Source organism: Crocodylus siamensis, chromosome 8 (assembly GCF_052110815.1).
Source record: "Crocodylus siamensis isolate JL-2025a chromosome 8, ASM5211081v1, whole genome shotgun sequence".
NCBI classification, from domain to species: domain Eukaryota; kingdom Metazoa; phylum Chordata; order Crocodylia; family Crocodylidae; genus Crocodylus; species Crocodylus siamensis.
Window position 1 is genome coordinate 50,186,082 of NC_143402.1, and position 144,179 is coordinate 50,330,260.

The 144,179-nt window shown below is 45.9% G+C and overlaps 1 protein-coding gene, 1 long non-coding RNA gene and 1 pseudogene across 9 annotated transcripts; 1 reads left to right on the top strand and 2 right to left on the bottom strand.

The window, feature by feature from the left end:
• The first annotated feature begins 33,159 nt into the window (after positions 1-33,159).
• Positions 33,160-64,671, top strand: LOC149858440 (myosin-3-like; annotated as a pseudogene).
• Positions 64,672-68,815: 4,144 nt separating this feature from the next.
• LOC149858441 (uncharacterized) lies at positions 68,816-85,470 on the bottom strand. 8 transcript variants are annotated; one of them, XR_016443922.1, is made up of 6 exons: positions 85,265-85,387; positions 85,076-85,158; positions 84,414-84,505; positions 79,544-80,154; positions 76,229-76,309; positions 68,816-73,362 (listed from the first exon to the last, which is right to left on the bottom strand). It is a non-coding gene; the product is annotated as an uncharacterized LOC149858441 (long non-coding RNA). The 8 variants fall into 8 exon arrangements; XR_016443918.1 differs by having other exon boundaries at positions 68,816-73,359; positions 79,378-80,154; XR_016443916.1 differs by having other exon boundaries at positions 79,378-80,154; positions 85,265-85,386.
• Positions 85,471-93,899: 8,429 nt separating this feature from the next.
• LOC149858442 (uncharacterized) lies at positions 93,900-96,681 on the bottom strand. Its single transcript, XM_090061546.1, has 3 exons — positions 96,499-96,681; positions 95,673-95,952; positions 93,900-95,414 (listed from the first exon to the last, which is right to left on the bottom strand). The coding sequence occupies exons 1-3, from the start codon at positions 96,679-96,681 to the stop codon at positions 95,200-95,202; spliced, it is 678 nt and encodes a 225-aa protein (XP_089917672.1). The 3' UTR covers positions 93,900-95,199.
• Between the last annotated feature and the right edge of the window lie 47,498 nt (positions 96,682-144,179).

Consider the following 144,179-nt stretch of genomic DNA (forward strand, 5'->3'; position numbering starts at 1 on the left):
CCTTCCATCCTCATTTACTCCCTTAGGGCTGGCAGGCCACTGGGTGCTAGACACAGGCCACCTGCCTCTCCCTGCCCCATTCCCAGGGTGGGACAGGCCAAGCTACTGGCAGCACCTGCAGCCGTGGCTCCAGAACTTGCTGCCCCACCTCTCTTCCTACAGGTCAACCACTCTGCTCCGCTGCCACCCAGCCCATGGTGCCCAGGCTTAGTGGGGTGCAGGGCTGACAGATGACTGGGACAAGGAGCTACCCATGCCCTTGCTCTCCCCACAGGGCTCTTCTCCATGGAGGGACCCTGGGGCTTTCCCCCCACTGCACCACCGCTGCACCCCAAGCGTGCCCCTGCTGGGCATGACCTGGGCACTGTGCAAGGAGCTGTTTGCGCAGACTGAGGGGTGCCTGACCCATTATACCCTGCTGATGATGATGGCATGGTGCCCCAGGTGAACCTGTGCACCTGGCATGGGACTCTGAGCTACAACATTGTCAGGGGCAAGCCCAGGCTGCCCCGTAACCTCTGCCACCACCTGGAGGGCTACCTGTGGATATGCTACACATCCCTGCCCCCCACTGCTAAGGAGGACATCGCCTCCAGCATCGACGCATTTCTTGGCATGTGATAGGCCTGTGCCCATCTAGCTGCAGAAGCACAGGTTGCTTAATAAAATTTAGCACTTGTCTCCTGCCTTTCTGCATGCTGTGGGGGGGGAACCTGGTACCAGGAGAGTGGGTGGGCTGGGTGGGGAGTGGGGGCAGGGGATGGGGTAGGGAGGGCCCTCCTTGCTGTGCAGGGCTTACCATGCAGCCAGGGATGGTGTGGCTGGCAGCTCCCGTGGTCTCAGCTATCGGTGATGGTGTGCAGCTCTGGAAGGTATCCTTGGGCAGCAGGGTGTAGGGAGTAGGTGCCCGGCCATAAGTTCCCCTTGGAGAGGAGCTTGTGCTGCTGGCAGTCTGTGGTGTCATGGCCAGCCATGCCTCATGGCAGGGTCTGGGGCTGTGGGGCTGGTGCGGCAGGCTCTGGCCTGGGTTCTCTGAGCTGCTGGTGGAGGGTGCGGCCAGGGATGGGCTGCTGTAAGCCTGAGGGTCCTCCCCCAGTGATGTGTCTCTAGGGGTGCCAGGCTGGGTTAGGGGCTTGGGCAGGCTGGCCATGCTGCTGTGACCTGGGTTCTGAGGCATAAGGATCTCCATCAGTTGCCGCGTGAAGGGCATAGATTTATGGGCACTCTCCGACTGACAATTGTGGTCAGTGATGGCAGCCCACTGTGCCTGCAAGGCCTTGCCCTTTATGCTGCACTGCCGCAATGACTAGTTGTGCCTACACTCCCACATCTGGCCTAGCAGCTCTCATAGATGTGGGCATTGGAGTGCCCACCCTGCTCTGATGGTGCACCTCCACCTTACCTCACAGCACCACAAGGTCACCAGTCTTCCCTACTGACCAGTTGGTGGCAAGCATAGGCAAGGACAATGCCATGGGGGGTTCCTGTGCCAGCACTCCAGGTCTACGCATGGCTGTCCTGGCGCTGCCAGACCTAGACAGCTGCCTATAGTGCCCAGTGCAGGGGCTCAGCATGGAACTGGCAGTTGCATAGCTGAGGCAATGCCCCACAGCACCTGCAGGCTCAGGGCCGGCTGCTGAGGGTGGGCTGCAGGCAGTAGGAGCTGGCCCCAGCAGCCAGAAGCTGCTTGCAGCTGGGCCTGGGTGCTGGCAGGCCTGGCTGGAGCCTGCAGCACTCTGCTGGCCTGGATGGCACAGGCTTGGCAGCTGTGTGACACTGCGGTGCCAGGCAGTGGTGCCAGAGTGCTGGCAGGCTAGGGCAGCTAGGCTGTGTCTTGCTCAGGGTGACACGCAGGCCTGGAGTTCCCTTGGGCTACTTGTTGGTGTGCTCCAGGGCTCAAAATGTCTGTAGGCTTTTAAGGGCCTTAGGCAGGGACTGTCATAGAGGCAGCCCAACCCTGGGCCAAGAGAGGCTCCCAGCCCAGAACCCTGGTACTAGCCTCAGAGCAGCCCCCGTAGGCAGAACTGATCTTGAAGCAAATCTGCTCCTGGGTCATGTCTACACGTGCATTACTGTGTACTAATTGCGAGTAAATTTGATACCTGTGCAGTAAAACCCCCCAGTGAGGGGTTTTTACTAGGCTGTAAGTGTGTACACATGTAGACATACATGCTTACTGCACAGTAAACTACACTATTGCACACTGAAGCATCTCGTGTAGATGTGACAACTTGCTCTGAAATTGCCTCAGCCAATTCCTCCAGTACCCTGTAGTGTATCCCATGCGGCCCTGTCAATTTGAAAGCATCTGGCTTTTCTAAGGAATTCCTAACCTGTTCTGCCATTACTTTGAGGTGCTTTTCTCCTTCTATCTTTGCTGACACCTAATCTCATCATCTGGTAGCTGCCCCTGTTTGTGAAGACTGAAGTAAAAAAGGCATTAAATATTTCTGCCTTCTCTGCACCATCTGTAACTAGATTGCCTGCTGCGTTCCCTAAGGGATCTGTGGTTTCTTTGGTCTTCTTCTGGCGTCCTTATAGAATCCCTTTTTATTTTATTTTTATGTCCCTTGCTAGTTGCATCTCAAATTGTGCCTTGGCCTTCCTAATTTTATTTCTGCACACCTATGTAATATTCTTCTTTAGTAATAAAAGCAAGTTTCCACGTTTTGTAGGATTCCTTTTTTTTCAGGTTACTGAAGAGGTTACTGTCTAACCAAGCTGGTCTCCTGTTGCACTTACCATTCTTTGGTCACACTGAGTTAGCTTACTCCTGTGTCCTTAATAAAGCCTCCTTAAAGTACAGCCTGCTCTCTTGAACTCCTTTTTTCCTCAAATTGAATCCCTAGGGATCCTGTCCTCCAGTTCCATGAGTTTAAGTCAGCTTTTTTGAAGTCCAGTGTCTTTATTCTGCTGCTCTCCTTCCTTTCCTCAAGCTTCTGAACTCAATCATTCCAGGTGTGAAGAAATCCCCTCCCCTTCTCTCTGGCCCTCAATTGGGTCAGCCCAGATGACCCTTCTCTCTTGGTTTTCTTCTTGGTGCAGGCTGCTCAATCAGGTGATCTGGCCAGATAAATTCCTAGGGGAGGGAGGGGCACTTGCTTCCTTCTGGCAGGCATTTTGAAACCTTCAAGTAAAAACCCCAGGCTGCTGCCTGGAGATTTTCTGTAAGTAAAAACCTGGAAACTAGCCAGGAGTTAGGAATTATGTGTAGGCCAGTCATGTCTTAAAAGGATCACTGAGTCCAATCTCTGTACAGACTCACATTGCTTATGTTTGCTCAAAGCCTATTCTGACTTCCTGGTTCTACCTTCTCCTCCCCCGATCAATAAAAATGTCAGGTTACAGCTTGCCTTGCTGTGTTACTGTGTGGGGATGGAGGGGAGAGAAGCTTTCCACTCCCAGCTTGGCCAGTGGAGTTTGCCTTTTTATTTTCCTTCAGTTCTACCTGATGCTATCTTGGGATACTTTGGGCTGAAAGAACCACCCAGAAATGTGTTACTGTGGGCAAAGCACCCCCAAGGTTCACAGGGTCTGTGTGCCACATGCTGCACAGAGCCCTACCAGAGACCAGTGCCCAGGTGGTGGCTGTGTTACCCCAGGCTTGCAGGTGGGCTCCAGGAAGCAGGACAGCCTGCTGTAGGCTCCCTGAGGGAGACTCCTGAAATGTGGTTTTGGACCTGGTACAGTGAGGTGGGTGGCTCGGTGTAGTAGCGCCCCCTACTGTGCATGCCACACCATGGTCACAGTCACCCAAGTTATGGCCCAGCTTCACAGTCTCAACCAATTCCTCCTTGTTTGTGAGCTGTAAGCCAGGAAGAGCTTCCTGCCCTCGTTCCTCTCTGCACCACTTTTACCAACAAAATATCTCCAACACACTCCAAGAATTTGCTGGGCTGCTTGTTCATTTCTGTGTTTCCCTCTCAGCAGATGTCCTAGTAATAAAAGTCCCCCATGAGGTCCTGTGATTTGAAAATTTCCATCAGTTGTTTGAAGAAGGCCTTGTCCACCTTTTCCTCCTGGACTGGTGGCCTATAGCATATATGCACTGTGACATTCCACTCTGCTGCTTTCTCCTTTGCTCTTTACCCAGAGTCTTTCAACAGGCCTACCTTCTACTTTGTACTGTGCTTCACACCATGCATATATCTCATTTATATATAGATCAACTCCTTCTCCTCTTTCCTCTGTCTAGCCTTTCTGAAAACATTTTACCCATCTCCAGTCATGAATTATCCCACCATGTCTCTGTAATTCCAATTAAATCATAATTACATGATTGTACTGGGATCTCTAATTCTCTCTGTTTATTCCCTATGCTTCTCACATTAGTATACAGGTTTCTCTCGCTTTATGCTGTGCATGCATTCCTGGAAAAAGGTGCATAACCTGAATTAAACATAAAGGGAACCCATTTTACAATGTGACAAATAGGGATACATTCCAAGACCTTGACTGTACTGACCCCCAGATCCATTTCTACCATTTTTACAAGACAATTTTGGCATTCACCAACAGCAGACAGTTCGCCAGAAGCGCAGGGTGGTGATGCATGTTTTGTTGGTGTGAAGAGAGGGTGGTGAAGGGTCTACAGTGTTAGTGCAGTTGTCTTGTGCTTCATTGATGGACCAGGGAGAGGGGTAGGAGATAAGCTAGCAGGATGCTTAGAAGCCACAATGGGGATAGCAACTACAAAAACATGTCACAGACAATGAGTGAGCAGCACAAATCCCCACAGGAGACTATATTTTGGTGTGCATCATTCTCACAGTGAACCACACAAAGCAACTGACTCTGGGCTTCTATCACACCGATCGCATAAAAGTGAATTTACCTCACATATAATGAATTTTTAGTATAAAAAGGGTGATCACATCAGAGTGAATTTGCATATATAGAACCTGTATAAAATTGAAGGAAACCTGTATAAACATTTTAGTGTGTCTTAACTGATTGTCCTCTTTGAGAATATTGCTAAAGCTTCTGTTATTGCCTCTCCTTACTAAGTTTGTATTAAGGTCCTTTGGCTCTTTACTTACTTCTGGGTTTTTGGCTCCACCCCGTAGTGAACCTAGTTTAAAGCCCTCCTCACTAGGTTAGCAAGCCTATAGACAAAGATACAGGCCATGTCTACATGAGATGCTGCTGTGCAGTGGTTACTGCTAATTTATTTGGTACTTGTAAAAACAAATGCACAGTAACCTGAGTTACTGCACAGTAATGCTGGCAAACACCTTTTTTGTGATGGTACTGCGCAGTAGCCTAATACTACTGTGCAATAGTGTCATATCATGGTTTTTGCCATGCTACACTACTGCGCAGTAGTATCAGGCTACTGCGCAGTTAGCGTCTCATGTAGACTCTTCCCCTTCTTTGTCAGATGGGCTCCCATCTCCCAGTTGTCCTCCTTGGAATACCTCCCCATGGTCAAATAAGCCAAAGCTCTGCTGGTGATACCATCTATACAGCCACATGTTGAGCTCTACAATGCCTTTGCTTCTACCAGAGATTTTTCCTTTACTGGAAAGATTAGTGAGAACACTACCTGTGTCCCCCATCCCTTTCTTCCTTGCACCCAATGCCAACTTTTGTGCTCAGCAGGGGCAACCTTGAGCAGACATAATATGACAGCAGTCTACAAGATGACTGTTGGTGAGGTGTGAAATAATTATAGTTTCACGAGCATCTGAATGATACCACTGTATCATTTGCTGCCAGTGCTGTCTCCTTGCTTTCCTTATGCTTCTCACAAATCATCTGCATCAAGAATGCTGATAGCTTATACTAAAATGCAAACCATTTAACTTTCCAGTCCTGTGACCTAAGCAGCAAATATGTCTGGGTCATTTACTTCTCTAGGATGAAATTCTAGGTTATAAAACTAAGAATTGAAATTGAAATTGAAAAGGTCTATAAGCCTGTCCAAATGGTATAGAAACTAGGGCTGTGTGAAGCTTTGGTAGCTGATTTGATTTGGAGAAGATTCAGCCCAATTTGGCAGCCAAATCTCCAAATTAAATCAAATCAGAAGACCCATTAATCTCTCCAAATCTAATTCGAAGCCTCTGAATCAATTCAGAAAGATTGATTCAGCCATAGACTGTATAGGCAGGCACTAGGCAGTGCTGGCAGGAGCAGCTGGGGAAACAGCTGGCAAGCCCTGGCTTGAGCTGGCAGCCCTGAGAGAAGCTGCAGCTCATCCAGCTGCTCCCTTGGCTGCCTTCCCCCCCTGCCAGCGGGAGGCAGGCAGTGCTGGCAGACCCAGGAGAAGCTCTGGGGTCTGGAGGGAAAGATCAGGAAGCTGGGGGGAATGATTGGGAGCTGGGGGAAATGATTGGTGGCTGGGGGAACAAATAGGGGTCATCCTCCCAGCTCCTGGTTCCATTCCCCAGCTCCCTGATCATTCCCCCAGCCCCTGTGGCTTCTCCCAGGGCTGCCAGCACTGCCTGCCTGTATAGTCTATGCCCGAATAAGATTTGGGACCGAATATCTTTGGATTTGGATTCGGATTCAGCCAAATCGAACCAGAACAGTGATTCAAATCACTGAATCAAATTACTACCCTGCCAAATCTGAATCTGAAATGAATACTTTCTGCTTCACACAGGCCTAATAGAAACCACAATTTAAAGGGCATGAAAAACAAATGGACAGAGCCTTAGGAAGCGGATGATTGAAAAAACTGGCCCCAGAAAGTGGTGGAATGGTCAGATTCCTAATTCAAGGCGAAGGTACTGTGTTAGGCTTAATACACACCACAGGTTTTAATCTTTATTAAATTAAATTAAATAAGCTTATAAAATTTACATTTGTTTGTTTATTTTGGAGTGTTGTATCAGTGTTTGCATGCACACGGTTTTCAAATTAATTAAGCTTTGGAGTGTTGCATTAGTGTTTTCACGCACTTGGTTTTTGAATGAATTAAGCTCTGTCCCCTGCTGGTGCCACAGGAGAGAGGGATGGTCCAGTGCTGTCTGCCCAGCACAAGGCCCCCCCACCCCATGCCCTGCCACGCTGCTGTGGGAGCACAGAGCCAGAAAACAGCACAAGGAAAAAAAACCCAAAAGTGGAAGCAATTGGAAAGGTGAACTGCAGAAAAGTTGCAGTGCCATCTGGTGGTCAAGGAGGCTCACTACATGTCTTTTGAGTGCCTTTGTGTATGCATGCAGTGAATCCATGCAGATGATGCTTTAATTCGTGGCAAGTCAAATTAAATGATGTCCAAGGAGTTTTACTTTAATGCACCAGAAAGATTTTTAAAGCGTCCTGAAAACCCACTCATGCAAACAGTCACACTCTTGCACCATTGCAAAGGCCCAATCACTTTATCTTTCCAAAAATCTACAAAACTGGATAACCACTGAACTTGAAAAGTATATAGACACAACATTACAAAGCAGTGTAAAGTGACAACAATCTGTGTTGATTTCTCCTTACTCTTAAGGCCTTTTCTGTGCCATGAGTTCATGAGACAGTAAAAAGTTTACTTTGGAGTAGGTTTTAAGCCAGGAGCAAGTTATTTGGAATGTCCCTCAGCAGAACTGTCAAGAGGTTATAATCAGTGTAAGAAGTTTTCAGGGAACTAAGATGTTTTTGCTGCATCTGAAATGCCTGTTAGATTAAAGAAGATTTTTTTTCCATTTTAAGTGATCATCAAGAATTTCCCTGAATCAGTTTGCAGCAAGTTTTTGTGTCTTGATAGAATTTAACCTTCATTCTCATCTGTTGAGGCTTATTCCTTGTGGTGATTTCTGTAGATGCTGGCACACTCCTGGAAGAGTGAATTCCACAGGAAATCTCACATTTTAAATCTTATAGCAATCCTAGGATCTATCTGTAGGCACTCAGCTCCAAAATAGTATTGATAATATTGTCTCCATGATGAATGAAGTACTTTATTCTTTGCTGGTCATAACCATTCCATTAAAATGAAGTAGATACCATTTTAAAAGTTGCTGATGCCCATATCATGTGTTCCAAAGTTCTTGGCCACGTGCACTAATATTGCTATCATTCTGACAGAGGTATTCACAAAAATTCCAGCCTTCAGGTCCCGTCATCTTTGCATTCCCTTAGCTATCCTATTCTCTGCTGGTCAGTTTTTAGTCTTCAAGGGACCAGTGATTGTCTTTGTTTTGATATATTATGATGTAGTGGTCAATAAGAAGCCTGTTGGTGCTTTTTAGAAAATGCCTAAAGCAGTGTTTTTTAATTTAGGATACACAGACTTCCAAGGATACATGGCACTTTGGCCAAGATTGCATGCCTAAGTTTAAATAATGACACTGGATCTTCTGATTCGTCAGTGCATGGTGAATAATGATGTTGTTGCACATTGACTTCAGTGTCAACATCCTTTCTATGGGTGGACAGACACATTGGGTGTAGGGTGTATAAGCAGCAATATTTTGCAGGTAATGGTCTATGTGGCCAAAAAGTTTTTAAACTAGTCCTATAAAGTATTATATTCAGAAATTGTTTAATCTCTGCTACACTTGTGTCTGATTGTGGTGGTTTATTTTGTTCTGGATAATTTTTTTTTGTTTGCACTTTTACTGTAGAAATAGTCTAGCTTTATCTTCCTTATATATGGTGGAGGAATGGTAGGTTTGGCTCTTTAACACACACAAAAAGTATCTATTTTAGTTATGTCAGGCATAAATAAGTAGAGGGAGAGAGAACAGTCCTGTTTTGATTGTTCACATAATCTTTAAGGGTTGGCCAGTTTGTGATGAAGTAGTTTGGATTGCCTAGATCCTTGATGAACCTCTTTAGAAACAGCCTGAGTTCAGAGCTCTTGTCCTTTCCTGAAGAAATAGTGTGAACTCCACAACTAGTCTGGAGGAAAAGTAACTGAAATATCCAAACTTTAATCATGCAACTAAAAATTGCCATTTTGGACCTTCTGATGAAGGATGTGGATGCTTACTTGTGCCTTTGCAGCAGACACAAACATTTCTGAGAAGTGAGCTGCTGGTTTGGATACATTTGCTTTTGTAACTCTTAGCCAGTCATGCATTGTTCATAGACACATGCAGGTGAAAGGGACACAGAGTTCCCCTGATTTTCTGTGTTCACATTTGGCTCTTCATGGGTTTTTTTTGTCTTTTCTATATTTCTTGTTGTGAGCAATGTAATCCAGAGGATCTTCTAGAAGGAAGAAAGGCTAATGCAATGGGTTTGACTGATGCAACAAGGAAAATAAAGTTAAAACCTGAGCAGATGTAGCCTGAGGTCCATAAAGTGAAACCTGCATACAGAGAGGACCTGAGCAGGGTGCAGGGCCCGGGGCCTGCGGCAAATCAGCCTGTGTGGGGCCCCACCCCTAGATGCAAGGAAGCTGGCAGCAGATTTGGCCACGGGGGTGGGGATTGGGAGGGACTCCGAACAGCCGGAGGTGAAGCTGGTGGCAGTGTTAGAAATGGAATATTGTTAGAAATGCACAGCTTGCATCTTGCACCTGATAAGAAAGAAATACTGCCAAGGACTTTTTTCTTTCCCAGCCTTGCCACAGCCTTTCTTATGCTAAATTGCAGACTCTCCCCCAGCTTCTCCCTAGCCTTTCTCATACAGATTACAGAACCTGGAATTCAACTGACTGTGTCCTTGAAAGGGGGAGGGATTTGAACTCTTGGCGACCTGCTGTAGTTTCTGAGCATGCTTAATTAGCTGATGCATATTTACCTCTCCGCCCTGCATACTTAAGTAGTTAATTATACTATACATGCGATGTATGTAGTGATGTAACCGCATGTATGCTTGTATGAAACGGAAGTGAGCTGCAAGAGTTCCTGTTTCTGCACACGTGCCCAGGAGGGAGAAGATAAATATTCCCTGCAAAATTCCTTTGTTGGTTCGGAGTAATCTGAGTTCTTGACTCTGCTCTGACCCTATTTGCAAATACACCTTTTGTGCCATCTAATGAGTGTGTGTCTGTGATTTTTGTGGCCTCCAGAGAAAAGAACTGCCTTTGTGCAACAGCAGTGCAGACTTGCCAGCTCTGGGGGGTCCCCCAAAGCGCGGGGCCCAGGGCAGTCACCCCAATTTGTCCCCCCCACAGGGAAGGCCCTTCCTGTATAAACAGATTATTAAAGGGGGATTGATTACTAGTATCAGTTGTTTGGCAGAGGTCATAATCTACAGCAAATAATCAAAATGGTATTCAGCTCTGTACCAGGAAAATGTGCTGAAAATCCAATAAGGCAGGGAGGCAGAAAGGTGACGTGGAAAGAGTTAAAGTTATTTTAAGGTGGCTGCACTGCATACTAGAAATGCTGCTGCCAACCCGTTCCATAATTTTGGAGCAACTTTAAAGACCAGGGCTACATGCAAGATTTTAAGAGAACTGTAAAGATTTCCTTTGGTTGTTTTTTTTAACTGAGCTGATGCCAACCCAAGACAGTAATGAAGCAGCTACTCTGACCAGTACATGATCTCCTTTCTGAAATGATGCGATTAGGTTAAGTTATCATGAAAATAGTAACTGTTTAACAGTGATTATTGTGTCAAAAAGATTTACTATATTATCAGTGTAGCAAAGAACTCTCCTCAGTCTTCTCAAAAGGAACTCCAGTTCTCTTGCATATGCAATAAATCACAGGCTCCCCAGGCACATGATAAACAAGAACTTATCTTGGACTGCAGCAAATTTCAAATTGTAACTGCTAACTACATGGAACAATTTTGTATGTATGTGCCACTTCCCCTAGTGTACAGCTAAGCTGTTGTCATGGGAACCACTGATATTTGTGTGCCTTGTGAACACAAGTATAATAGTTCTGATGGAGATGTGTGTAAGATAATTGGAGCTATATCCTGGCACTACTGTGATAAGCTGGCTATAATCACAGAACAGCAGCTTTATGACTTGAACAGTGAACTGAAAGCCATTGTTGTTATTCCAAGTTTTTGTTTTCTCCTGATTACAAGTGGTTAATGAAACTGCCTGTCTGTCTGTCAATACATTGTGTGTCAGGTTTCCCTGAATCTCCTGTCTACCCTGTGTGCCTTAAAAAAATCTTGTTTCTTACAAAATGAATATTTTAATTTAAAATGTGTTCAGCAGGGTTAAAATGGTGAGAACTGCATGTGAACAAACTGCCAGGCCTGCCACACGTAGTTCTCTTCTGCCTCCCGCTGCTGGAGGTGGATGGATCAGTGAAAGAGTTCTTTAATTGTACTGGCTGTCATTGGTATTGTGAAGAGCGTAATTCTCAACAGGTGCTGGACTTCTTTGCTTGCAGAGGTTTGAAGCTCAGGGTTGCCCTGCCTGCAGCTGCTCCCATGAAGCTCATTGCAGCTGCTTCCCGACACAGGAATAAGGAGTTCTGAATTTTTTACCTCCTACTCCCACACTTTTAGTTTTTCTCTCTCATAATCTTGTCTTAGGAAGTACTGAAAAAGCAAACCATAGAAACAGACTGAATAGGCTATTGGGAGCAAGGCAGAAGCTGCGCCTTGCAGAGCATGGGCATCTTCAAGAATCAGAGACAGGTTCTGATGCATACAAGTTATTTCATACATATTCTTTCTTTCCATTGTGCTTCAGGTCATAACTTGAATTCTGATGGAAGCATTGATGTCTGTCAGCAGTGCTGGAATGGTCTCCAGTTCCAGACAAACTGACCACATTATTTCATATTCAAGACAAGAGTCTCTGGATCGTTTCCAGGAAAATAAGGGGAAAGCATTGACAAGTCTCTAAGGACATTTGTATGGGGCTAAATTTTTCACTGACATAAAAATGTACTTCCTGGGCTGTTTGAGCTTCTATTCTTCCCTAAAGAGCCTTGCCTGGGATTCCCAGAGCCTGCAGGGGTGTGAGGTTGTGTAGTGCCTGAGGATGCAGATTCTCAGGAAAGAAGAGTGGCATAAAGCAACAACAGAGATTACCTGCTTCCCACAGTTTCTGCTCCTTTTCTCAGGACTTGCCCTACTCATCTGTTGTGCACTGTTCTGTCCTGACATTTTTTCTTTTCTGTTGCTAACCCCATCATCTTCCTGTCTCTAGTAGAATACCCTGGGGTACCACTGCTTGGGTTTAAACAATTAGGCTTCAATCCCCCACCTAGTCAAAAGCCCTGGAACTGTTCTTTGGCAAGTGGACCTCCATCAGGGTTGAAGTGCTATTAATTAGGGGGCTGAGGCAAAGGAGAGACTAAGGGCTTGTTTAGTCTGCAGAAGAGAAGACTGAGGAGGGATTTAAAAGCAGCCTTCAACCACATGAAGGCTCGTTCCAAAGAGGATGGAGCTAGACTGCTCTCAGTGGTGGCAGGTGACAGAACAAGGAGAAATGGTCTCAAGTTTCAGCAAATGAAGTTTAGGTTGGATATTAGGAAAAACTCTCCAACTAGGACAGTGGTGAAGCATTTTAACAGGTTACCTAGACAGGTGGTAGAATCTCCATCTTTGGAGGTTTCCAAGGCCTGGCTTGACAAAACCGTGGCTGGAATGATCTAATTGAGGATGGTCCTGTTTTGAGCAGGGGGTTGGACTAGATGACCTCCCAGGTTCCCTTCCAACCCTAATTTTCTATGATTCTATAGTGTCCCTGCTCCGCAGCTGTCCAGAATGAAGGCAGAGTAGGGGGCATTTGCGGTTTGGGAAGCAAGCCATGCAGTGTGCTCAGCACTCCCTTTGCTTATGGTTAATTAGCTCCAGCCTCATTCTCATATCACCAGCATTAGGAAGAGAGCTAGGATAAGTCTGGTAATACAGAAATATAGAGTGACCCATGTGAGTTATTAAGGTGTTCAGATGACTTGGAGCTGAGACCAAAGCTGTAAACTGGGTCATGGACCAGATATAGATTAGGGTCTTAAGGGTCTCATCTACCTTAGGCAGATACTTTCTGAGTTATGGAGATCCCCTCTCTTCGAACATGATGGTGATGATGATGAAGGCTTCCCAAGTCAGCTTTTAACAGGAATCTACTGCTAGACTTGGACAGGACCCATGAGTAGTTGCCAATTTCATTTGTGTTGGGAGTGCTGCTTCACATTAGTTCCCAGTGCCAGGGGGTATATGTTGTCACACCAAGGTTCTCAGATGGAGGTCTGATGTGGAGCTTATCTAGCAGGAATAAGTTAAGCTTACTCCCCCTTTCATTTTTTGTTCTTGGCTTCAGTGATTGATAGAAGCAACTAATGTCAGGAATGTGGGTCACCTCAAGCAAAACAGGCATCCTGTGTGGCCACTGGAAGCTGGAATTAGGCCATCACAAGACGGACATATCCTAAACTTGATATCCTGAGCTTCAGAGGTCAAGCAGGTAAGGTTTTCAGAAGGAGAAATTAGCATTCCTGACTGCCACAGGGGATTTGAATGATTTAACCCAGGTAAGTGGGAGAAACTTGGCCATCCACTGTCTGGGGCAAAGCCGCAAAATGTTTTTGCCTTGTGGATTCATTCTGTTTGTGGTACTCCCAGCACTACCATACTGAAGCCTGAGGAATGTAGGTTGCCCTTGAAACAAACAAAACCAAAAAACAAAGAGAACAAACTTGCTTCCTGGTTTGGGAATCATAGAAAGTCACAGCTAGAAGAGATCTCAGAAGGTAATCTAGTCAGCCCTCCTGTTCAAAGCAGGATCATTCCTGTCTAAACTAGGTGTTTAGAGCTTTGGACAAGCACTTTGGATTGTTTCTGAGGCTCAAACGCCATTGGGAACTTCAGCGGAGTATTGCATCTTTAGCTAGGTACTTAAGAGGAACTGAGGAACAGAAAGTGAATGTTGCCTTTTATTCCTTCAGCCTAGGAGCACTATGAGACAAGTGGCTAGAGTGCATTCTAAAGATACTGCTAAAGCAAAAGTCTGGTTAAAGCACAGGGTATGAGACATGCCTGTGAGAGTGTGTAGGTGAACAGTTATTCAAAGGAGACTTCCTCGTTAGGCTGGGGTACCTGTACTGTATTGCTAATACAATGGCTCTTCCCCTATAGATCCTGGGTTCAAACTCATCTGGCCTGCAGGGCTTTTTGTGAACTGGATTCAGATAGTTCATATGATAGATCTGGTCTGCGGGTCATATGCTGGATTCACCTGCTATAGGACAATGAAATTAAACTCCACTTTTTCACCAAACCAGTCCTTCCCCTTTATATAACAAGCCACGAAGGAATTATTTTAGGCATGCTCTTGCCTGGCCTTTACATGCAAGCCAACTCTGCTCTCCCTTATGAGTGGTTGCCCCGTGTTCACCATGTTGACTTGAGCCTACTGCTCCTCCCACATGTTTGCTATCATCCTTTATTTATCCCTTCTCCTGTTGTCCCAGCTCCACCCTCCTCCCCCATCCCCCTCCCTCTCAATCCACCTGCCTCTTGATAGCTCATCTTTTCTGTAGCTTCCTTTCTGATAAGACCACTACACCACTCCAACCTAGGACATGGAACATCTGGCATGTCCAGTATATCAAGATTATTTAGTATCAAAATTTACACTTAAAAACAGCCTTTGGTGTGGCTAGATTAACCTTCCAAACAAAGTGAGTGTAACTAATGCAAAGATGCCTGCCTGAGTCTGAAGAGAGCTTGAAACAAAGGTTGAGGGATGTAAATTCCCTACACCTGCAGAGAAAGTCACTGATATGCTTACACAAAAGCTTAACACCAATGCTTTAAATGTCAGCATTAACTTTTTAGTTGCTATTTATTTTAACAAATGGGATTGGAAAGGTAGAAGGAATTGAAGCCTGTGAGTTTTTGTAGAAAGTGGGGAAATGGGAATCTATATAGGAAAGAAAATAACTGTGGGAGAAAAGAGATAAGATCATGTGGGGGAAGGACAGAAATCAAGAAAGGAGAATAAGGAGTGGGGGGGACCATTGATCAGAAACCACAGTGGCAAAACAGGGGAACATAGTGGAGCTTTCCCTGAAGATGGTAAGTGATAGAGACAATCATACCACCTTTCACTCAACTTGTAGAACCCCCTTTGCTAGACTCCCTAACAAAGAGCAACACATACAATTCCAAAAAAGGAAGCAAATAGGAACAGAAGCACCATTGTCTCCAATATGGGGAAGATCAGGGATCCATCCTAGCAATCTCTTAGGGAGGAGGCACCAGAAATATTGCTTGTTTGTTGGATCCTTGACCCTCGACCGTTCTGGTCGAGTGCCTGAAAAAAATGCTAGCTAGCAATGATAAGGGACTTAACAAGTAATAAGCAAGGTAGTTGCAAAGATCTATGAGGGGGGACCCACTGCATTGAGGGTGAGGGATTTGACCATCTGAGAAGTGTTACAGGAGCTATGATCAGTGCCTATAGTAGACTTTGATCACCATTCAATCAAGGAAGACTAAGCCTGTGCCAAGGATAAGAGTGCACCAGAGGCAGCAGAGAGCCTGTGCTGGAGGATGGCCCAAGCCTGGAGATGGTGCCACCAGAGCTATCGGTATAGGATAAGGCAGTGGTTCCAAACCTTTTTTTGCTATGAGCCACTGCTGGAAGTAGACTGCAGTGGTGGCCTGGGGGTAGGGGAGCTCCTGGCATGCAGTGTGGCTCATCCTTTGTATGTGGTGCTGCTGACATTGCTCCTGCAGCCCTCATTTGGGTCATGACCCAGGGTTGGGAACCACTGGGATAAAGTGCTAGAGAGGGTTTCAGTATCAGCTATTCTGCAAAGGTGCTAGGTGCAGGCTACCTTTGTGTGACCAACGGAATTGTATGATGCATACAAATGTTGAAGTAATGTCTATTTCTTTGTTCTATCTTTGTTGATGAATGTGATAATATAGGTATTATATTTAGCTGTGATATGTTGAGTTACGTTCCCTAACTGGCTTAGTTGCAGGGTCAAGTTATGCTCCCTGACTGGCTTAGAGGTAGGGTCCTTGTTCTATGTCTTATGTTTTAAGTTGGGAGCTCTGGTACCAGACCACAGTAATATGTCATGTTTGGGTCTTCTCTGACTGTAGGCATGAGGGGTCAGGTCAATGCTCAGGATCTCAATATTGCGCTGTTAGACAGGAGGGCATGGTGTACAATTGCGCACACACACACACACACACACACACACACACACACACACACACACACACACACACACACACACACACACACACACACTACTAGCTCAGGCACATATACATCCAAACCAGCCTAGGCACATGCATATCTATCACCAATTCAAGCACATATACTATACACCCCAGAAGTTAAACACAGATCACTAATTCATATATCATGCACACAATGCCGTATATATATGAGTCTCTCTATATCTATATATATACACACACACTCTCACACTAGCAACTCAGATACACACACGTTCAAAATAACTAGTTTAGGTTCATGCATACCTATCACCAGTTTAAGCCCATACACGCTACACACACCAAATTTAGACAGAATCAGTTAGCAGTTACCAACACCTGCACATCCAATACAAATACGTGGATTACTAATTTATATACCACACGCACATACACAATGATATCTATATATGTATATATATGTGTTTTCACTAATTTACACACATACCTCCCACCTACAGATACACACAAGTGAGTTCCTAAGTTGGGTATTGTGATATGTATGTATGTATGTGCTTGGTGTACTTGGGATACCTGGGGAAAGGTTAAGGTAAGAAAGTAGAAGTGTAGGGAGTGAAAATTGCTGGAAATGAAAGCCACTGGGACTAAAACCGGTAGACTAGAGGGGCCTGGGCTGAAGAACTGAGGCTGGGGGTGTAACTTTAGGTTAATTGATTTTAATTAATTAAAAGACGACGCCCAAAGCCTGCAGAACAGGGAAGCAATGCCGGCACAGAGGCTGGGACTGCAGCCAGAGCTAGGGGGAGCTGAAAAGGTAGGTGGGGAGAGGGAAAGTGGGACTAAGGGAAAGTGTGGATGTTAAAGAGGGGCTCTGGGTGTGAGGAGCCAGAGGATGGCTCCAGGACAGCTAGAGAAGTTGTAGGGAGTGGCAGTAGGTGCTGGGAGCTGGAGAAGGGCTCCATCTGCTGGAGAAAACTGCAGGACAGCCAAGAGGAGCTGGGAAGCTGCAGGGGGGGGGGAAGGATGACTACAGAAGGTGTGGGGGAAGCCTGAAAACAGAGAGATGGACAGCAAAAAATCACAGGAAAAGTGGCAGGAGAGACTGGAAGACAGCAGGGCAGTGGGAAAGCAGAGAAAGGCAGCAGAAAGTCACAGGGAAAAGGCAGTAGATGGCACGGGAAGCTGAAAGGCAGTAGGGACAGCATGAAAGCAAGGAGAGGCTGAAAGGTGGCAGAAAAGGGGAGATGGAATTGGGAGGAGATGGGGAAACTAGCAGAGAGTGGGGACTGGAGTTGAGAGAGAGAGAGAACGAGGCTGGAATTTAAGATAGGGAAGGGACTGGGATTTGGTAAAACATGACCCAACTGGGGTTGCAAATGACAGCTGTTTTATTGAACAGGGGAGATGGTGACACAATGTCTTATTGGTTCCCTTACATGTGCGTGCGTGCACGCATGCACGCACGCACGCACGCGGCAGGGGTTAGAGAGGCTTGGTGCAAGGGCTGAAGTCCACTGAAGTCCATGAGGGGAAAGAGAGAGAGAGTCCAAATTGTAGGAGGAGGTGTGCAGGTAATATCTACCTATCCCAGGCTAGAAAGGGGTCGTTGTCCAGAGGGGGGTTGCCAGCAGGGCCTCTGGGTGGATAGGTGGTGTGGCATGGTGCTGGTCCAGATGGAGAGGGCGTCCCACTGGGTCTGTCTTCACTGCCCCTTTTTATAGGGGCAGACCTTGTGTGACCCTAGTGACAGGAGGCATGCCCAGGCAAGGGTCAGCTCCTGGTGTACTGAGCATGTGTGCTCCATTCAGGGATGTGCAGTTTTGGGTGTGTGTAATGGTGAGAGTTGCTTGGTCTGCAGGGTCTTGTGTCTTTCAAATGCTGGTTTTGTCTCTGTTCCTGGGTGAGATCTGTGGTTCCTGGATGAATCAATGCAAGGTGATGGCCTGGTTGTTACAGGCCATTCAGTAGAGGCCTGCTACCATTGTATTTTAATCATTTCCAATCAGTCTCATTCATCCAGGAACCAATTTACATGGGAGGGGTACATGAATCATACAGTTGCAACACAGGGGATGCCCAGGCAGAGGACACAAGATGGAGACTTGACATACAAAATGGAAACTTGACATGACTTTGGTTCACTTACAAACACAGGCCTAAACCATGCAATATCCATATGAAAAAATAAAAATCAATACAAAAATGATAATAATACAATATACAACAGTAAGAATCAATACAAACCTAATAATAATACAATATAAAACAGTGGATATCCAAAACCAAAAACTTGCTACCAGAATAAAAATGTTTAAAATTTATCCTAAGTCTGAGCTCACTTATACTTATCTATAGGGAATAGTGAGGGAGAGAAAAAGTCAGAAATGGTTGGGGAAGGGGAGGGAATGCATTTTAAAATAAATTTTTAAAAAAAGAAAAAAACTGGTGGTTTTGCTACATGACCTTCCACAAAAATTCTGCATAGTTGGAAAGTCTTTTGGTTCCTGGCTGTTCAGAAAGGCTCCTTAGCTGTTTGTGTCTTGTAAAGGAGAGATCTAATGGCACAGTGGATTTCTTGCTGAATAAGCCATCATTTATAGAGACGTATTCCACTAGAGCCAGATTACTTCCATAACATCTCTGCCTAATATTCCTGTAAATGATACCTGCAGAAGAGCTGAAGTTCTCCAAAATGTATTGTCAACATATTCATTCTCATCCTTCCTCCCTTTCCCTCTTTGGAGTCAAAAATAACAGCACCAGCATCATACTGTGGAGAGAGAACTGAGAACCAGGAAGTTAGCAGATCCTTTTTCCCTTCAGCATAGAGGCATGAGGAAAGATGGGACTGGAGTGTTTTTTACAGAGACTGCTAAAGCAAAATAATATCCAGTCAAAACTGTGGACTGTAAGCGATGTTTACCAGTGAGAATGTGTATGTGGGTAATACATTTTAAAGTCCTTTAGTTAATGATAAGTAACTTCTAATGCAACCCAAACGTTACTGCAGAAGTGACTCCCAGGCCTAATTCACACTCTTAGAAAAGAGAAGTTTCATGTTACAGAGGCTTCGTGTCACCAAGAGACTTGAAGCAGAGAGCCCCTGTTTGTCAGAAGGTAGTTAGTTATGCTAGTCTGAAGTCAGCTAAAAGGCAGGGTAGATTTACACCTTCTAGAATAACCAAAATATGTGTATATATGTATATGCATCACACAAGCTTTCATGTGCTGAAGCTGACTTCATCGGATGCTGTTCTTTCATGAGGATCAGTGTTCTCAGACTCCTGGACCACACTCCTGTCCCAAAGAGCAGGATAGATTACAACCATCCTGGCTCTAACCCAATGGCACTGGCTGCCATGAGTGGTACAGAGTGGAAGGAGGGAGCTAGGATGCAGAACTCCTGGGTTTTGTGGCTGAGAAGAGACCACCATGGGGGTAGAAGCTGTGAGGGCTATGGGGTGCTTTGTGGAGGCATAATCTCCCATGTGTGGCCCCTGTACTCCACTGCCTCCTTGAGGAATGTTGGTAGATGACTGGCACCACAGGTCCTAGAGCAGAAGTGAACTTCAGTCCATGAAGGCTTCTGATATTATATTTATTTTTATATATATACACACACACACACACACACACACACACACACGTGTATACATATATATACATATACACACACACATACACGTGTGTGTGGGGGGGCATGTATATAGGTACCTTTCTGCCAGAAGATAGGTAGGGAACTAATGCACAAGGATGTGAAATGATAGCTTCAGTAAGATAGTACCAGTACTCTCAGATGATGCTACTGCCCTTACCTTGCCAACCTGATATTTGGGGATATGGGGTCCAAAAAAAGATGCTTGGCAAGAAGGAAAAGAGTAGGTGACCCATTCATGACAGTAGCCACTGCTCCAGAAGTGCGCCAGTTCCTGTAGTTCACCAAATCAAAGTAGCAGAGAATCAGGACAAGTGATGAAAGCCTTTTACTGCTGATGTACTGTCAAGCAGCATAAGTGTCCTGCCAATAGCTACCAGAGCAGCAAAAGTTACCACAGCAGCAAAGTCCACTAGAGTTATGCTACTATCAAGCAGCCTACAGGCTTTGGGGGTTTTGTACTGGCATCACCATTGTTTTCCCAAGCACGTGTTCAATGCTTGCTTTAGTTGTCATGAGAAGGATGAACCACCTTGATCCTTTTGAACTGAAGGCATTGAACTCAAAGTTTTGGTGACCCTGGAAGCTTCACTGTCTTTTAAACTGCTGTTGACAGCCAAGTGGAATTTATCTTTCAGTGGTGAAAAAATAGGTTATGGACTATTTAGAAAAGCTGGACATGTACAAGCCTAATGGGGCCAGATACAATGCCCCTGAGGGTGCTGAGGGAGTTGGCAAATGTGCTTGCAGAGCCACTGGCCATAATCTTTGAAAACTTTTGGTAATTGGGGGAGGTCTCAGACAAATGGAAAAGGGCAAATATAGTGCCCATCTTTAAGAAAGGGAAGAAGGAGGATCCAGAGAACTACAGAGCAGTCAACCTCACCCCAGGCCCCAGAAAAATCATGGAGCTGGTCCTCAAAGAATCCATTTCTAAGCAGTTGGAAAAGAAAGTGATCCGGAATGGTCAGCATTGACTCACCATGGGCAAGTCATGCCTGACTGACCTGATTGCCTTCTGTGATGAAATAATTGGTTCTGTGGATGTCGGGAAAGCAGTGGATATAATATACCTTGACTTCAGCAAGGCTTTTAATACTTTCTCCCACAGATCTCTTGCAAGCAAGCTGAGGAAGTATGGGTTGGATGAATAGACTGTAAGGTAGATAGAAAGCTGGCTGGATTGTTGGGTTCAATAGGTAGTAATCAATGTCTTGATGTCTAGTTGGCAGCCAGTTTCAAGTGGAGTGCCCAGGGGTTGGTTCTGGGGCTGGTTTAGTTCAATATCTTCATTTGCAATCTGGAAGATGGGACAGATTGCACCCTAAGCAAGTTCACAGATGACACCAAGCTGGTGGGGTGGGTAGTAGATATGCTGAAGGGTAGGACTAGGATTCAGAAAGACCTAGACAAATTGGTGAACTGGGCCAAAAGAAATCTCATGTGGTTCAACAAGGACAAGTGCAAAGTCCTGCACTTAAGACAGAAGAATCTCACGCACCACTACAGGCATGGGACAAACTGGCTAAGTGGCAGCTCTGTAGAAAAAGGACTGGGGAGGACAAAGGACAATAAGCTGAATATGAGTCAATAGTGTGTCCTTGTTGCCAAGAAAGCTAACAGCATACTGGACTATATTAATAGGAGCGTTGCCAGCAGATTGAAGGAAGTAATTATTCCTCTCTATTCTACACTGACGAAGCCACATCTGGAGTATTGTGCCCAGTTTTGGGGCCCCCACTATAGAAAAGACATGGACAAGTTGGAGAGAGTCCAGCTGAGGGCAATGAAAATGGTACGGGGGCTGGGGCACATGACTTCTGAGGAGAGGCTGAGGGAAGTGGACTTATTTAATCTACAGAAGAAGAGACTGAGGGAGGATCTGATAGCAGCCTTTAACTACCTGAAGGCTGATTCCAAAGAGGATGGAGCTAAATTGTTGTCATTGAGGGCAGATGACAGAACAAGGAGCAACAGTCTCAAGTTGCAGCATGGGAAATTTAGGTTGGATATTAGGATAAACCTTCTTACTAGGAGGTTGGTGAAACAATGGAATGTGTTTTGTAGAGAGGTGAGAGAATCTCCATCCTTGGAGGTTTTTAGGGCCTGGCTCAACAAAGCCCTGGCTGGAATGATTTACTTGGGGATGATCCTGTTTTGAGCAGGGGTGTGACTGGGGGCAAACTGAAGGCCGGATCTCAAGTCGGCCTGCCCACTTGCCTAAGGCAGTCTGCCCTAACTCACCTGCCATGATTTGAATGTTTTAAAATATAATATGCAGGAGGCTGCCCTTACCGTACGCCAATGCCAAGGGGCACTATCCACAGCTCCAAACCTTCCCTACACTGTGGCCCATCCCTCGCAGATGGCATCCAGATTGATATTGCTTCCTGGTCTGAGGCTGGGGCAAACTTAAACCATTGTTAGCCTCTTTCACACACACTCGCATGATGCCCTCCTTTCACAAGGGCCTCTTGCACTCCTCCCCGCTCTCACAGGGGCCTCTAACATACCGCCTGTTACTGGGCCACACTCTACTGCCCTTGCTCCTCCTGAGAGACCTCTCATGGGCCTTCGGGCTTTGCTACTCACTTCCCGGCAGCACAATGCAGAAACTTTGGATCCTGTTAGTTTACCTACTTTATGTGGTGGAATCTTGTGCCAATGCTGGGCTGCTTTTGCTCTGAGACCCTCACCAGGCAACAGCTCTCATGTTCTCACACTTGGGGCTGGCCCAGGTTTTGCCCTTCAAGCCGTCGTAGCAGCCCTACTTGGTACGCCCTGGTGCAGTTCTTCACACTGCCCTCTGCAGTCTTACTCTGTACCCCAACTTGAATGGTCCTTCAGGTACCATGCTTCACCCTACTTTATGTGGGCCCACACAGTCACTATTCACAACAACACTACCCCCCTCCAGGGTCTCTGGGACCCTTTGTCCCTGCTGGGTTCAGGTGCCACTTGCAGGCACGCCTGGCACCACTGCTCCCACAACTTTCACCATTACGCACCAGATGATGGGGTGCATGGTTAAAAAGCCCCTACCCACCTTTCACCAGGAGGGGTAACCTGGTCTGGTATTTCTTGGGGGCTGTTTTAAGTCATGCCCAGGAGCCTCCAACCATCCCCACAGATCCTGCCTTTACCTTCAAGGTGTTCCAGGAGCAGCAGCTCATCCTGATGTTACCTCCTTAGCTGCCAGCAGTAGACTGCTGGCCCAGCCTGTGTATGTGGGCCCTAAATGGCTGCCCTAATCAGGCACCTGGCAGCTGCCTGCTTCCAGCTTTCAAGTGGCAGGCACCTAAAGGTGCACTGCCACAAGGGGGTTGGACTAGATGACTTCCTAAGGTCCCATTCAACCCTAATTTTCTATTATTCTATATTAGCAGCTTTGTTTCTGGCTTTACATTGGAGAAGACTAATAGTGCTTGTGAAGTGAATTGAGACTTACTTGGTGAAGAGGGCTTGGAGAATTCAATCAGAAGTATTTGTACTCACCACAGAGAGGCCAAATGGGTGGTTTAGAAAGTGCACACAAGCCACATCCACACACATCTTGCTCTTCTGCAAAAAACCCTGCAATGTATGGCAGGCCTTGCTTTGAAGGAAGAGGTCTCACATGTCAAGATGCAAACTCTAAGAATATAACAAAATGAGCAGGGGCAGTATTGGAGCTTGCTGGGTAGATGTGAGGTCAGTATTGCAAGTGTCATTTCTGTTGACCTTCAACATGGCTGGGGCTACATACTGCACAAGGTGCACTCCGCAGGGTTTTATTAAGCTACACCTCAAAACTAGCACTTGGAGCTGAGTGAAGCAATACAGAAACTCAACCAAGGACCAGAGGTATTCATAGCACCATGGACCCATATCTCTTCATTTCTTCTCATTCCAGTCTCAGGAATGATTTATTATGAATAGGCTGTCCATGAGGAAATCTCGGACATTCGGGACATTGGGAAATGGCAGGATTTCAGGCACTTTTCTCTTTTCAGAGTTTCCTGTTGACTGGCTTAGGCTTTCTCCTGCATAGTCTGCCAGGTGATAAATACTGTGGAGTATGGGAGTAGAATTCAGAAAGACCTTGATAGCTTGGAGAGCTGGAGCAGAGACAATAGGATGAAGTTCAGTGTAGAATGACAGAGTCATATAATCATAGAAAAATAGGCCACCTCCAGGTTAGGAAACATCCAAGTGAGGGTTTTCATGGAATCACAGTACCGCAGGGATCTCTAGGGTCATCTTGTCCAGCCCATTTCATGAACACGGGGGTTGCATCCACACAAGCATGGACATTTGGTTCCCCAGAGACAACTAGCAGATGGACACCTTGTGCCACATGCCCTCTGGTGCACAGCAGTTTACCCCAGGTTGGGTAGTGGAGGCTGGGGCCAGAACTGGGCTGGCCCTAGCAGCCTTATTTGGAGTCCTAGGGCTGCAGCAGTGGTAATGCTGCCTCTTGGAGCCTGGCTGGCAGCCGGAGTGTGGCTCTGGCTGGCCAGGCTCCAGTTTTGAGCAGTGTGTGCTGCCCCTGTGTGTCACTCTCCTTTTTTTTTAAGTGTTTTTTTTTTTACTCCTGGATATCCAGGGTTCAGCCCCCCCAGGCTGTTCCCTTGGAGTGTGGAGAACAGCTGAATGTGTGGTACGCGCCACATACTGCATGGCTGCACTTGTCTAGATGCAGCCAGGAATGCTATTCCTAAGTCATCCATGTCCAATACTTATCCAGTGTTCTCTTGAAAACATCTAATGAAGGAGATTGCACAACTGCCCTGGGTAGGCTATTCCACTGTCTTACTGTTTTAATGGTGAGGAAGATCTTCCTGATACCTAATCTAAATATATGCTGTTGCAGTTTAAAGTCATTGGTTTGCATCCTGCCCTTTGCACTGAGGAAAAGCTGCTATTCTAGCTCTTCTTTATGGCAGCCTTTCAGATACTTGAAGATCTCCTTCATCATCTTTTCTTCAAGTAGAGCATGCCTAATTCTCTCAACCTTCCCTGGGTGGCTTCCCTTCCAAGCCTTTTATCATTTTTGTTGCCTGCCTTTGACCCTTTCTAAATTCTCCACAGTGTTCTTAAAACTTAGGACTGCACACAGTATTTTAATAAGGTATAAATAGCAAAAAGTAGAGTGGTTCTATCAGCTGCCATGTTTTATACCTCATACTCCCACTGATGTAGCCCAAAATTGCTTTTGCTTTTTTTATGAATAGGGACTTACCTAAATTGTGGTTTGCAGATTTCGCAGAAACCACGAAAAACAACATCTACATTTGCCGCAATAACCAGAAAATCCAGCATTGTCCATGATTTCCTGCAAAATCAACCAAAAAAAAAAAAAAGAGCTACTGATGTAGACTAGATGAAGGCACCCTCTGCCAACCAGTGGCAAGGGGGGTGGCTACCAGGGCTTCTCTGCTAAGCAGCAATGGGGAGTGAGGCTACCGTGAAATGTTTCTGAAATTAGCTCCGTGTGCTGTGAACAGGCAGCAAAAAACCTTTTGTCTCACCATGACTTAAGTAGGTTCCTAGTTATGACTGCTTCACACTGATGACCCAGGTTAAATATGTGATTCACCAAAGGCCCCAGATCCCCCTCAGCAGTGCTACTGCCCAGCCAGTTCTTTCCCATTCTGCATTTTGCTTTGATTCTTCTTCTTTAGGTATAACATGTATTCTATGTTTGTCTTTATAATTCTCCTTCAAATACCTAAAAGATGGTTATAAAGAGGACGGAGATATACTATTTTCTGTGCCTGCAGGGGACGTAACTAGGAGCAATGATCTCAAATGGAGCAAGGGAAATTTAGGTTGGACATTAGGAAAAACTTTCTCATTATTAAAGGTGTTCAAGCATGGGAACAGGCTACCCAGAGAGGTAGTGGAATCTCCTTCATTGGAAATTTTTAAGAGCAGATTAGACATTTGACTGGGATGGTTTAGGTAAAGATGATCCTACCTTGAGCAACAGGTTGGACCAGACTGACCTCCTAAGGTCCCTTTCACGTCTACCATTCTGCCATTACATGATTTTATGCTGAACTTTATCCTCTTGCTCTACTCAGGTCTCCAATCTACCAAAATCTTTCTGAAGTCTATTTCTACACTGAACAGTATTTATTGTGCTTCCCAGTTTCATGTAATCTGTAAACCAGATTAGAAACCTCTCTTTTGGCATTGAAAAAATTAATGAATGTATTACACAGCACTGGATCCAGGACAGACCACTGGAACCCCCACTCCAAATCTTTGCTTGGTTTGTCACTACATTTTGCTTGCAGTTACCTATCATATAATAATTTTATCTAGCACACATTTCTTCAGCTTGTTTATGAGAACATCATGTGGTACTTTATTAAAAGACTTATTGAAGTGTAAGTACATTATGTCCACTTCATTTCCTTCATCCACCCAACTAGATACTACATGAAAGAAGGAGTTCAAATCAGTTTGGCGTGATTTATTCTTAACAAGTCCCTACAGACTGCTAGTGATCAGCCTTTCCAGATGTTTAAAAATTGAATTCTTTATACTTTGCTCCAACAACTTTTCAAATATTGAAGTTGGGTTAACATTCTGTACTTCCTCAAGTCCTCTTTTTTACCTTTTTTAAAGATGGGCGGTATATAGACACTTTTCCATTCATACATTTCCTACAACTTCGTAAATATTTTTGCCAAGGACTCTGAGGTCCCTCTTGCCAATTCCTTCAGCATACTGGGATGAATTTCATCAGAACCTGCTGACTTGTTGACTTAATTCATTCCAGCTGCTCAAAAGCTCTCTGATTGAATGCTCTTTTCAGATAGTATGATGCTCAGCCTTTCCCCTTCTTTGTCTATTTAATTTTTTTCTGACTTGTTGCAAATTTTATTTTATAATTTTTTTTTTTGTGACGACAAAGGCAGGCTTGTTGTTGAGCAGCTCTGCCTTCTTTGCATCCTCTGTTAATAGGTCACCCTGGCTATTTAGCAGTGGAACCACCACAGACTCTTTTGTCATTTTTTCCTGTTCGGTGTATTTATACAACCCTTTCTTGCTGTCTTTAACATCAGAGGTTTGGTTTGGTTCTTTTTTGTTTGGCTGGTTTTTGTTTGTGGATCTAAATTTTGGACTATGTGCCTGAAGCGGCAGTTGGGCAGCCTGAATCCTTTTGTGAATCTTATCCCAGGGCTTCTCATTCACAACTGAGGATTCCACTAGGCATCAGGGATCCAAAGTACTACTATGCTGAGTCCATGCTCCCTTTGTGGGGTAATCAGGGTACAAATTAATAATAGTCTTATCTAAAAATGCCAGACGGAGTAGTATAATACAGATTGCTATTTGGGTTTGTGCAGTTCCCAGCCTAAATCTGTTTTTCTTTTTTAACATCAGTGGTAAATAGAAGTTCTGTAGAGGAGCTGGCACTGTTGATTTACCACATATAGTTGATGCTATCCCAAGCTTTGGTATGATAGCAGAGACTCCTCAGGAATGAGTAACTGCTCCATTTGTCCCCAATTTTTAGCTTCAGTGACAGAGTCAGCACTATAGTCAGGCACTTTCATCTACCTGGAATCAAGAACCCCAAAACTTCTCTTGAGGGTAGCACCTGGAACTTTTCTTTGGGAAACTGAGCAGGGCTCACTTTTACTCCAGCAGCCACTCTTTAAAAGAAGAGATGCTGCTAGCCATCTTTCTATGTGATAGCTCAGTGGTAATACCATTCCCCAGGAAGTGGGAAACCTGGGTTCTAAATGCTCTTCATACATATCTTCCACCTCCCAAGCGGGTGCCCTGGCCACTGGGTAATGCACCGAGTGAGGCTGGTAGCAAGGACAATCTCCCTACCTTCTGTGATAATATTTCACTGTGCAGCCCATAATGCAAGATTCATGAGGTCAAAATCAGAAGTATTTCACTCTGTAGCTTCCTGGTTTGAGTACCCACCTGAGTGAAGGAAACTGAGTTCTGTTCCCTGCTCTCAAGGCTGTTTATGCATTTTCTCCAATGATTGCTGTAAAATTCAGGAACAGTTGTAAAAGCAGAGACCAGAATGCCAGATTCCCTCTTTTAGCTGAGGTATTTAACCAAAGTTAGGTTCCTTCATGCTTGTCATCTGTCTGCCCCCACAAATGCTTAACTTGTTTCTTCACAGTAGCACAACTTCAGCTGGAAGCCCGGACAGGTTTCCTACATAGATAAATTAATAACTGGGTAGTTAAGGTACTCTTCAGGGGAACATCTACTCAAGATACTTACTGCACAGTAAATTAATCTACTGCTCAGTAAAGCATCACCATCTACACATGTAAATTAGTCTACTGCATGGTTGGCTACTACCTATAGATACAGGTAGTAGATTAACTGTGCAGTAGCAACTGAGCAGTAGCACACACATAGACAGCTGAGTGGGAACAAATTGCTCTTGGTCAGCTCAGGAGGCAGGGGTGAGGAAACGGTCCTCTCCCCTGGGCACGTGCCTCCCTGTCCTTTGCCCCTATTGGCAAATCAGGACACAGGGCTCGAAAACCATCCCCTCCCCCAGCAGCTGTGTCCCAGTCCCATGCCCTGATGTGCTGATTTTGCCAAGGGGCTGGGAGGCACCTGCCCTGGAAGGAGGACAGCTCCCCGTGCCCCCTGGGACCCAGGCCTGACCCCGGTGCCTCCTGCTAGCTCAGGATGACACCCAGGGGATCCTGGAGCTTCCCTCAGCTGCTGGAGCAGGGCAGAGCAGGGCAGGGCAGGAGTAGCCCTGCACTGAACTGCTTCCATGGGGAACAAATTTGCTCCCAGTGGGCGCACGTGTAGATGCAGTCCTGGAGAAAGATGTGCAGTAAGTAAACTTATAGAGCATTAATAGCACATGTAGACGTCCCCAGGATGTGGGAAATGTAGGTGTGAGATTTGTTGTAGGTATAGAATTTTTCACAACCTGGCTGTGTGCTCTGACAATTAAGCTTTGATATGAGAGGTTGAGAGCAGCACTACTTTGTCCTGTGGGTGTTTTATAAAGGAAGGGGACAATCTGTATTTTATTAGGGGTCTGATTCTGCTGGCATATGTTAGCATACTCATACAACATCTACTGGATCTTGCCCCTTAGAGGACTTAGGCAGAGTAGTGCCTAATCCCTGGATCCAAGTCAATCTTAGGTAGGTGACAGACATGTAGTGCTCAAACCACGTCTGTTCTGGGCACACACAGGAGCTGATGTTTAGGTACTAAGGAACTTTTAGGTTAAATTGTTAAGCATTTTTGGCAATTAGGTAGGCACTAAAAAGGGTTTCTTAGGTTGCTGTTTTGGATATAGGTACCAAAGTCTTTTTTTGAATCTGGCTCAGTTCTCCATTGATAAAATGGGGATACTAGTCCTGCCTGTGCCTGATCCTACCATGGGAAGTTCTAAGGGTGTGTAAAGTGCTCAGACAGTACAGGAGTGAGAGCTGTAGAGATGGCAGAAAACTCAGTGTAGTTGCTAGCAGTCTTGTTTGTTAAGAACTGTGTTTCTGTCCTTATTTTGACTTTATGCTAATTTAGGAAAATAACCATAACTTTGCTTCCCCTAACTGTAAAATGAGGTTATTAATTCTGACCTGGTTACTGCACTGGTCCTTGGAGGCCATGCTAGCTGCTTTATGTAAAAGGTGCTATGATTTTCAGAAAGCAAATGCAAGGTAATTGCAAAGTACTATTAATATGAATTAAATAATACTCAGAGACTAGAGAGACTGCTGTGTTTGTTGCGCTGTATCACTCACAGCTCTGTTCTTATGTCCTTTTCATCTCTACAATCTAGGAATATCTACATGTCTATTAATGCACAGTGCCTACTGCACATTGAATTTAGTACTTGCATAATCAAGTTCAAAATTAATGCACGGTGGACTGCAGTACTGTGCATTAGTGTGATCACACGCTTTTTGTGTATCATTAAACTAATACTACCGCACATTACCGTATTAGCACAGTTTTTGCCATGTATGCTCATGCACAGTAGAATTAGTCTACTGCACATTAAATGTCTCGTGTAGATGTGCCCTCTGAAATTGAAACTCAAATGGTAGTTAGGTAGTCAAAAAATTGACTGTGCATCTTTATTTTCTTCTGTTCTGATACCTTTGAATTTTCATTTTTATTCCCTACTCATTCTCAGTACAGCAGTCCAATTTTGAGTGCATGGTGTTTGGTGCAGGAAAAAAGGGCATGAAGACACCAATGGTAGAGGCAGGAGTGAGGATGTATTTGCGTGAAGCAATGTCCCCCCTCCCCCCCCACCAGTGCACACTGATAGAACTGAACTGGTGGGGTTGTAAGGAGTCTTCTTAACAGCCTGCCCTACCAATGTCATTGCCAACCCCAACATGGCTGTGTCTCTGTACATGTAAGCAGAATTCACTTCCAAGTACTGGGCTGGATTCAGAGAACACACTATAACAGCATTGTCACTGTCAGAGTGCAGAAGCTTTTCTGACACAGCTTCATCTATTTGCCAAAACCCATATTCTTTTGTCATTACTCAGCTTTTATGATTTAATAACAAGGCTGCTGTGATCAGCTGTTACTGAGAACTCCATCCTTATTTGCACAGTTGCATTCCTGCATACTGCTTCTGTTCTTAAGGAAGGTGGCAAGTTGATAATGAACCTGATAGATAGAAAAATAAGGTGTTAATATTTAAAGTTAGAATTGCAGTTTGCTTTATCATTCAGTACCTAAAATCCATTACTCGCTTTCCTTAGATCTCTTGTTTGGTCTCATTTTTTCAGCAACATGCTTCCCTCTTTTGTTCTTTTGCCAAACTGCACAGAGGTAGGGATTATATGTAACTTCATTGCCCAGAATTGTGAATTGGCTTTTAATTGTCATCTTTACTGTGCCAGAGCCTAATTCTGCAGCCGCTCTTACAGGTGAGCAGCTTTCCATACAGAAGCATGCTCACTGATTGCCAAGGGAATACTTATGGATGTACATGCTGACAGGTGGGTCCCACCGCAGTAGTTCTTGTCAGTGCAGCTATTTGTCAATAATGTAACCAACAGCAAGCCCTTGTATAGTGCATGGAGAGATGTTCACAATTACTTCAAGCTTTGATTCACATGAGGATGCTGGCATTAAATGGCAATGGCATGTTCTCAAGATCAAGGACCTATGGACACATTACAGTTTGTTCCCATGGCAAGTTACTAAAGTTGGAAAAATAGTTACAGAACCTGTTCATTTCTATATATACATTTTATGACAAAAAAGTGAGCATGGAATTGTTGAGCAAGCTTAAGTGTCTACCCTTGCCTTCCAAACATAGAGAAAGGGCTGAGTGAACGGAAGCATCTCAAGTTATAAAAGCTAGCAAGGAAGAAAATTTTGTTGGTGTCTAGTTCTAGTTTGAGGTAGGTTGGCTCATCCATCTCTCTTTCCACACCTGCACCATCCCCCTCTTCTGTGACTTACTGACAAACTAACTTAGGTGTGTAAAGCTTGCTGCTGTGTGCACTGCAATGCAGCTTCTGCTTTTAGCAGGTTGTGAAGTATTTGTCATGGTCACAGAGCTTGGAGATAGAATCACTATTAATTCCCAGTTAATCAGTACTCTGAGGTAGGGGGATTTGTCATCATAGTGCATTTTGCAGGGAATGCAGCTGAGATTTCCATAAGTATCTGGCTTTTGGAGAGCCTGTGGCTGCCCTGGCCCTTAACCTTTCATGCTTTCTCTTTGCAGGTTAGAGAATTCATCCAGAGTTCCTTCCTTCCTTTCTGTCAGGCACTGGTTAACAAGTCGATGCCCACACGGTCAAATGGGTCGCCAACTGGTTGGAGGGCCGCACCCAGAGGGTGGTAGTGGATGGGTTCTTCTCGACCTGGAAGGATGTGGGCAGTGGGGTTCCGCAGGGCTCGGTCCTCGGGCCCGCACTGTTCAACATCTTCATCAGTGACTTGGATGAGGGGGTAGAAAGCACCCTGTTCAAGTTTGCTGATGACACTAAGATGTGGGGGGATGTGGGTGCACTAGAAGGGTGCAATAGGCTACAAGCTGACCTTGACAGGTTGCAACGGTGGGCGGATGAGAATAGGATGGGGTTTAACACTGATAAGTGCAAGGTGTTGCACATGGGGAGGAAGAACCGGCACCACACTTACAGGTTGGGGAACTCCCCTCTTGCCAGCACGGAGACGGAAAAGGATCTTGGAGTCGTCATTGACTCCACGATGAACATGGGCCGGCAGTGTGGGGAGGCAGTCAAGAAGGCCAACCGTACCCTGTCATGCATCCACAGATGCATCTCGAGCAGGTCCAGGGAGGTGATCCTCCCCCTCTATGCGGCACTGGTCAGGCCGCAGCTGGAGTACTGCGTCCAGTTCTGGGCGCCACACTTCAAGAGGGACGCGGACAATATGGAAAGAGTTCAGAGGAGGGCCACTCGTATGATCAGGGGTCAGCAGGGCAGGCCTTATGAGGAGAGGCTACGGGACCTGAACCTGTTTAGCCTCCACAAGAGAAGGTTAAGGGGGGACCTTGTGGCCTGCTACAAACTGGTCAGGGGGGATCAGCAGGTATTGGGGGAGTCCCTGTTCCCCCGTGCGCTGCCAGGAGAGACCAGGAATAACGGTCACAAACTGGCGGAGGGTAAGTTTAGATTAGATATTAGGAGGCGCTACTTCACAGTCAGGGCGGCTAGGGCCTGGAACCAGCTTCCAGAGGAAGTGGTGCAGGCTCCTAGCCTGGGGATTTTTAAAAGGAAGTTAGATGAGCACCTTGCCGGGGTCATCTGACCCCGGTGCTCTTTCCTGCTAAGGCAGGGGGTCGGACTAGATGATCTACCTAGGTCCCTTCCGACTCTAGCTACTATGAAACTATGAAACTATAAGGCAAGAATTTAAAGAATGAAAATCAATCTCGTGTCCAGAGCCCCCAGTCAAACCCAGCTGTCTTTGCTTTCTTTGTTTTGCACACGTCTGGTAGTCCCATCTTTTATGCTCTTCTTCTGCACTACTCTGCAGGTCACAGTACTTACCTCTGCTGTACTCATCTGCTGTGCTCTGCTTACCTCTGCTGTGCTTCCTTGCTTTCACTCTCCCAGTCACCCTCCAGACTCCTTGGCTTTATAATAGAAATAAATGAACAAACATGAATGAATGCATAGAATAAAAAGAGAAACAGGTACAATGGCAGCAACTTCCTGCCATAATGAGATCTTCACCCTAGTCCCCTCTTTAATATATTTCACCTTTCCAAGGAATACTTCCATTCCCTATTGATCACAGGATTAGAGAGCCATAGCTTCTATGTATTGTTTATGTCAGCCCCAGAAAATAGATGCAAGTATTCGCAACTGAATCTTTTCAACAGATGGTCATTTTGTGTAAATAAGTGATCTAGCAGCATTTCTGGAATGAGGGGGGTGGGGGAGGGGCTCTGCCCGGCATTCAGCTTTGTTCTCACTGACTCAAAGGACCTAGCTAGTATATCTCCCATAGAAAAGAATTGCTCTGAGTTCAAGATCTGTTTTTCAGCTGCCATCATGGCCAGCAGGGATGCTGATATGGAGGTTTTTGGGGAAGCAGCTCCATTCCTGTGCAAGTCTAAGAAGGAGAAAATAGAAGCTCAGAACCAGCCATTTGATGCCAAGACATACTGCTATGTGGTTGATCCCAAGGAGGAATATACAAAAGGGAAGATTAAGAGTAGCCAAGAAGGAAAGGTAACAGTGGAGACAGAGGACAGCAGGGTAAGTGAATAACTCTTGGGCCACCTCCCTGTTCTGTTGCTTTTCATCTGGTTTCTTCTAGGGATGCAGGACTGTAAGGACAGCTAGGCTGGCTCAGCCCAGGGGTCTGCTTAGCCCATCATCCTGCCTCTGATAGGAACCAGAGAAAAGTGAGGGAAACACTGCCATATGCACCTTTGAGGTAGCCCATAGACTGCCCCTTCAAGAGAATTCCCTTGTGAGCCTGTCAAAGGTCAGTTTATTAGGCCTGTGCAAAGCGGCTAGTATTTGCTTCAGATTTGGATTTGGCCGATTTGGGGGACAGTGATTCGATTCACTGTCCCGAATCAATTCAGCTGAATCTGATTCAGATATTGGCCTGCTGCCAAATTTCTGAATCTCTGAATCACACAGGCCTATCCCCTGCCTGATCTCAGAGCCCTGGCAATGGCTGCCCTGCCTGTCCCAGCTCCCAGCACTTTGGGAAAAAAGAAGCCCTAAGTCACCGGCTGCTGCGGGGGGGGGAGGAGGGGAGAGGTGATCCCCACTGCCTCCCACTGCCCCACACCATGTGGGGGACTCTTTCACGAACCCCTGGCCCCCCTGCCACTGTCCCAGCCCCCCCATGGCTGCCCCACCTGCCCAAGCTTTGGCCCTTTAAGAACTCCCCCCGCAAAAGCCCATACTCACCGATTCCTACCCTGCTGCCCCCCACTTCTCCATGCTGCATGGGGGACTCTTCCACAAGGCCCCCAAAGCCCTGAGCCCACTGCAGGAGCTGGTGAGTCCAGGGATTTTTTTGTGTTTTTTTTTTTCCATAAAGGGATGGAGCTGGGGTGAGCGGGGCAGTCGTGGCGGGGCTGGGGGAGCAGGGGGCTCATGACAGCATGGGGCAGCAGGGATCGCCCCCACCAGGCAGCACCCAGTGAGACCGGGCTGTTTTTTAAAGCACCAGGAGCTGTGGCCAGGTGGAGCAGCCATGGTGGGGGCTGGGGGAGCGGGTGAGGGTCGGGCGGCGCTGGGGAAGGCTGGGGGAGCAGGCAGGGGATGGAGCCTGACAGGGGTCCCCCCCATGGTCCGCTTCCCTCTCCTCCAGCCCCCTCCCCCACCCCCTACTTACCAGCTCAGAGTCTGGGTCCAGCTCCCTGCTGCAGCGGGTGGGGACTGCATGAATCACCGAAGCTCTCCAAATCTTTTTCAGATCAATATGGAGAGTTTTGAATTGACTTGAACCTTTTAATTGGCCCCCTGATTCAATTTGGATTTGGAGATTCGGCCAATGAATTAGGCCAAATCTCCTCCAAATCGAATCAGCATCCAAAGTTTCTCACAGCCCTACAGTTTGTGCTCTGAGGCAGGTGTAGTCTAGTTCAGGAATTGCCACCATTTTTGGGCAGAGTATTAAAAACACCTTCAAACTCGACTTTTAAGAGGTTGGCATGCCAAGGGTGGATGGCAGGGGAGTCAGAGAGGACCTGATCCTTGTTGTGGCAGCACAGCCCCAGCCCCCTCTACACCATCTGCCCTGAGGCGTGTGTGCCAAGCACAATGCCGTCTTATGCCATGCTCTGGCACGCATGCTGGAAATTTCCTACCCCATGTCTAGTCCCTGCCAACCTTTGTTTTTTTTTTCTCTGTTGCTGTTTTTTAACCTTCCCTATTGCAAGTCATACTTCATATCCATCCAATCATGCTGTGAATCCTGATACCTTGGTTTGGTTTTGTGGCAAAGAGTTCTCTCTCAGGTGCTTGATTTATTTAGTTGGTCTAATAAAAGATATCACATCTACCCAAAGAACTTTGTCTGCCTGATTTCCTCTGTAATCTAGTCAGGAAAGGTCGTGCTATGGTGGCCTTCTCAAGCTTTTCCCGCTGGAGTTCAAAAAATACCCTCTTAGCCACCAAGGAAGAACAGTTTGAATGACTGGAAAAGTGCACCTGCAAATGTCTTACCTGGAAAAGCAGAAGAAGCATGCATGGTATATTAATGATGTACATGGGAGGCATGTAGAAGTCATTCTTTCTTGGCTTGTTGTTTCTGCTTTATACTTAGCCAGTCAGATGGCAACACTGTTACAGGAGGCCACATGGTGTTTGATCCTTTATCCGGCGCTGAGAGTTCTGCACTGAGGTCTCAAAACTGAGAATTCCACTGCAGGTTTAGGACAGAAATCACTGATCTGTGGTGGCTTTAAATTGCTGTTTTGTCCCACATGCATCTAAAATAATAATGCAATAGTGAAAATTGTTCTCCTAAAACCCTTGGCTGGGCCAAATGCTAATTGGGAATAGGAACTCAGCCATGTAACAGAGCTATCCAGGACCAGGCTGCTTTTGGTCAGAGCTTAAATGCTTGGAGCTCATGGAATTTCTCCCAAGGTATAATAAGGTGAAATAATAAAAAGCAGGGTTTGGATAGGCTGGGACTATATTAAGTTGTGCTGGTCAGATCAGTACAGAATTCATTTGGCACAAGAACTGCTGTAGTCATTTAAACCTCAAAGAGGAAAAAAAAAAGCCTCTCCAATCAAAGGCTATGGTTTTCTCCCAGCTTGTGATTTTTTTCCCCCTTAAAAATGCTTGTCAAAATGCCATGATGAAAAGCAGAAGGGTGAGGCAATCAGTACCAGGTATTCAATGCTCTAGAGCAGGGGACAGTAAACTGTGGCCTCCAACTCCTTGCCAAGGTCACATAGATATATGCAGTGATCATACATTTAAAAGCCTGCCTCTATTGCCAGTTACAAACACAGTCTCAGTGGATAGAGAAGAGTGGTCCTTAACTGTTTTCTGTCCTATGGCTTGATCTTTTGCTCAGTAGTGAATAACTACAAATTACTAATATGTTTCAACCAAGAATTTGATGTGGATATAATGCAATATGAATTGGAGACACTTATGTGCCATGGGCAATCAACAGCCACATTTCTTGGTGTCTTGTTGCTGAATGTGCATTAAACAGTGACTTTTGCTGGCATGTATGTAAAAGTTAAGATAAGAGGTAGATAAACAATGGATAGCCAGCTTTAAGGGTGAAACTCACAACAAAAATTGCACTGGACCTATTGGGCACCTATACACATGCAGCGAGGCTCCTCTGATGCACTGTAAAAACAGTGTGCTGGAACAAAGTCTGCTGGAGTGTGGTAATTACCATGCTGTAGCAGACTCCAGTGTCACATGTATCCCCACCCACGGTGAAATATGGCAATGAGGGCACTTTAACTAAAGCTCATTCAACTCCCCCCGCCCCCTTCCCCATTCCCGGAGGATATATATAAATGCCCATTGATACTATTTGTTGTATGTACCTGGTAGAACCTACAGGCTTCAGCTCAGTGTTAATCCTTTACCCATTGTACTTCAGACAGTAACTGTCAAAATTGATAATGTGTATGCCATGAACCCACCAAAGTTTGATAGAATTGAAGACTTGGCCATGCTGACCTACCTTCATGAACCTGCTGTTCTGTATAATCTCAAGGACTGCTACAGCTCTTGGATGATCTATGTAAGTGCCATCTCAGTGAAAGGGAAAACTCCTATTACACTAGGAAGAGGCACTTTAATGGCATTTCTATTCTTGTTTTATACAGCAGCTAATGTGCACTGTGCCTACTCAGGTCTCTTCTGTGTCACTGTCAATCCCTACAAGTGGCTCCCAGTGTACAACTCAGAGGTGGTCTTGGGTTACAGAGGCAAAAAGCGTCAAGAAGCCCCTCCCCACATCTTTTCCATCTCTGACAATGGCTCTCAATTCATGTTAACTGGTGAGTATTTAACATTAAAGGGATGTTACACTTAAGGAAAACCATGCCAGAAATGCTGTCACTACCAAACGCCGCACTTCTGTCACCATTCCATTGCACATTAGCTGCTCAGGCTCCTAACTCTGTAGCCTAATTACTACATAAACTGGGCTGGAATTCTAGAGACTCATTTTTCTTAGTAGCAGGAAAAAACACACTCACCCACATATATTCATAAAACTTCCAAACTGATTTTCCTGAAAAAATTCAAAACTTCATAAACCTGAATGCTCTAGGATGCCTAGGTTTAGGATGCCTGCTTTTCGTCAGCTAAAACACAAAGTTTTTTTTGTTTGTTTTATGTTTACTTTTCCAGTGGAGAATCTGGTGCAGTAAAGACTGTGAATACGAAGCGTGTCATCCAGTTCTTTGCAACAGTTGCAACTAGTGGAGAAATTACCCAAAAAAGGGAAAAAGATGAAGGTAAGGGAAGTGGCACTTAGCAGGTGAAAGGGCCACTTTACAAGTGTGTAAACTTGTGACCACAAACTCTGCAACTAATATTCATAGTTTCATAGTTAGTAGGGTTGGAAGGGACCTGAGCAGATCATCAAGTCCAACCCCCTGCCATGGGCAGGAAAGAATGCTGGGATCCAACTACCCCGGTTAGGTGATTATCTAGCCTCCTTTTCAGGACTCCCAGGGTAGGAGCCAGCACCACTTCCCTTGGAAGTTGGTTCCAGATCCTAGCCACCCTGACTGTGAAGTAGCGCCTCCTGATATGTAGCCTGAATCTACTCTCAGTCAACTTATGGCCATTATTCCTTGTTACTCCCGGTAGTGCTTGGGGGAACAGGGAGTCTCCCATTGTCTGCTGGTCCCCCTTGGCCAGTTTATGGATGGCCACCAGATTCCCTCTCAGCCTTCTCTTGTGGAGGCTGAACAGGTTCAGGTCCAGTAGCCTCCGTTCATAAGGCCTGGCTTGCTGCCCCCTGATCATGTGAGTGGCCCTCCTCTGGACCCTCTCGATGCTGTCCACATCCTTTTGAAGTGCGGTGCCCAGAACTGGATGCAGTACACAACTGTGGTCTGACCAATATCACATAGAGGAGGAGGATCACCTCCTTGGACCTGCTCATGATGTATCTGTGGATGCATGACAAGGTGCGGTTAGCCTTCCCGACTGCGTTCCCACATTGGTGGCCCATGGTCATTTTGGAATCAATAATGACTCCAAGATCCTTTTCTGCCTTTGCACTGATGAGAAGGGAGCTCCCCAGCCTGTAGGTATGCTGCTGGTTCTTCCTCCCCAGGTGCATCACCTTGCACTTGTCAGTGTTGAATCCCATCCTGTTCTCATCTGCCCACCCTTGTAACCTGTCCAGATCTAGTTTCAGCATGCCCACTTCTCCCCACATTTTAGTGTCATCCATGAATTTGAACAAGGTGCTTTTTACCCTCTCGTCCAAGTCGCTGATGAAGATGTTGAACAGTGCGGGCCCGAGGACTGAGCCCTGGGGGACCCCGCTGCCCACATCCCTCCAGGTCGAAAATGACCTGTCCACCACAACTCTCTGGGTGTGGCCCTCCAGCCAATTTGCAACCTATCTGACCGTGTAGGCATTGACTCTACAGTTGCCTAAATTTTTAATGAGAATGGGGTGAGAGACTGTGTCAAAGGCCTTCCTAAAGTCCAGAAAGACTACGTCCACCACGACACCTGCATCCAAGGATTTTGTGACCTGGTTGTAGAAGGCCACAAGTTTGGTCTGACAGGACCTGCCTCTATTGAACCTGTGTTGGTTGCCCCTAAGCATAATCTCCCCTGCTGGTCCCTCGCAGGTGTGCTCCTGGATAATTTTCCCCAGGACCGAGGTATGAGTAACGGGCCTGTAGTCAGAAACCAGAAGTGGTGAGACCATTATGTAGTTAATTTTAATCCCTCTCAGAAAACAAAAGTCTATCCAGACTGAAACTTATATCCATAGTATCTAAGTCAGGCTACAATTTGCAATCGGTACATATCTTCCTATGTGCATATTATGTGATTTTCCATATTTCTTCAATTATCTGACCTCATTATGAAGGATTTCAGGGTTCTGGGGTACAAGCTTAAGGAGATGTGGGGACAGGTGGTATTCTCCTCTCTTCTTCTGGTGAGTAGGCGGGGACGGTAACACAGGGCCTGCATTGGCGAGGTCAACCAGTGCTTATGCAGTTGGTACTGCCAGGCAGGCCTTGGGTTCCTAGATAATGACCTATGCTTTTGGGCGGGGGACTTGCTGAGGTGGGATGGGCTTCACCTCTCTCCTAAAGGCAAGCATGTCTTCTCTTCCAGGTTGGCTGATCTTGTACGGGGAGCTTTAAACTAGCCTCGCAAAGGGAGGGGGCCGCAAGAAGACGAGGAGACAGGTGACAAATGCAAGGAGTGCCCAGGTAAGAAACAGGGGTACAGACAGTATCCCAAACTGGGGGGTTGCACATGCAGCTAGGCAAGGCCTTAAATGCCTATATACCAATGCTTATAATATGGGGAATAAACAGGAGGAACTTGCCCTCAAAATAGCCAGTTCAGACCCAGACATAATAGGGCTTACAGAAACGTGGTGGGATTCATCCCATGACTGGGCAGTTAGCATTAGGGGCTACAGGCTTTACAGGCAGGATAGAGAAGGAAGGAAAGGTGTGGGTGTGGCGCTCTATATCAAGGAGCAATATACATCCTCTGCCAGCAGAATGGGGACAGAGGAGGGGCAAGGTGAAGTGCTCTGGGTCAAGATACAAGGTGGCTGTGGGGAGAGGGATCTAATGGTGGTGGTGTGTGGGAGCCGGCGGGCCAAGGAGCTGTGAAGTTGGCTGAGCGGCTCCCTTTCCGAGAACTCCCCTGGTGCAGAGCTGAAAGGGGAAGCAACCACTTACTGCTCACAGGTGCACGGCGGCCGCGCCTGGCTCAAAAGCCACACTGGAGCCAGAAGCAGGGGCGGAAGTGCCGCGGCAGGCAGCGGAGGCTGGTGAGGACACGGAGGGGTGGATGCGCACCGCCTGAAGCAGGACGCGCACATTCTGGGGGCAGCGTCAGGGAACCGCCGAGGGTCCCGCGGCAGAGGCAGTGACCCAGAGAGGAGGCAGAGCGACTGCGGCGCGCGGGAGTGATGGGCTCCACGAAAAGTGCAGAAAGGCAAGCCCGGGCGGGTCACAAGGGGTGGCTGGGTGGCCAGTGAAGTCCCTGGTGCCGGGGCCACAGGGCACGCTCAGCAGGACTTTCTGAAGATGTCCACAGAACAAGGCTCCTGAGAAAAGGAACAGGGCCCTGTTCGAGGAGGGGCAGGACTCAAACACGACCGCTTAAGGTGGCAGCATTTTTGTTGGTTCCCCTCCGTTAAGCCTCGTGAGGTTCTTGTGGACTCACGCGAGAGGAGTGGGGCAGGGAAGGAACCCCTGCCGTGGAGGCTCGGGTGAGGGTGTAGGGGTGGAGGAGCCCTCACTAGCTCACCGACAGATGCGAAGTCTCACTTCCGGACATGCACGCGCCAGACAGTCCATCTGAACCAGAGAAATATCATCAAAGTCGTGGCAGGTGAGCTCGGGGTGTGCAACACGGAAGGTGGGAATCGGGCATCCCAGCGGAGACCTGGCAAGCAAGCAGGGACACGTTAGCTAAAGCAGAGGGACATCTTTGCTACAGGGGGTCTACTACAGAACCCCCAACCAAGGGGAGGAGCTGGACCAGGAATTTTCGGGCCAACTCGCAGAGGCACTTAAGGCAAGGGATGTAGTTGTCATGGGTGATTTAAATTACCCAGACATCTGCTGGGAGGAACAGTCAGCCAGGTTGGACCATTCCAGGAGGTTCCTGGCCAACATACAGGACCTCCACTTAATTCAGGAGGTGCACAGTCCCACCAGAGGAGATGCCCTGTTGGACCCGGTCCTGGCCACAGGCGACGACCTGGTAAGGGGCCTCCAGGTCCTTGACCACCTCGGCGATAGCGATCATCGCTTGCTGGAATTCACCATCCAGTGCAGGGTGTCAAAGGCTTGCAGCAAGGCGGCAGCCCTAGACTTCAAGAGGGCCAACTTCAACCAGTTGAGATTAATGGGAGAGGCACTGGGGTTCTCAAGAGCAGGGGAGCTCAGTATCCAAGATAAGTGGTCGTTCCTTAAGGAGATGATACTCAGGGCCCAAGGGGTAGCCATCCCAACAAAAAGCAAGGGGGGCAGGAGTGCCCAAAAGCCCTCCTGGCTCACCAAGGTTGTCCGGGAATGCCTGATTGCCAAAAAAGGCGACATACAACCGATGGAAGGGGGTGCTATCCCCAAAGAGGAGTATACCTCCTCTGCTTGGGCCTGTAGAGGGCTGTCAGGAAAGCTAAGGTGGATATAGAGCTAGGACTGGCATCCAAGATCAAAGATAATAAAAAGTCCTTTTTCAAATATATAGGAAGGATGAAGAAAGCACTGGGAAATGTGGGGTCCCTGCAGGATTCTCTGGGCAATTTGGTGGTTGCGCCAGAGGAGAAAGCAGACCTCTTTAACCAATTCTTCACCTCTGTTTTCTTGGGCAGGAACTGGGATTTCCCCACCGTGATGCAAGATGGACTCGAGGGGAACGCCTCCAAACCTCAGGTTGGGGAGGACCGGGTTAGAGAGCTTCTGGAGGGGCTGGACGTGTTCAAAGTAGCGGGTCCAGATGCTCTCCACCCCAGGGTGTTGAGGGAGCTAGCAGGGGTTATTGCAGGGCCTTGGGCATGGCTTTACGAGTGCTCGTGGTGCTCGGGCCACATGCCAGGTGATTGGAAGATAACCAACGTGGTCCCCATCTTTAAAAAAGTGAGGAGAGAGGACCTGGGCAACTATAGGCCTGTCAGTCTTACCTCAGTCATAGGGAAACTCTTTGAGAAGATCATCAAGGAGCACATCTGCGATGGGCTGGCTTCAGGGATGATGCTCAAGGGCAACCAGCACAGTTTCATTAGGGGCAGGTCATGTCAGACCAACCTGATTGCCTTTTATGATCAGGTCACAAAAGCATTGGATGCAGGTGTCACTGTAGATGTAGTCTTTCTGGACTTCAGCAAGGCCTTTGACACCATCTCCCACCCCATCCTCATTAAAAAACTAGGTGACTGTGGCATTGATGCCTACACAGTCAAATGGATTGCAGATTGGCTGAAGGGACATACTTAGAGGGTGGTCATGGACGGGTCATATTTGACCTGGGGGGAAGTGGGCAGCGGAGTCCCCCAGGGCTCGGTCCTTGGGCCTGTGCTGTTCAATTTCTTTATCAGTGACAACAGGGTGAAAAGCAACCTGTTTAAATTTGCTGATGATGCTAAAATTTGGGGTGAAGTAAGAGTATGCTAGTAGGGGGGGAAAGACTGCAGCAAGACCTGGATAGGTTGCAGGGGTGGGCTAACAAAAACAGGATGCACTTCAACACTGACAAGCGCAGGGTGCTACACTTGGGCAGTAATAACAAGCAGCACACTTATAAGATGGGAAACTCCCTTCTTGAGAACATGGAGACAGAAAGGGAACTCGGAGTCATTATTGACTCCAAGATGAACATGGGCCAACAATGTGAGGTCACTGTTGGCAGGGCTAACCAGACTTTGTCATGCACCCGCAGGTGCATCTCAAGTAGTGCCAAGGAGGTGATCCTCCCCCTCTATGTGACACTGGTCAGGCCACAGCTGGAGTACTGCGGCCAGTTCTGTGCGCCCCACTTCAGGAGGGATGTGGACAACATTGAGAGGGTCCAGAGCAGGGCCACCCACATGATCCGGGGATAACAGGGCAGACCCTACAATGAGAGACTGCGGGACCTGAACCTGTTCAGCCTTCACAAGCGAAGGCTGAGGGGGGACCTGGTGACTGTCTAGAAACTCACTGTGGGGGGACCAGAAGGGTTTGGGAGAGACCTTGTTTGCCGTAGCGCTTCCTGGCATAGCAAGGAATAATGGCCACAAGTTGTTGGAGAGTAGGTTTCGATTAGACATCCATAAGAACTACTTCACAGTCAGGGCGGCTAGGAGCTGGAACCAACTTCCAAGGCAAGTGGTGCTGGCTCCTACCCAGGGGGTCTAAATCAGATATAAAGTCTCTGTAGGGACTTGAAATAAATTTGTTATGCTGTATTGACCATTAATTGTTTTTCTATTTGTCAGGGTAAATTCATCTGAATTCATTTTGGTACCACTGGAGAGTTGGCCTCTGCTGATATTGAGACCTGTGAGTAAATGAGTGGGGTTAAGATTTGGGGTTTCTCCCCACAGTGTAGAGCAGCAAGAAAAAAATGGATGTGCATTTATATTGCAGATTTGCTGGAAAAGTCAAGAGTTACTTTCTAGCTGAAGGCTAAAAGGAGTTATCACATCTTCTATCAGATTCTCTCCAATAAGAAGCCTGAACTGATAGGTAGGAACAATACTCAATTCTGGCAGTGTTATTGTTGGACCAGTGCCGAAAAGTTTATCGTTGAACTCTTTTAGCTCTCTGATAGATGTTCAATGGAATTTAAAGGTGGTCAGAAATGTAGCTGACAGTCAGGATCATATTCAGAAGTGATACAAGGACTTGTATATAAATTTGCTTTAACTATGCAAATAATATTATTGTGAGCACCCTGAGGCAAGTACTATATCTTTTTATTCCATGTCTGCACAGCACCCAGTGCAATGGGTTCAGTAGTGGTGGTAGTAGAGGGTCCTAGGTTTTATGGTGATAGCAATAATAATATAGTTAAAGCAGTTAGCAATAATAAACTGGAGATGCTTCATATTCACAGTCTTTCCTGCACCAGATTCTCCACTGGAAAAGCAATAAGCAGTAATAATATAGTTAATGCAGTATGAAACCCTTAGTATGAGCACAGCCATTTTTGGATATAAGTACTTCATTCTGATTTATTACTTTTAGTACATGAAAGGGAATAAACTGTGCCGATATACAGCACTGTGATCATGGTCAATATAATTAAACCTGGCAAAAACTCCCCACAGTCTACACAGATTCACTGATACAGTTGCTGCATGCCTTATTGAGTCAGTGAAGTTAACAGATACTATCTTACACATCACCCCTCTATTTGGCCCTGAAATTCTGTCTAATTCATATGGGCCAACTCCAAGATCCTGAATAAAAAAATTGTGTGTTTTATAGATTCTTTCTGTGGAGTATGAGAGCAGTAGGTTTTAAGCAGTGTCAAGAGCACTTTATTATTGGTGTTCTGGATGTGGCTCTTTGTTGCCCATTTGAGGTCAGTAAACCCAGGCCCAAATCCAACATGCTCTTTAGGGACATTATCTGTATTTACATACATGGATGGCATTTAGTGCCACTTACATGTTTTTTAGATCCACCTGCCCCTGTAAAACTTGAACTGGCCTTCTGAGAACGCTCAGGGAGAATTTGCTGTAGCACTTACACTCTATTGTGTTCTTATTCTGCTTAGGAAGGCATATAACTCTGGGTAAGTCCATAAAAAGTTAGTCAGAAAAGAACTGTTACTAGTGACTGTTAGGAGGAAGAGGGTTCTTCTGCCTTAAAGTCCAATGGCTTAATACTTAAAGTACTTTCCCAGGGAGGGGAAAACAAGGTTCAAGGCCCCCTCATCCAAGCAGTGTTTGAACCCACATTTCCTACTTTTTAGCAGAGATCTCTAGCTACAGGCCCAGGACACCCTCCATCCACTTGTTGAAACTGATGTTTTGGGCAACCAAGTGAGAAATATTCATAGAGTGAACAAGAGGGAGACTCAGTCTATGGCAAAGTGAAATGGGCACTGCCTTCTGCTCCCAGTAGTGGTTCTACATTTTACATTAAATAGTCATTGGTAAAAGGGACAAACAGTTACAGTGGTCCATTCAGCAGATACAGACCAAAGCACCTGGAGTAACTACTGCTCAGGATATTCCCAGACAGTGGATTTAAATCTAGATCTCAGTCACATGGTTACATACTTTCTTGTTTATACGAAAGAGCCATGCCAACACAATTCTGGTAGATGTCAGGACCCCTGAGAAGCTATGGGTTATCACAGAAAATGTGTTGTGCTTTTCCAACACACTTTGGGTAGAATTCTGCTCTCTCTACTAGGAATTTTTATTACTTATGTGCCCAGAGGAATTCTATTCATGGACACATAGCCCTGTTGCACATAGATGAATATGCCTGTCTAGTCACATAGACTGAGCACATGCAGTAGCACCCATACCATGTATGCACACACTTTGTGCACATGTAATGTTGTTAGATGCCTGAAAATGGAGTTGACTGAAACCAATGACTACTGAATTTAGGAACAGATTAAAGTTGGATCAGTTATGGTTCTTCTCTTCCCCCCATAATTCAGTGGTCAAGGTGCTAGGAAGCTAGAAATCCTAGGTTCTAGGCCCTCCTCACCCAGAGGGGCTTAAACCTGGGTTCTTACAACTTTCTAGCATAGCACCCTAACCACCATACCATCTCCACTTGTTTTGGAGCTGATTCACTCATACAGCCATTGGATAATATGGAGGAACTACAGTACAAGGGGAAGTTTCTATCCCATTAGGAAGAAGGCCTAAGCTAGAACCAGGTGCCTTCTCCTTTTATAGGATGGTAGCCCCTTCACTGGCCACATCTACACGTGCATTAAGGCACTTCTCCTAATGCACATTAAATTTAATATCTCTGGGCACTTTTAGACCTGCTCCAGAGGTGGGGGAGGGGTGGTACTTTAATTAGAGCTGCTCCAAGAGCTGCTTTAATTAAAGCGCCTCCGTGTCTCATATATCAGCATCCCGGTACTTAAAATGTTGGTGGAGGTACTTGAATTAAAGCTCATTTGACAAGTTTTAGTTCAAGGGACCCCACCACCTGTTTTAGGCATGGGAACACTGATACACAAGACACAGGAGACTGCTAGAGTGGTAATTGCCACGCTCCAGCAGACTTGATCAATTGAGTCTGCATGGACATGCTGGAATTCCAGTGTGTCAGAGCAGCCTTTGTACTCTGTGCTCATGTACCTCCAGTGTGAGGTACTAAACAAAAGTGCATTAGGCTTCCTTAATACTCAGTAATGAATGTGCACAGTTTTTAAGTGATGCTTAATGTGCAGTAGCTTATTTTACTGTTCATTAGTGTAATAGCAAAATTTTTTACATGATGCTTTAAGGTGCAGTAAAATAGGCTATTGCACGTTAAAGCATATGGGTAGACACACCCACTGAGCCACACCCCTTCCAGCTTGTTTTTCTTTTCACCACGGCATACATCTCCTACAGACCTCCTTCTCATAGCTTCCCAGGGGATCAGCTTCAAAAGACAGGCCTGTAGAAAGGCCTGGGTAACAGCTGACTTGGGGCATGGTGGTTAGAGCACTGTGCTAGGAAATCAGGATAGGCCATTATTAAAACATCATCTAGGTAAGGGAAATCTAAAACCCTGAATTTTCAGCTTCCAAGGTGAGTGCCCTCAGCCAGAGCTGACCCGAGCAGGGTGCAGGGCCTGGGCCAAATCAGCTCATGCAGGGCCCTGCCCCCGCTCCAATCCAAGCCCTGGACCTGAAGAAGCTGTTGCCACCACCACCATCGGCAGGGGGTTTTGGGGGGATAGTGACCGGTTTGGATGCAGAGCCATCACTCTGCTCGGATCTGCGCCGCTGCTGCTCTGCCCCACTCCGTGGGGCCCCTCAAAGGGCAGTACCCGGGGTGGTTGCCCCAATTTGCCCCCCCCCAGCGACAGCCCTGCCCTCAGCTGAGGAGTGGGGGGAAGGAAATGGAAGCTCTCTCCCATTTGCTTTGCTGCGAGTCTGCACATCTACATCATTATCCCACTGCACATGACTACATGTCCAGGAACATAATTTCTCTGGCCATAAAAGTGCTCAAAAATACCCTGCAGATGACCAAAATATAGCACTTACATGACAGGTAAAGAATAGAAATTCGCTATATAAACACGTGCAGATTCGAGCTAAGACTGTAACCTAAAAGACATTTCTTTGAAGAGGGCTTGCTCTCTGTCCACCCACAATGAAATGCAGCCCTTAGTTCATACCAAGCTAGATGAATATATCAACTTTCAGCGCTATCCTGAATTCTTCAGCTCTCTTAATGAAAGACAGAGCATGAGAAGTTTCTTTTTGACTTGATGTTCTTGTAACAAGCAACTAATTTTTAGAGCTCAAAACAAGAAAAAAAATTATGTGAAACAAAACAAGAAAAAAAATTATGTGAAAGCTTTTGCTGAGCATTTTTTCCAGTTTCTGTTGGTAATACCTGAAATTGTCCTGTCAGCTCTGTTAACCCTTTGCTTTGGATCTTAGAGATGCTTCTCATCACAACCAACCCATATAACTACCCATTTATCAGCCAGGGTGAGATCACAATGCCAAGCACTGACAACACAGAGGGGCTTATAGGAACAGATGTGAGTAAAGCTAATGATGAAACATTGCTAAAAGCTAATGTCACTATTATGCGCACAAGTGACATTTACAAAGCTGTGTGGGGGCAATTTTTGACATGGTGGAATAGGATCACCAAGGTCAATGCATACCTGTCAGAAGTTAAAATAGAGGAGGAGAGTGACAGTACTCCCAACTTTTAACCCAGTAGCCATATGGCGATAGTACTCAGCCAGGGAGAGGGATACTCAGACTCTAGCCTGGGGGCAGAAAATTATTTTGGCTGGAGGGCCACTTACCGAGTTTTGGCAAGCTGTCAAAGGCTGTGTGGCCCTCAACAGGTGCCTTGCCCCCTGGTTGTCATCTTGTGACCAGAAGTCCTGCCCCCTATACCCTGACCTTTGCCGCCAGAAATCCCTCTCCTTGCCCTTGGAAGTAGTCCTTTCAGCCAGGGGTTTTGCTATCTGGAAACTAGAAAAATACCAAATTATATTCTAAAAATTAAACATCTACAACATTAATTCGATTAAAAATATATATTTTTGTCCTGATTTACATGTGTTTTGTGTCACTGATATAAACATTTTCCTTACTGTATCATGAAATGAATTTGCCATTCAAACGAGATTTAGCCCAAAAGTGGTATTCGGAAAAAAGCAAAATGATAACGTGTTTCAGTTTAGCAAAGGTAAAGGTTTTGTGGTAGGCCAGCACTCAAGATTTGGGTGATAAACATTTTTGTGAATCATTTTATCTACAAGTTAATCAGATTAGCCTTTCTCATTTAATATCTGTACTTTTTACTCCATTTTAGACCAGGAAGTTCAGAGTTCCATGAGTTTTTTACAAAAACTTCATCAGAATTTTAAACTCAATGAAGCTCCTGTATGGATTCAGGCTGAGCTCTTGGTAGCAGTCTGAAGTGCCTTTTGTTTATGGCTGCTTACAGACATGAGAGAAAATGCCTTACTTTAAGCTCAGCGTACCCTTGTGCCGAGTGCAGTGCATGCCCAGAAGAGGTATTGCATTACTTTGACCTTTGCCTCCCAATGCCTGTATAGATTGGACACTTCAGTGGGGCTTTTTGGGGTTTTAACTAATAAGTGATTGAATCAGCTATTAGATAAAAGTACCGCAAAGCCCCTCTGAAGTGCCCAATCTATACAGATGCTATGGACTAGCTCTGTCCACTCCCGTTAAAATCTAGGCTGTTTATTTTCCTGATTTATTTCCAGGTGTTTTACAAATGTGTCCTTTCCATAGTTTTGTAGAGGCTGACAAAGCAGCTTATCTAATGGGCCTGAACTCAGCAGACTTGGTGATAGCCCTGTTCTTTCCCAGGGTGAAAGTGGGAAATGAATATGTTACAAAGAGTCAAACTGTGGATCAGGTAAGTGCCTTCGTGCACATGGTGAGGAGTTTTATTTCAGCTAGGCAGAACCTAACAGCATTTTCACACTTAATTGTCTTGCCTGTCTCTGCAGGTGCACCATGCAGTAAATGCTGTTTCCAAATCAGTGTATGAAAAGCTGTTCTTCTGGATGGTAGCCCACATCAACCAACATCTAGATACTAAGTTGTCAAGACAGCACTTCATTGGTGTCTTAGACATTGCTGGTTTTGAGATTTTGGAGGTTTGTAAGTGCACTATGTTCTTAGAACTTTGACTTTTTTTAAAGGCTACTCTATACCAGCTGACCTCCATGCCCTACCTCAGTAACTTGGCTAACTGCTGAATAGCTTTGAGACAAATGGGTTACAGCTACATGAGATGCTGACTGTGAAGAAGTTACTGCACAGCCATTTAGTACTTGTATAGCGATGTACTAAATGACTGCACAGTAACCAAAACTTTTTCATGATGCTGACTGTACAGTAGCCCAAGACTACTGCGCAATAGTATCATGTCACACTTTCTGCCATGTGATGCTACTACATAGTAGTCATGGGCTACTGTGGAGTCAGCACTTCATGTAGATGTGGCTATGGAGCAGGAATTCTGCCACTAGTGAGCCAACCCACTCTACAGCTGCTTTGGTAGCCTGTGGGCTGGAAAAAAGACCATCAGGCAGGGGAATGAATTAAAGGAAGGATAGGAGACCATCTAGCTACTTCTGCCTCCTGCTTCCAAAGATACAAAGATCCTTCAAAGAGCATCCTTGCCCTGGTCTATTTAAATCATCTTGTGGGCAGCATTAAGAAACTAGCTCTGATCTCAGTCCAAAGCGGGCTGTATTTGATTCGGATTCAGACTTGGCCCGATTTGGGGGACAGTGATTTGATTAGTTGATTCAGATCACTGTCCCAATTCAGTTCAGCTGAATCCAGATCTGAACATTCAATGGTAATTCAGAGAATCAGTGATTTGGCCATTGACATGGCTTCAAATGTTTTTTTTTACATACCTCAAGGTACCAGGAGCGGCTTGTGAAAGCTGAGATGATGGGGTGGATAGAACATCCCAAAGGAGCATGGGGGGTGGCCCTGTGTGCTCAGCAGCAGACCCCCTCCAGCCCCCCCAGCTTGGCGTTCAGCCACAGGTGGATTCCAGGTGCTTCCCCAGACCCAGGAGGCACCAGTCGCTGAGCTTCAGGGCACGGGGAGGGTCCCCTTCATGCTCTGCAGCAGAACTAGAAGTGGACTGGAAGTGCTTCTGGTCCACTTCTGAGTCCTCTACCGAGCGCACTGGAGACCCCCCTGTGCTCCCATGAGACGCTTCATCCACCTCATAAGCACGCTTCATTGCAGTGTTCATGAGCCACCTGGTACCTTGAAGTATGTAGAAAAAACATTTAAAGCTGTGTCTATGTCCGAATCATCAAATCTCTCCGAATCTCTTCAAAATGATTCGGAGCATTCTGATTTGATTTGAAGAGATTAAAGGGTCTCCTGAATCAATTCGGTTTCAGAGATTCAGCTGCTGAATCAGGCTGAATCTCCACTGAATTGAATCAGCGACCGAAGCTTTGCACAGCCCTACTCTGCACTCATGGAGTAGGGTGGGGAGGTTTTAGAAAAAATAGAAGAGAGCGATTATGAAACCTAAGAAATGTAGAACTGGAAGGGATTCAAATTTGCAGTGAGACAGGATCAAGAAGAAAACATTCCTAGTCCGTCCCTAGCAGAGAGGTTTGTCTAACTGCTCCTTAAAAACTTTCAATAATTTTAAGAGATCCCTCGCCTTAGTGTTTTTGTGAACTAAATAGACTGGAACTCATTCTGGTAGTATTAATTTGTTAATTTTATTGTTAGTTCAACAGCTTCGAGCAGCTGTGTATCAACTTTGCCAATGAGAAACTGCAACCGTTTTTCAACTATTACATGTTCGTGCTGGAGCAGGAGGAGTACAAGAAGGAAGGAATTGAATGGACATTCATTGATTTTGGGATGGACCGGGCTGCCTGTGTTGAGCTCATTGAGAAGGTACATTTTTCCCACAGCTCATTACAGACATCTGTTCCTTTACTCAGCAGAAAAGCTTGATTTCGTCATATCTAGAGCTTAGCTAGATCTATCTTTTTTCTGTTCAGCCCATGGGCATTTTCTCCATCCTGGAAAAGGAGTGCGTATTTCCCAAGGCAACTGACACTTCCTTCAGGAACAAGCTGTATGACCAACATCTTGGCAAATCTAGCAGCTTCCAGAAACCTAAGCCTGCCGAAGGAAAGGCTGAGGCCCACTTCTCCCTGGTGCACTATGCAGGCATGGTAGACTACAACATCACTGGCTGGCTTGATAAGAACAAGGACCTGCTGAATGAAACTGTTGTAGGGCTGTACCAGAAAGCATCAATGAAGCTTTTGTGTGCTCTTTTTGCTACCTTTGCTTCTACAGAAGATGGTAAGATAAAGAAACTGCTTTTTCTCTCCTATTTGCTTATGACAAATCCTTGGCATAAAACTGTGCTCATGGCCATATGGTTGTATTATATATATTATACATACGGGCTGCATCTACATAGGATGCTTACTGGGCAGTAGCTCGTTACTACTGCACAGTAGCATCGTGAGGCACAAACCATGATGCAATGCTGCTGTATAGTAGAAATGAGCTACTGTGCAGTCAGCATCACCAGGAAGCGATGCACAGTCATTTAGTAATGACTGCACAGTAACAACTGCACAGTAACAACTGTGCAGTCAGCATCTCATGTAGATGTGGCCACAGTGGTAAGTGTTGGTGACAGTGCTACACCAACACTACAAATTGCATTTTCATCTCCTTTTCCAGCTGAAGGTGGTGGTAAGAAGAAAGCAGCTAAGAAGAAGGGCTCTTCCTTCGAAACTGTGTCTGCACTTTTCTGGGTAGGTAGTGTCTCTAGCAAAGAATTACACATCTAGGTGCAGGAACGATATAAAGAAAGGACATGCTGCAAGGCTTTTCTGTAGTAGCTTATAGTTCTTATTTGGTCTGTCAAGTTGTTTGTAGCAGCTTCCAAGAAACTTCAGAAAAACACATATTTCTATGGGAGGAGCACATCTGAGTCTCTGTATCGGTTAATTAAGATTTTGTCCTGCTTTCAGTGAGCTCTGCCATTTATACACCTTCAAGTTTAGATCAATGGAGGCAAAATGAATTAATCTGGTTTGCCCAAGGTTACATACTCTCAAGCTTAGTCTCGAGGTTCTCTGGCTGTGGTCACTAAGGCAGTGGCCACTGGTTACGGTCGTTTTTAAAAACAATGTGTTGAAGAGAAGTGATAATCTAAAATATTCAGCTTTTTGAAATTCTTTCAGAGGAGTTGAACTTCACAATTAGAAACAGGTTGGCTCCTTCTTATCAAACTTGTAGTTTTAGTCTAATAAAAAACTCCAGCTATATTAAGCCAATTCTATGGGCATTGGTGAGATGAACTGCCACCAGGGACTGTCACACAGAGTAGATAACTAGATAGCTAGATAGATAGTAGGGCTGTGTGAAATTTCACCTGGTGTTTCATTTGAAAGCTGTTTCACTGTGTTTCAACCTTGAAACTGTGAAATCAAAATGAAACAAAAGCCTTCAAAACAGCATCAAAATGAAACAAGGGCACTCAAAACATTTTGAAAGTTTCAAAATGTTTCACTTTTCAAAGCCAGGCTTACTTGGATTCAGCGCGGGCAGCACTGGTCTTCCCAGCGCCGGCTGTGGAATAGCTTATGGGTGAAACATCAAAACAATATCGAAACAGCGAAACAGTTTTGACTAAATGAAATGGAGCAGTGCTTACAAAACAACCCTAATAGATAGATATGTGTGTGCATGCATATATATATGCACACATGTACATGCACATACCATATTTTCTTACATATAGCAAATCCTCAAATATAATAAACACCTTGTGTTTTTGAAAGGCAGAATGAAGAAAACAGATTTTTTCCAGAGTTAGTGCTGTACAGAGCAGGGACAGAGGTTAATTTTCAAGCAATTCACCTTCCCTTTCTTACATGACTAAAGTTGAATCCCTAGTTGCTAGTGAAGACTGGTCTCCATGGGTGGATATGTGATTTTAAAAATTGCTAAGAAGTTTGGCTAAACAGCAAAGGAGTCTGAGCTAAAGAGCTAGCTATAAAACAGAGACCCTAGAGCAGCTATCAGACAGCAAAATTCCCCTAAAACAGGTTAGCTTGATTAATGGAATATCAAGACCACTTTCAAGGAGAGACAATTGTTAACAACTGTAGAGGGAAGAACAATGAACCTTTTAGTCAGTTGACTTCCTCAGCTGCTTGATCATTAATACCACAACTGCTGCAGGTAGAGCTGTAATCAAACCAGGGTACTTCCAACTCCAGGCAGAAAATTAGCTCCCCCACTTAATACATGCACCCCCAATTTTGGGGGGGCTCATTTTGGGGGAAAAAAGGCATATGTGTGTGAGAAAATATGGTAAATCTAGGATATACCACAAATAGAACAGTTCCAGCTGATTTTGTGCCATAGGACTTTTCTGTTAAAGCCCAACACTAGGTATCTGGTGTGGCTATAGTTTGAGATAAGTTCACCTTAATGCATTAAAAATGTCTTCCATTAAATTTCTTCATTAAATCATCCATTTAATTAGCAAAATTCTATTTATAATTAGCTATCTCACCCCCTATTCATGCTTATTATCTTTCAATTTGCCAGACCTTAAATTAATTTTGTATCACTTTTCTAGTTATCAAGATCGTCTTCCTTTCTCACTAGGCCTGATGTCTAGGAGGTGAATAGCTTCTAGTGTTTGTCCCTGGAATACTCTGCATTCATAAAATCATACAATCATATAGAATTATGGTTGGAAAGGTCATCTAATCCAACCCCTTGCTCAAAGCAGGACCACCCCCAACTATATAATCCTAGCCAAGGCTTTGTCTACCCAGGTCTTAACCTGATGCAGGTACAAAATCATAAAATAACATATAATCACTGAAATAAAACTGACAATACATAATAAAAAGATATATTGTGAGGATATTTCATATTACAGATAGACATTATAATGCAATGAAAGATAGGAAAATATCTTGTTAGACGTTTATGAAACAATGATTTCATTTTATATGTGTTTTATAGGCAAACCTGAATAAGTTGATGTCCAACTAACAGACAACTCACCCACACTTTGTGCGGTGCATCATTCCCAATGAAACAAAGATACCAGGTGTGGTAAGATACCAACTATATTTTATGGATTACCAGTAAGATTTTAACACCACATTAGAAAGACCAATGTGACAATCTGTTGTTCTAGCACAGGTCTGATGGATCACAAGCTTGTTCGGCAGTAACTGAGGTGTAATGGAGTACTTGAAGGCATTCGAATCTGTAGGAAAGGATTTCCAAACAGGATCTTATATATTTTAAACAGGGGATTTTAAACAGAGGTAGGTAATAAATATTCTTGGGTTTGTATCAAGCACTATTGATTTCACTATTTCACTATTGATTTCATTTTTTGATTTAGCAACTATGGAAAGTGTGGGGATATATTCAACAGAGATGCCTACCTGTGTTCCTCTTCAGTAGCCATAAACAAGGCACTCAGTCCTCCTGTAAATACCTGCCTCAAAACCATTGGACAGTACCTATTTTTGTGAATATTCTGATTCTTTGCATGAATTCTTATAATTGACCAAAGTCCATATTTTATCATTCCACTGAATAACAGCTGTTTTTGCAACCAAATGATTATTTTTTTTGCCAAGGAAAATTGTCTTTTTAGTTTTCAGAAGTCCTTATAATGTATGTGGTGGGCCATGCCACATCAGCTGCATCCGGACATGCAGGGGCATGCTCTTGCAGCAGCACAAATTGCTGCAGAAGAGAAGACTGAGGGGGCATTTGACAGCACCCTTTAACTACCTGAAGGGTGGTTCCAAAGAGGATAGAGCTAAACTGTTGTTAGTGGTGACAGATGACGGAACAAGGAGCAATGGTCTCAAGTTGTAGCAAGGGAGATTTAGGTTGGATATTAGGAAAAACCTTCTTACTAGGAGGTTATCTAGAGAGGTGGTGGAATCTCCATCTTGGAGGTTTTTAAGTCCTGGCTCAACAAAGCCTTGGCTGGAATGATCTGGTTGGGGATGGTCCCGCTTTGAGCAGGGGTTTGAACTAGATGACCTCCTGAGGTCCCTTCCAACCCTAATTTTCTATAATTTTAGGATTCTATATTTTCAAAAAGAGGTTGGATAAGCACTGATCACATATGATTTAGAACAGGGATTTAGGGCAGGGATGTCTAACTGGTAGCTCCACATGTGGGACCAGCATGTGACTAAAAGGCTGGCTGTGGCCTGCAAGTAATTTATATGCAGGCCTAGGTAGCTGCCTCTCTCATTGCCAGGCAGCAGGGAAAGAACTGGGGTCTGGTCATTGCCAGCACTGCCTGCACAGTAGAAGGTGGTAGATTGCTGTCTGTATGCTGCTGGCAGGCTGCAGGGGGTCTGTGTGACACCAGTGCAGCCTGTGAGGCTGGGAGGATTGTGTGCCACCAGTGCAGTCTACATGGTTGGGGGAAACCTGTGAGGGAGGGGGTTGCCCTGCAGAGTGCTGCCTTCTCAGTATGTCCCCCAGAGGTTGAATGCCAGCACCACGTAAGACTTTACACCATACCAAAGTTGGGCAGGCCTGGTTTAGGAGTAGTCTGGAGTGGTTTGTGAAAATCAACAGTTGAGAGTCCAGGAGATCCCTGCTCCCCGCCATACACTGGAAATTAGAAGGACCAGGCTCAGCAACAGATAGATAAAAGTGAGCTCAAAAAGTGGCTTGTTTGTGAAACAGGATTAAAGAGCTGGGACAAGTTCATGAAAGAGATGAGATGGCAAAAAGGAGAGTTGTGACCTTTCAGTTAGGGTGTGTGATATGTGGGGTTGTTACTGCAGACCCAAGATTACAGTGCAGAATGGAGCTTGTCTGCTTTTCCCATGCTTCTGGGCTTTGCAGGTTGTCACATGGGGGTAGGAAGGAATTTTTCTCCTACTATTGTTACAATTGACAGGTTTAATTTGTTCCCCTTCCTCAGAAGCACTGGGTGTTGGCTTCAGCCAAAGCTAAAGATTTTGACTGGGGTTTGCCATGCTTCTACTGGGACTGAAACCTGAAGTTGCTTGCTTAGATGTGTCACATCTCCTTTCAGAGTCAGACTGATCACCACATTTGGGGTCATAAAGGAATTTTATCCTGTGGTTAGATTGGCATGTACTCTGGGTTTTTTTTGCCTTCCTCTGCAGTGGATGCTGTTGTCTTCTTGCTGGGATCTCTTGAGTGTACGTTAACAATTACAGGTTCCATCCCCAGTTGTACTAGATGATTTCTTGAGGTCCCTTCCAGCCTCACTTAGCTATGATAATCAGCAAAGGTAGATCATTGACAGTGCCCTCATACCCCTGCTTTAAGTGTGGCAAGTTAGGGTGTTCTTGAAGTTTTTGGCACTGTGTTCCCCAAATGTATCTGTAGCTAGGAAGACTATATGACCAGGGGAACAGAAGGAGAGAGGTGGCATTGCCATCATATACTGATTTAAAGAGATCATTGCTGGACTGTGTCTGGTTTTTATGTCAAGACTACAAAAAGGATATTGAAAAACTTTAAAGTGCTCAGAAAAATGATACAAAATTAATTTAAGGTCTGGCAAACCTTCTTTGTAACTAGAGACACTTAAGAAGCCAATCTATTTTGTTTATACAAGAAGAGGTTATACATTTTGATCATAGGTTCATGAGCATCTACCTGGGGTAGGGATTACTGACTGTTAGAGGGGTTTTTAATTTAGCAGAGAGCCAGTAGATAGTGGCTGCATTTACATGAGTGGTAGACTGAATAGTTGTTACTATGCAGTCACTGAGTACTTGCATAAGCGTTACTGCACAGTACCATTGCCACACAGTTTTTCTGACACTACTGCGCAGTAGCAACAAACTGCTGTGCAGTCGCTCATTACTACTGTGCAGTAGCGCCATGTCATGGTTAGTGCTTGGCAACACTACTGCGTGGTAGCAATGAGCTACAGAGCAGTAGCTCATTGCTATTGTGCCGTAGCATCTCACGTTGATGTACCCTGTGGGCATGTCTACATGTGCATTTATGCCAATTTAAATTTACTGTGCAGTAAGTTACTGCTCAGTAAGCACTAATAGGTCAGCATCTATATGTGCAGGTGTTAAAACACATTAACACTATGCGTGGACTGTTAGTCCCAAGTCCACACACACAGTATTACTGCACAGTAAGGCATCTACACGTGCATTACTGTGTAGTAACTAATCGGGCATAAATTTGATACCTGTATGATGCAGATATCAAATTTATGATCAAATCAGCATAAGTCACCATATTTACTGCGCAGTATGCGGGTGCATGTGTAGATGCATGCCCTTACTGTGCAGTAATTTTAGAAATGAGGTACAATACTTTAACAGTGAGAGTAATTAACCATTTGAACAACTTTCTAAAGAGTATGGTGGATTCTCCATCACATAAAATTGTTAAATCAAGTTTGGATTTGTCTTTCCAAACAATATGCTCTTGTTTAGTCACAGAATATTCTTTGAACGCATAAGCCATAAGTGTGTGGTTCTGTAACCTATGCTGTGCAGAAGGGCAGAGTAAATAGTGGCCCCTTCTAGTCTTAAAATCTTACTTGTATAAAAAAAAGTATTTAAAAATGGACGGTCCTTTTATCTTAAAATCTGCGAACCTCTGAATCTACATTGGCACCTCTTAATTGCCTGGATGTCTTAGATCAAAAGAGTGTGAGCCAGGATAGCATAACATTTCAAGACTGAAGAAGTCAGACTATGCATCCCATCAGTTACAGAATGGGATGTCACTGTCTGCTATACTCTATGGCTGTCAAACATAGCAGTGTCTCCTTAGTCTTCCATCAGATGCAGTCAATTGTGAGAGGGTGTGCAAGCAGGAAGCATCCTTCTTTCTTCTCTTCAAGCCGACAGTGATTCTCGTGGTACTCTTTGTGCCAAGGAAGGATGAATTTGTTTTCTTTCTTCAAACTGACAGGTATCGGATTCTGAATGCTAGTGCCATCCCAGAGGGACAGTTTATCGATAGTAGGAAAGCCTGTGAAAAGTTGCTGGCATCCATTGAGACTGACCATACTCAGTACAAATCTGGACATACTAAAGTAAAGGGTTTTTTTGTATAGCAAGAATTAATTAGTTACATTACAAATTAGAAACCCTGGACATTGTTGGCCTCTTCTATCATTTAATTTCAGGTGTTCTTCAAAGCTGGTTTGCTGGGCCTCTTGGAAGAGATGTGAGAGGATCGCTTGGCGCACCTTATTACTCACACTCAGGCTGTGTGCAGAGGTTTTCTCATGAGAGCTGAATTCCAAAAAATATTGGAGAGAAGGTGGAAGTGTTTGCCTCTTCTGGCAAATATATCCCTTCAGCGATGTATTTTTTTTCTGGCAATAATTGGTTTATTTCAGGGAATCCATTTTCTGCATCCAATACAACATTTGGGCATTCATGAATGTCAAGCACTGGCCCTGGATAAAGTTGTACTTTAAGATCAGGCCTTTGCTGAGAAGTGCAGAGACAGAAAAAGAAATGGCCACCATGAAGGAAGAATTTGAGAGAACAAAAGAAGAGCTTGCTAAATCAGAAGCAAAAAAGAAGGAATTGGAAGAAAAAATGGTGGTCCTGATGCAAGAAAACAATGATCTGTAGCTCCAAGTGCAAGCTGTACGTGATTCACAACAACCTTCTGTTTTTTCAGTTACCATCAGTTATTTCTGATGCCTGGGAAGATGGCTAATTAAAAAATGAGTTAAAGTGCTAACTTGTATGTTAAGTGAGTGATTCGTGAAAACAAAAATTATTATGAAAAATGTATATTTTCTTTGTTTAATGAGTAATGATCAAACTTCAAACTGTTTTCTCTAAAAAGGAAACTGAAAATCTGGCTAATGCTGAAGAAAGATGCTATCAGTTGATCAAAATGAAATTCCAGTTTGAGGCTAAAATTAAGGAGTTCAGTGAAAGATTAGAGGTTGAAGAAGAGATGAATGCTGAGCTGACAGCCAAAAAGAGGAAACTAGAGGATGAATGTTTAGAGTTGAAGAAAGATATTGATGATATTGAGTTAACCTTAGACAAGGTAGAAAAGGAAAAACAAGCCACAGATAACAAGGTATTCTCCTTACATGCTTCGTTTTTCTATTTTTTATAACAACTGTCGTGTATAATAAGATGCAAATAGCAATAAAAACAACCGAAGCAGAAAATACAATGAAATTGAGGGCTTAAGTTTTAAACAGCCAGCTCCCATTGTGCATGTAATCCAGCGCTCAAACACAGAGAACTGGCTAATAATGGGAATTGTCTTATGTTTTATCTATGAAATTACTTCTGTGGTTTAGAGAAAGGGAACATGCAGACCAGAATATGTAGCTTGATCATGTAACAGGATTTATTTAATTATTTTAATGGCCAGTAATGTGTTTATTGTCTTTCAGAGTCACCAATCTGCCTTTTGTAGGTTCCGTTTATTCTGCCTTTTTGTAGGTTAAAAATTTAACTGAAGAAATGGCAGTTTTGGATGAAACAACTGTGAAGTTAACCAAGGAAAAGAAAGCCCTCCAAGAGGCCCACCAGCAGGTACTGGATGATATGCAAATTGAAGAGGACAAAGTCAGCACACTCACAAAAGCCAAGACAAAACTGGAACAGCAAGTTGATGATGTGAGCATACTCTACCCAAGGGATATGTATATCTTTCCTTGACAAAGTCTCTCAAACTGATCCCAAATGGTTTGTGTTATAGCTGGAAGGATTCCTAGACCAGAAAAGAAAAGTGTGCATGGATCTGGAAAGATCAAAGAGAAAGCTTGAAGCAGACTTGAAGCTTACATAGGAAACCATAATGGATCTAGAGAATGATAAGCAACAGTTGGATGAAAAACTAAAAAAGTATGAGATACAAAATTAACTGACTCATTTACTTACATATTTTAAAATATATTTGTCTTTTTATTACACTACCTTGTTCCTTTACAGAAAAGACTTTGAGCTTATCCAGATACAAAGAAAAATTGAGGATGAACAGAATTTAAGTATTCAGTTGCAGAAGAAGATAAAAGAACTGCAGGCAAGAAACACAAAGTTGATATTATTTCTTCATAATTTAATTCCACTTAGTTTGTCTTTACCTTGCAAAAATTGGACAACAGTTAGTGGCATCAAGTTAATGTTTAAATTTATAGATGATTTACCATAATTGCTCAGTAATATTTAGTAACAACAGAAGTTGTTAGCCAAGTTGGATCTCAAATTAATGTGATTTCATCTATATACTTTCTCTAACCATGTAGATTTTGATGTCAAAAGCAAAATGCTAAGGTTTAGAGAGATTTTATTTTCCTTACATTTGGAACAGAAGGCCCTGTCATTCTATTAGAAAAATCATTTGCTTTCACAGAAGCATGTTTTAAATGTTGCCATAATTAATAACCACTACAATATCATTCTCTATTGTATAGGCCCACATTGAACAACTAGAAGAGGAGATTGAGTCTGAGAGGGCAACTCGGGCCAAAGCAGAGAAGTAGTGTGCTGATTTGCTTCATGATCTTGAGGAGATCAGTGAGTGTTTGGAAGAAGCTGGAGGGGTCACAGCCCAAATTGAACTCAATAAAAAATGAGAGGCAGAATTCCAAAAACTGCGCCATGACCTAGAGAAGTCTGCCTTGCAGCATGAAGCCACTGTAGCTGCTCTCAGGAAGAAGCATGCTGACAGTACTGCAGAACTTGTGGAACAAATTGATAACCTGCAACGAGTCAAGCAGAAGCTGGAGAAGGAGAAGAGCGAAATGAAGATGGAAATTGATGACCTGGCTAGTAACCTGGAGACTGTTATTAAAGCTAAGGTACTTTTAAATGAAATGCAGGAACATTTTAACCACATACATACCCATATGCACAAACATATATGTATATTCATGTGAAGTGACTTTTCATTTTTCTATTCTTCTTTTAGGCTACTCTAGAAAAAATGTGACGTACCTTGGAGGATCAGTTGAGTGAAATGAAGGCCAAGTTTGACAAAAATCAGAGGCGTGTGAATGACCTGATGATGCAAAGAGCTCACCTACAGGCTGATTCTGGTAAGGACAACCATGAACACTTAAGAATGGAGAACTTGGAGAACTCAAGAAAGACATGGCTTAGTCGCATCTTTTTATGAGCATGCATCTTCATCTGCAAGACACTTTGTCTGGGACCAAAGAACAGAAGAATAACAATAATGGAGCCAAACTCTCTTATCATTATTGGAAGACTTGAAATATCTAAGGTCCTTCCAAAAGCCTTAGCTCCTAGAGTAAGGAGAATCTGAGGAAACCTTGGTTTCATTAAAAAAATAGCACATTTCTGTCCTTATCATTGCAGAGAGAAGCCTTAACATGTAACTGAGGTAAAACCTAATGATTAAAAAGCCATAAGGCAAAAAACCAGACCTCCAAATGTATTTCTATCTTATCTTAATGGGGGTGGGATAGATTTACTCAAGATTTTTTAAACTTTGACTTGCTGTAACTGTAAAAGCATAATTCAGAACATGGGTTGGAAAAATTAGTTAAAAATTACCATGGGAAAAAAATGAATTGTCATAATAACCAAGGAGCAAGCAGCATAGCATCATGTAATGGCAGATGAAGAGAATACAGAATAAAAGGAGTACTAGAAAAAAAAACTTGGTATAAAGAATCTGGGGCAGATTCTACTCCCATTTACACCCACGCAAACTTGCAATAATCACGAGACAGTTCCTGGAGATAGTTTCATTTTGCACGAGTATCCTTGCAGATGACCTGACACTCTACATTATAAGAAAAAGAGAATGGAGGTTGTCTTGATCTTATTTTAAAAGAGGGACCTTTGATAAAACATAGCAGAGTTAATTGAAATTACAAAAAAACCCAAAAAAGATTCATAAAGTTGACTAAGAAACATTGCTTACACATTTATGCAGGTCAGAGGCTTAAACCCTGCCCCCTCATCATCACCACCAAAAAACCCACCCCAGCCTCAAAATTCCAATATACATCCTGTAAACGGGGAAATAGGCAGGATGATTCTATTCAGTGGGAACCAACGGGTGTCATACACATGCAGCGAGGCTGCTCCGATGCATTCTAATCACAGTGTGGCGGAGCAGACTCAATTAATCAAGTCTGCTGGAGTGCTCCAACAGACTCCTGTGTCCCATGTATTAGTGTCCCTGCACTGCAAAATGGCACTGGGGGCACTTCATGAGCTTTAGTTAAATGCCCCACCACCATTTTTCAGTGTGGGGATGCTGATACATAAGACGCCCTGGGCACTTTAATTAAAGTGGCTCTCAGAGCCACTCTAATGAAAATGCACCTCCTCCCCCACCACTGCTGGGGCACATGTATAAACACCCAAAATGTAGAGTTATGTTACTTAGGAAGATAACTGAAGGAAGTTGTATGAGTTAAGGCATTTGGGGTGGGGATGGTAGGGAAATGTATGGAAAAGGAGCGGACAAGAGGGCCCTGAGGGTGGAATAACGAGTATTAAAATTCAGTTCTACTCTAAATAATAATTCTGGAGTACTGCCATTGTAAGGTTTTGTATTTATTTATTTTTGTTGCTAACTAAATAAAATTGACTCTGTTTTATAACTAAAAAGTGGTTCTTCTCTTTAAGGCATGCTTGCACGGGAATGACTTTTACTCTATGGCTGACAAATGCTTTTGTTTTTATTAAAAACAAGAGTAGTGCATCGGTGATTTTTTTCATAGCTTAGTAAACTTGTCAAAATTACTAAAGTTGGTTTTATTTTATATCCAGTAAAGTTATATACAAGTTCTGTACCAGCCTCTGGGGAGGACAGATTCGTGAGGGCTCTCAGGCTGGGAGTGGGACAGGTTTGAAGGCACTTTGACCATGGGCAAAAAAGGCCCCTCAGAATGCTGATGCTGTGTGTGGGATGGGTGTTTTATTAATGGCTCTCCATGCCTGGTTGAGAGAGGAAGTTAGCCATGTTAGTCCAAAGTCAGCTGGAAGGCAGAGTACATACGTATCTTTGTAGACTAATTAAATTAAATATACAGAGAGAGCATCAGCTTTCACAAATCCAAGCTCATTTCATTGGATGTTGCATCTGATGAAGTAAGCCTGGGTTCACAAACACTTAGGCTCTGTATGTGTATCTTATTTAGTTAGTGTATAAAGGTGCATATCTACCCCTACCATGCTGGCTGCTCACAGTCATCTAGAATATTAAAAAACACACATGAAAGCAAAATGTTCACAAGTGACATTGAAAGAGTTCAGGACTAACTCCAAAAAAATATTTTCCTCTTGCTTGAAGGTATTTCCTAGAATGACACAAAATGTGACATGTCCTATTTCATCTGTGTCTCTGCAGAAGTCAGGGATTTGGGAGTATCCCAGTAGCACTATCAGACATTAGCAGGTTTTGTCTTTAACTTGGACCTGGAGCAGGGATAAAACAGCTGCTCTACTACTGATCTTTATTTCTGATATGATAGTTTTGATGTGTCATGACATAGACAATGACAGGTATTTATCTTCCCTGGCTATAGGTCAATTGAGTTGTCAGCTTGAAGAAAAGGAATCTATAATGTCCCAGTTCTCTGGATGTAAGCAAGCATTTACCCAGCGAATAGAAGGACTTAAAAGGCAACTAGAGGAAGAGGTCAAGGTAATAATAATGCTGAGCAGATGCTAAGCTCTCAGAAAATGTTGAGCCTAATTTCATTAAGCTTTCCCTGCTATTAGTTTTTTGCTTTAGTGAGGCCAGCAGCCACGATTGGAGTCCAGAGTGATCTCCCTGTCAAGGCAGCAGCTCTGTTACTCAGTAACACTCCTTCCAACTCATTTGCCTTCTCCTGGCTGCCTATATTTTACATTCGTGTTTGCTCAGTAGGTCACCCACCAGATGATGGCTAGAGAGTGCTTTTGGGCATGGCATCTGTTCTCTGGAGGCTGGAATATTTTGCTGTGAAGTAGGATGGGAAAGTTCAAATATCTGGAGTATCCTAAATCTGGATATCTTGCTTTTTGGGTATATGCTATAATCACTTGACTATCAGACTATGGTCAGACAGCCTTCCTTCTCAACTTTACTTCAGGCAGTTATGTATGTTCCTGGGTCATCCTGTATCAACACAGGTGGAAAAAGAATTGAAAAGTTGTGCAAGTGCCAAACTTTGCTCTTGGTTGGTCATGTATGGTAAAATAGGATTTGGCCTTAAGTGGACATTAGCTTCTGTTTCCTGCTGGTGTTAGGAACATTTAAAAATTTGACATTAGTCTTTCTATTAAGTAGAAGAGGATCACTATCAATAGGAGAGATCTGGGGTTCATTCCCCAGTGATGACCTAATTGGGAACAGTTATGGTATTTGTTTTAATTCTAGGCTAAAAATGCTCTTGCCCATGGCTTGCAATCTGCTCGCCATGATTGTAACTTGTTATGGGAGCAACATGAGGAGGAGCAAGAAATTAAGAGTGAGCTTCAGCGTGCCCTGTCAAAGGCCAACAGTGAAGTTGCCCAATGGAGAACCAAATATGAGACAGATGCTATTCAGTCCACAGAGGAGCTGGAAGAGGCCAAGTATGTGTACTTGAAATATTATGTAGTATCTATTGTACTGAATATAGAACTGCTTATTGTAAGGCACTACAACATTTTATTTAACATTACGTGAAACTTACATTTAAAAATATTAAAAAAAGAAATCATCAGAGTTGGTGTATGTGACATGCACTGCACAATACACTAGATGTCACAGTCATTTAGTCCTTTAGTCCCAATTTCCAGTATTTTTTCATTTTCACAATGACTGCTGCAAAAACAATGAGACTAGATTAGCCTTGATATTTCCCTTCTTCTACAAGATAGTTGAGCAATTATGTAGTAAATTTAGAAAATAAATGACACTCATAGATATATAAAACTAGAAAGTACATTTGCTAGGATCAAAACATATAAGGGCTGTTAATCTAAATCTGTTCAACAGACCTGTTCAGGATGAATGTTGTACTTTTGTTGGACAAATGGGTTCATGATGGCAATTTTATATCTGTCTCTAAAATGTCTCATCTTGGTCACTAGATATCAGGATATCAGATATGGATATCAGATATGTTCTTGGTCCTATTTGATTCTTCAGTTTCTTATAAAGAAAAATGTCTGCTATAGAAGAGCAATACAGGGTGAAGTGCATGTTCTTAAGACACCTTGCTGGGATCATTTAATCTCAGCAGTATTTCTGCCCAAGGCAGGGGTGGTGGACTCGATCTTTCAAGGTCCCTTCCAGCCCTTTATTTCTATAATTCTGTGATCCAAATTCTTTGGTAGTTTAACAACATGGAACTCACTGTCTCAGCTGCTGCTTAAACTTGGAGACGTACAAACTTCATAGGCACCTCATTGTTTCACATTAAAGTTCCTCAGGAATTTAGAATTGCACCTCTGGGCTGCCTAGATCTACTCTTACCTGCCCAGGTTAGTGCCTAACTCATTCTTAATCCTGTTTGGGATCCAGGGACTATGTGTTCCTCTGCCTAGCTCTCCTCAGGGGCCGACTCTAGTAAGCATTCTCAGAGCACTCTCAACATAATCAGGACCCTCTTAAAATGAAGTAGTGGTCACTTCCTTTTACAAACAGCTGCCAGAGGAGATAGTACCCATGTTATATATATTACCTTAGTACAGGAGTTTTGCCAGAGTGCCACACTTTGTTACTCAACTCTGCTGTGGACTGCAAGTCTCTGCTCATGGAGCAGCTAGATGCCTGCACCTATCTACACTACTGTTCCATATCTCCTCTGCAACAAGGGGAAGTGCAGACTCAGGTGTTACAGGTTCTGCAGCAAGAGGGAGCACTACAGAAGGGATAGGCAGCATGGCACAGCTCTGTGCCACCAGTCCCCCATGAGATTGGGTTTGTGTAGACCAGATTGGGCCTCCTTGCTGGCTGGATCTGGCCTGTAGGCTATAGGTTGCCAATCCATGCCTTAGCAATCAGAGAACTCATCCAGAAAGTAGGCAACCTCAGCTTGAAGTAGTTCAACTTTTCATCTCTCACATGCCAGGTAAGTGTCGTAGCCACCCAGCTATGGGCTACTCCAGGTTGGTGAGTGGGCACATTCTCCATTTTTCGTGTTGAAGCTGTGCTATTATGCAGCAAAGAAATCACAAGTCATTGGACCACAGAAAGAGAGTGAGTGGGCAAGTAAAAGTGCATTGCAGTAGCTTCATTGTCAGTGAACTCATCCAGGGGTTGGAATCTCTGTTTTAGTCCTTGCTTTTAGGGCTCTTCCTGTATTTTAAACAAAAACTGTTTCATATAAAATGCACAAGATTCACCTGTGTGGAGGGATCAGAACCCTTCTAACCTTACAGGTGGGAAATGGGATGCTCAGATACTACAGCAATAAGCAGAGATCTGGGTTTTGTCCTCATCTCATGGAAGAAAAAAGTGGTAAAACCCAGATTTTCTTATTTTAAGGAGAAAAACCTGAATTTTCTCCTTTAAAAGAGAAAAGCACAGGAAATGGCAGGTTACCTTTTGCAGGCTGGCAGAGTTCTAGCCTGCAAGGGGCTGGCGGGGGAGCAGGAAGAGGGTAGTCAGGCAGGGGCGCCATGTGCATGTGTGCACGTATACCTGCACATGGCTGCAGGCAGCCTGGAGAGCAACTCCCCACAGGTAAGTCTGGAATGGAGGGATGGGGGCAGGGATTGAGCCCCTCCACCCCCATAGTGAGTGAGTGAGGGAGGGAGGGAGGGAGGGAGGAAGTTGAGCAGGGCTGGGGCTGCTGCCCAGCCAGGTTGGTGTGGGGGGCTTGGGGCCTGGGGCCAGAATGTGCAACCGCAGGGCCTGGGCAGGGACTGGTTGCATGCTGCTTGTCTGGGCGTGTGTGGGGCTGGCTCCCTGCCACTGTACACACTCCTGGGAATAGCATGTGGGGCATGTTCCCCCCAGATTTGCACACAGGATGGGGGCAGGGACAGGTTGTCCACTGTGGGGTCGGGCTCCCTGCCCTGCTGCCCACCTCTGTAGCTCAGTGGGTGAGACCTGATGCAGCAGGGCAGAGCAGGGTGGAGTGAGGAGGCTTGTGCTGCCACTGGGAGCCCCCCCCGCCTCCCTGGCAGCAGCATTGAGGGGTACAACTCCATGCTGCCACCCCTGCTGTTGCAACATAGCAGCATGGGGCTCCCAGTGGTGTAATGAGCTTCCCCACCCGGTCCCGGTTTGTCCTGGCATGCCAGGTCTTGCCTGCTGGGCCACAGAAGCAGGGTGGGAGAGCAGCAGGGCAGGGAGCCCCAAGCCCACAGTGGACAGCTCACCCCCAACCCCACTGTGGGGTCTGCTCTGTCCATGGTAGTTGTGGGGGAGGGGAAGCCTGGCTCTGCGCTCCACCCTGCCACAGCAGCCGCTGCCTCCCATGGGTGGCAGCTGGGGCTCAGGTGCTGCTGCAGGGGGCAGGAGCTATGGACCTGAGTCCCTGGCCCTACAGCCCTTGCAGTTGGGGACCCCATCCGGCAGGGCTGGGGGCAGGGAATGAGGGGCACCAGCAGGGCCCAGGAGGCTGTGGGTTGGAAGTGAGAGGCACGAGCAGGGCCAAGGGGGTGTAGCTTGGGAGTAAGGGGCAATGGCATGGGCAGGACACAGGCATAGGCATATTGGGGCTGTTCAGTGCCACAAAGCAGTGGAGGTGGGGATGGAAACACAGCCATAATTTGATCTGTATCCTGGTGACTGAAGGCAGCAGAGAGAGCTCTGATTTTCCATGATAAAAAACCCAAAATCAAACACCAAATATTGTAGATATTTATAATTTATTTTATTATAGTGATTGAGGCTCTGGTAGGCTTCCAAATTGTTTAAAAATGGTAAATATATAAATAAAGCATTGTATTCAACTGATACCTATATATATCATGGCATTTCATTTTAATAATGGAAAAACATGGATTTGGGGGGGTTTAATTAGAGAATTTGTGATTATTAAACAGAAATCCAGGACTCCTGGTGACAAATAGTACTCAAAAAGGCCCAATAAATGCATTTCTTCATTTCATTCCCTCATTTCTAGGGCATCACACTTAAACATCTGTCCTATTCCTTGCTGTTTCATCCTGCAGACACTTGTAGACTGTTGTCCCATTTCTTCCTGTACTTTTATAACTGGATATACCAATAGAAGGTACAGGGTTAGGGAATGAGTGTGATTAGCTGAAAATCTGCTCTTAATAGCTAAAGTTTTGTTTTTTCCAGGTGGTAATGGAAAGTGCAGAATGAGCTTCTACCAGGAAAGCAGGAAATATGCATAATATGTATTTCTGCGGTTACTGAGAGATTGTAGATGTAGATACTATGTTTCTTCCCTCATTTATTCCTGTAGGAAATGAACTTCCCTTTGCTTACAGACATGTGCAGTCTCTTCTACCTCTGCTGTTATACGAGTGCCAATAAAACAGTTGTTTATTGTTTGAAGTGCTGCAAACATTGACCTTCACAAGAGCGTGTACATTTTTGCACTCAAGTGTTCATCTTTAGTTGTGTCATGGTAGTATCCCATCACCAGAGCAGCATTGGTACACTGTCTTGCTGGCTAGATCCTGGCTTTGGCTTAGAAAGGGACGCTGTCATTGGCTAGAAAGTTCTATGATGCTGCTCCACAGTTGTGTATCAAAGAGAAGTCAGTGGAAACCTTACCTGACTCCATTGTGCAAAGTCACCTACACAGCAGCACTTGTGACCAATTCTGAATTACTCAGCTGTCACCAGAAGAGACATGACAGCATGAATCTCTACTGTTCTTTCACTGCTGTCTGAAAGAAAAGTAGAGAGATGGTTCTTCTTGAGGAGTTCTGCAGTGATCAAAAGTTAAGAGCATAGCAAACCAGTTTGTAAATGGTTGAGATCTCAAGCTATACATCCCTTCTCATTGCCAAGGATCTGGATTTTCCATTTTCCATGGAAAAACAGTAAATTGTGGATTTTCCTTTTACTGGATGCAAACACGTAGTTCTCATTTTACCGGAGAAGCCTGTGGAGTTTGCAGTTTTGCCATGAGCTCACTGCAGGGTGGCAGAGTTCCAGCCTGCAGGGAGTTGTGGGGAGCAGGAGGAGGGCAGTCAGGCAACATGGCTCCGGGAAGCCTAGAAAGCAGCTCCTGCAGGTAAGTGGGGGGAGGGGGGATGGTAGAATTGAGCCCCCATAGAGAGGGAGGGAGTTGGGCAGGGCTGGAGCTGGGACTGGGGCTTCTGCCCACCTGGGTGGTGCATACGGCATTGGGCCTGGGGTCACAATACATGGCTGTAGGGCCCCAGCGGGGAGCAGGATGTGGCAATGGGCGGCTTGCCCTGAGGGCAGGGGGCAGGGGCAGCTCCCTGCCACTACACACTCCTGGATGGCAGGGGGGTCCCATGACCCCCAGATCTGTACGCAGGGTGGGGGTGGGGGCAGGCTTGGGCTCCCACCCTGTTGCCCTCCCCCAGGCCCTCTGCAGCCCAGAGGGTGTGATCCAGCACAGCAGGGAACATTGGAGCCATGGGGAGAAGCTGCTTGTTGCTGCGAACCCTGTACTGCCCGAGTGATACATTCCCTGTGTGCCCTTAGCCCTGACAGCTGGGGGCCCCCCTGGGAACAGAGGGATGTGGGTGGGGGGTGAGGGGCACCAGCAGGGCCAGGGAGATGTTTTAATAATGGATTTTGGTTTTTTTATCAGAGAATGTGTGATTTTTTTTTTTTATAGGAAAATCAGGATCCCTGCTCAGTACATCCTAAAGTAAATTACCCCTGGTCAGTAACAAACCCCAAAGCACACACATCCCTGCACCCATGTTTCATAGTAGCGTGTGAGAATAGGCTCATTGTCACTGACAATCACTACAGTAATGTCTCACCAATCCTTTAATGATCCTGTTGGATTTCTGTAATCTGCACTAGTTGGAACTACACCAGCAAACCACTCTTTGGGTGCTTCAGCAAGTACAGGGTAATACTGGATTCCTAGTTATTTCGATCATTGTGATTTTGTCCTGTCAATCTCTAAACAGCATAAATCCTGGTATCTAATAGACATGTGCGGGTCATCCCTAAGGTTCAACTTCGAGGAGCTTGGAGCAGAATATTCTTAGGAGAGTGTCCTCTGCTCTGGTGGCAAACGTTTTCCATAATATCTTTATTGGACAAACTATATAGCTGTGGTCTGTATATATATTGCCCAGCACAAGCAGAAAACTGAACCAAATACGAGAAAGTGGTAACTATATAATAAGGCATTTAAGCCTGTACGTACATTTAGGCTGTTTTGCAAGATGAAGTAGAATGCTTAAAGTTTTGTCATAATTGAAATTTAGAAATAATCGGACTATTACCCATTCTCTCAGGAACTGCAATATGTTGTATAACATAATATGGTAATGCTGTCAAGTCTGACCTCTGCTGCCCAAAGACAGGAATCACTTAGTGGCTGTTTTTGGTATAGAAAGTTACCAGAAATTAGGGCTGCATGAAGCTTCGAGTGGTGATTTGAATCAGAGGAGATTTGGCCCGATTTGGTGGTCAAATCTCCAAAACTGAATCGAATTGGGGCCAATTTAAAGGTCCAAATCATTCAAAGCTCTCTGAATCTTCAGGAAAGATGCAGAGAGTTTTGATGAGTCAGGCAGTCCCTGGTAGCTGCAGTAGGGAGCTGCAGCCGACTCCGAGCTGGTAAGTACTAGGGGCGGGGGAGGGGACCACGGGGGAATCCCTGTCAGCTCCTCCAACCTCCCTGCTTCCCCAGCCCCCCCCGACTCTTCCGTGCTCCCCGAGTCCCCCCACGAGTGCCCCGCCTGGGCCAGCTCCAGCCTTTTCAGAAAAAAACCCCAAGAAAAGCCCTGGGACATGCCACTTCTGGTGCAGCCTCAGGGGTTCAGGGACTTGTGGGAGAGCCCCCCATGGGGCATGGGGCAATGGGGGGCAGCAGGGGTTGCCCCCCACCAGCAGGAGCGGTGAGTCTGCGGGGGTTGGGGTTTTTTTTTCCTTAATGGGTCGGAGCTGGTCCAGGCGGGGCACTTGTGGGGGGCCTTGGGGCAGAGCCCCCCATGCAGTGTGGGGCAGTGGGGGGCAGCGGGGATTTCTCCCCGCCTGGCAGCACCTGCTGAGTTGGGGCTTTTTTTTTAAACACGTGCCAGGAGCTGGGGTGGGATCCATTGCCGGCTGGGAGAGGGGTGGGGGATGGGCCTGGCCTACTTGTTTCAGAGATTTGGCTGAATTGAATTGGGACAGTAATTCAAATCACTGAATCGAATCACTGTCCCCCAAATTGGCCGACTCCAAAGTGAATACTAGTCACTTCACGCAGGCCTACCAGAAATGTTCCTTTGGCTACCACTGGCCAGTATCTAAAGACAAAGAAAAAAACATGAAAAAAATGTGGTGCCACGGTGAGAAAAATCCACAGTCTTAGGTAAGCCTCAGAAATCTTGGCCTTCATTTGCTACATATATGTATATCCCAGTTTGTTAAACATGCCTCCATCATATAGCCTGTGGGATGTCAAAAATGCAATTACTCACAAATAAGAACTGCTGGTAGACATTCTTGGGAACAGCCAAGTTACATGAAGACTTCAGCAGTTGTCAGGGCTGATTCAGAAAGGGAAAAAGAAGCTGAACAGTGGCTGAACAGCTAAACAGTGGTAAAGAAAGATCCAGAATGGAGCAAAGGACAGGAATAGTTAAGGAATATCCCCATTAGCTAGCCTTGCATATTATCTATATGGCAAAGGGTTTATTGTAATTAGGGATGCACCATCATACTGATCCAACATGGAACTGGTAGTTCAGACAGGATGAGAGAAGAAGAGAGAGGAGATGGCCCTCATGGCCCTAGGCTTGTTGCAGTTTTCATCTGTGACATGGCTATAGTGTAATCTTTTAAAGATCTGTTGGGAACTATAACAGAGACAAAAGATGTATAATTGGTAAGAAGTTTGCTACTGTGACACACCAGGTTCTTTTGCCTTTCTTTTTTCCACGATGACTTAGTTCCAGAATGTGACCTACATTAATGTGCCTCTAGAAAGCACATATCCTATCCTAACTTCCATATCTTATCCTACACTGGTACATTGGACCACAGTTACAATGGGTCTGAATAGCATGAAAGGAGCTGGAGACTATTCCTGAGTGGGAGACTTATCTACAATATGCACACACAGAATAATGTTCTGGAAGCCTTGACACTCATGCCTATTCACAGACCCATGTGCCATCCTATAACTCCTGTGACTGATCTCTCTTAAGACATTCCAGTCACAGTCCTGAAAAAGAGGACAAGAGGACCTGATAAACTCCTTTTGAATGGTTGGGATACTGGGGTTGCTTGGGATTTCACAAGTTTTAAAATGAACTTGTCACCACTGATACTTATACAAGAATGTAAGCAGGGTAGAGAAATACTTAGGAAGAGCCACTTTTCATGAAGACTTCAGGATTTGTCAGGCCAGCTGCAAAAAGGGAAAAGGAGGTTGAACAGTAGCTGAGTATCTGAAAAGTGGTAAGTGGAGGTTGCCCAGCTCAAAAAAAGCTTAGAAACTTCCCTGCTCAAATTACTTGCCTGTCTTCATATTCTCTGCAAAGAGCCAGTTGGAAAACTAAAAATAAATGCCCCTTACAAAACTCCTGAGCTAGATCATGTCTGCATATGTCGCTGATACTGTTCCCCTAATAAATACCAAAGACATTCCTCAGGGGCTAGAGTTCTTCTTATATCACACTGGAATGTATGGTGATGTCAAGATACTGGCAACTGTATCATTCCCTAACATGGCAGATACTATTTTTAGATCTCAGGAAGATGTTCATGTCAATGGTCCTTTCTTATCTGTAATAATATAAATTAGCATCAGGCCTGATTGTTCTCTCACATTAAACAGTTCCAGAAGGGAGTCAGCCCTCTGAAGCCACTGGAAAGATCCTGGTAGAAACCCCCTGTTATAGCAATCAGGTTAAGACACTATCCTTTCTCTCCACTAAGTACCAAGCTGGGAATGATACAGCCCCTTCAAAAAGAGAAGAGTCATCATGATATTCATGATAGCTGATCACAAAAAAACCTAGAATCATTTGTCTTGGCCCAAGTAGCAAATTAAAATGAAACCCTGAAATTTCAGAGCATGATTTATTCTAAACAATTATTCTCTTTCCATGAGGCCACCCCCACCTGGCCACCGATCTTCAAACATGGGATGTAGACCAAGGCAGAACTCTAGAATTCTCAAAGCGGCTCCCTGCCCTGGATTGTCAGAAGGGGCAGTCCATGGCTCCAGGGATGCCATGTCACTGTGTTCAGCTAGTGGCCATCACACCAGTAACTGATGAAGCTAATGAGGATCTGCTGCAAAAAACAACAGATAACAAATAAACAACCTCTTTCTGAAAGGACCTTTTTAGAATCCCCCTATAATCCCAACTAAGCAATGTGGACTAAAGCCTACGGCACCTCTGCAGCATTCCTACTCGCATGGGAAGCTCTGTCAACACTACTGCTCATGATAAGGTGCTGCCACACAGTTATAGTGACATAATGGGTGCAGACAGAAGTGACACTTTTTGCCTGATCTGGCCACAGAAAGCAGTTTATAGCCATGTGCAAACATAAGTGCATGGCTGCAGACAGCTTAAAAAATGGCCCATCAGGTGGAAGTCTGACCCCTCATTGCATGAGGAATCAGATAAAGACATTTCAAAATGTAGCCACTTTTGTAACTTGTGTCTGGGAAGCTCCCAGCCTGTTTCTGTTTTCAGAATGGGAGGGGGGAAAGGGAGCAGAGGGTATTCAAGTAGAAGGTGGGGCAGATGTATTGGAGTCCCCCTGAGGTGGGTGGGTAATTAGCAGCTTAGCTTGTTGATTACAAATGAGACCAAACCCTTAACTGATGTTTGCAGAAAGCACCTCTATCTGGATGACTGGTGTCTCTCTATGGAAAACTGTTTAGCTAAGGGACTTGAAAAGAAGGTTTTCCTGTCCAGTGCCAGCCATAATAAATACCTCTTAACCATGGTAGGTGTGTGTCCATGCTCTAAGGAAGCTCTGTGAAATGTGTTATTCTCCTTCCACATGAAGATTTTTTACCTTTTTCCAATTCACCCACCCTGCCCTTCAGCACCAGCTGGGGAGCCCCAAGAATCAGCTCCCTCCCCTGCCTTTCCTCCCTCTCATTCTGAAAACAGGAGCACTGGCACAGAGCCCTGGCTGTTGCTATGGGAACCTGGCTGCGGCTCCCAGCCCCAGTTAGATCCACCCCCCCCCCCCCGGACCAACAGTGAACTTCTGTTTGGTCTAGGGTAACTAACTCAGAACAGCTGAGTGAACTTGCATTTTGCTAGCCATTTGCAAAGTCACTTAAGGTGGAGTTCAGTGATTTGGATTCAATGGTTCTAATGTCAGAACCTTCCAGTGTCAATGGCTCAGGAGTGAAAGTGATTTGGGCCTATAGAGGTGAGATCCCAAACTGTCCCTTGTGGTAGAGAAGTTGCAGGAATCATGTATAATTAAGACATAAGTCAATTATGAAAATTGAGTCAATTCTTTGTGGGGCATCCTGGATGTAGATAGGCCCTGTATTTTTTTCTGCTATCCAGCCCCAAGTTAACTAGGCACCCGCGCAGCTACTGTTGCTAATGGCCTGACATTGACTATGCAGCTCTGGAAAGGCATGCTGAGTAACTGCAAAGCTCACTGGAACCTCCCATCTCTTGGTGAATCAGACTCCTCTGCAGTATTCAGTGGGCATGTCTACACAAGACTGCACATTAGCTTAATACTGTGCAGTAGTGTGGCGGATAAAACCCGTGCTAATAGTCTATGCACAGTGTTACTAGGCTAATACACAATACGTGTCACAAAATAACTGTGTACTGGTGCTACTGCACAGCAACTAGTGCATTTGGTTAGTGCTTCATTAAGTAATGAACGTATAGACGTGCCCAGTGATGACCAAAGGAAACTTTGCTAGTAGTCAGAGTCACGGTAAGCTTTCATTTTTTTCCCGTTTCCTTCCATCCTCTTTCAGAGTGGTCATGGACCCCCAAACTTATGATGTACATTAAGCAATGTGGGGTAGAACATGAGCTCTCTGCAGCATTCCAATTTACACTGATAGCTCTATCAGTTATCATTTATCACTCCTATCAGTGTTACTGCCCACCATCAGGGTGAACTGCACAGCTACAGTGACAGAGAGATTGTGCCCATATGCTTTGAACCTATGGGCAGAAACACATTTACCATTGTATTCATCGAAGACATCAGTCACTTTTGGGAGATCAGAACATACCACAAGCTTGATTTAATAATACAGTCATTCATGCTCGTTGTTCTGTTAGGGCTTTTATTTCATACTTACCAAGGTGGTCTCATGAATATCCAACTTCATCTCTTTTTCATACCAAACATAAGCAGCAGTATTTCCCAGTTCACTAGGCACTTGGAGACATCAGCACTGGGTGCCAAGAGTGGAGATTTGGCCTCTTTGACAGTAGGAATTCTGCTCTGCAATCCCTTTCCAAACTATACTAATATGAACATGAATCTCACATTCCTCAAACTGAAATGTAAGACCCATCCCTACTCATTAGCCCTCCTGCAGGATAACTGATAACTGTGCAATTTAATGAGCCATCTCATGCACCCGGGGCAGACACTCTTCAAAGGAAAAATTTACATTATTCACTTGAGAGCCATGTTGCAGATTATGCTTAGCAAGGGTTAAATGCCCTTAAAATACAAGCATCTGCATGTTCAAGCAGTAAAATGAGCCAAGTGTGCTTGTATTATAGCAAAGTTACAACTGTTCACATGAGGAGTATCTTCAGATTGTATTAAGTAAAAAGTGTTCAGTTACCACTGGACTGCTTCACAGAGTGACATGAGTCAGGGACTCTTCTGCTGTACCAAACCTCCAGGTGGGACAAGGAAAGCCATTAATTGCAGGAGAAAGGAACCTGGATCTTTAACTTGTCAGATTCCTCCATGATCAAGTTGAGAACTGGGTGTATGCAGCCCTAAAGGGTCCTGGGGCTGGGGCCAACAATCAGGTGATTGTCAGTCCTAGCCCTGGTACCTTTCAGGAGGCAGTTCAAGAGTCCTGTGTGGTGCAGTGGCTGGAGCCAACTATCAGCAAGCTATGCATGTTAGAGAAGATAGTAAACATTGCCATGCAATTGCTCAAAACAGGTACTAATTTGAATACTGCACAGACCTAATGTCTAAGTGCAACAGGGTCCTAAGCCACAGATTGTGTGGTTGCTGCTCGTTTTATGTTACTGTCCAAAGAGAAAGCCTGTGATAAGATGAAACAAACATCAGTTATTCACGTATCTTATACATCTACTGTGTTTCTATAGAGCTACAATCCAGGAATGCACTTAAGCACATGCTTAATTTTCCACATATGTGCAGTTCAATAACAGGTAAAATCCAAGGTGCATAGTCAGCAGTATATTTATCTAAAGATATATGTTACAGAAATAATCCAAATGAATATGAAGTTATAATAAAAGGGCTCATTGACACCCTCCAGTCCATTACTGCCTTTTGTGTTTAACAAGAGGTGCTTAAAGACCCCCAGGGTAGGAGCCAGCACCACTTCGCTTGGAAGTTGGTTCCAGATCCTAGCCGCTCTGACAGTGAAGTAGCGCCTCCTGATGTCTAACCTGAATCTACCCTCTGCCAGCTTGTGACCGTTATTTCTAGTCACTCCTGGCAGTGCTCGGGGGAACAGGGACTCCCCCAGTGCCTGCTGGTCCCCTCTCACTAGTTTGTAACAGGCCACTAGATCCCCCCGCAGCCTTCTCTTTTGGAGGCTGAACAGGTTCAGGTCCCGTAGCCTGTCCTCGTACGGCCTGCCCTGCTGCCCCCTGATCATGCGAGTGGCCCTCCTCTGGACCCTCTCCATGCTGTCAACATCCCTCTTGAATTGCGGCGCCCAGAACTGGATGCAGTACTCTAGCTGCGGCCTGACCAGTGCCGCATAGAGGGGGAGGATCACCTCTCTGGACCTGCTTCAGATGCATCTGTGGGTGCACGACAAGGTGTGGTTGGCCTTCCTGACTACATCCCCACACTGCCGGCCCATGTTCATCTTGGCATCAATGATGACGCCAAGATCCTTTTATGCCTCTGTACTGACAAGAATGGAGTTCCCCAACCTGTAGGTATGGTGCTGGTTGTTCCTCCCCAGATGCATCACCTTGCACTTGTCAGTGTTGAATCCCATCCTATTCTCATCTGCCCACCCTTGTAACCTGTCTAGGTCTGATTGTAGCCTGTTGCTTCCTTCTAGTGTGCCCGCATCCCCCCACATCTTAGTGTCATCAGCAAATTTGAACAGGGTGTTTTTTACCCCCTCGTCCAAATCACTGATGAAGATGTTGAACAGTGCGGGCCTGAAGGACCAACCCCTGCAGAACCCCACTGCCCATATCCCTCCAGGTCGAAAATGACCCATCCACCACCATTCTCTGGGTGCATCCCTCCAGCCAGTTGGTGACCCATTTGGCTGTGTAGGTGTCAACACCACAGTCCCCCAGTTTCTTAATGGGAACGGGGTGAGAGACAGTGTCGAAGGCATTCCTAAAGTCCAGGAAGACTGTGTCCACTGCTACCCCTGCATCTAAGGATTTGGTGACCTGGTCATAGAAGGCCACCAGGTTGGTCTGACAGGACCTGCCTCTAATGAACCCGTGTTGGTTGCCCCTAAGCACAATCCCTCTGTTGGCCCCTTGTGGACGTGTGCCAGAATACTTCTCTCAAAAAGCTTACCCAGGATTGAGGTAAGACTAACTGGCCTATATTTTCCCGGGTCCTCCTTCCTCCCCTTTTTGAAGATGGGAAACACATTGGCCCTCTTCTAGGCCTCTGGCACCATGCCAGAGCACCATAAGTGTCTGTAAAGCCATGCCAGGGGTCCTGCAATGGCCTCAGCCAATTCCCTCAGTACTCTAGGGTGGAGATCGTCCGGACCAGCTGACTTGAATACGTCCAGTCCCTCCAGAAGTTCCCTAAATAGTTCCTCACTAACCCTTGCCCTCAGTGCACCTCCCCTGGGGTCTAAGGGTGGCCCAGTGGGGGGGGTGACTGTTCTGGTCCCTGCTCAGGAAAATGGAAGCAAAGAAGTCGTTAAATAGGTTAGCTTTGTCATCTGGTGTGATGACCAAATTACCTAGTGTGTCCTGCAGGGGCTCCACGTTACCCAGAACTTTCTTTTTGCCCCCTCTATATTTAAAAAAGGACTTCTTGTTGTCCTTGATCCAGAAAACTAGTCCCAGTTCCATCTCTGCCTTGGCCTTCCTGACTGCCCACCTGCATCCCCAAGCAACCGCAGTATAGTCCTCCCTGGTGATGGCCCCTCCCTACCATTGGGTGTGCACCTCCCGTTTAGCCAGGAGACCTTCTCGGATCCTTTTGGTGAGCCATGGGGGCTTTTGCATCCTCCTGCCCACTTTGATCTGTGTTGGGATTACTTCCCTTTGGGCTTGGAGGATCATTTCCTTAAGGAGCGACCACTCTTCTTGACACCTGCCTCCCCTCCCCTCCAGGATCTCAGTGCTTCCCCGACTATTCTCCTTAGCTCATTGAAGTCCACCGTCCTGAAATCTAGGGCTGCTGCCCTGCTGTAGGCCTTTGCCACCTTGCGCTGGAGGGTGAATTCCAGCAGGCAATGATTGCTGTTGCCCAGGTGGTTGAGCACCCACAGCCCCTTCACCAGGTCATCACCCATGGCTAGCACCAGGTCCAACAAGGCGTCTCCCCTGGTGGAGCTGTGCACCTCCTGGGTTAGATGGAGGTCCTGCATTCTGGCTAGGAATCCTACGTGAGCGGTCAGACCTGGCTGACTGCTTCCCAGCAGATGTCTGGAAAGTTCAGGTCACCCATGATGACCACGTCCTTTGACCTAACTACCTCCGTGAGCTGACTTAAGAATTCCTGGTCTAGCTTTTGCCCTTGGTTCGGTGGTCTGTTGTAGACCCCCACCATCAAATCTCTTTCCCCTCAACTGCCTTGTATTCTAACCCAGAGCATTTCAGTGTGCCCCTCCTCTGACTCTTTGCTAATTGATGAGGATGTGTATTCCTTCTTAATGTAGAGCACCATGCCCCCTCCTTTCCTCCCTGTCCTAGACCTTCTGTACAGCCTATAGCCCTTGATATTCACTGCCCAGTCATGCATTGGGTCCCACCACATTTCAGTGATCCCCACTATGTCTGGGTTGGTGTCAGCTAGCAGGAGGGTAAGTTCCTCTTGCTTGTTTCCCATACTACGAGCATTTGTGTAGAGGCATTTGAGGCCTCCTGAGGATGTGTGCACTGGCCCCCTAATCTCAGCATTGTCTTGGCCCCTGTTGCTTACCTGTGTATATGTTCTGCTCGTCAGTCTAGGCTGGGCTGTACTCATGGGTGTTGCTTGGTTTGGCAGTCCAAGGCTTCCTCTGCCCTTGTCTTCCCCTTCCCCCAACGAGCCTAGTTTAAAGCCTGCTGGAGGAGATCTGCCAACCTAGAAGAGAACACACGCTTACCTTTAGGGGAAAGGTGGAGCCCATTCCATCCCAGCATGTCTGTCGTCGTGATGTGTGGGTCGTTGTCGAGGAAGCCAAAGCCTGCCTTGAGACACCATTCCCATAGCCACCAGTTGGTCTCTGCGATGCACGTCTCATGCCTTCTTCCATGTCCTCCTACTGGTAGGACTGAAGAGGAAACCACCTGTGCATGTACCTCCTTCAGCATGCCCCTCAGAGCGTAGTAGTCCACCATCAGGTGACCAGGGCTTCTCCTGGCCGCTTCATTAGTACCCACATGGATTAGGACCATGGGTAGTAATCAGTGGGCTGGATCATGGCCTGGATCATCCCCGTCACGTCCTGAATTTTTGCTCCAGGGAGGTAGTAGACTTCACGTGTCAAGGGGTCCTGGCGACAGATGGGGCCCTCTGTACCTCTCAGGATGGAGTCACCTATGACGATTACTTAAAAAGTCTATATCAGAACCAGTTAGCTTCTTGCATTTCTCCAGAGATGGAGATTGTTTTCAGAGGGGAATATTGATCTCTTTGCATGGCGAGGAGCTCCTCATCATGAGAATGGGGTTTTTGGCAGCAAGGATCTCCAAATTGTGAGATCACCTGTCAGCACTAAGATAAGGATGGAGGGAGGGAAGTGCCTAGATTTTATTTTAAGGAAAACATTTTTTAAACATTGTTAAAATAATTTTTTAATTATTAAAAGTTTTTCAGAGCTGGGAAAAGTCCTTTTACCAAAATTAAATGAATGAATAAAAATAGTAGCAAGGTTTTCAGAAATCCGCCCATGAATTTCAATGTCAATACCACCAGGGGGCTGCAGAGTGTAAACAAAAAGAGGAGTGGAGCTAACTTCAAAGAATACTTGTGACTACTGGCCTTGAACTTGCTTTTTAAGCACAGAAGATGCATGTTTTTATATAAGCTCCAAACTCACACTCTGGAACTCATTTATAATAGAATTTTTTTCATGGACTATAATGCTTCTTGGACTATAATAAGCTTATATATGGCGGCATGGCTCGTGGGGTGCAGCTCCCACAGCTGCCTGCACCCTGGGAGGGCAGGGTTATGCCCCCGGATCTGCGCAGTGCGGGGCTAGAGCATGGACATTTATTGGTCAAATTATTGGCCCCATAGAGCTGATTTCTGATATAGACAATTTTCTTCATATCGAACCAATGTATCAGCGCACCGCTAAATACTTATTTCACAGAATGCTCGTTTACTTAGCTGAACAGTTAATGGTAGTGATTACTTTCCGGGGAATATATATGAATCCATTAAAATACTGTTGACTTTGAATAGCTGTCACCTGGAAAAGATTATCTGACTTTATGTATAATTTGACTTTATTTTAAAATTGTCTTTTTTTTAAACTGTAGGTTCTTTTATTTATTAGAATGTGACCATTTTTGATTAATTTCTTTCTAACTTCTGAACTCATAAAATTCAGTATTTCAGTTTCTTTATGTCTAAAGTTCTCCATCAAAGCATTTTACTCCAAACCGCAATTTTAGTAAATTCACATGAATTCTACACACTATGTTGTGCTGATTGAGTTGTTGAATGGAAGAACCCATAAAGAACCATAGATTATTTGGATCAAAGTGGAACATCACTGAGAGGAGAATGGAAAATTAATTTATCCTCACTTTGTAATTTGCTGCCGTACAAGGAGTACAAGAGTTACTTTGCGTTAACACTCTATTTCTGGAGTCAAGCTGTCTGTCAGCTAATAAGTGCTGATGCGAAGGTAACTGATCTTGAGAAAAACGTCAGTCCATAATGGCCATAACTAAGAGGAAGTTTGAAATAGATGCAGCTAGCATACTCTACCAAGAGCTGCTGCACTGCATGGGCTTCTAAATGTATAATGACATGCAAGACTGTACTGAGCAATACACATCCTCTGCAAGCAGCACTGGGTCTGAGGTAGGGAAGATGGAGGTGCTCTGGGTCAGAATACAAGGGGGTTGGGGGGAAAGGGACCTAGCGGTGGGGGTCTACTACAGGCCACCTAACCAGGGAGAAGAGCTGGATTGGGAATTCTCAGGTCAGCTTGCAGAGGCAGTAAAGTCAAGGGATGTGGTCATCATGGGTGACCTAAACTACCCAGACATCTGCTGGGAAGAGCAGTCAGCCAGGTCTGACTGCTCGCGTAGGTTCCTAGCTGAGTTACAGGACCTCCATCTAACCCAGGAGGTGCACAGTCCCATCAGGGGAAATGCCTTGTTGGAGCTGGTCCTGGCCACAGGTGATGACCTGGTGAGGGGACTGCAGGTGCTTGACCACCTGGGTGATAGTGACCATCACCTACTGGAATTCACCATCCAGCACAGGGTGTCAAAGGCCTGCAGCAAGGCAGCGGCCCTGGCGTTCAGGAGGGTGGATTTTAATGAGGTAAGGAGACTAGCCAGGGAGGCACTGAGGTCCCAGAGAGGAGGGGAGTTGGGAATCCAAGAAGAGTGGTCATTCCTTAAGGAGACGATCCTCCAAGCCCAAAGCGTGACAATTCCCACATGGATCAAAGGGGGCAAGAGTGCTCAAAAGCCCCCATGGCTCACCAAAAGCATCCAGGAATGTCTCAAAGCCAGAAAGGAGGTGTACACCCAATGGAAGGGAGGGGCCATCACCAAAGAGGATTATACCTCCTTGGCTCGAGATTGTAGGGGGGCTGTTAGAAAGGCTAAGGAAGAGATGGAACTGGGACTAGCGACCTGGATCAAAGACAACAAGAAGTCCTTTTTTAAATACATAGGAGGTAAAAAGAAGGTGCCAAATAATGTGGGGCCTCTGCAGGACATGCTTGGTAATCTGGTGGTAGCACCAGATGACAAAGCTACTCTCTTTAACAGATTCTTTGCTTCCATTTTTCTGAGCAGGGACTAGGGCATCCCCCCCACTGGGATTCCAGATGGACCCAGGGGAGGTGCAGCCAGGCCCAGGGTCAGTAAGGACCTAGTCAGGGAACTTCTGGAGCGACTAGATGTGTTCAAGTCAGCAGGTCTTAATGATCTCCACCCTAGAGAGCTTAGGGAACTGGCAGAGGTCATTGCAGGACCCCTGGCACAGCTCGTGGTACTCTGGTGAGGTGCCTGATGACTGGAAAAGGGCCAATGTGGTCCCCTTTTTCAAAAAAGGGAGGAAAGAGGACCCAGAAAACTATAGGTCCATTAATATTACGTTGGTCCTGGGGAAGCTCTTTGAGCACATCTGCGAGGGACCAGCAGGGGAGATTACGCTTAGAGGCAACCAACATGGGTTCAATAGAGGCAGGTCCTGTCAGACCAACCTGGTAGTCTTCTACAACCAGGTCACAAAATCCTTGGATGCAGGTATCGCAGTGGATGTAGTCTTTCTGGACTTTAGGAAGGCCTTCGACAAGGTGTCTCACCCCATTCTCATTAGAAAATTAGGCAACTGTAAAGTAAATGCCTACATGGTTAGATGGGCCACAAATTGGCTGGAGGGCCACACCCAGGGAGTGGTGATGGATGTGTCATTTTTGACCTGGAGGGATGTGGGCAGTGGGGTTCCCCAGGGCTCAGTCCTCAGGCCCGCGCTGTTTAACTTCTTCATCAGCGACTTGGAAGAGGGGGTGAAAAGCACCTTGTTCAAATTCACAGCGACACTAAGATGTGGGGGGAAGTGGAGGAGAGGGACAGGCTGCAGCTAGATCTGGACAGGTTGCAGGGGCGGGCGGATGAGAACTGGCTGGGATTCAACACTGACAAGTGCAAGGTGATGCACCTGGGGAGGAAGAACCAGCAGCATACCTACAGGCTGGGAACTCCCTTCTCATTAGTGCAGAGGCAGAAAAGGATCTTGGAGTCGTCACTGATGCCAAGATGAACATGGGCCAGCAGTGTGGGGATGTAGTCAGGAAGGCCCAACTGTACCTTGTCATGCATCCATAGATGCATCACAAGCAGGTCCAAGGAGGTGATCCTTCCCCTCTATGTGACACTGGTCAGGCCGCAGCTGGAGTACTACGTCCAGTTCTGGGCACTGCACTTCAAGAGGGATGTGGACAACATGGAGAGGGTCCAGAGGCGGGCCATTCGCATGATCAGAGGGCAGCGGGGCAGGCCCTACGAGGGCAGGCTATGGGACCTGAACCTGTTCAGCCTCCACAAAAGAAGGCTGAGAAGGGATCTGGTAGCCACCTGTAAACTTACCAAGGTGGACCAGCAGGCAGTGGGAGTGTCCCTGTTCCCTTGAACACTAACAAGGAACAACAGCCATAAGTTGACTGAGAGTAGATTCAGGCTAGATATCAGGAGGCACTACTTCACAGTCAGGGCAGCTAAGAGCTGGAACCAACTTCCAAGGGAAGTGGTGCTCGCTTTTACCCTGGGGGTGTTCAGAAGGAGGCCAGACAGCCACCTAGCTGGGGTCATTTGACCTCAGCATCCTTTCCTGCCCATAGCAGGGGGTTGGACTAAATGATCTGCTTAGGTCCCTTCTGACCCTACCAATTATGAAACTATGAGACTAAGTGAGGTAGACGTTACAGCTAGGGCTGGGCAGGAAATGGTTTGCCTGTTCTGCAAAACATTTTAAGACTTAAAAAATGTCCAAAGCTAGGATGAAGTTTATGGCAACCAAAGAGTTACATGAAAGCTAAATTAATCTGCCTTCACTGGAAGATCTCTTTCCTTTTCTACAGATGGGGTGTCAGGGAAGGAACATGTCATCTAAGCTGTTCTTTAAAGCCAGTTGTCTGCTGTTGCTAATATTACATTACCACCCTACTTTTTCCTTCTCTGTATGCGTCTCTACTTTCTGTCCCTTTCTTACTGCCACCTGCTCTCTTTTTGCATATTCCCTGCTATCCACAGGCTTCTTAGCCTGTTCATCTTACTCACCTGTTGTGTAACTGGAGCCCTTCAGCTGCTTTGGGTATTCTGAATCTTGTCCTCCTCTGCTGGGGCTTGTTGCCAGATATCTTTCTCTGAGACTTATTGCAGAGATAGGAGAAGTTTGATTAGCCTTGAAACTCTGAGGCACATTCAAGAAATGCCTGCCCTAAAATTCCTGTTAGCTGGTTTACCTGCATCTCTATTGTTCATTTAGTTTTGCCGAGCCTTTCCAGAAATCTCAATCATTTTTTTGCTGTGGGAAACCACTAAGATGTCATAACTGTAAAAAGAAGGCTTGGCCTGTTTCAAAACCTGTTGTAGGGCAGGTACACAGCATTTACCTCCCCTTCCCTTGGCATATGAGCAGCAGGCCAGCCACTGACGACATTAGATCCTGACTGGAGGGGCAGAATCAGAAGGCAGGAAGGCCATGATTAGCTTCTGTGACATAAGTAATATTTTGAAAGCTACAACTCCATGGGCTTGCACTTGGCCTCAGAAATTTGAGTTTTCTCTCACCATAAGCCAGAGCAATGATTGGTCCAAACTGTCTTCAACGAGGAAGATTAGTTTAAATCTCTCAGTAGTATGAACATCAATTTATTTTCCTTTGAAATCAGTTAATGTTTCCAGCTGTTTTCCCATCCCACCAAAAAAGGGCTGATTACCTGTAATACTAGATTAGACTCCTTGAGGGCATCTCATAGCTTGACAATACAGCAAGCTGACCTGGCATAGGCATAGGCAAGTTCTGCATGGGATACAAAAATCAGTCCCTTTATCTGGCTCAATCTGACCCATATACATCAATAACAGCAGAATAAGTAGACCTTTTAATACAGAAAATATATTCTTACCATTTCCTAGGTCCAGTGCCCAGCAACCTCTAAGGAGAAGTGTAGGGATAAGAAGTTTTTGCTAGGAAGCATTACAGTTCCAGTATTTCTACTTGTCTTGTGCCAAGATTCCTAGGAGCTCTCATTTTACACGGAGAATAGCAGAAAAGCTGCTGCAATATGAGAAAGTTCAGTCCTCTTCACACTGCCAGAAGGATCCATGGGGCACAGTGATCTTTCCACACTTGCCCTTCAATGCTGAGGGCATGGCAGACAGCAGCATTTGCAATCTGCAAATCTCACAGGGAATGTTTTTTAAACTAAATAATGCACCAGCTAATCCAGGGAAGGTCCAGCTTGCTGTACTGGGAGTATGGGTTGAAAGCCAATACTGAATGACCCAAGAGGGAATAGCAAGAAAAGCATACTAGGTGGCACCCCCACTGCACCTCAAATAAGTGCAAGTAGCCATTGGATACTGCCCAGTGAAACTCTGCACAGAGACATGGGTGTAGGAGAACACGAAAACAACCCCAGAATTGCCCACGTTTCCCTTGGCTAGAGCTCCCTTTTTGGTCTAATAGTCTGTGAGTTTGCAGGAGCAGGTTGACAAGGAGGTCCCAGGAGTGTATACAAGAAAAAATGTTAGGAAAAGTGCAGCCTCAGGAGGAGCTTCCTGAGGAGGCAATGAAGGGGCTGCAGCCTTGTCCATTCAAGGCAAGTGTGCACTAGAATCTCCCTCTGTTGACAGAATGGACAGGTTTAGGAGTGTCTGGGAAGTGCACCAGATACAGGAGCTGGAGCCACCAGCTTAGGTCTCCAGTGGCTCATGGGGTTAGGGTGGAATACAGGCTGGTCCACTGGGGACCTTTGGCCTCCCTGAGTGTGACATAACTAACCAAGATTTTCAGTAAAATTGCTCATAGACTGGTCAGATTCTCCATATCATCTATGAATTTATCAAGTCCCTTTTTTGAACTTGGCTATACTATTCACCTCTACAGCCTCCTGTGGCAATGAGTTCCACAAGTTGACTACATGCTGGATAAAAATAGTACTTGATGAACTTGAACAGATGAACCAGTGCTATCCCAATAACAGTAGTCATGCTGACACAATTTTGGTATCTGGACCCCTCTTACTATTGTGTTTGTGGACTTTATTTTCAGTAGTTTTAAGTAAAACGGTGGTAACAGAGGTTCTCCCCCCCAAAAAAAATTGTCCTCAGAAAGGTTCCCTTTAGCTTTAATGGCAGTAAGAGAGTCTGGTTTTTAAGTTTCCCAGTGCAGACATGGCCTTAGATGGCTTTTTCTCCTCTGCCCTAAATGGGACAGACATCACATTTAATAAGCAGAAGCTGCTGCAATAAACATCAAATCAAAAATTGGTTTTTGTTCAGAGGTAAACAAGATTCTAATACCATTACTCATGCTGATAGCATCTCACTTTCGAAGAGCCTTGATGACTTCAGGGGACTATTCAAGGAATGAGATGGTGTTAACCTGATAGAAATATTTGGCCAAAGTATTCCTTGTGCCTATTTGATCATATTGTAGCCCTGTGGGGTCAGATCAACTCTCAGGATCTCAATATCGCACCATTATACGGGAGGGTGTGACACAATTGCACATATACAAACACACAAATCAATTAGGTGCATACACACACACTACCAGCTCAGGCATATACACATCCAAACCAGCCTAGGCACATGCATACCTATCACCAATTCAAGCACATACACTATACACCCCAAAAGTTAGACACAGATCACTAATTTGTATATCATTCACACAATGCCATATATAGATATACACACACACTCACCAGTTCACACACATGCAACCCACCTACACATACACACAGGTAAGTTCCTAATTTGGATGGTACAGTGTGTATGTGTGTGTTTGGAGCACCTGGGATACTTGTGAGAAGGTTCAGGTGAGAGTTAAAGTGTAGGGAGTGAAAGTTGCCAGAACCAGGATTAGAACCAGTGGACTATAGAGAAGCTGGCTGAGGACCTGAGGCTTGGGTTTACTTAAGGTAGATTGGGGCTGAAAACTGAGGCAAACAGCTGAGATATTGCGGGGGTGGGGGAAAGGACAGATAAGTGGTGGCAAGGAGGAGAGAGCCAGGAAAGAAACTGAGGCAGAGACCTGGTTGCTCAGGGGAAAAGGAAAAGGCAGTGGGGATAAGACAGTGGCAAAGAAACAGGGGGGTTGGAGGCAGAAAGGAGCTCAGGACAGGTGTTGGAGGTAGCAGTGAGCCAGAAGCAGGAGAGGGAGAAATGAGACAGAAGTTAGAAGAGCAGAGATTGGAGCAGGGCCAAACCATAGTAAAGCCAAGCCCAACTTAGGGGTCCAAATAACAGTTTTATTATGCAGACAACACCCTACACAGCCCCATGAAGTTATTGGTTCACACACACACACACAAGCACTCACAATGGCAGCAGGAGAAAGAGACTCAGTGGAAGGGCTGGAGTCCAGGTAGGGAAGAGAAGCAGAGTCCAAGTCCTTAGTTGAAGAGGGAGTTGGGGGAGATAGCTACCTATCCAGGAAAGGGGTCCTTGTCTAGTAGGCGTTGTCCAGAGGGAGGTTGCTGGCAGGGCCTCTGGGTGGATAGGTGGTGTGGCATGGTGCTGGTCCAGATGGAGAGGGCGTCCCACTGGGTCTGTCTTCACTGCCCCTTTTTATAGGGGCAGACCTTGTGTGACTGCAGTGACAGGAGGCATGCCCAGGCAAGGGTCAGCCCTGGCGTACTGAGCATGTGCGGTCCATGAAGAGATGTGCAGTTTTGGGTGTCTGTAATGGTGGGGTATAATGGTAGAGTTGCTGGTTCTGAGGGGTCTTTTGTCTTTCAAATGTTCTTGTCTCTGTTCCTGGGTGAGGTCCGTGGTTCCTGGATGAATCAATGCGAAGTGATGGCCTGGTCATTACAGGCCATTCAGTAGAGGCCTGCTACCATCATATTTCAATCACTCCCAATCACTCTCATTCATCCGGGAACCAATTTACATGGGAGAGGTACATGACTCATACAGTTGCAACACAGGGGATGCCCAGGCAGAGGACGCATGATGGAGACTTGACATACAAAATGGAAACTTGACATGACTTTGGTTCACTTACAAACACAGGCCTAAACCATACAATATCTATATGATATAAAACAGTAAAAATCAATACGAAAATTATAATAATACAATAGACAACAGTAAGAATCAATACAAACCTAATAATAATACAATATAAAACAGTGGATATCCAAAATCAAAAACTTGCTACCAAAAGAAAAATGTTAAAGCTTATCCTTGCTTATGCTTGTCTATAAGGAATAGAGAGGGAGAGAAAGAAAAGCCAGAAATAATTGGGGAAGGGAAGGGAATGCATATCTATATTAAAAAAGAAAAACTGGGGGGTTTTGCTACAACATGAGGGAGATTACCTTTTTCCCCAAGACACACTGAGATGAAATGTCATTTGCAGGCATCTGGGGAATAAATACCACTAGAAATTCACTGGCCTGACTAAAGGAAATGTAGTAGGGAATTCCTACATTGCTGATGCTATAGAAATACTGCAGCAGCTATTAGGATGTCCCATACAAAATCTGCTTATATTCATAGAACCATAGGGAAGTATGACTGGAAGGGACTTCAGGAGGGCGTCTAGTCCAGCCCCCTGCTTAAGGTATATTCTCTGTTATCAAAGCCATCCTAGACAGGTGTTTCTCAATTTATTCTTAACATTAAGTAACAACACACAGCTACCAGGCACAATGCCTGAAACATCAAAATACACTCTTAACTTTTCCACTGGTAAAGCAGGGGGACAAGGGCACTGTCAATAGCCTGCCACTCCAAGGACAGGAGATAATACAGATCTGACCAGGGGATAAAATTTATACCCAAATGTGGTGATCAGTCTGACCCTGAGTAGAGGAGAAAAACTCTCTTGTCCCAAGCAGCAGCAGACCCCTAGGCTTGGCTTTGCTCAACATTCAATATTTCTGGGGAAGCAGTTGGGTGAGGAGGAGTGGGGGGGGAGGGGGTGGGGAAAGGAGGGAACCCCTGGCACCCATATTACCAGAAGCATAAAACATTTTTTCTGGCCTCATAGGGTCAACACCCAGAAATATAGAATGATAAGACACCCTCCAACCTGTGCTGCAACTTAGGAACTGAAAACATGATTACATTCTATCCCCTCCATAAACTTATTCCAGCTCTTTAATTCTGTTTCATAGCTAAGCAAGTAATGTAGCTCTGTTTCATTCTCCTACTGCTGAGCAAGGCCCTCTCTTTTTCATGGCACCCTGTTCAGATATCAAAGTCTATTATTGTGTTGTCACCTTTGTTGCTTTTTCTGCAAGCTAAATATGTATTTCAACCTCCTTTATGGATTGGCTTGAAAACCCTTTATCATTTTTATTGCACATCTTTGGAACTTCTCTAATTGGTCCGCATCCTTTTTATAAAATGCAGAGCCCAGAACTTCACATACTACTTTAGATGAGGTGTAACCAGTGATAAGTAGACTGGCATTATCAGCTCTCATATTTTATACCTAATTCCTGTGATTCTTTGTTTATTACTCAACATACAAAATATAGAATAACCCATCGAAGACCTAAGTGGCTTTGTCCTCACTTGAAATCACAATACTTAACTGAGTTCCATTTAAAAATTAAAGTAGCAATATTTTGTCTTGCTAATTCTCAATTAGCAATCAACAATTAGTATTTCACCTCAGAGTAATACTTTCATCCTATACCCTTTCATCAGACAGGTACTCTGAGCTGAGATCTGGGCAAAGGTTGGATTTGTTAAATATTAGAGCATTTCACTATTATTTAGTACTAAAGGTGAGATTACAGATTACAATTAGATCATGGTAAGAGCACTTAAAACTTGAATGATCACACATTAAGACTCATTAGAAGTGTTAAGTGTCCTTCAGGTATTTTAAAGTTATGCCACTTCAGGTGAGACTTATCTTTGAGCTATACTACCGAGCTGAGTTTAGTTAAATTCTGGGGTCATGTCCAGATCAGTGGGAATGTGCCCTTTGCAGCCTTAAAGTCTTTTGAGGTGCTGCAAATATACACGGTGCTTATCAACAGGTTCTCTGTGCTGCATGTTTGCAATGTGGAGCCAAAATTAGATGCTGGGAATTCCTGGTATCTAAAAAAATGCACCAAAAAACAGGGCAGTTGTCACCAGTGTACTAGGATTTGGCTACACCATGTGCCTTCCAAAACTGGAGCCTGGCCAGCCACACTCTGGTTGCACTGCCGGCCAGGCTCTGCGTGCCTGGATCATTGCTGCTGAAGCCCTGGGAGGCCCTCAGGACCCCAGGTAAGGCTGCCAGCCCCTATCCATGTCCCTACTTGTCAGCACCCTAGTGGTAGGTCTGAGAAGCATACATTAGAAAGGGTATTAACACAGATGTGTGACTGATCACTAGCTCTAATAACACTTAAGAGACTATGACATCTGTTTATCAGCGAGTGGTGGTGGATATTGTGGCTATTCTACTGACTGGTGGTGCATTTACTCTTGTGGCTATAAAGACTGATGTTAGATTTGCAGGTCCAGCTACAGTGGCCACAGGTGTACATGGCATACGGGGCTACTGTACCGACAAGCTGACCATCAGCATCCTTTGGTCAGGGCAAACATCCACCAGCATCCTTTGTTCATTTTTCTGTTGTAATTTGAGTGACCATTTCTCAAAATGATGATGTGCTCTATGATATTGAAGGGGCACCACTTTATCCTGTCTCCTGCTAAGGGCTCCCAAATGTTTGGGTCAGTTCCAAAAGCCTTCCTATCCTGCTTGAAGACTTCTTTGAAGTACAATTTAGGGCACCCTACTCTTTTCTTCCTACCTGAAGTTCATCCATACAGGATGTCCTCCAGGATGTGCTCATCTTCCATCCTGTGAAGATGGCCAAGCCAGTGTAGAGCTGCTGTTTGAGTAGTGTAGTGATGGTTGGTAGGTTGGCTTTGGTGATGACCTCTGTGTTGGTAATTCTGTCTTGCCACTTGATGTTAAGGATGCACTGTAAACAGTGTAGGTAGAAGCTGTTCAGCTTCTTTTCTTGATATGCATATGTTGACCATGTCTCACTGCTATACATAAGAACAGTGAGGATGCAGGCTTTCCACACAAGCAGCTTAGTTTCGATTGTGAGTTCTGTATTGTTCCAGACTCATTTGGAGATCTTACTGAAAGTGGTAGCTGCTTTTCCAATGTGCATTTAGCTCTTCATCCAGTGATATTTTGTCACTCACTGTGGATCCAATGTAGCAGAACTTGTTCACTGCCTCAAGAGGTATGTTGTTAAGGCTGATAGATGGTGACTGGTGAACAGCCTGTCCTACCACCACAGTCTTCTTGATGCAGATGGTCAGGGTAAACATCCTGCAAGCAGGGGAGAGGCAGTGCATGAGTATTTGTAGTTGGCCTTCTTCATGGGCAGTGAGTGCAGCATTGTGAGCAGAAAGGAGCTCTCTAGTAAGTATGTGCTTTAATTTTGTCTTGGCCTTTAGCCATGATAGATTGTAGAGTTTGCCATCTGATCTTGTGTGAAGGTATATGTCTTCCTCAAAGCCATTAAAAGCATAGTGCAGCAGCATAGAAAAGGAGATCTCAAAGAGTATGTGCACCAGAACACAAGTCTGCTTCCCTCCACTCATCTCAAACCTGTCAGAAGTTGATTTATCAAATTGAACTATGGCCTGCATGGATTCATGGAAGAAACATATAATGCTGAGTAATGTTGGGAGGCATCCAATTTTTACCAGGACCTTGAACAAACCTGCTCTGCTAGCAGTGTCAAAGACTTTTGTTGGATCAACAAATGCTATGTATGGTGGCTTATTTTGTTCTCTGAATTTTTCTTGCAGTTGGCGTAAGCAGAATATCTTATAGTTTCATAGTTTCATAGTAGCTAGAGTCGGAAGGGACCTAGGTAGATCATCTAGTCCGACCCCCTGCCTTAGCAGGAAAGAGCACCGGGGTCAGATGACCCCGGCAAGGTGCTCATCTAACTTCCTTTTAAAAATCCCCAGGCTAGGAGCCTGCACCACTTCCCCTGGAAGCTGGTTCCAGGCCCTAGCCACCCTGACTGTGAAGTAGCGCCTCCTAATATCTATTCTAAACTTACCCTCCACCAGTTTGTGACCGTTATTCCTGGTCACTCCTGGCAGCGCACGGGGGAACAGGGACTCCCCCAATACCTGCTGATCCCCCCTGACCAGTTTGTAGCAGGCCACAAGGTCCCCCCTTAGCCTTCTCTTGTGGAGGCTAAACAGGTTCAGGTCCCGTAGCCTCTCCTCATAAGGCCTGCCCTGCTGACCCCTGATCATACGAGTGGCCCTCCTCTGAACTCTTTCCATATTGTCCACGTCCCTCTTGAAGTGTGGCGCCCAGAACTGGACGCAGTACTCCAGCTGCGGCCTGACCAGTGCCGCATAGAGGGGGAGGATCACCTCCCTGGACCTGCTCGAGATGCATCTGTGGATGCATGACAGGGTACGATTGGCCTTCTTGACTGCCTCCCCACACTGCCGGCCCATGTTCATCGTGGAGTCAATGACGACTCCAAGATCCTTTTCCGTCTCCGTGCTGGCAAGAGGAGAGTTCCCCAACCTGTAAGTGTGGTGCCGGTTCTTCCTCCCCATGTGCAACACCTTGCACTTATCAGTGTTAAACCCCATCTTATTCTCATCCGCCCACCGTTGCAACCTGTCAAGGTCAGCTTGTAGCCTATTGCACCCTTCTAGTGCACCCACATCCCCCCACATCTTAGTGTCATCAGCAAACTTGAACAGGGTGCTTTCTACCCCCTCATCCAAGTCACTGATGAAGATGTTGAACAGTGCAGGCCCGAGGACCGAGCCCTGCGGAACCCCACTGCCCACATCCTTCCAGGTCGAGAAGAACCCATCCACTACCACCCTCTGGGTGCGGCCCTCCAACCAGTTGGCGACCCATTTGACCGTGTGGGCATCGACACCACAGTCTCCCAGCTTTTTGATGAGGACAGGGTGAGAGACAGTGTCGAAAGCCTTCCGGAAGTCCAAAAAGACTACATCCACAGCAACCCCTGCATCTAATGATTTGGTGACCTGATCGTAAAAGGCCACCAGGTTGGTCTGACAAGACCTGCCACTGATAAACCCATGTTGGTTGCCCCTGAGCATGCATTCCCCCGCAAGGCCCTCCTGGATGTGTGCCAGGATAATTTTTTCAAAGAGCTTACCCGGGATTGAGGTCAGACTAACTGGCCTGTAATTTCCCGGGTCCTCTTTTTTTCCCTTTTTGAAGATAGGGACCACATTGGCCCTCTTCCAGTCCTCCGGCACCTCGCCAGAGCACCACGAGTGCTCATAGAGCCGTGCCAGGGGTCCTGCAATGACCTCAGCCAGTTCCTGTAGAACCCTAGGGTGAAGATCGTCCGGACCAGCGGACTTGAACACGTCCAGCTTCTCCAGAAGTACCCTAACTCCTCGCTAACCCTTGGCCCAGGCGTGTCTCTCCCGGGGCCCGAGGGGGGCCCAGCAGGGAGGTGGCTGAACTGGTCCCTACTTAGGAAGACAGAGGCAAAGAAATCGTTAAATATGTTAGCTTTGTCATCTGGCGTGATGACTAAGTTGCCCATCGTGTCCTGCAGGGGCCCCACATTACCCGGGACCCTCTTTTTACCCCCTATGTATTTGAAGAAGGACTTCTTATTGTCCTTAATCCGGGAAGCTAGTCCTATCTCCAACTCTGCCTTGGCCCTCCTGACTGCCCCCCTACATCCTCGGGCGACTATAACATAGTCCTTCTTGGCGATGACCCCATCTCTCCATTGGGTATATGCCTCCCTTTTAGCAAGGAGACATTCCCGGATGCTCTTAGTGAGCCATGGGGGTTTATGTGCCCTCCTGCTCCCTTTGACCCTTGTTGGGATTACCTCCCTTTGGGCATGGAGGATCGTCTCCTTAAGGAGCAACCACTCACCTTCGACATCTGATTCCCTTCCCCTCTGGGTCCTCAGCGCTTCCCCAACTACCCTCCTTAGCTTGTTGAAGTCAGCCCTCCTAAAGTCTAGGGCTGTTGCCTTGCTGCAGCCCTTTGCCACCTTACGCTGGATGGTGAATTCCAGCAAGCGATGATCACTGTCTCCCAGGTGGCCCATCACCCGCAGCCCCCTCACCAGGTCATCACCCGTGGCCAGCACTAGGTCCAACAAGGCGTCTCCCCTGGTGGGACTGTGCACCTCCTGGGTTAGATGGAGGTCCTGTAGTCTGGCTAAGAACCGACGTGAGCGATCAGACTTGGCTGACTGCTCCTCCCAGCAGATGTCTGGGAAGTTCAGGTCCCCCATGATGACCACATCCTTAGCCCTCACTGCCTCTGTAAGCTGACCTAAGAATTCCAGGTCGAGCTCTTCTCCCTGGTTGGGAGGTCTATAGTAGACTCCCACCGTTAAGTCTCTCTCCCCTGGACTGCCTTTTACTCTAACCCAGAGCACCTCAGAGTGCCCCCCCTCTACCCCCATGCTAATTAACGAGGAAGTATATTCCTCCTTGATGTAGAGTGCTACTCCTCCACCTTTCCTTCCTATCCTGTCCTTCCTGTATAGCCTATAGCCCTTGACACTCACCGCCCAGTCATGCGATGAGTCCCACCACGTTTCTGTGATCCCTACTATGTCAGGGCTGGTGACAGCTAGGAGGAGGGCGAGTTCCTCCTGCTTCTTCCCCATACTTCGAGCATTCGTGTAGAGGCATTTGAGGCCTTCAGCGGTTGTGCCCACTGACCCCCTAGTCTCAGCAATGCCCCGTCCCCCAACGCTTACCTGTTTCTCCGTTTTGACCATTGGTCTGGGCTCGCTGGCTGTTGCTGGGCCTGGTATCTCATCGTCTCCTCCGCCCTCATCTTCCCCCTCCCCCGACGAGCCTAGTTTAAAGCCCGCCGAAGGAGGTTCACCAACCTGGAAGAGAACACACGCTTACCTTTAGGGGAAAGGTGGAGCCCATCCCATCCCAGCATGTCTCTCATCACGATGTGCCGGTCATGGCTGAGGAAGCCAAAGCCCGCCTCGAAGCACCATTCCTGTAGCCTCCAGTTGGTCTCCGCAATGCACATCTCGTGACGTCTGCCGCGTCGGCTCACTGGCAGGATGGAAGAGAAGACCGCCTGTGCGCCCATCTCCCTCAGCACGCCTCCCAGAGCATGGTAGTCCTCCATCAGGCGATCAGGGGCTCTCCTGGCCGCATCGTTAGTACCCACATGGACAAGGACCATGGGGTAATAATCGGAGGGCTGGATGATGGACTGGAGCATCCCCTTCACATCCTGAATCTTCGCTCCGGGCAGGCAGTATACCTCACGTGCTGAGGGATCCTGGCGACAGATGGGGCCCTCCGTACCTCTCAGGATGGAGTCACCAATCACGATGACACGACGCTTCCTCCTCTTAGGCCTCTTGACTCCCGCCGCCCGCACAGGACATTGTGTGCACAAAGTCTCCTCCCTGGAATCTTCCACTGCTCCCTCCTCCTCCAGGGCTGCCAGGACCTCATATCTGTTCTCCAGATGGACAGGAGGAACTGGTGCCGCAACATGGTTAATAGCTCTGGCGCGGGAGACTGTCTGCCACTCAGCGGTGGAGGGCTCATCCTGGTCTGCCCTCTCCTCTGTTGTATCACCCTGCAGAGAAAGAAAATACCTATCAATTTCCTCCTCTGCCTCACGGATTCCCCTCAGCCTGCTAACCTCCTCCAGGAGCTCCTGCACCCGCTCCTCCAGGGTCCTAAGGCGGATACCTACAGGACAGGTGCAGGAGTCCCCAGTCCCTGCCCCCCCAGACCTTGCCAGGCAGTTCCCGCAGGCCAGGGGGTTGGAGGACGGCAGCCCCCCCGAGGGCTCTGTCTGGGTGGAGGCCTCGGACAAGCCCCGGGAAGGCCGCGCCCCCCGGGCAGGGGCCCTGGCAGAACTCCGTGTCGACACCATCGCAGGAGTTGCTGCCCTTACTAGCAGAGCAGGGGTCAGCCTCTGGGCCCCGCCTGCTCGCCCGCCGGCGTGAACGCCGCCGCAAACGCCGGCGCGCTCTTACAGACCGCGCCTGTTTGCGCGCTCTGTTCGCGCGGCTCGGGAGCGCGGCTCCCTACCGGCTCAGCTAAGAGGGACCCGGGGGGCTTCCCCTCCGGATCCGGCTCAGCTGCGCCGGCCCCTCAGTCCCTCAGCCCCACTTACCTTAGGGGGATCAGCTGCTGCTGGCCCCTCAGCTGCTCCGCTCGCCGCCGCCGCTTCTACTGCTGCACTCTCCTCCGCTCCGGGTCCAGAAAGGAGGCACACGTGTGGGAAGGACACACGTGCGCCTGAGTCCCTCTTCTCCCCGCTGCTCCTGACCTCCAAGATCATTCCATTCTTGTCCATTGTTGATCTCCCTGCTCAGAATCCACACTGTGATTCTAGGTAGATGTGGTTAGCAAGTTGTTGCAAGCATTTCCAGATGACTCTGGCAAAAGCCCTGCCTGTGATGCTGAGGAGAGAGATGCCCCTGTAGTTGTTGCAGTCATCCTTGTCTCCCTTGCTTTTGTAAACAGCAATGATGTTAGCATCACACATGTCCTGGGGTACTTGACCTTCCTTCCAGAAGCACACTATGAGTTGAAGAAAATGTGATAGCTTGCTAGTCTTCCCATATTTGAGAACCTCAGCTGGGATGCCATCCTTCCCTGGTGCTTTTCTGCTGGCTACAAAGTGTATGGCTTTGCTAAGTTCTTCATCTGTAGGTTTTTTGTCTAGCTGTACCAGTACACTTAGAGTTGGAAATTGATCCAGTGCCTCTTCTGAGTTGTCTGTTTCATGGGAGTAAAGTTCTAAGTAATGTTTGACCCAGTGTGACATCTGTTTGTTCTTGTCAGTGATTTTTGGCCACCTCAAGACTCAAGGGGGGTAACTTTAGTGATAGTTGGGCCAAGAGTTTTTTTCAGGCCATCATACATAACTTGCAGGTTTCCTGTGTCTGAAGCAAACTGTATCTCTTGACAGGTCAGTCGAGTATTGGTTTGTTAAGAATCTGCCTGTTTTCTGTACCATTGCCTTGGCATGTTTCAGTCTAGCTTTGGAACTTTCTGTTGGATTCTGGTTGTGTTTCAGGGTAGGCTATGTTCTTGGCTTCAACAAGTGGTAGCATCTTTACCAAGTGTGCCTCAAACCAGTCTTTATTTGACAATTTATTTTTCCCAAATACTTCTGTGGCTGTATCCAGGTCATGGGTATCTCCATGATACTTTTTGAATCTCTTTGCTTGCAAAGTAGGTGTTAGTGATAAACAGGTGGTTTAAGGTGCAGAGTTCGAGAAGACATTGGCCATTTTCATATATTTTTCTGATGCCTTGATATCCCAGGCAGGTTGGCCAAAAGTTGAGTATTGAAGTCCCCTAGGAGAGATTCTTGTTTGATGGTAAGTGCTCAATAACATGGTGCAGCATCACAGAAGTTATCTTTATCATCTGAACTTGTCTGTAAAGTTGGTGCATAGACACTAATGATGTTAACAAAACCATCAGTTGACTGTAGTCAAAGTAAGATGATGCAACCTGATGCTCCAGTGGGGAACTTGATGGTTTTGACCAACCTTTTGCAAACTGCAAATGTAGGCAAGTATCTTCTGCACTCTTGCCTTCCCAGAAAAAGGTGTAATTGGACTCACAGAAGGAGCCTGAGTTAACCAATCTTGTCTCCTGCAAGGCTGCAATGTCAATGCTAAGTTTTTGCAGCTTGCAATCAATTGATGTGGTTTTCTGCACGTTGTCCCTCATCTATAAATTGCCATTCATTTCAGGACACATGGTCCTGACATTCCATCTTCCCAGCCAAAAGGTTTTAAGGTTTCTTTTCTTATTTCCTAGTACTTGATCTGCCATTTGTTTTTTTCCTTTTGGTCTAACCCCATGCACAAAATGAGGCGTGTAGACCATGGCAAGTCAGCACCTTACTGGCTGGGGGATGACCAGCTTAAGGCAGGTGGTAGCTGAGCAGTGGAACACAATTGGTTCCTCCCACTGGCAAAGATGACCTGTGACACTGTACCCCATGAGTTAAGCTTATAACCTGTGACTGCCCCCTTTCATGTTATGCCCATGCAAGTAGCAAAGATGGAGTGTCCTCTTCATTTAGTTTTGATTGCAATGGCTTGGCAGTTGATATGGAAATGCTTGAGTTGCCCATATATCACTGTTCCCTTCTCAGCCTAAGTGGCTGATCCCAAAGGAAAGGCAGAAATCAGTACATTTGGAGCTTGGCTGCAGGAGCTCCTGGTAAGAAGATTTTCAGTTCCTCTGCCTTTTGGGGCTTCACTCCTAGACTGGTGCCCGCCAAGGCTGGAGAGCCTAGTCCACCCTACCATGGCATCCACCTTTTGGTAGCATTTCCTCCACCAGGGGTAAGGACTAGTACCACCCTCCCCCCCCCAGGTTGCTCCTCTGTCTGACCACTGGCACCATAGAGGTTGTTAGGCTGTATTTCACCACCCAGTTCTTGGTGTTGACAGCTGAAGGTAGTACTGTCTACTGTCATAATGGTAGCAGACCTGGCCAGATCTGACCTGATACGTAGCTGACAAACATTCCTTAGAACTAACACTTGCTAATTTTAACATGTAATCTTACCCTAAAACTAACTTTATTTCTGTAGTGAAAGGTGATAAAACTACCTGCAATTTATATCACAAGCAAAGGGGAAAGCTAGCAGGGAGGATTTGAGATCTAACTGGATGTATAAAAGCCTTAAAAAGAATATTAACTATAGTGACAAAGTCTATGAGGAATAAAAGAAAGGGGCAGATCTGAAAAGCAAGCTGTCTTAGAGGTTATTGAGAATCCCCCCAAGTCAAGCTGTTTTAGACTTTGCAAAGGAAATTAACACAAATGGCAAAAGGTTCTTCAGTCATAGATAAGGAGGAAAAAAAAAAGAACCAGGAAAGAAGTGAGAATGCTGAGATAAGATTGGCATTCAGGTTAAAGGCAACAGAGGTATGCCCAAGCTACTTTCCCTCAGTTTTCAATAAGGTTAATAATGTTGAACATGGGTGTAAAGGTAGGACAGCTAATATGAACGAACATATGAAAGTGCAAATGACTACAACCAAGGTAGAAGCAAAAATCAAAGGCCCATATTTCTGTGACTAGCACAAAATTATGAATCACATCTCATAATGTAATTAGCATTTCAATCCAGAAATGTAGTCTAAACCCACCAAAGGCTATACTTAGCTCTGTTTTCTCACTGAGCATCCTGATGCACCCCCAGACATCTATTCTGATCTACTTGCAGAGATTCCTAACTCTCCTGTTCTAACCATGTGGAGCCTTCTAATGCATCCAGGAAAGTAAAACGTTTTCCCTTATTCTGTCAGTGAGGACACTTACATAGATATGTCATATAGGGGGTCATCTCACACTGAGGGAGTTGTCTAAAGATGAACTACCTTTTGGTCCAATAGTTTTCCTGTCCAGGAAGTGGAAGACCCTGATTGTAGGTCTTCTTTAGCCAAGGAGTTCAAACCATCTGGCCATGCATAAGCAGAATAAAATGCATAAAGAGAACTGTGAGCATGAGCCAGACTTCTGTGGGTCGTAGAAGGTGAATTCTATTGCACTTAGTAGCAAAAGGGAGGATGCCAACAAATATGATCTAGATGGCCAAAGAGTAAGACCCATTCTATTTTCTCTTGTAGGCATGTGAATGCCTTCATTTTAAGTATAGGAGTATGGGTACATGTACACAGGGGGGAAATCTTAGATGTCTACTCTCCTACAACAGAAGGGCAGACCTCTCCCCCAACAGCCCTCTCTTAATCCATCAGCCTGCACCTCCTCTCAGAAGCTGCCAAGAGGACCATTCTTAAGAAAGAGATGCTCCTTCGTACTCCCTGCTCTGCATTATGCACTGCTTTCTCCAATCAGTGCACTCATGCTCATCTCAATTTGCCAGAAAATACACCTAGGAACTGTTAATACCAGCACCCATGCATGGCATGTACTGCAAGAGCAATTTGGCACTTTTCTGCCCCAGTCAGGGTAACCCTGATATTTGCACCAAAGTAGTGGAAGACATTCCTGGAGCTCCCAGCAAAGGCACAGGTTACTGCTGCAGTACTGCTTAGATCAGGGGTGGGCAAAATACATCCCACGGACCGCATCCAGTCCACCAAAGGATTTTATCTGGCCCACAGTAGGTCCCTTGGCCTTGCCCAACCCAGGTGCAGGGGGTAACCCGCACCATGGTCAGCACCCCCGGATGCGTGGTTGGGCAGGGATGGCATGATGGCAGGACTCTACCTGACTGCTACTGCCAATCTGCTTCACACCCACTGCTAGGGGTACTGGACAGAGCAGTTGGGTGGGTGTGATTTCCAGGGAGACTGGCCCAGGACACCAGTGGCAGGACATGGTTGGCTGGGCAGATGGGATGAGGCTGTGGGTGGGCAGGTGGGGAGCAGCACCCAGAACGAGGACAGGTGGGTTGGGGCTGGAGTTAGGGCCACAGCTGGGATTGTGGGGCAGTGACAGCACAGGGCTGGAGCCTGGGGCAGAGCTGTGATCAGCTGCCCACATGTCCCTGAAATGGGTGCTGTTTTTGCAGGTAGGGGTGTGAGGGGACTGTTCCCCAGGCCACAGCCCTGCACTGTCACTGCCCTGTTATCCTGGCCCCAGCCCCAGCCCCAGCCCCACCAGCCTGTTCTGCTCCCAGATGCTGCTTCCTACCCATCTGCAGCCCCATCCCATCTGCCTGGCTGAGGTCCTAGGCTGGTCTCCATGGACACCCCGCTGGCCTGCCTGTCCGCTCCATCTAGCACACCAGTTCATAGATTCATAGATTCATAGATGCTAGGGTCGGAAGGGACCTCAATAGATCATCGAGTCCGACCCCCTGCATAAGCAGGAAAGAGTGCTGGGCCTACAGCCCAGCACTGCACCCAGTTATGGGTGCAGGGTAGACAGCCCAGGGCCAGGTAGGACCAAATTCCCACCACCCATGTCATATTGGGTCATCACTGCTCCCCTCCCCAGCCCAGCCAACAACAGCTCACCAAAACGTCTTAAATGGCCCTCCAGCCCAAATTGTTGCCCACCCCTGGCTTAGATGGTAAATAAAACTGCCCACTACAGATGCCAGATGACACATATGCTTTAATGTACAACCACTGACAGGGTCAGGGGGGCTGCACAGGCACTCTGGAAGTGGGGGTGGCTCCCTATGCAAACCATTACAGCTCCTCTCTCCTCTTTAAGAGTCTGACCTGGCACTCTTTTTGCCAGCCTGGCATCTTCAACCCCTGGGGTACCCTTGAGATCCCTCTGCCCCTAGGGGAGCCTTTCCTGGGAGCCCTATCAAAAATGTTCTGGAGGGTCACACAGCCCAGGGGAAGAAGCACAACAGAGTTGAAGTAGCAACTGTTCTCTCAGTGCTGACTGCAAGCAGAAAGCCACAGCCCAGGCATTGCACAGGTGGGTCCTGAGGTGGGGGGAGCAGAAAGGGGGCCCAGAAGGTGAAGGGGAGAGCATACTGACATGGACATGCCTCTCCATTCAGAATGTTTTAATGGCACAAACCTGCATAGACTGCCAACACACAGGATCAGTTTCCAGAAAATGTTCCTAAGGACCAAACAGATCTCAGGAGCCCATCAGATGCATACATAGCGCCAACCATTAGGGGTGTGTGAAGTGGTCCCTATTCGATTTGAATTCAGCCTGAATCAGGTACAGTGATTTAATTTGTTGATTTGGATCACTGTCCCTGATTTGATTCGGCCAGATCTGAACCTGAAGATTTGATGCTGATTCAGAGAATCAGTGATTTGGACGTAGACACAGCTTTAAATGTTTTTTCTACATACCTCGAGGTACCAGTGCGGCTTGTGAACGCTGTGATGCTGGGGTGGATGGAGCGTCTCACAGGAGTGTGGGGGAGCACCCTGCATGCTTGGCGGTGAACCTGGAAGTGGACTGGAAGTGCATAGGGAGCTGTCCCTACACCCCCCACCCCCGGCTTGGTGATTTTCCACAGGGGGACACCAGGTGCTCCCTTAGACCCACTAGTCGCTGAGCCAGGGGGCATGAGGAAGCCCCCCAACATGCTCCCTGGTGGACCCAGATGTGGACCAGAAGTACTTCCAGTCCACGTCTGGGTCTGCTGGGAAGTGCATGGAGAGCCTTGCCATGCCACCCCAGCTTGGCAATAGGTTGCAGGCAGACCCCACATGTGCCCCCTCCCCAACCCAGGAAGCACCAGTCACTGAGCCAGGAGGGAGCACAGGGGGCCCCCCAGCATTGTCTCTAGCAGACCCAGAAGTGGACTGGAAGTGCTTCTGGTCCACTTCCGGGTCTGCTGCCAAGTGCACTGGGAAGTCTCCCATGCTCCTGTGGGACACTCTATGTGCTCCAGCACCGCAGCATTCACAAGCCGCCTGCTACCTTGAGATATGTAGAAAAAACATTTAAAGCTGTGTCTATGTCTGAAATCCAAATGTTTCTGAATCTCTCCAAATCTATTTGGAGGGTTCTGGTTTGATTCCGAGAGATTCAAGTGTCTTCTGATTTGATTTGGATTTGCAGAGTCAGCCACCAAATTGGGCTGAATCTCAATGAAATCAAATCAGGGACTGAAGCTTTGCACTGCCCTACCACTTATATAGAGGTAGCAATTCTGTTTCCCCTTCCCTACTCTACTACCCTCCAACCATTTTATTTCATGATTATTAAATGCCAGGAAGAGTGGTAAGCCTCAGCAAGAGCAACAGAGTGTGTTCTGGATAATGCCTAACCTGTGGGTGATGATTAGAGCACTGTGCTGGGAAATCAGTGATGCAGGCAGAGACATAACTAGACACTTGAGTGCCCTGGGTGGTAGCACTGGCTACACTGCTAGTAGCTGGGTCAGCAGTGAAAATGCTGCACTCCTCGAGTCAGCATCCACAGCAGATGCCCTGTTGACTTTCCCTTTATTAAGCTACTGGATGCAGGACCCAAGCTTTACTGTGTGTGGTGGGGAGGGGGAGGAGATGGAGGGGGGGTGGTGCAACTAAAACCTAGGTCTCCACCTTTCTAGGCAAATGACACCACTCCGATGCTGGGGGTTACAGCATGAGGGGACTCTTACCACAATCCATTTTTTCTGGGCCATGTAGCTGTCCACATATGTGGTCAGTGTTTACACATGCAGGCCTATTCCACCAAAGCATGAAACAGAAGCCAAAGTGGTTAGGAAAACAGCCAGAAAAGTGCCACTTAGATGCACATGAATCTCCTCATCAGTCATTTCCACCTGATCTTATGTAAACCCCCATCAGAAATTCTAGTTATTTGTCTCTATGGGGCAGTCTGGCCTGAGCCTGAAAACTGAACTTGGGGCATGAGGTCAGTCCTGATGCTGTTCATGTCTTAACCTGCCCCATTCCACAGCATGTTTGGAATCTATGGAGGTGTGCAGGCCCTGAGCACATGGGGGCTCTTCCAGAAGGAAAGACAAAGGTCCAGATCCTACTTCACCTATTAGGTACCTAGGTAGGCTTAGGTACCTATATGTTATTTCATTTCACCCAACTCAAGCCCCTGAAAAGCAGTTAATGCAGAAGCTAGATGGGTTTTCCCATAGATGCTGACTTTTATTTTTTTAGCTAAGATGATGAACATGTGAAAAGTTTTAGGCATTTCAGGTCACAGTCCTCTTCCTGAGGGAAGCCAGGGCTCTTGCGCCCCATGTACTTGACATTTCTGGGTTCCCCCCTACTAGCTGTTTTTTGTGATTTAGTCTAAAGGCTGAGGTGATTATGTTTTACAAAAGTAGGCATGTTTATATTTTTTTCAGGAATCTGAATAAGGTAGAGTAGGATCACACTAAGCTGCCTAAATCTACTTAGGTGTCTAATAGGTAGAATAGGATCTAGCCCACATAGACTGGAAACAGATTCCTAGAAGTTCATATACCCATTGGCATAGCACTTGAGAAATAAAAAGCACATGTCAATGGCTTTGGCACAGGCTGCAAGGTATAGCATTGAAAAGGAAAGGAAGATCACATTATTCAGGCTATCTGGGGGAACCTCAGGGTCAATCCTAAATATCAGTGTAGACATACTCTGTATGGCATGGTTGAATATGATGACTCAGTGACATATGTGATCCTTTCTAGTTCTATGTTCCGATAGTCTTGTATTTCTAGGAACAATAGCTTTATTTAATAATAAATCCATTATGGCCATCTGGCCCATTTGTACTGGCAGGGGTGCTGTAACCTGTTGTTCAACATGATTTGGCAGTATCTTAAATAACAAGTGAATGCTGGATATGTTTTAAAAGCCTGTCTATTTAACCAAGCTTGTAAAGCATAAACCAAATTATTTCCTGGGCAAATCATCCACTGTAGTTGTCCAGTTAGTGATGACACATAGGATCCTAGTAATAAAATATTTAATCTTAAATGAATGAGAAAGAAGCTCATCAACATGGATTTGTTTCAGGGACTTAAACTATCTTGCCTAAGATCTCTTGGGGGTGGTGCAAGTAGTTGTCTTGCAATCAATGGTTAAACAGACCTTTTCACTTGAAATGCTCCAGTTGGAAAAGGCACATTCCTTAATGGCTGAGAAAAACTCAAGTTCTGCTCTGTTTGTTTTGAATCTCTAGACCAAATTTAGCCATGTTTGCATGAAAACAAGAGAGGCATGGATGGGAATAGTAGAATGGGTATGAGGGGCTATTCAGCCCATGCCAGCACAGGGCACACATTTTTTTTTTAATTCAATTTGGTTATGGCAGAAACAATTCAAGCAAAAGATTTTTTTGAAGTTTCAGCCGTTTCTCCCCTGCATGTCAGGAACAAATCCAATTCTTCACTGAAAGCCTAAATTAGTAGTTAGGGTTGGAAAGCTGCTCTGTCTGTATTTGCGTGGCAAATACATGCCCCAGCAGCCTCCTGTGTCTCACATATCAGTGTTTCTGCAATTCAAAATGGCAGCAGAAGCGCTTTATCTAAAGCTCATTTGAGCATAGTGGATCATAGGCTGGCCATGCCATGCTCTTATTGTGTCCCCTTTGTTGGCCTATAACAGAAACAGCTTGAATGCATTTCATAATTTTCAAGCCCAACACTCAAGTGCTAAACTTCCTTGTTACACATATACTCTACTCACCAACTGATGCTATGGCATTACAAATATTTTCAAACAATCCAAGTAGCATTTCTGTGTGTGGAGTGTTTCTTATCCATCCTTTCCAGTAGAATCCTTTCCAACAAGAATGCCTTTGGCTGAATTACAACACAAACATCTCAACTCAAGAACATGAAAAACTGCCAGATTATAATGGTTTAAAGTTCCAGCTCTTTTTAGAATGAACAGCTGTAGTAGATACATGTGCAATAACTATATTTTAATGATATGCAATAATCAGTCCGGATTGTAGGCTAGGTTGTCTGCAATCTCTGCAATAGAGGGCAAAGTGTCAATAATACAGCACACTTTTCTGGAACAGTTTGGTAACACCAAATATTAATTATCTTCCATCTGATGATAGTCTGAAATAAGTGCTAGTGAATTCATAGTGAAAGGAAAGAATAAGGAGCTTGTCTTCAAAATGCACGAGTTTAACTCTACAATATTTTGTGTATCAAACTCACAGGACAAAGCAAACCTTAGAGGGCCAGTATTATAGTTTCAAATCACAGAATCATAGACAATTAGGGTTGGAAGGGACCTCAGGAGGTCATCTAGTACAGGGTTTCTCAATTGGTAGGATGCATCCCACTGATGGGAAGTAAAGGTCCTTTGGTGGAACTTGGGTTGCAGTGGTGAAACTGGAAGTGCCACGGCGAGACTTCCAGTTTTGCTTTTCTGTGCTTCAATCAGCCACTGAGGGACCCCTGCCCCCTCCCCTCTGCTCTTTGACTGGCCTCTGGGGGGTGCCCCCCTCACTCATCGACTGGCAGGACCAGGATTTTTTTACCTGATGTAGGTGGAATGTAAGGTGCAAAAGGTTGAGAACCAACCCCCTGCTCAAAGCAGGACCATGTCCAGCTAGATCATCTAGCCAAGGCTTTGTCTAGACAGATCTTAAAAGCTTCCAAGGACTGAGCTTCCACAGCCTTTCTGGGTAGTCTGTTCCAGTGTTTTACTACCTTCCTTTGGCAAAGTCTTTTGGAAACAGAGAACTAAGAACAAATGGTCAACTTCAAATGAATTCAAATCACTCCTCAAGAGTGGTTTAGGCAGCCTGTTGAGGCGGTGTGTTAACTCATGGTACCTCAAGCCCCATCTCCAGCTGTGGCAAAGCTGAACTAGCATCTGTATTCTGCCCTTGTCAAAAGGTTTGGGCACAGGGTGGGGGAAGGGAGCCAGGTATTCTGGCTGGGGTATGGGGGAAGCAAGCTGGGCCCATAAGGTGGGGGCTCTGTTTCTGCAAAACCCCACCCAAGACTCTGTACAGAGGCAGCATGCAGCTGCCAGCTTGGTTTTACTGTGGCTGGAGCTGCAGCAGGGGTGTGTGGAGGAGCGGGGAATGGAGCCCCCTCACTTCATAGGCCTGAGCCTGCTCCCCCCAAGATCCCAGCGGGGGTATCTTTTCCCATCCCTATCCCTTCTCCCCATGAACGACGCGTGCCCCCAGTGGCTGGGGGGGCACAGCAGTGTTGGCGGTGGTGGGAACATGGTGGTGGGATCATGGTGGTAGTAAGCGGGGAGCTCCCACAGATGTTGCTGGCGGTGTTGGCAGAGAGGGTGAGCGGGTGGTGAGTGGCAACTGCTTGCAGGCATCACCAACAGTATCAGTAGTGCCTTTTTGTAGGGGATGCACTGCCACGCTTGGGGTACACATGCACCTGCATGCACCCCCTACGCATTGCCAGTGCCTCTCCCTCTGCCCTCCCCTTCCCCATTGCACAGGGAAGAGACTCAGTATCAGCACCAGCCCATCCCTGCAGAGTCACATGGGATGCATGCAGAATCACAGGGAACTTGAAGAGAAGTTCCCTAAGGTGCTCTGCTTTAGAGTACCTTCAGCTAATTTGATGAGGGTTAATTTTTCATGTGACTGAACATTTTAAAAGTGCTCTGCAACTATGAATGTGTACTATTTCATGGCTATAGATTACTGTAGCAGAGCACTAGGGTGCTTGCTACTTGTAATAGTAATAAGGGCAGCTGCCAATCTCCAGGGCAGCCCAGGTGTGGGTTGCCGAGGCAACCAGTCTGGTCAGATGACCAGAAGGGGGCAGGGCCTGGCCTTTATAAGCAGCCAGGCTGAGGCCAGAAGGTGGTTCTTGTCTGGCAGCTTGAGTAGTGGGAGCTCTGTTGCAGGGCAGCCTGACTGCTTGAGTGTCTGTGTGATGGTATAGGGTGGGGAGCACCCTGACAGGGAGGTATGAAAGGAAGCCAGGGTGGCGCAGAATTCATGTTATAGCCATGAGGCTTAGTTTGTGTTACAGCCGGTTGGCTCATGGCTTTGTATTTTCTGTTTGGTTGTTTGTGTAACACTGGAGGACCAGGTGAGGCTATAAGGGGTTGGAGGAGGCCTCATAGGAGCTCCCCAGTAGCGTGGGGGGTTCCTGGTGCCCTGGGAGGGCACAGCAATCTGGTGCCAGAGAAGGCACAGCAGTTGGAGTGCTGGAGAGTGGCTCTGTGTTTTGGGGGTGTCCTGACCCCAGCCCTGTGTGGGTGACATCAGGAGGAGTCCAGGGGCTATAGGACCCGGAAGGTGGTCTGGGGGCTGGGTGAGGGCCAAGGCCGCCTGAGCCCCGATTGTGTGAGTGAGACAGACCCGTGTGGGCGAGAATGCGAGTAGAGCCCTAGGGAGGGGTGTACAAGCGAGTAGTCCTGTGAGGGTACAACTTTCAGGGGGCACTGACCCCAGTACCATGAAACGGGTCTTGAGGGCCAGGTAAGGCTGAGACTGCCTGAGCCCAATTGTGAGGAGCCCGAGTCGGGCGTAAGACCCAGAAGGAGGGTCAGGGGGCCAGGCATGGCTACGGCCACCTGAGCCCCGACTGCGGGAAGCGTGGGAGACGAAGCCCCAGTGCGGGCAACGTGAGCACAGGGAGCGTGAGACAGGCCCGTGTGGGGGGGGGGAACGTGTGGGGAGCACAAGATGGCCCTGATGGGGGCGAGTGCTCTGAGGTGAGCATATTAAGATGCCCGGTGAGGGCAAGTACAAGATTAGAGAGCCTGGTGAGGGCGAACATATGACTAGACACCCGGTGAAGGCAAGTACGGGAATAAGGAGCCCGGTGAAGGTGAGCATACAGTCAGAGGCCTCGGAGAGGGCCACTAAGGAAAGAGCAGAGACGAGATAATGTCTGGGACAACTGAGCGGCTTGGGGCGTGATACTAGGGGCGGTAGGAGCCACACAGCGCCCATAGGGTTGAGGCACCAGAATCTATTTTGTATAGAGCAGGGACCGGAAGGGTAAGAGCACTAGGTCCAAGGGGTCAAGTAAAGGCAGCCTCCCATTAATATTATAGAACCGTCAAAGTCGTAGCGGGCGAGAACGAGGGTGCTAAATGGACAACTTAGCACGGTAGGGGCACCAGGAGAGATCACGGCCGCTCCTGGGTCCCTGCCCTGTGACAAGCACTTTCAGGGCCCTGATTGCATGAAAAATGTAACTTGTGTGAGCACCCCAAATCTACCAGCCATATATAGTAACAGTGCATTGACTTCCCAGCCAACTAGCCAAAGTGATGGGAGAGAAGTAGGAAGTGTAAGCTAAAGTTTTATTTGCCACATTAATATTTGCATTAATAAGAAGACACGGACTGTAATTAACAGTCCTGTAAAGAAACTGGCTGTGCAAAGCCCAAGGAAAATGGATGGGCACAGAAGTCAAAAATTGCTTTTAGAATATATCTTAAATCCCTAGGCCCAACCCACAGATACACAATGAAGCTGGGCACCCACTAGATTCATATCTTTAACTCTTTATCATTTATGTGTACAGTTTGGGTAGCAACACATGATTGCATATTTACGTCAACAGCTTCTACTAAAAACAGGTTTTTATAAGGGGTGTGCAAAACGGGCTGTATTCAATTCAGATTTGGATTCGGCCCGAATCGGGGGCAGTGATTTAATTTGGATTAATGTCCTGATGTGATTTAGCTGAATCCGAATCTGAAGATTCAACACTGATTTGGAGAATCAGTGATTTGGCCATAGACACAGTTTTAAATGTTTTTTTCTACATACCTCAAGGTACCAGGTGTGGCTCATGAACACTGTGATGGTGGGGCAGATGGAGCATCCCACAGGAGCGTGGGGGGCTCCCCTGAGTGCTCAGCAGTGAACCTGAAAGTGGACTGGAGTACTACTGGTCCACTTCCGAGGCCACTGGGGTGTGAGCAGGGGGCCCCCCCACACCTCTCTGGCTTGGTGATCAGCCACAGGGGGACCCCAGGTGCCCCCCCAGACCAGGAGCCACCAGTTGCCAAGCTGGTGGGGCATGAGGGGGGCCCCCCAGTGCTCTCCATGGTGGACCCGGAAGTGGACTGGAAGTGCTTCTGGTTCACTTCTTGGTCTGCTGCTGAGTGCACTGGGAACCCTCCTACACTCCTGTGGGATGCTCCATCCGCCCCACCATCTCAGCAGTCACGTGGTGCCTGGTACCTTGAGGTATGTAGAAAAAACATTTAAGGATGTGTCTATGTCCTAACCATTGAATCTTTCTGAATCTCTTTGAATCAATTCAGAGGGCTCTGATTTGATTTGGAGAGATTAAAGGGTCTCCTGATTTCAATTTGGATTCAGCGATTTGGCCACCAAATCGGGTTGAATCTCTGCCAAACCGAATCAGTGACCAAAGCTTTGCATAACCCTAGTTTTTATGATGGTGGTAAAGATGAGAATAGGACTAAGTGGCCAGATCCATATTAAATAACTAGGTACTTAAACAGGGCTTAGGCTGAATTTAGACACCTAAGAAGCAAAACACCATCTAGAATAGTCCTGCTTCTGTAATCATGAGCCACTTAAGACATCTCAGTGCAGCACCTGGTACTTCAGGGATTCCTAGGCTTAGGCTTTTGTGGAAGCCACTGAATGGCCAGGTACCCAGCTTCCAGCTATACCCTATTGTGACCCAGAGTGAAGGTGCAGCATTTTTGTTTACTTTCTCACAAAAACATGTGCAGTACTACAACCCTCCTTTCACATAATACTCTACTGGATACAATGTTCAAATGGAAATATGAGACCAGGTTTATTGTATCTTCTCACCTTTAGGAAATTTAAATTTTCAGGAGAGAATCCTAACCACAAAGCTATATCTGGGTAGGGCACATGCATGTTGCAGCTAGGCCATTGTACAGCAAGACATGCAAGAGACATGAGGCCAGAGAGGGATCAAACACTGCAGCCCATATAGCCCCTTCTGCAAGGAGAAAACGTAGGGTGTGGTTCATGCCCCCATCCCCACTAGCTTATATCCTGATGGTTAGTAGGAAGTGGGAGGCTGGGGTGGCCTAGAACGTAGGTCCCCAACTCCCTAGACAAGTGCCCCTTTCACTAAGCTATTAAGCAGAAGGTGGGTGGGCTTTTCTCTTGTTGTGTGAAGTCAACACTCCTCTTAGACATGCTGACTCAGACAGATAGCTGAGCAAGCTGGAGGGTTTAAGTAGATATCTTGCCTCTGAATAAGCTGGATTCCAATAGGACAGAAAGTTCAAAAAAACATTTCCCTTCTGTGGGATCATCTATATGAGATGTTTACTGCCCAGTTGACTTTAATTAATTGCATGGTAAACCTCTTGGCATCTACTATTAGGGTACACAAAACTAATACACTCTGTTGCAGAGTTTTTTGCTCCTGGGCATACATTCAAACAGTGCACCCAGGAAGAAAAAACTCCAAAGCAATAAGCTCTGGACTTTATCCGTGTGCATTAATCACATGTGTAGATGTACCCTGTGTTAGCTGGACCTGAACTTAATGGAGGCACGCAGGTTTCCCACTGAGAGAATAAGAGTACTGAAGGATAAGATTACATTCCAGAAGCAAGACACACATTTTGGGGGCAAATGGCTGATAAATCTTAGTAGTGTTGGAGAGATGCTGTAGGCATGATGGTCCAGACAGTATCTTAATTGTGAGTGATATCTTTTATATCTAATATGTGGAATAGAATATGGGTCCAGTTATCATAACCCTTGAAGACATTCAGATATTTTCAAAAAGTCCTATCTTTCAGATTCTGAAGAAGCTTTGTCCCTTCTTTACTCCTGAAGGCATATGAACCCTACCTGATGGAGGCTGAACTCAATTATTGTTCCCTAAAAATAACAACATTGTAACAGAATGCAGGCTGGATACAGTGTATAAAATACATATAAAGAAAGGTGTCCATGAGAAGAAATGAACTGAGGATGTAAATCATTGGGAAAGCTGCCCATTGATTACAGTACAGACAGTCCTTGGATTTATGACACAGTTGGTTTCTGAAAACTATGTCTTAAGTCAAAATGTTGCAACTTGGAACCAATTTTCTCATAAGAAACAATGTTGTAAGAGGGGGATTCATTCCTGAATGAAGGCCTGATACCCTATTTTCACCAAAAATACCCCAGTATTTTGTACTCAATCAATTATAGATGAGTAATATAGCTACATTAATGTATTTATATTGTAAATAGCAGTCATATTGACTTGGAAGGACTTCTTTGAGGTGACTTTGCTGGACTTTTTGAAAGGCTCTTGGTTAGACTTTTTGAAGTGGTCTTGGCTGGAGTCTTCTCAGGAGTCTTGGCTGCAAGTTTTTCTGGAGTCTTATCTGCTTTTTAAAAGAAAGTGTCCAAGGAAGTTTGGACAGATGTTCTCCAGAGAGATGAGTGACACAGGAAACTTGTTCGCTGGCGTGGCATGGCATCATATTGGATCAAGCGTTGTAAAGTTGAAACTGATGTCAGAAAGTTGAAACAGGGTGTCAAGTTAGAAAGTTGTAAGTGCGAAACATAACTCGAAATGTTGTCAGTTGAGGACTGCTTGTACACACTGCTGTAGCATTATTGGTAGCTAAGTAAAACTCTTTTCGTCTCATGGCCTGAAACTATTTAAGTTTATTTATTTAGCATATGATGATACAGTGATCACAAAGCAAGGACAAATAGTCACAATGTTATGTCCCAATTTTGCAGCCAGCCAATTGCCTCAGGTGTAGTATTGTGCAGATACAAGAGAGTTCCATTAAATGCATGAAAAGGGCATTCAGACATGATGCAATTCAAAGTTTGAAAAGGGGCATCACAATCACAGTTCAGTGAGCTAGTCCACACCCTCCAATGTAACAGAAATCCACATCTGCTGTGTCCTGTCCTGATTCAATTTAGAGAAGAGCAAAGGGGCATTTGTACATGTGCTCCTGGTACGGTGCTGGGCATTCTAATTAGCAAGACTCGCTAATTAAAAGTGCCCATGTATCATGTGTATCAGTGTCGCCATGTGTCCCTGTGCTGAAAAAATGGTGGAAGGGCACTTTGAACTAAAGCTCATTGGAAATGTTTAATTTCAAAGTGCCCTGCTGCCATTTTGTCAGCACAGAGATGCACGGTGATGCTGATGCATGTGATGTGCGAGGCTACCAAAGTGCACCAATTTCTGTGATACAGCAGATATTAAATGAGTGTGCTCTGATGCGCTGGACTTCCAGCATGTCAGAGCAGGCTCCCCGCATGTGTGTAGGAGCCCAAAATGTTTAGGGAGATCAAAGCCAGCTGGTCTAATGCTGGGATTTGTAATAATAATTTCTGTATTAAGGAGTGAACTGAGCCACTCTTGCATCCAGGAATCTTAGATGTTAAATGAGTCTTGCTCCAATTGAATTGCTGTTCTCCAAGCAGGATTTCTAGGTTTTAATCTCAGATGTGGTGGGTTTAAAAGATCTTTGTGTATAGGCAGCTGTGGGTTATTTTTTTATTTTAGTTTGTAATTTAGTTAAGGCATTTTCTCTTCTTAATGGGGGAGGATGTATGTTACTAAGAATAGGGAGCCATCAAAGAGGGGTGGATTGGATTGTTCCTGCCATGATATATGCATTGCTTGGTTGAGTTGTACGTCATCATTGTCAGCGAAAGCACTGTTTAACCAGATTGGAGCGCAGTATTCTACAGTATTCACTGTTTAAGTGATATCCAGGGATCCTGGTTTTCTCTGTTTAAAAAATTGCAAATTCTCTGGTTAGAAAACCCCAAATCCACGATTAAAATGAAACACCTCTGTATAAATAGGTATCAAATGAACACAATGTTTTATTGATAGATCAACAATTTTAAAGCAATTTGGAAGCCCGCCAGTGCCTCAATCACTTTGGTAAAATAAATTCTAAGTACCTATAAATGTCGATATTTGTTTTTGGGTCTTTTATCGTGGAAAATCAGAGCTCCCCCCTGCCCCTTTAGCTCACCAGGATGCAGGTCCAGGTCCCTCACTCCCAAGCCACAGCCCCCCTGCCTTGCTGGTACCCCTCACTGTGCTGTTAGATAGGTCACACCCAGTCCTTCTGCAATCCAACCATTAACCCTTTCCCCATCAGAACAAAACCCATCTAACAGCAACAACAGCCCCCTGAGAATTACCCAATGATTATACCACTTTTTCCATACACTATCCCTCCATACTTTTTAATGTAGTATCTTTTGGCCTTAACTGGATATCAGTTTCAAATGGGCAGAGATTCATATGCTACTCCTTGACTTGTAAACATATATAAAAATTAGATCCATATTCTCTTTCTCCACTAAGACATTCTTAATTTACTTTTTGCTTGTTCTTTGTTCAACTAAGCACTCTGAGGAGAGCACTCTGAGTTCCTCCCTAAGAGATGCTGAAACTAAATTTTTTATGAATGGATTACAGTAGAGATGGCAGATTAGGGGAACAATGGAGACTGGCATCTGTGCCAGGACAAGATGAAGGTCCTGAAACTTGGTAAAAGAGGGCCCAGAATGCCAACTGTGTTTTGACTGCCTGGTGGACAATGCAATCTTACTATAAGGAACTACCCAAAATCCTCATTGGGGATGACTCTATAGCACCCCATTTTGCTGATGACTCTGGGGTGGACTTGGAGATAATCAATGACACTAATGACATGGGCCATAGAGACCATGACCAGGCTCTGGCCCAACCCCTGGACAAAACCCAGCATCGAAAGAACCAAGAGGGTCCTGGGGAGTCCCTCCTCCTACTTGGAATCACTAAGCAGGTGGTATACCAGTCAAGAGGATAAGACAACTCAGATGAAACTGGCACTAGGGAGGACCAGCGCCTTTGGCCCAGCTGCCTGGACTGATGCTGAACCTGAAGGTGGGAGCAAGCCCTCACACTCTGGCAGCATCAAGAATTCCCCTCCCTCCCTCCCTTCAGCTAGCCTGCTAACATGACCATGCTATGCTTCACACCTAGGACATAGTAGGCGTTGGCAGATCCATTGTTTCAGAGTAGACAGAGAAAAATGGAGAGCCCAAACCTTTGAAGGGAGTTTAGAGATTCAGGGCCCTGAAGAGGCAGCTTTCATAGTTTTGTTGTTTGGAGCTTTGAATGCTACTTGTGGTTGCAGACCAGGGGAAAAGTGTTAGATTGCACCTCTCCCACTTGGATTGTTCATTACCAAGAGAGACTCTGGGAACTCCTTTGGGGCCATATGGCATGTGATGTGAGTACAGAGCCCAGTGTAGGCTCTTATTTTGTGTGGCTTAGTTGACAGTTTCAGTCACAGGCCTAGAGAGTGCAGAGTATGGTTTGCAGCTTTCACATTCATCCTATTTAAACCCTGGGGTGGGCATAATTGTGTCCATTTTGGGGAGGAGATAGTTGAGACCACTCTAGAAGCTTCTCTTGGACTGTTTGCATTTTGTTCTAAGGGAGTTAGTGGTATTTAACAAGTCATTTATGGTATTACTCAATAGTGTTGCTCCATCAAGGGGTTAAACATGGCCTGATCCCCTCCCCTTTCCTAGGTGGTGAGCCAGAGGTGGCTCAGAACTTCCTGCCCTTAACCAGCCCACATTTGGCAGCCATCCCTACATGGACTGAAGAGGTATCAAAACCATCTGTAAGTGCTCACATTCCTTTTCCCACCCATTACTCTGTCCCAGGCGTTACTTTGCTGGGAAGAGTCACAGTTGCCTGTGAGAATGGTACTGCTTCCCTAACCCAGCCACCCCCCACTATTGGGTACTGTCCTTGCAGGAAAGATTTACAGATGTTTATGAGAATCATACTGTTCCTGTACCACACTTGAATCATTCAGCAGCATGGCTCCCTTCATATATTCCTCTTCCAGCAAAGGGTCCCTTTGTAATTTTCCCAGGGGCTACTGCTTTAACTCAAACTCCAGGAAGGTATAAGAAAAAAACTAAAACAGAAAGCTACAAACATATCTTTGTATTTGTGAACGTCAAAAAATTCCAATAGGGCAGAAGGATTGTAATCAGGGAAAACATTTGGAAACCTTCCTTCTTACAGTCAGAAGCAGTCCATCCCTCTTACTTTCAGTCATGGAGTTTCATGGAAAAAGGCCTGAGTCTTTTCTGAAATGCAAACCATATCAGAAATCTTAAAACATCATGAGCACAGAACACCTCTTGTACCAGCACATGAACTGTATCACACCCATGTGCCTTAAATGCCAGTGGCTCACTTAACCAATCCAAGTGCTGGGAAGTTTGCCATTCTAAGAGTAAATCAGTTAACAGATAGTGTTGTCATCCAGCCATTCCATATGTTGCAGCTAGACTTATAAATATGTCAGGGACAGTAGTAGGTTGGGGCTTAAATATGGCAGCATCCAGGCAGGCAGAAAGGAGAGAACTCTTGGAAATCATCAGACAGTTGCATGGAGAAGTTTGCCCCATATTCAGCAAGGAAACAATGAGCACAGACAGGGTTGCAAACAACAAGATGGTTCTAGGAAAAAGTCTATCAATCAGATCACCAGGTACTACCATTTCGTCAAGCAGTAGGACAGCATAGGCTGAATGGTTTTCTCTATCAAAGAGCTCTCATGGCTTAAACGTTGCCATGCATAGAGAGTCACATATATGAGAAAGTTGGAAGCTGCAAAATTTTGGAGCTTGTTGGGAGAATTGGGATTTAGGGGCCAATTATGACTACTGTTTATTCCTCCTCCTTCCAAAAAATATGCAGTGCCATGTTGGGTTTTGCCAGCTCAGGTTCTGAGGTGCTCAAGAACCTGGAGAAGCTTGTCTATCTAGGTGAACGCTCTTTCCTGCAAGGTAAGGGGAAGAGCCAGTTCCTCACAACACTGCTTAGTCAAAGTCTGTAGGGTAAAGAGATACAAGTCATCCATTCATTACTCCCCCTGGGAATGTTATGGGTGTGTAAGCAACTGGCCCTCCTGGTGGTCTGGTGATTTCAGGAAGTGCGGACCAGAAGCCAGGGTGTTCAATGTGTATAAAGGCCTTCATTTTCCAGTTGTTCCTGTAGGTATGGAATGGTCCAAAAGCATCACTTTTGGAAAAATTGAGATGGCTTAGGTGGGGGCAAACCAGAGGTGCCAACTTTGGTTTTTGCCGGTGGGTGCTTGCAGAGATTTAACGCCCCCCTCCCAAAATGGCACTACCAGATTTGAATCAACTTTAGTTAAAAGCACCCAGAAGCTCCACTGAAGCTCCCAAACTTTACAGATGCTGCAGAGCCGGGTTGAAGTAATACGCTGCTTCTTTCAGTACAGCCTTTTTTTTTTTTTAAATGTCTACAAGGAGCTGGCCATGCCTTGTGGGTGATGAGCACCCACTATTTTTTTCAGTGCGTGCTTGAGCCCTGAAGCACCCACAGAGGTAGGCACCTATGGGAAGGGCAGTATATATGTATTTATACATTGGAGACAATACATTAAAAGTACTTCAAATAAAGGCAGAATTTGAAGTGCTTTAAATGTACTTCTGTCCATAGCATAAATTTGTGTAGCTTGAACTTCTAGTAATGTAAATTTATTATACTTCAGCTGCTAGATTGAAGGCCTCTATATCAGTGACATTCAACCTATGGCTGGCAGACTGGATCCAGCCCCCAGAGTGACTGGATTGAGTCTGAGACACAGGATTATCATCAAGCAGCTCAGCCCAGAGCATCCACTTCCCTGGCCTGCACTGCCCCACTGATTCCCTACACAACCCTCCCTACTCTCTCTCTAGCTACCTCTCTCCCTCCCTTCCCTCTGACATTGGCAGCCATGTCTCTCCCCCTCTCCCCAACTGGAAGAGAGTGGTGGCCCACATGGGGTTGGGTCACAAACACCTATTCCCTGGTTCTAAAAGACTGAGCTTCATTGTGCCGCTTCATCAGATTTGTGCCCTTTATCTTGGGGATTAACATGTCATGGATTTAGCATCATGATATGTACACAATACCTTTTCCCTAAAAGGTAAAAAGGGGACTAACATGGGGTTAGTTTCTGCCCTTAGGCAGAGCTCTGCAGTAGGAGTCTTTTGTAAGATGCAGCACCTTGCAATAGCTCTTGAAAACAATGCAACTCAGAGACCCTGCTGTGATGCAATTTCTTCTTTGCTTCTGTCTTGCTGCAGAGTAGGAGAAAATTTGTTGCTGACTTATTACAGTAGTCAGTTATGACACCCCTGCACTAACTGAGCAGTGCTGGTCTATGTGCTGGGTTGAGAGAAATGGAGCAAAGTCATTCCCTGCTTTGCTTTTCTACTCCTTACTCACCTGTGCTGGGCTTGAATAAGTAGAAAGTAGTTGACCCAAACCCTGGATAAGTTGAAACATGAGTGTGAGGGGCCACTCTTTTTTCCCCTTAGTCTCCTAACCACCTCCTTCCCACATCTCTCTCTCCTATTTAAAGATATGTACTCCAAGACCATCCTGACGCTAGTCTCTTCTTTCCAAATGATATAAATGATATCACCCTGCTGGAGAGAAGGCAGGACATGTATGCCTTGATACAGATAGTTAACTGAAACCTATAATTTTAAATTTAATCAAACTTTCCATAAACATTTTTTGCTTCATGAATGTCTGTTAGATTAAAAATAAGCCTAAAAATAATTAAGATCAGAATGCCAAATTAGCCACTGCAGCTATTTATCTCTGGCACCAACATTATATTTAATTTATGATTAATTTATATTCCTAAATAAGACTTTGACAACATATTGTACCTCATGGAAAATTTGTATGTGTGGCATTTTCTATCCTTCTCAAACCTTTTCACCAAATAAATAAATTAATCTCCCATTGAATTGTAAAGGAGTTAGAAATGTCTCCTAGGAAGAGAACTGAGACTTTTCTATGGTAGGTGACAGTTCTGGACATTTCACTTGCGATGTTTTATTATGAGTGAGAAGTAGAAAGGTAAATCGAGAAATAAAGACTGCTTATCAGTGTCATTGGCTTGGAGTGAGAAATATTGTTATTCTTTTGGAAGAAACCACTCTGCATGTAATGTTTATTAAGAGACTTCCTCCCTAAGAAGGCTTCATATTCTACACAGCAACATCAAGGCCTATTCAAAGTGGAAATGTGGGCGCACCATAAATGGTAAGTGTATGTGTGAAGAAAGAGTCATTATTTAAAATTAACTTGTAATGTATAAAGCAAAAGTATAAATCCCTAAGTTCTTATATTTAGATGGATCATATTTCCTTGACAGTTGGCAAAGCCATATGCTGCACTCACTCACTCCTCCGAGAGCCCCAAACTCTCCCTTAGGTATTAAGATGTCAGCAAAAAAGCAGTTTCTTTCAACTGAAACCTAACCCCAGGGAGCAATGATACTGACACTCATAAAAATAGCTTGTCTGGGCTCCTGGTTCCTTAGAGATGTGTTCGCAAAGAAACTGCTGAACCCAAGATAGAACAGAGACTTTGACACAAAATCAACCCCCTGTTGGGTTCTTTTAATCCAGAATGCTCCCTTTTGAAGAGATCTTTTGACATTTCAGACACTAGAGGCATTTGGGCATTTTTGTTTACATCTCCGCCTGAACCCTAGTCCAAATGACTGTGGTTATCATGCTCTCGGGATACATAGCCCTCACAACTAAGGGATATGCAATGAAATTATTTAGATGGAATACAAACAAAAATATCTTCTTTAAATGGTCTGACCCAGTATAAAGCTTATTCTAATATAATACAGGGCGTAGTCTGTCTGTCCGTAACACTCTCGGAGCACTCTGATTGGTTACTGAAACAACCAATCAGAATGCTTCAAGAGTGTTACAGACAGGAGGTGGTGGCATGGCAGAGCACAGCCTCCAGGGAACAGGGCTGGGGAGTGAGGGGCAGAGCACCGCCATGACAATGGGGATGGAGGGCATGGAGTGGGGGGGGCAAGGCCAGCAGCCTCTTACTTATACCTTACTTATGGTTCTGTACCCAGGCAACTCCCCCCACACCCCAGCCTGCCCCTTGGAGGCAGCAGCAGCATGGAATCTGCTGGTGGAGGAGGATGGAGGGGACATCACGGCAAGCTTCCCCTCCACCCCTGCTTCAGGGGGAGGGGGAGTTAGAGTTAGGGTTAGCAAGCACACTTAGTAAGCTGGATGTCCTGGGTTCAAAGTCCCCACCCTCAAGATGATCTAGATCCAGGCCTATTTCATTTCCCAGTCTAGCACTCTAAGTACCACATCACAGGTCAGGCATTATCCAGCCTTGCCTCGAGTGCACCTTTTGAAGCTTAGCCCTTGACTTGGTCATTGGGAAAAAAGCGTTGAGGGCAGCACAGCAGGAATCTTTATAATCCACCAGGAAAAAGAACGCAGCTAGAACCCATATCACTCTCCCAGGCAGGTCTGCAGCTGCTTCACTGAGCCACTCACCCTATGACTTGGGCTTATCCTCTTTGGCCCAGATTTCTCTTGCAAGCCTCCCTTCTCATGGCTGACAAAAGGGATGGTTTAAAAAGCAAGCCAGAGAGGGAGTTGGGTAGGAACTGACCTGCACTGTGGTGGTTGAAGTGCTGTACTGGCAGGTCAGAAAGAACTTGGTTCAAAGCCCTTCTGAGTGAGAGGGGCATAAAATCCAAGGCCTCTGGCTTCCCATATCCATACCCTATCCACTCAGTTATTTGGGGGAAGTTACTCAGACTCATTTTGCTGCTGCTACTCTGAGGATGCATCTACATGACACATTTACTGTACAGTAAGACTAACTGCACAGTAAACGTCTCAGCATCTACATGTGCACCCATATAAGGGTGCATGAAGCTAATAAACTCCACAGCAGGGACATGAGCTATTCTGCTACAGAGTTCTTCACTGATGGATCAAGGTCCTCCTTCATACAGATCTCACCAAAGAGTTGGCAAATGAGCAGATGCTCCATAGTCTGCACTTCACCCCACTCATACATATTCATGTTATTAGAGTAGCCCCATTTGTTCATGTTTGTTTTTTGATCTTCCAATTTGTGTGTGCAGGTGATTCAGGCCATGTTGGCCAGTTTAGATCAGTCCCTCTAGGAAGTTCTTCCTGGGGTTCTAGATGCATTTCAGAGCACCTAATTGCACCTACTACCATAACCTCATAGAAATTCCTGAATCCGCTGTAAGGAAACTACTTCAGGAGTCAGCAACCATCTACCCATAGCATCATGAAGCTCCATGACTGTTTATTTGCTATGCCAAGAAGCAAGCTAAATTAGTGCATCAAATCATAAGAAGATAGGGCTGGAAGGGATCTCATGAGATCATCTAGTTCAGCTCACTCATCAAATCAAGGTCATCCCTAACTACATCATCCTAGTCAAGTGTCTGGCCAACCTGCCCTGTAAAATTGCTAGTGATAGACTTCACAATATCTCTAGGTAGCCTGTTTCAATGCTTAACCATCCTCATAGTGAGAATATTGTTCCTAATCTCCGATTTAAATGTCCTTATGGTTTGAGGCCACAGCTCCTAGTCCTGTCTCCTACAGCCACAGAACATAGTTTATTTCTATTCTCTTTACAGTCACCCTTCAGGTATTGAAAGACTGTTATCTAATGAAGGGTTTTGTGCTGCTCTGGCTAGATTGCTTTAGTTGCTGACCTAGCCTGAATACATGTAGCTGGGGCACCCATAAAGTACTGTGTGGAAACTTTTCCTTATTGGTTGCAATTGAGGAAAGCTGCTAATATGAGAATAGGAACACCAAAAGGGACCTTGTAGGTCACTTCAACTAGTCTCTTCTTACTGCAGGAACCTAGACTGTGAAATACTTTTCATTAGTTGGTCATATTCCTTCTTACAAATATTTTGGGGGGTTTTCCTTCTAGCTTTAATGGAAATCTAAAACCTTATTGTGCAAATAGTCAGCAACCACCTTCTGATTTCTGGTTTGAATTTAGTTGTGTCTAGTTTAGACCTCTTTGTTCTTGTGCCAATATTGCCTTTTAGCTTAAAAAGTTCTCTTTCAATGCTGTTTATCACTGATGTATTTATTGACAACTATCCTTCCTGTCCCTCTTTTATCCTTTATTCCTCTTTTGTTTCATACCATAGGTTCTCTGTTCCCCCAATCCCTTTTGTAGCCATTTTCCATACCTGTTCCACTTTAAATTCAGCTTTCTTGAATGTGGATGGTGTGGCAGAGCAGCAGGGCTGAGCATCATGGAGAGCCTTCCCCAGGAAACATTTTAAGGGGGAAGGCATGTGTCAAAGCACTCATGGTGCTCTGCCACTTTAAGAACTGGGCCAGGCAGCAGGCAGGTGCAGCCTAGTCCTGATGAGCGGCTGTCTTAAGACTCAGGCCAGCAAGGGTGGAGGCAGCAGTTGCTGCCTGGCTCTGAGGAAGGAACGTCTCCCAGTAGAGCTGCTGCTCTGGAGACAACACGGAGATAAGGGCAGGAGCTATGGGGTGGTTTGGAGGCTCCTGGTCCTAGGCATGACCTAAATCTGCACCCTGCCAGGACAGGGAGGCCTGGTGGTCTGCGGGGCAGAGCCAGCAAATGCCAGGTTTGAGGACCATCCTGGTGAAAGGCGGTTTGGGGTGCTTCAATAAACCCTGCCCCCACCATTTGATGGGTTACTAATAACACTAGAGGGAGTTAGGGCCAGGTATGACTATATGGGACACCTGAGCCTGATGGGATACAAGGCCTGAAGTGGGTAGTGGGGCCAGGCACACTCATGTGGGGCACCTGATCCTGTCTGGGGGTTCAAGACCCTGGTAAGAGGAAAATGGGGACCAGGCATGCCCATAGGTGGCACCTGAGCCCTTTAGGGTATAAGACCCTCGAGAGAGAAGGAGAGAGGTGGGCCAAGCATGCCAGCAAGGGGCACCTGAGCCTGTGGGGGTGTTCAGCCCTGGGCCCCAGAGAAGGGGGTGGAGTATGCAGTGGGGGCCCTGCAAGTAGGGGGCATGAGTTGAGGTCCCATTAACTTGGGGGACCGAATTTGGTCCAGGTAAGCCTTCAGGCACCTGAGGCCACAGGTGGGCCTGAGGCTGATTAGAGGGCAGCAGAGGAGAAGCTGTGGAGAAATAAGGGGGGAAAAGGAAGCCAGCACAGGTTTCTTGTGGGTAGGTCTTGCTTGACCAATCTCATTTCCTTTTATGACCAGGTGACCTATCACCTGGACAAGGGAGAAGAGATTGATGTCATATATCTTGACTTCAAAAAAGCCTTCGATCTGGTATCCCATGATCACCTCTTGGTGAAACTAGCCAATTGTGGACTTGGGTCCACCATGATCCACTGGCTGGAAAATTGGCTCCGTGGTTGGACCCAGAGGGTAGTAATAGATGGAAGTCACTCATCATGGTGTCCTGTGACCAGTGGGGTCCCCCAAGGCTCTGTCCTTGGATCCATATTGTTCAACATCTTCATTAATGATGTGGACATTGGAGTCAGAAGCAGACTGGCCAAGTTTGCCGATGACACCAAACTTTGGGGCAAAGCATCCACACCAGAAGATAGGTGGGTGATCCCGGCTGACATGGACAGGCTCAGCAAATGGGCAGACAAGAACGTGAATGGTGTTTAACATTGAAAAATGCAAGGTTCTCCACCGTGGGAAGAAAAACCTGCAGCTTCCTTATAGGCTCGGCAGTGCTACGCTGGCTAGTGCTACGGAAGAAAGAGACTTGGGGGTCATCATTGACCACAAGATGAACATGAGCCTGCAATGCGATGCTGCAGCTAGTAAAGCAACCAAAACACTGGCTTGCATCCATAGATGCTTCTTGAGCAAATTCCAGGACATCATTCTCCCCTTGTACTCGGCCTTGGTGACGCTGCAGCTGAAGTACTGCATCCAGTTTTGGGCTCCACAATTCAAAAAGGATGTGGAGAAGCTTGAGAGAGTCCAGAGAAGAGCCACGTGCATGATCAGAGGTGAGGAAAACAGACTTTACAATGACAGGCTGAAAGCCATGGGGCTCTTTAGCCTGGAAAAGCATAGGCTCAGGGGTGATCTGATGGCCACCTATAAGTTCATCAAGGGTGACCACCAGTATCTGGGGGAACATTTGTTCACCAGAGTGCCCCAAGGGATGATGAGGTCAAATGGTCACAAACTACTGCAAGACTGTTTCAGGCTGGACATAAGGGAGAATTTCTTTACTGTCCGAGCCCCCAAGGTCTGGAACAGCCTGGCATTGGAGGTGGTTGAAGCACCTACATTGAACACCTTCAAGAGCAAATTGGATGCTTATCTTGCTGGGATCCTATGACCCCAGCTGACTTCCTGCCTTTTGGGCGGGGGGCTGAACTCGATGATCTTCCGAGGTCCCTTCCAGCCCTAATGTCTATGAAATCTATGAAATCAGCAGCCCTGTATGGAGAGCAGCTGTGGGGAGCTATGAGACACTGTACAGACTCTGCCTCTATTTTGCAAACTGCCCAGCACTTGATTGGATGACGGTAGCAGGAGATGCCCAAAAGGCTATGCACTTGGTGGCTGGGGAGTGAAGGGAATGAAACCCGAGGCTGAGGGCAGGGTGAGTGTGGCCCCAGAGAAAAGGAGCCCAGCAAAGGCAGTATGAGAGAGACCATGTGAGGGATGTTGGAGTGTGAGAGGCCTCAGTGAGAGGAGGCGGTGTGAGTGTGGCTCGTAACAGGGCAAGTAGTGAGAGGCCTCATACTGTAATGAGTTGGGCCCGGCCTAAGGTTGGAGCTCTATACAATTGTTAGAAACATCTGTGATGCATGGGACACGTAAGGGGAGGCGGGAGTGTGTACTCAAGGCCCTAGACACCAGGGCCCAGAATGGGCAGCCTCCCACCTAATTAAGATCTTAATTCCTTAATAACAAGGCGTGGCAGTTGAGATGGGCAGGACGCGTGCCCAGAGGCAATGGGAGACCAGCACGGTGGCTGGCTGGGGATGATTTGCCACAAATGGCCATAATGGTAAATAATATTTCAGCTGAAATTTTACCAGGCAGGGCCTTGTACAATGGCATTACGGGCACATCTACATGTTGTCATATGGTGAAGTTGCCACAGCACCGTGCTTTAGTACTTCCTTTTGGAAGTCATCATAGTGCTGCAGTAACACAGAGGAGTGTTCCAGTACAGCGATGTAGCTGCCAGTCATGTGTAGACTCACGTGATTGCTATCCCACTATAGTGTGCTACGGTGATGTAGGGTGATGTGTAGATATGCTCTATACTGTTCTATCTCTCCTAGAAAGATCTCTACTTGATTCACTAAGAGGTCACTTTTGCCTTTTTTATACTTGCATCACACTTGTGGCACAGTCATTGTGTTATGAACTAATACTAAATCTAATGGATGAGTTCCCATCTTAAAGTAGAACTGATGATGAATCACCAGGTCAGTCACATAGCAGACGTTGATCAGATACCAAATTAGTTTTCATTACAATAAATATTTTGTAATCATTACAACCTAAACGCCTCTACTTTTATGTCTCATTTTGTCAGAATCCCAGCTTTTTCTTGCCTTTAGCTTGGAAAGTATGATTTACCACTTCTGGTAATTTAAAATTCACAGCCCTGCTACATGGTCAAATTAAGACTAGATAGAAACCAGCTATGGAGTTGTTACACATTTTCAAGCACCAACTTACAACTAGTTGGCTCTTTTTCTAGCCAGATAATCATTTTATCATGTGTTAATTACTTTGCATGTGTGGCTGGTCTAAATTTATCATGTGATTAACTAGATAATTGTGAGCTAATTACCTTGCACTGGTGGCCTGTCTTACTTTGTATGTGTGGCTGGTTTAAATTTATTGTGCAATGAACCAGTTAATTATGTAATATATGTAACGTGTAGTAGGCCCCAGTGTTTCCACATATGTAAGAGAAGAAGCTTGATACCTGTGTTGTCATGGTTACAAACATACATGTACAGACACTATAGGTGTCAGCTAACTGTGCATGTGAGATGTTGGGGGAAAGAGTTCATGGCCTTCTGCTCCAGAAATACAAGCTTATCCCACCTAACCTACAGGAGATTCTCCATGTTCAGCAGTATTCTGCCAAAGCATTTTCCAGTAGGTTTGCACCTACCCTGATCAGGCATGCACTGTGAAATGTTTGTAAAAAATTATGTTTTTCACATCAGACATTTCAATCTTGCCTGCCTTGTGGCAACTTGGAGACTAGTGAAGTTTGGATTACATGAGAGAGAAGAGAGAAAAAAATGAGCAGTTGTAGCGGCAGGGATTCTCTTTCAGACTCTTTAACACCTTGGGGTTTGTTTTTATTATCACCCATTGATTGCCAGGATTCAAAGCACAACCGACTAGATTCCAGCACCTTGCAGGAAGCTCACGGCAGAACGGTCATGCTCCGACTAGCTGTTCCTGAGAGTGCAGTTTGCATCGCCTTGATCTAAGGTCTCTGTAGGACACATTTACAGCCAGCAGCTGTGCTACAACCTCTAGAAACAGAAACCACTACACAGAGATTGGTTGTCTTGTAAGGCTCCTTCATTTACAAAGGGGGAAGGGTTTTAAGGGTACAGCTCCTGTTTACTCCAGGGATGAGGGATAGATTCTGCATATGGTGCATGGTGAGGGATTGGAGCACCCTTGGATGCAAATTTATGACCTGGGGAAGGACAGTTCCTCCCTAGGTTTTGGCATGCCTGCTGAGTTCTTAGGTTCAAACATTTGCACAGGGACCTGCAAATTGTAGCTCTGGCCTGATCCCACCTGCTATGATTTTCATGTGTGTTCTTCTAAGCATTGCACTCCTGCTGTCCATCAGCCACCTCCAGATGTGTGAGCCTCCCACTACGGTGGTCAATGCCATTTGAATGTGGACATTCATTTATTTTCCTAACAAGGATAATTGTTTCCTCATTTAGGAGCATGTTATCTATCTTGAAAGTAAAACCCCAGATATTCACATAAGATTTGTTGCAGTTTATCTCCCTGGACAGACACAAGAGTGTTGCTGAGCAACTCCTTGCATGTGATATGCCTGCTTTCATTCTGGGCATCTAAGTTTTATCTTCTGGTTGTATTTTTATTTCCAGAAACTAGAGAAATTTTATAATAAAAGTCATCTACTTCTATTCCCTTTAGAAGCCTAGATTACTAGTTGAGAAAATCTTCTAGACCTTTTGCAGCTCAGTACTACTACATGGGCAACATGTAATAGGGGTGTGCAAAGTGGGCCCTATTCAATTCAGGTTTGGATTCTGCCCGAATTGGGAACAGTGATTCAATTTGTTGATTTGTTTCCTGTCATGGTGGGTCACGGTGCAGGGAAGCAGCGCAGTGGCGAGCAAGCCTGCTGCGCTCTGCCACACAACTCAGCTCTGCAGGGAGCTGAGATCCATGCCAGGGGTCTCTTCACCACCACTGCCCACGTCGCGCAGCCCTATGTTGCTGGGGCAGTGCAGGGAGGGCAGCAGTGGCAAGGAGATCCTGGTGCGGATCTCTGCTCCCTGTGGAGTCAAGTCATGTGGCAGGGCAGTGCTGGTCCCTGCTGCGTGACCTGGCTCTGCAGGGAGCAGAGATCCATGATGGGGTCTCCTCACCACTGCTGTGTGCCCCATGCAGCCCTGGATCTCTGCTCCCTGTGGAACCAGCTTCTGCGGCAAGGACCAGCACTGTCATGCTGCACAACCTGGCTCTGCAGGGACCAGAGATCTGTGCTGGGGTCTCCTCGCTGCTGCTGCCCACCCCATGCAGCCCCACATTGCTGGGGCAGTGCAGGGTAGGCAGCGGGGATGAGGAGGCCCCCAGTATGGATCTCTGCTCCCTGTGGAGCTGTCTCGCATGGCAGGGCAGCAGTGTACAGCTGTTTCCCTGCAAGCCCGGCTTTGAAAACTCCAAAATTTTCCAACACATTTCTCAAACGTTTCAGATGCCTTGTTTTGCTTCAGAGATGTTTCTGAGCCTTCCATTTTGATTCAGATTCAGTGTTTTGGGTGCTGAAATGGCCCAAAATATTTCTGAAACTAAACTGCTGCTGAAATGTCATGCAGCCCTAGTACAGACCTCCTTTGGAAGTCTGTAAGACCTTCCTATTTTGGCAGGTATTCACCAAACAAAAGAAGCATGAGATGCTATTCAGGGGGTATGTTTTATCATGATATTCCAGTTTCCTTTTACCACATTTACTCATATCCAAGATGAGGGTTTTTTCCCCATTCAACAAAGAATCATAGGAAAGTAGGAGTTTCATCAAGTATCATTTTATGGTCAATGTGGGGAAAAAAGCCTCATGTTGGATTTGAGTATTGGCCTGGGGCAGGTGGCTTCTGTGCTTCTGATTCCAGGCCTGACCTGGGCCTGGGGCCAGAGCCAGAGCTGCCACCTGCCCTGAACAAGGGCTGAAGCTGAAGCTTTCGTTGACACTGCTGCCTGGAATCAGCAACTGTAGAGTTTGCAGCAACTGCCAGCAGTGCATGGAAAGCAATATGGGTTAGGGATCAAGTGGCAGTACAGGTCTGGGGGCAGGCAGCAGTGCAAATTCAGGGATTGGGCAGGGGGAAGAATCCATGGATCAGGCAACAGTGTGGGTCTGGGATGAGGCAGCCCAGGGCTGGGGCCAGGGCTACTGCTGCTGCTTGGCCAGAGTTTGGGCTGGAGCCACCATGTGCTCCATGCCCTGATCTGGAACCACAGCCACTGCCACCACCACTACTGAAGATAAGTGACAGCCGGGGTGGGGGTGAAGCTGAGGAGGGCAGGCAGGGGAGCAAGCGCTGGGAGGGGCAAATGGTGGAGGACAGGCAGCAAGGGTACAAGCAGTAGGGGGCAGGCACTGGGGGGCAGGCAAGTGATGAGATGGGTATAAAATTTAATTTTTATGGGGTCTTCTTAAATTCAAAGTTATCTTGGATTTGGGTAAATAAAGCAAGTTGTTTAGGTCCTCTTATCACTCACCCTAAATTCCATCTAAGTCCTGTTCAGACATCTCCAAGGTTATCTGGAATCTGCTCCTATGTCTTTTGAACTGATTCTCTGGTTCAGAAGTCAGCAGTCAATGGGCCCTGGGCTGGATCTAGCTTGCAAAGAGGGTAGATCTATCTTGGGAAGCCATAATCTAGTCTGGGTGGCACATAGGAACAGGCAGCACCAGTAGCATAACTAAGGGTGGGGGTGTGACTGGGGCAGCAGCTCCAGGTGCCCCCTTTGTATGTGTGTGTGTGGTGGGGGGGGGAATTGCACAAAAACAGCTGCTTTTGTGGCAGAAGTGGATGATCATACCACTGCGATTAGCACGACAGCAGCCTGCATAACGGTATCTGTAGTAGGATCAGCATAGGCAGCTTGAGCTCTTGCAGTGGGGGAAGGGGAAGAGAGTTACAGCCTGTAAGAAGGAGCCATGTCACAAGTTCTGGCCCAGGGCAGCAAAATGTCACAGGCTTTTTTGCTTAGCAAAAAAATTCCTCAGCTACAGTACACTGGGATAGAGAACTAGAGAAGGGCATGTGATGGAGAAAATGCTATGTAATGTATAAATGAAGGAAATAAATTTCCTAAAGAGGCATATTGATTTCTACTATCTGGTCCCTAATTTCACAGAAGCTGGGACTGCAGGGAAAGGTGGTGCTGTACTTCTACATGTCACTGCTGTGACAAATGTATGCCTGGACCAGGCTCTCAAATCTCATATTAGACATGACAGGATTTTAGCCTCAGCCTACTGCCATTAATTCTACCTCTAAAAGGCAACACCATTTCTTGGTATGTCTTTGGTAGAGAAAGGGGAGGCTGGGAAGTTAATAGAAGTAGTAAAAAGTAACAGTCAGAAGATTCACACTCCATTTTAGAACTACTAGTACTGTAACCAATATACCTCTCAGCTTTCTGTAAACATCAAAACTAAGATACAGCTTTAGTGCCCTCCCCTGCGCTGAAGTCATCCATCTCATCTTTAAGCATCCACCAAAACAACCTTATCTCTTAGCTATTGTCATGCTCTCTCTGCCTCATTTCCCCATCCTCCCAATCCTACTGTCGTCCTTTCCCCTCTCCCACTCCATCATCTCCCACTGCATTTCTCTCTTTTCATCCTCCCTCCTTCATCACCTCTTGCCTTCACCCACAGCTCTCCATCCCCCAGTGTCACCTCTTCACCATTTCTTTCCTATCATTTCCTCCTTATCTCGCATACTTTACTCCTTTATTACTGCCTCCTCATTCCTACAACTTTGCCATGATACTCCCCACACCAACCACTCTGCCATCTTCGGTGGGTAACTTAGTGCACTCGGAGTGCCGAGTAATGCCCCTTTCACCTGCACACACTGATGCTGGTGGTAGGGAATGCATTTATTTTACAGGCCTCTTATCTTTCCCTGTATCCTTGTGCCTAGTTAATTCATTCATTAAGTATATAGAAAGCTTATCCATTTAGCTCTTTCTCTGTCCCACCACTATAATACCTGAGTGCCTCTCAGACACTAGAGGTCTTGGTTCCAAAATGATATCTTTTATTAGACCAACTGGAAAATGGCAAGAAAATTGTCCTTTTCTGCAAGCTTTCAGGATCAAAGTCCCTTCATCAGGCTCTGGGAAAAGTGTAGATGGTACAGGATGGTAAAAAGTCCCCATAGATAGGTTTATTTTCTACCTGTGGGGACTTTTTACCATCTTGTACCATCTACACTTTTCCCAGAGCCTGATGATGGGACTTTGATCCCGAAAGCTTGCAGAAAAGCTTTCTTGCCATTTTCTAGTTGGTTTAATAATAGGTATCATTTTGGAACCAAGAGTTCTAGTTTTTTGTATGTCTTTTTGTCTTATACCAACATGGCTACCAAGTACACCTCTCAGACACTGGCTATGTTTTTCATAAGCAGGGAGCAAGTGAGTTGACTTCCTTATGGCCACACAAAGAGTCTCTGGTTCAGCTGAGAATTGGACCTTTTCTTGAGTCCCAGTCCTCATACTTGTGATATACAGCATTGTTAATTGCTCATCACATGCTACAAGGTTGCTTGTCTCCCCAGGTACCGTTTACTTTCAGTTTCAGTTCCTTCTTAGAACAATAAATTGACCATTCCTGATGTTTATTATGCTCTTTTCCCTGCACCATGAGCAACACAAGTGCCTTGGACCTTTCACATTGGTTATAACACAGGATAAGATTAACCCCAGAAGAGTTAATGAGTGGTTGTGAATTTGATTCACATGATTTAGGTAGTGTATCCTTAACTTTCCAAAGAAAGCTCTTCCAATAGAAAGCTCTATTCAAGAAGGACAGTGGGTTGCAACCTTGCTATTATGGGCCCTTTTGTCGCAGAACTCGCCAAAACAGGCTATGTTTGCAGAAATTATTGAACAATGCACATTTGTTTCCCCCCTACCCCATCAATGATTGCAGAATACTACTAATTTCAACAAAAAGCTCAGGAGAATGAGGAGTCAGTAACACAGTTTGTGGCTGGTTTAAGGAAGCTGTCAGGGCATGGCCATTTTTGGAGAAATGCTGAGTGATACCTCCTGAGATCAGTTTATTACAGGGTTGCACCGTGACCAAATCCTGGAGTTAGATTCAAAAAGGTTATGGAAGTAGTGGTTACTATGGAAACTGCTAAGGAGGGCTCCCTAGAATTTTGTATGGAGTGGAAGGTGCATTGCTTAAGTGAATGACACCTAGGAACACAGAAATGAAGGGACGCTTCATGTGGCTGTTGTACACAAAGTACACACACCAATAAAGATTGCTGGGCATGTTTTAGTCAGTCTCAGGAAACACTGTAAAAAAGGATATGTGCTTGTGGCCTGTTGCACAGTTCAACAGCCAGTAATATCTTGTAACCAGCCATCCAAGAAGACATCTCTTAGGGAGGATTCAGAAGGGGACATAAGTCCAGAATATATAATATAAAAGAAGACCAGAACTCAGGTGATCTTAACCCAGACCTGAGATTTGATATGCTATCAGAAGCATTGGTAAGAGATGGCATCTGCTCACACCTTTAATTGAAGGAGTTCTATAATAATGGAGCTAATCAACAATCTGTGCACTGTTTCCCTAATATTTGCATCGATGCATAACCAGACCCTGTCACAGGTACCGTTGAAGAAAATCTCCATAATTTTGAAGTCTAACACTGGAGAAAAGGCGGCCTCAAAGGGGCTACTTCAGATAACTGTTCAGCTTGTTGACCTCTTAGTCAACTTACCCATGTATGTGGTCGAAGGAAATTATCCACTGTTGTTTGGCAGTCCTTAGCTAGAGAAGCTGAGGGTGAAGATAAAATCAGTCAGGAAGGCACCTCAGGGCCTTCAATAAATACTGAAAAAACAATCCAAAGTTTTAAAAATAGAACTTGGGCTGATGTGCAAAGAGATTACTGACATTGAGAGATGTTTTTATGATTTTTTCATTGCAGTTAGCATGCAATATGATACCACGTGGAGAGGGAGCAATCCTTTTCCCTATCTTTCATGATAACACAGCAAAGCCAATTGCTTTTACTTCACAAACACTAACCATTGCTGAAAGTAAATATGTACAATTAGAGCAGGAGGCTCCTGGTATTATCTTTGGAGTGCATATGTTTCATACTTATCTATAGTGCAAACATTTTACTTTACTAATTGATCACTGCCCAGTACTTTCCATTTTGGGACCTTCACTAGTTGTGACTCATATGCAATGCTGGGACGTCTTGCTTTTAGCTTACTCCTATACTTGTTAAGTATTATAAAGGGATATCATTCAGCAATGCTGATGAATTGTCAAAACTGCCTTGTGCACATGGCCACAGTAAGGAAGAAACTGCAGGTGAAGTATCCTGTTTGAACCTGAAGAACTATTTATTTGTCATTTACATGCACATCAAGAAGGAAACTGCTAAGGAAAGTGTTCTATCTCTTGTGAAAGGTGTGATTCTACACAATACAGTATTGGACACCATTTTGTATAGGACTGCAAAACCCCTCAGCTGACCTCTCAGTGGACACTGGTGTTACATCAGTCAGAATTATCCTCTTGTGGAGGATAGGGGCAATCATACCAAAATCATTTGAAACATTTGTTTTGGAAGCTCTTCATGGTGGACCTTTTGGGAAGGCCTTGGCCCGTGTTTGGTGGCCAGGCATTGACTAAGACATTAAGAAGCAAGTAAAGTGTTGTACTGTGGGCATGTCTACATGTGTAATTAATGCTATATGGGTTTACTGTGCAGTAATTTACTGCGCAGGAAACCCACCCTGGACAAGTGTCTACATGCAGAGTCATTTGGGAGCAGATTTGCTCCTCATGGCACTGGCCTGGTCCTGGCCTCCTTTGGCCCTGCTCTGCTTCTTCTGCAGCAGCCAGGGGAAGCTGGAGGCTCTGGCCACAGTTGTCTGGGGCCAGTGGCACTCTTTAAAAGGTGCGCCATGCTCCCTGGCTACCTGCTTCTTTGGCCCAGACCAGTCTGCAGCATGCTAGCTTAGCCCTCTCAGACTCTGTCACCAGAGCTTGTGACCACTGAGTGATGGCTGCTCCACCCCCAGGTCCCAGCGGTGACAACCTGTACCCTGGGCTCTTGCTTGCCACTCTGCTTCCCATACTTCATTGCTGCAGTGACCACCACCTGGGCCAGGTCAGTCTCAGCTCTGTCTGCCCCACCATGTTGTATAGCTAAGCTCACCACTGGGTCTGAGGCCCCATGCCCCCGCACTGATGGTGACCAGCCCCGGGCCAGTCACCCAGACCTTGGCAGGGAATTCAATGATGTGCACATGGACGCTGATATCAGTACCATCCACAAGCCCCTGTGGCTTCAGCCCCACTGCCTGTGGGCCTACATGGCCAGGACTGGTGGCTGCGTGTTGTCCAGCACACCTGGGACAATGAGCAGTAGCAGGACTCATTTTGGATGACCTGGGCATCCTTCCAGGAGCTCCTCAACCAGCTCCACCCATACCTGGAGAGGCAGGCCACCACCATGCGACTGTCCCTCCCTGTGAAGACCTGGCTGGCTGTTGCCTTGCTCAAGTTGGTCATGCCCACCAGCCTGAGCTATGTTGGCCACCTCTTTGGTGTGGGCAAGGTGACCACTGGGGAGGCTGTCCTGGACATATATAGCACGCCCCAGGATGTACAGGGGCACACCGTGCTTTGGGTCCATGGTAGTGTTGATGGGGTTCCATCCTGGGATTTCCCCAGTGCACTGGGGTCCTGGGAAGGACCCACAATCCCATTACCTGCTCACCCAACAGCAACTGCCCCTACTACAACCTGCAGACTTTCATTCCATCATGCAGCAGGCCTTTGTTGACCACCAGGGTGCTTTCACCAACGTGAATGGCACCTGGGCTGCCAGTGCCCACAGTGCCTGTGTCTTCCAGAACTCTGCCTTGCCAGCCCTGGGGGACAGCGGGTGCTTTGCACCAGGGTTGCCAGACCTCCATCTAGGTGAGCTGGCGGTCTCACCCCTCTTCAGTGAATGCGGTACAGCTTTGCCCAGGGTCCTAGGGCATGAAGATCTGGTCCAGCAGCTGCATAAAGGGCCAGGTCCTGCAGGCAGCCCCTGACTGGTGGTTATGGTTGGTGATACAGTTTCACTGTGCCCACAGGGCCTTGACCTTTATGCTAAAGTGACATGCCAACTGGTTGTGCTCATGCTCCCGCATGCAGCCCGCTAGGCCCTCATAGCTGTGGATGTTCGAGCGCCTACCCCAGGCGAACTGGCTCTGGACCTTAGCCTCACCCCACAGTGCAATTAGTTTTGTAGTCTCATCCTGGGACCAGTTAGGCCCCCAGGGCATGGTGTGTGGTATAGGGGATGATGGCTTCAACACCACACATGTCAAGGGACATGACTCCTTCGACAACCCTCCGGGGCTTCAAGTGAGAGTCTGGGTCTTCTTGGCCTGGGCAGGTACCTGCAGCACACAGTGCAGGGGCATGGTGAGGAAGAGGCAGGCAGTGGGGCTGGGCTGGGGGCCAGTGCTGGAGTCTGGCCAGGCTGCTGCAGGACCCAGTGATCAGAGGCAGGCAGCAGGCAACACAGGCCTGGGAGTCACCACAACATTTTAAAGGGCAGGCTGGGGCAGGCAAAATGCCACCCCAGCCCTAGGGCTGGAGAAGGTTCAAGCCCCATGACCCTGGGGCTTGCCTGAGGGTAGCCCTCTAGTGGTGGGGCTGACTGGGAGCAAATTTGCTTCTGGTTGGTATCTACACATGCACTACTGCACAGTAACTATGGTACGGTTAATTTGCTGCCTCTATTTGGTAGCAAATTAACCATTCAGTAGACTAATCTACTGTGCAGTAAGTGCCTGCAAGTGTAGACAGTGATGCTTACTGTGCAGACAGTTGGTCTACTGCATGGTAAAGCATCCCATGTAGATGCACTCTGTGTATCATAAATTTAGCAAGATCCTGGCCCAGTTTGTCATCTGCACATTTGGCCATGGCTTCAAAATCCATGGACAAATATTCACATAGAGTATGTAGGGACATTGCAAGGCCATTTGTAGTAGCAGCTGATGCATACTCCAGTTTTACCATATGCATTATGCACCTTAACATCCTGGTTTGAATGAACCAGCTGAACATGATGTATAAACTCTCAAGTATATTTTATGATCTAAACGATCTACTTTATGTCTTCAATACAAACTGGACAACTTTTACTCATTTATTGTGTGGTAGTAGATTTGGTTGGGCTTCTGGCCTGCTTGACTAGGAAAACAGACAGAGACTAGAAGTGCTGATACTGCTTATTTCAGTTACATGTTCTGAGATAAGGAATCCTACATGCCTTGTTTAGTCGTAATATATTACCCTGTGCACAGATGTTTTATTTAATTAAACTGTCTGCATGTCTGTGTGTAATTTACTATTGTTGTGTTTCTCCAAGGTCATATTTTTTTCTCTTTCTCTGTCTTAAGTATAAATATGCTTGTAAAATTATAGAGTAGAAGGATTCCTTTAAAACAGACAAGTGGGTGATTCCCTTTGCTGTATGGAATTCTCCCTGTAATTACAGTATAGCCCTAAATTAAAAAAAAGCTGGCTCTGTCAGTTCTGATTCAACTACAACGCAAAGTTTAATTTCTTCCACAACTGGAGCATGCACCATGCCACCACACAGGAGTTATCTGCTACTTTTTTCTTGAGAAGACCTTTGTCCTTTTACATCCTGATGCTGCTTCACAGGTAGTTAAATCCCAGGGTCAGCAAATTCATTAATGCCATGTGCTCCACCATCACTCTTTCTAAGTAGGTAACTTGATCTGGGCTTGTTATTATACTGGTAGAGTAAAACGAGTAGGTGGGGAACTCATTACTTTTATGGACCTTTTTCATTTAAGGTACAACTTTGATAGTACTTCATGGAAGGGACATGCAGTTGTGATATATAGGAGAGTCTGAGGAAACTCCAGCTGGATATTTTATTCCTCCAATTGCACTTTCTCCAGTTACAACTTTTTATTGCTTTGATGCTTTGTTGAAAGAGGCTGAGGTGCCAGAAACTATTGACTTCTTCCTCTTGTGGTACAGAACAATACCATAGTACTCTTGCCATGTTATCCTGAGAGGGCATATAGCTCTGTGGTACACTGTGATTTATAAACTGTTTATTTAGTGAGTTTCTAGAGAGAATAGACTCAAGCTGATGTAGTAGGTTAGGTGCAACTTTCAGTCAGCCTGTCAAACGTTTATGTTTCTTTTTTATGTTAACATGTTTTGTGATGTATTGTTCATTAACTCTTGTGGAGGGTGCTGTTATAACATTGCATGTCTTCCTAGGTATCAGATTTATGTTCAGTTTTGGCCCCTGTTCAGAACAACCAAGTTTCCATCCCTGATTCATAGATTCATCCACGTTAGGGTCGGAAGGGACCTCAATAGATCATCGAGTCCAACCCCCTGCATAGACAGGAAAGAGTGCTGGGTTCAGATGACCCCAGTCAGATGCTCCTCCAACCTCCTCTTGAAGACCCCCAGGGTAGGGGAGAGCACCACCTCCCTTGGGAGCCCATTCCAGATTTTGGCCACTCTAACTGTGAAGAAGTTCCTCCTAATGTCCAGTCTAAATATGCTTTCTGCTAACTTATGGCCATTATATCTTGTGACCTCCAGGGGTGCCTTGGTGAATAGAGTCTCACCAATTCCCTTCTGCGCCCCATGATGAATTTATAGGTAGCCATAAGGTCGCATCTCAACCTTCTCTTGCGAAGGTTGAAGAGGTCCAGGTGCCCTAGTCTCTCCTCATAGGACGTGGCCTGCAAGCCTTTAACCATACAAGTAGCCCTTCTCTGGACCCTCTCCAGGTTATCCACATCCCTCTTGAAGTGTGGCACCCAAAACTGCACGCAGTATTCCAACTGCAGTCTGACCAGCGCCCAATAGAAGGGAACTATCACCTCCTTGGTTCTGTTTGTCATGCATCTGCTGATGTATGATAAAGTGCAGTTAGTTGTGTTATGGTTGTGTTATGCCCTCTTCCCCGTGCTAGTCTAACCTTCACCACTGTGGAATTACGAGACACGGCAATACCCTACCGACCTGAACTTCATTCCTACTTAAGCAGAAATATAGCAACTCTGGATCCATATCTCCTCCAGTTTACCACTGAGCAGATTCCCAAGAGATGAACAGGGTTCTCTATACTGTATTAGTATTTGCAGGTCATCACCAAAGATAAAGACTCAAAATTCACTTGCAGCCAAGAGGAGTAGCAGGTTCATAAGCTACATGCTGCAGTAGTAAAATAGTGTTTGTTCCAAAAGGTTTAATACTTATCGAAATTGATTATTTGTTTGCTTGGCTGATTTGGAGGAAGGGGGTTTGAACAAAAATGAAAATAAATGGAAAATTTCAAAGAAAAGATCTATTTCCCCTAAAATATTAGGCATGTCATTACTATATATATACATACCAATGGGCAGCCAAAAGCACAAGATTTATGGGGTCAGCAGGAGAACTAGCAAGTTGAAAAATAACTCTGTAACCTAGTGAAGAATATGGCTGGGCCATTAACAAAGGGCATAATTAAATACACAAAGAACCTGTACTGAGTCCAGAAGGTGATTTTTCCATTCATCACCAGCCCTGATTCACACCAGGTCATATGCTTCCAAGAGGTCAAACTTGGTGAATATGTGATCAGTTTTTAGTTTATTGAGCACCTATGGAAATGTATGGAAGTGTAATGGTTGTGGATTGTAAGTTGGTTCAGATCTTGATAATCTCCAAAAAGGAGAGGGCTCCCATCTTTCTTTCTGACAAACAGGAAAGGGGCCCCAGCAGAGGAGGTGGACTTTCTTATGAACCCCTAAGCCAGGTTTTCTTGGGTACTCTTGAGGATCTGTACAAATTCTGGCATAGATAAACCCCAGGTTGTAGATCAATGAGGCAATCATAATCTTAGTGTGGAGGAAGGACCTCCACATTCTTTTTCTTAAATACATCAGCATAACCCTGCTATTTTTTTTTACTTTTCATTCCATCCAGGAAGAGCACACACCAACTGCAGAAACTTCCTTAGCCTGATGAAGGGTTTTTGAACCCGAAAGCTTGCTTAATAATTGTTTTCCAACTATTTAAGTTGGTCTAATAAAAGATATCAGATTCACCCAAAGAACCTTGTTTACTATGTCCTTAGACCAACGTGGCTACAACCTACAACCCTGTCAGCATAACCTTGATATTTTTGGGGCAGGCTGGGGAGACTGAGCTGTCTGTGGGACAACAGAGGTCAGGATCCTTGCTTGGATTGTAGGTCAGGCGACCATTATAGATTTCCATCAGTGTTGCTGGCTGTAGCTAGAACCAAAGTGAACTTCCTGAGCTTTTCACTTGACCAGTGGGTCTTAGGGAGGGAGTCAAGTCAGGAAAACTCCAGAATCAAGGAATAATTCTGGGAGTAGATTGCACCAAAGCCTAGTGTCTCATAGTGCCTGTGGGTTTTTATGTCGAGAGCAATGATTTTGTACTCCATGGGACCAGACACAAGAGGGGAAATGTCTATGGTATCAATAGGCTCTGGCTTAGACCACCACTGTAATGGGATATGTAGAGTCCAGGCCCTGGTCTCATCATTGAAACTGCCTACTGTTGCAGAGGCCAGTAAGGCAGTTAGGACCATAAGCAGGTGAATTTGACCCAGGATCTAGAGGTGGACAGATATCTGTAACTGATGATCTCATGAGGTCTCTTCCAGCCCTGAACTTCTGTGAATCTGTGAACTGAGTCTGTGGATCAGGTCCACTGCAGGTTTCTGTTATGGGAAGGTTAAAGAGAGTTTGTGGTGACCCCAAGCCAACCCTCTTCACCAGGCCTGGCTTGTTTTCCTTTTCCCTTCTCTGGATGCAGCAGGCACAACTTTGTTTTGGGGCCTCCACCATGGAGACATAGGGTGAGTTGGTGGCATTGCTTCTGATCATCTGCGGTAAGGCAATGCATCCCCTGTTGATCTACATGGGTTCTGGAGTAGCAGCAGCAGGATGATAAACCAGAATAGTTAATAAGTACCATAGTTCCTCCCTCTGCTCCTGGAGACAATAATCAGTTCGACTGCCAAGTCCACAAAGATATTGAACTCTAACGATGGTTCCATTTATAACAGTTCATCTTTTAATTCTTCCCACAGCCCCCACTAGAATTTATAGAGCTGCGCTAGCTCATTCCAGTGGGTGCCTTCTGTGTAATGGCAGAGGGTCCTTGATGGAGTTTCAGATATCCAAGCCTTGGGGGGGAGGTGGAGAGGGTCATCAAAAAGTATGGAGAATTCTTGAAGGAATGCCTCCCAGTCCTGGAAGACAGGGCTGTCATGTTCCACTAGTGGTGAGGCCTAATTCAGGGCATCTTTTCTCAGCAGACTATGACAAGGCTCACCTTTGCCGGATCTCTGGAGTAGGTTTCAGGATGGGCTAGGATTAACTTAGTAGATTTGGATAAGAAATTCTCTGAAGTATTGCTGGTCTCCATCATACCTTTCAGGTAACAGGTCAGGGAGATGGGCCTGGAGTGCAGCAATCGCCTCCCACAATTATCGTACCTCCTTATACCAGCATTGGTGTTTCTTCTGGTGGTATACTGCCTGGGACTGGAAGGACTGGTTCTTGGCCTGCAACTGTTGCATTCAGGCAATGCCAAAATGGTTCAGTCAGTCTTGCTTAATCTGTGGGTCTCCCCAAGCAGTGGTATCCAAGGTCAGTGGGTCCAAAGGCACAAGCAGAGGATTGGGCTCCATGCTGGACCTTCTTAACTAAATATCATCTGGGCAAACTGCTGGGTGGTGGGTTGCTTCAAGGATCAAAGTAGTGATTGGAGTCAGGAGATGTGAACAGAATCCAGGGGCAAGCCTGGAAGCTAGGAGGTCAATTCAAGAACAGAGTGTAGGAAAAAGTTTGTGACCTTTGTTCCTTGTTACTCCAAGAGGTAACACAAACTGACAGAGAGCAGATTTAGGTTAGACATCAGGAAAAACTTCTTCACGGTAAGGGTGGCCAGAATTTGGAATGGGCTTCCAATTGTAGTGGTGCTCTCCCCTACCTTGGGGGTCTTGAAGAGAAGGCTGGATAGGCATCTGGCTGGGGTCATGTGAACCGAGCAAGCTTTCCTGCCCAGGCAGGGGGTCAGACTCAATGATTTGTTGAGGTCCCTTCTGACCCTAGCATCCATGCATTTATGAATTCCGCCTTCCTCCCCCCACCCCAGCCTGTTCCTCACCTCCTGACACCTCCATTTCCATTTTCACTGACTGGCTTTCTTGCTTGTATTGCTTATTCCTGGTTTTGAATGGGTAGCCAGGTTAGTACTTAAAATGTAATTAGTTAATCGTGGCGTGAGTGTAATATCTGCCAAGTCTCACATGACCTTTTCATAAATAAATTGAAGAAATATGGGTCAGAAAAAAACTGCTACCAAATGGATAGACAAGTGGCTCAATAGTCTCAAGCAAAAGGTAATTATAAATGGATTTGTATCAGAATGGTCAGAGGGTTTGAGTGGAGTCCCACAGAAATCTGTCCTTGGCCCTGTACTGTTCAATATGTTTATTAATGATGTGGATGCTGGAATAGAGAGCTTCTTGAGCAAATATGAAAATTACACAAAACTGTGAAGAATTGCAAACACTGGAAGTCAAGGACACAATTCAGAAGGATCTTGGCAGATTGGAAAACGACTATGGCCAACAGGATGAATTCCATGCTGACAAAAAAAAGGGGGGTCCACCTCAGGAAGAATAATTGCAAATACAAATACAAAATGGGTGACAACTAGGGCTGTGTGAGTTTTCAGATCCTGCTTTGGATCCAACCCGCTATGGATGCTTTGGAGTGGGTTGGGGGCATCCGAAGCGCTTCAGACCTGCTTCAGATGCTTCGGAGCTGCTTCAGCCATTTTGAGGCAATTAGAAGAGGGAGGGGAGTAGGGGAGGGAGGGGGAGCGGTGGGGGGTGGTAAGACTGATTTTTCCCTGGCTACCTTTCCAATGGCAGGTTCTATGGGGTGGGACTAAAAAAAAGTATAAAAGCCCCTGTTTCTAGCCCTTCTATGCCTTTTGCAGCTTGTTCCCTGTCAGCAGCTGTGTGAGAGAGGAATGCTGCGACTGAGACCTGCCTGCTGCTTTTTCATGTTATAAAGGAGTGGTTAGGATTTAGTTTAACTTAACCTGGTTTAGCTTAGCTATTCAATTCAATTATTAGTAGTATTACAATTCAGTTTATTTCTTTGAATTATCTTTTTGGGAACTTGTTTTGGAAACTTTGCAAAAAGACAGTTGTGTTTGCCCAGCCAGTGTTATCTATCACTGTGCAGGGAGGCACAGATTACTTGCTTGCATGCATGCACACACGCACGCATACACACATACACAGAGACCCAGAATATAGAAAAAAAATCATAGTGGAAGAAGACAGACAGATATTTACAGAAGAACAAGACACAGATAATATTTTGAGACACAGGAACACACACAAATAATTTCATTCACACCACAAGATAGACAATATAGTGAGAGCCAGAAAGACAACACACAATTTCATTCAGAACAGCAGAGACAATATAGTCAGCCAGAAAGAAGACACAAACATAATTTCATTCATTGCACAAGATAGACACAGATATTCACAGGAGAACAAGACAGACAGATATACACACACACAGACCTTTTGCAGCACATGAAAGATCAATATAAAGTGTGCTGGAAAGGGAGGTGCCAGGTGCAGGGAAGGGAGAGGGGGTAAGGAGAGAGCTAGAGCTGCAGGCCACCGAGACCCTTAGTGCTGGCGATGCCCTCCTCAGCCGGCAGATCCCCCTAGTGAGGGAACTGGAGAACCAAATGGAGAAGTTCCAGGGGATCGATGTTCCTGGCTGGGGCAGGCTGCTGTCATCAGACGTGCAGGCTCTGGTGTGGTGGCTGAAGGAGGGCATCGGGAGATGGCTGGAGGCATGGGATTGGGGCTATGGGGAAGGAGGAGGCCCTGGGTCCTGGGCATGACCACTAAAACTGCACCCTGTCAGGGTAGGGAGGCCTGGTGGGACTGCTGGCAGCGTGGCAGCACCGTAAATGCCAGGACCAACGATCCCCTGCTGAAAGGCGGGGAGGAGGCACCATAACCTCCAGCTAATGCATGAACGCACAAAGTCCTGGATGGGGAATGCCCAGACCTGTCACTCTGTCTTTGACAGGCCTGAGGCTTGCTGGTTGCAGTGCAGTTGTGAGGCTCCTGGTGAGCTCAGCTTAGCTGCCCGGGATGCCAGCTTTACGGCTGAAAACCCTTTTGTCAGGCTGAGGAAGTACCTGCAGTTGATCTTGGATGGAAGAAAGAGTAAAGAAGCCAGAGGCTGGCCTGGCCCGCAATGCAGACAAGAAAGCCAGTCAGTGAAAATGGAAATGGAGGTGTCGGGGGGGAGGGACAGGTTGGGGTGGGGTGGGGTGGGGGGAAGGGGATGTAGCAGCTCAGGTGAAAGTGCAGAAGTGCCTGGGGTGTCAGATGTCCGACAGGTCGCAGTGTGCCAGAACTCCACTGTGTATCTGGAGTCCATGAGTTTCTGTACCTACTACCTAGGAGGCTGATGAAGTGCAGTTCATAGGCCCAGCTCTGAAAAGTGGTTTCAATTGTAATTTGTTCCTTCTCAGGATCAGGCCTGAGAGACTAGAGGCAGAGTGTTTTTTTGGTGAGGAGTGTGCCCCCACAGGTAGTTGGGTTTTGTTGTCTTTGATAGATTCTGGTGTGCAGTTTGGGGGGGTACTGGAGATAGTTGGCAGGTTTTGTGTTTTGAGCTGTAGGAAGTTGGCTTCAGTTCTGGTGATGAGGTTAGGTGCTTGTTTGAATGTACAAACCACTTTTCAGAGCTGGGCCTATGAACAGCACTTCATCAGCCTCCTAGGTAGTAGGATCTTCTTGAAACTTGGCAGACTTTATGCTCTCAGCAGAGGCTACCATCCCTGCAAGTTTCGTTCAAATCATACAAAAAACAACAAAGTTGTAGATCTTCCATTGATTCCCCATTATACCCTTTGGAGCCGCTTTGGCCGGATCGAGGCAGAAACTCGGTCTGAAGCTCCAGATCGGATCATGGCCATCTGAAGCAGCTGGATCTGAAGCCGGATTGGATCGCTGCCAACTTGCACAGCCCTCGTGACAACTGGCTGGATGGTAACACTACAGAGAAGGATTTAAGAGCTTTTGTAGATCACAGGCTCAATATGAGTCTGCAGTATGACACAGGTACCAAAAAAAGTCTAATACAGTTTGGGGCTGTGTCAATAGAAGCATTAGGTGCAAGGCACAGGAGGTGATAGCACCTCTTCACTTGGTGCTGGTTAGGCCTCACTTAAAGTACTGTGTGCCGATTTTGGGTCCACATTAAAAAAAAGGATATGGAACAGCTATAGAGCAACCACAGGGCTTGGAAGGCAGTCCATATGAGAACAGGTTGAAAAAATAGGCACGTTCAGCTTGCAGAAAAGGTGATTCAGCAGAGATATGACAGCAGTCTTCAAATACTTGAAGGGCTGCTCTAAAGAAGAGGGAAAACAGCTTTTCTCAATTGCTGCAGGGAATAGGACACATAGCAATTGCTTGAGGCCTAAGCAGATTAAGCTTAGACTGGATATCAGGAAAACCTTTTTCACTCTTAGAACAGTGAGGCAGTGGAATAGATTGCCTAGGGAAGCTGTGAAATCTCCTTCACTGGCAGCTTTCAAGAATAAATTCAATAAGCACTGGTCAGGGTTGATCTAGGAATAGCCCTGCCTAGAGTGTTCTGTGGTAAGAAACATTTGCAAATTCAGGAGCCCCCAAGACACAGATCACTGGGAGATCATGAGAGGAGCTCTGCAGCCCAGAGAGGCTGGATACTGGAGAGGACCAGGTTCAGCAGCGGGAGAACTAAACAACCAATTTTGTTATGAAAAAAGATTAAAGGAGCTGGGATGAATTTATAGAAAGACTAGGATTACAGAAAAGGGAGTTCTTGCTCTCCAGTTAGGAGGTGTGATGTGGATCTCTAGGTTGCCAAAAAGAATGGAGGGTGTTTGGTTTTTCGTCTGCTTCTGGGCTTTGTTGATTGCCACATGGGGCTG

Excerpts from the sequence above, each read along its gene's own strand:
- LOC149858442 (XM_090061546.1), bottom strand. The coding sequence starts at position 96,681 with ATGGACAAGAATGGAATGATCTTGGAGGTCAGGAGCAGCGGGGAGAAG. Across the intron at positions 95,953-96,498 it reads CAGCAGCTGATCCCCCTAAG|GGTGATACAACAGAGGAGAG; the intron begins GTAAGTGGGGCT and ends CTTTCTCTGCAG. Across the intron at positions 95,415-95,672 it reads TGGTGACTCCATCCTGAGAG|TGAGCCGACGCGGCAGACGT; the intron begins GTACGGAGGGCC and ends CCATCCTGCCAG.